Consider the following 144,179-nt stretch of genomic DNA (forward strand, 5'->3'; position numbering starts at 1 on the left):
TGATCCCTTGCTTATTCCTGCCTCTTTGCTAAGAGAACCCCAATTTAGCTTGCACCATGGCATGGCTCATCACTGATCTGAATAAACCGAGGTGTCCTGCCCCGTTTGGCCAGATGTGCGCCTCCCCAGCTGCCTTTATAGCTATGAGTGATCACGTGACTCCATTCTGAGCAATGGGAAGTTAAGGCAAGTCTTCTGGGGAGGCTTCTTTTTCCAGATCAAAGGACAATGCCTCAGAGAGAGAGGAGCATCTGTCTTCTACTCCTTGACTTCAGTTTGATCAAGCAGCCCAGAGCTGAAGTGACCATTTTGGAAACAGGAGGTGACCAGCATGAGACAAGCCGAAAGGCTGAGGATGACAAGGGAGGGGGAAGCGTGGGAGAGCCTGAGCTCCTAAGACATTGTGGAGGTGCCCTGCCATGCCTGTACCACCTGCCTCCAGAGTTCTCATGAGGAGAGACTCTTACATGTCTGTATTGCCTGGGTCACTCTTAGGTGGGGGTCCTTTTATTTACAGCCAAACACTCTTAACTAAATCAGCTTATAACCAGTATTAGAAGAAGAAACGGAGACTTGGGAATGGTCACTGACTTTAGCTGAGGCTGTCAAGTGGGGAGGGAGGCTGGCATTGCACACGCCACACAGTTGGATGCCAGCGCCTGCTCTCTGGGCTGTGTCTGCCTCTGCCAGGTTATGAGACTTCTGTGGTGCGGAGTTGGATGACGGGCAAAGAAAGAGAGAGCCAGATAAAGAAAAGGCATCAGGAGAGGACAAAGCGAGAGGAGCTAGACTGATAGACTGACTAAGGAGACGGCAAGGAGAGAAGTCGGGGGGAGTTAAGGTTAAACACACAGATCAATAACACATCTCCAGTAGGGAAAGTGATTTTGCGACTCTGATGAGGGTGGAGCATAAAAGATTGGGTAAGAGAAGTTACTGCTGGGGGTGGCGTGGGGAGTTCAAAAGATAGAAGTAAAAAACCCAAGAATTTCTTTTTAATAAACCATGCTCTGACTTCACTCAGTGTGAGAATCTCTAGGTCCACGCACATCACTGCAAATGGCATGATCTCATTCTTTTTCATGGCTGAGTAATATTCCATTGTATATATGTACTGAGTGAAGTAAGTCAGAGAAAGACAAATATCATATGATATCGCTTACATGTGGAATCTAAAAAAATGGTACAAATGAACCTATTTACAGAACAGAAATAGTCACAGATGTAAAAAAACAAACTTACGGTTACCAAGGCGGAAAGCGGGGGAGGGATAAATTGGGAGATTGCGATTGACCTATACACACTACTATATATACAATAGATAACTCATAAGAACCTACTGTACAGCACAGGGAACTCTACTTAATACTCTGTAATGACCTATATGGGCATAGAGTCTAAAAAAGAGTCGATATATGCATGTGTATAACTGATTCACTTTGCTGTACAGCAGAAACTAACACAACATTGTAAGTCAACTACACTCCAATAAAAATTAATTTAAAAAATGCTCTGAGCTCTCTGCACTGTCTTCAAGACTATCCATATATAGAGACAAAAGAAGTAATACAGAGAGTGGCCCCCATGGGCTTGGCGCCACAGGTTACTATAAAATAATAAAAACCCAATGGCTCTGTGCAGCTGATGGACTGAACCTTTTTTTTTTTTTTTTTTTTTTTTTTGCGGTAGGCGGGCCTCTCACTGTTGTGGCCTCTCCCGTTGCAGAGCACAGGCTCCGGACGCGCAGGCTCAGCGGCCATGGCTCACAGGCCCAGCCGCTCCGCGGCATGTGGGATCTTCCCGGACCGGGGCACGAACCCGCGTCCCCTGCATCGGCAGGCGGACTCTCAACCACTGCGCCACCAGGGAAGCCCTGGACTGAACCTTTTTAAGGCAATAATTCATTTCCAAAATTCTTAGTCTGACTGTGTAACTATTCCAGCTGCCATGTGATAAACATAATGAATAGAGATGACAACGGAATCAAAGAAAGAAAGAGATGAGAAACGGCTGGCACCAGGAAAATTAGCAGAAGAGAAAAATAAAGTTCTTAAATTTCAGATTTTGCACCAGTGTGCTAGCAGAAAATTTTATAAGTCTGAGCTGGAACTAAGGACAAACAACAGTTGATGACTCTCTTCAGAGATGTCAACTTTGAACAATTAGTATAAAATCCTGCCACTTTGATTTCAATCCACCGTTTTCTAGCCTCTTCTGGGACCTAAAAGCACCCAGCCAGACTGATGGCTGGTTTCTGAATTAAGTGAAGGCTCTGCTTTGCATGTGCTGTCTTCTTTGCCTGGAACCCTTTCTTCCCCTCCTCTGAATGTCCCTCGACCTGCTCGCTATAAGTCTACTGCTCAGGTGACATCTTCTCCACGGATCTCCCCCAAATCTGGTGTTGGGTGCTCTCTTTTTGTGTGTCCCAACAGCAACCTGTACATGCTCCTATTATGACACGTTTCCTGCTGACTGGACAAGTCTACTCACAAGGACTGTGTTCTTAATGATTTAAGCCCATATCTGCCAGGAGCAGTGTCCCTGCCACTTCCTTTGCCGGAATGTCCTTAGGGCTATCTCTGAAAATCTGTTTATTCTCGAGCAGAGCACCCTATTCATTTCTTTACTAGCATTAACCACAATCTGCAGTTCTTTTGTTTGCTTTCTTGCATCTCTCTCCCTCCTGCTCTAGGACCCTTGTGTGATGGCAAGAATCCTGTTTTCTTGTCTCTTTCATGGAGGCTGACATTCACCGGGTGCTCCAAAAATATTAGTTAGAATAAATAATTCCTGGCACATTATAGTTAAAAATACCTAAAATTCAATCCAGGGCTGCTTTACTGCATATCTTTCCAAAAACTAATTATCTGTATTTTATGTTGTGGAAACTTCTACTTCATGCCAACCAGTATCATTAATATGATACACACAAAAGCCAAAATGTTTAGGTGGAAACCACGCAAAAGACTTTTATGATGGGATAGTGTCTCCGGTGAGAAGGACTAAATACTTCTGTACAAGTAGTGGTTCTTCAGAGCTTTGAGCCAAAGTGTATTCTCTTTTAAAACACCTCCTTTTGGAATTATTGGAAGCACCCTTGGGTATTCCATTCTAGGTCTTAAAAGAGCAGAGGCTGTGGACCAGCAAATCTGCTGATCACTGAGGCTCATGCATGAACCAGATGGACACAGTCTGTGCCCCGTGAGTCCACAGGTTAGTAGATGAGATCAACATTAATCAAATCATCTTACCCGAAATGCATTACTACAAACAGTGATAAGTACAGCGAAGTAAAACCAGCGTGTTGTGCTTCCCTGGTGGCGCAGTGGTTGGGAGTCCGCCTGCCGATGCAGGGGACACGGGTTCGTGCCCCAGTCCGGGAAGATCCCACATGCCGCGGAGCGGCTGGGCGTGTGAGCCATGGCCGCTGAGTCTGCGCGTCCGGAGCCTGTGCTCCGCAACGGGAGAGGCCGCAACAGTGAGAGGCCCGCGTACCGCAAAAAAACACAAAAAAACAAAAAAACAGTGTGTTGCCAGCAGGACCTTGTTCTAAGGCCTGGGGGAAGAATCTATCCGCATTTGGTTCTCAGCAGGTGTTTCCTTTGGCAGCCACAAAGCTACTATTGTGCTCAGCACCAAACTTCCTAAAACAATGACTTGGAAAGAGGAGAAACCTGGTATGTCCCAAATTGCAGAATTAAAAATAATAATGTTAGTCTTAATGAGATGCATTCAGGTGGGGAAGAAGATGCCCATGCCCACCTCAGCATCTTCTTGTTACCCCTGGTTCTCAGGCACCATGTTCAGAGGGGACCACTTTATTTCAAGAAAGCTTTTGCTATACATCTTAGAGATTGCTCCAGGGTGAATGTCTGGAGTTTTTAAGATGAATGCCTTTTGTCCAATTCCCAGCCAAACTAAAGCTTACAACCTGGAAGCAGGCCCTCTGGCCTCCTGGGTGTTTTTTCCTGGGCCCTCACCCTCGTCTCTAGATCTCACAATGTGTAAGGAACTGAAGAGATGGCCTCTCTTGCCAAACTAACTGTGTGGAATAATGAGACTCTCAAAAGATAGCACTGCAGGGGAGAGTTCTGACCTCAGCCTCTCATCCCCTAGTCCAAGGCCCCACCAAAATATCCTCACCCCGTATTCTAGCCTATCCTCGGGTTGATGGCGGCATGAACCTAGAGCTCCCACTAGTGGCAGGAGTGGGCCACCAACGCTTCTCAACTTTTCGTTGAGGACTTCTCAACTTTCCATTGGTTTCTTCCCTCATTCACAGTGGGTTTAACAGCTAGGCCTATGGTCTCCGAGGGGCATTCAAAAACGCCATCTTCACCTTTATGGGGACATCTCTCCAAATTCTAGCAGTTTTCTACAGACCTGCCTCAGCTACTAGGAGGCAAGTGTAAGGTCATCTCATTCCTGCCACCACCTCCGCTGACCCCCACTACTTTTTTTTCCTGAGGACTGTTCAGAATCAAGAGATGTGAATTTTACACACACACACACACACACACACACACACACACACAATTAGGTTATCCCTGCCTTCTGCCAGCTGGGAGATAGGTAGGGCTCCTGGGGAGTCTGGAATGAGAGCTTAGAAAAGCTCGCCACAGTGATTAAGAAGAGTACTCTCCTCCTCTCCTCTTCTGATGAAGCTTCTCCCTAGGTCTGCCTTTTTCCAGTGTCAGAATGGGGAGTTAAAACTAAATGAAACAATAGCCCCTGGTTTCTAGTTGTGAAGATATTAAAATTTTTACTGATGTGCAGAGGAAATTCTGAAAAGTGGGGAATGCCTCTTCATTGGAGGTGTAAGTGATGATGATAAAAATGTTACCAAGTGTTAGGGTTGAATTGTGACCCCCTCCAAAATGTATATATTGAAGTCCTAGCCCCCAGCACCTCAGAATGCAACTATATTTGGAGAGATTTTGTAATTTTGTAATTAAGGAGGTAATTAAGGTAAAATGAGGTCCTTAGGGTAGGCTCTAGATCAATATGACTGATGTCCTTACAAGAAGAGGAGATTAGGACAGATGCACACAGAGGAAAGACCACGTGAAGACACAGGCAGAAAGCGGTCATCGAAAGCCAAGGAGAGAGGCCTCAGAAGAAACCGACCCTGCCCACACATTGACCTTGAACTTTTAGCCTCGAGAACTATTAGAAAATAAATTCCTGTTGTTTATGGCAGCCCTAGAAAACTAATACAGCAAGGGTGGGAGGTTTTCTGATGATTTTTAATGGTGATGCAGAATTCAAAATAACATTATTGAATAGACAAGAACTGGGATTCAAATTCAGGAGTCTTTACACAAATGGTAATGTTATTCATTGTTCACCACCTTGAGCTGTTTTGAAACAATGCCTTTTAAAAGGCTATTAAAGGACGTTTGCCAAGAACACAACATTGTAAATCAACTATACCTCAATAAAAAACTTTAAAAAAGAACATCTGAGGGAGAAATGGGTTTCGTTTTGTTTTTTTTAATAGAAAGACTGCTTTCTTAGTGGTGTGCAGGAGTGAACAGGAAGCTTCGACCTGCATCAGAGTCTCTTCATCCCTCTGTCCTAGTGCAGGAGGCTTCGGCTGAAGGGCAAGCTTTGCTTCTGTATCTCTTTCAGACATTTCCTCCACACCAAGTGCTCTGACGCGAACACGGTTCCTGGATGGCAAAAGGGAGGAACCAGATCCCTGGGGTCTCCACGAGCTGTGTAAGCACATTCCTGCCCTGGAGCCTCCCCGATGGTCAGGGACGTGAAACTCCCCATAGTGACTTAATGTGCGCGAACAGCCCATTTTCTCGGGCTGCATCAGGAGGTCTAGGTGCCCTCCATCTGGGCAACAACCCTCATCCTCAACCCAGGCAGTCAGAGGGGCTGGGAAGAATCTGTGCCCTGCTCCTGCTTGGGAGCCAGAGCGCTGACAGGGAAACGGGGTGCAAAGCCTGCTTTCAGGAGAATTCCTGTTCTGGGGATCTGGAAGTGCAGAACCCTAATCCTCAGACCAAGGTCTCACATTTGTATCGTCCTTTCACAGGCACCATCCTATTCGGTCATCATGCGTGATGGGTAAGACAGATCTCCCCACTGGCCCAGTTTATGGGTGAGGGAAGTGCTGTCTCACAGGTCACTCTGAGGGGCACTTGCACTGCTAGTCAAATGAATGGCATGACGATAGGGAGAGAGGAGACACCTTAAAGCGGCGGACTGCACGTTGCTGTGGCAGCCTTGTCGTGGCATTGGTCCTGGGCCCCAGAGGAAGACAGCCAAGCTGGGCCAAGGACCATGTTCAGCTGACACGGTGGGTCCCAGGGTAACATAGGGACCACGGGTGTGCGCACGCATGGAGCCGGGGACGGGGTGCAGGTCCTACATAGTGGCGCTGGCCTGGCCATGCTCTAAGTGCCCCCTACACCGAGTGCAGGTAGTTGAGCTTGTCCTGCTGGCAGGTAATGCTTTAGGAGGCAGAGTGGACACCTCAAAGTAGACTAAATAATTAAAAACTAGATACAATTCTCCCAAGGTAATAACCCTGTTTACACTTAAGGAGTACGACCCACCCCCTAGAGAAAGGAAGTAATTTTAGAATGGAAGTCTGGGTCTCTGTTGCTAAATTCTCAGCCCAATGGTTCTCTCCATTCCTAAAACTTTTTGTTATCTAATTTTATTAAAGTGTAGTTGATTTACAATGTTGTGTATATATATATATATTCTTTTTTTTTTTTTTTTTTTGTGATACGCGGGCCTCTCCCGTTGCGGAGCGCAGGCTCCGGACGTGCAGGCTCAGCGGCCGTGGCTCACGGGCCCAGCCGCTCCACGGCATGTGGGATCCTCCCGGACCAGGGCACGAACCCGTGTCCCCTGCATCGGCAGGCGGACTCTCAACCACTGTGCCACCAGGGAAGCCCTATATATTCTTTTTCATATTCTTTTCCATTATGGTTTATCACAGGATATTGAATAGAGTTCCCTGTACTATACAGTAGGACATTGTTGTTTATCCATCCTATGTATAATAGTTTGCATCGGCTAATCCCAAACTCCCAATCCTTCCCTCCTCTACACATACACCTTGGCAACCACAGGTCTGTTCTCTGTCTGTGAGTCTGTTTCTGTTTCGTAGATAGGTTCATTTGTGTCATATTTTAGATTCCACATATAAGTGATATCATATGGTTCTCTTTCTGACTTACTCCACTTAGTATGATAATCTCTAGGTCCATCCACGTTTCTGTCAATGGCGTTATTTCACTCTTTTTTATGGCTGAGTAATATTCCATTGTATATATACACCACATCTTCTTTATCCATTCCTCTGTTGATGGACACTTAGGTTGTTCCCATGGCTTGGCTCTTGTAAATAGAGCTGCTCTGAATATTAGGGTGCATGTATCTTTTCAAATTGTAGTTTTGTCTGGATATAGGCCCAGGAGTGGGTTTGCTGGATCATACGGCAACTCTATTTCATTCCAAAATCTTCTTGATACTGATTTTTTTTTTATCCACAAGAGAGCTTTTCATCTGCTATAAGTAATAATAGTATCTTCAATTACTAATAAAGAACTATCTTAAGATGGACCCCTTGCAGATCTCTTGAGATCTAAGGAACTTCTTTTCCCCTCTGTCTCTGAGTTTTTACCAAGTTACTTATAACAAGCCTGGCAGGCCTGAACTTCCTCATTCTCAACAGCTAGGCTTCCATTTCCGCTCCACCAAGACCTCTGTTGGAGAGTCATCAGCAGCCTGTGCGGCTCCCTGGTGTCGGATGGAGACAGTGCCCATCGTGGGCTGGTGCAGCCCTGCAGGTGCTGGGCTTAGCAACCTGCACATGCTTCTGTGTGGAGCAAAGGCCCCCTTCCTTGGGGTGAGCAGTCAGGATGGAGGCTTGGAGGGCAGAGTGCAGGCTGCCGACAGCAGAGCGAAGGAGCTGCATTTGCCCCCCTTGGCTGTGCAACTGCACAGGCAACCCGGAGACAGGAGTCTTCCCCCTGGAGTTCCAAATGGCGAGCTTTCTCTGGCCCTGCTGATCCTCTCTGCAGGGTCTCTAACCACTGCCTCATCCCACCTTGTCCCAGCCCTGATCTTCAGTTCAGTGGTCCAGGAAGCGGCCTCTGCCTTTCCTTGTACCCTCTGTCTAATTCTTTTCCTACCAGGTGCGAACTTCACTTATGCTTTACTGGGGTTTCCGGTAAATCTCTGTTTCCAGTTGGCCGAGCTTGGCTATTAGCATGTGAAGCAGACTAATTTGCCAAAAGTCAGTTTGTCAGATGAACAATTCACCCAGTTACTGGAGATTGTTTGAAGTGTTAGCATTGCCCTCATGTGTCCCCAGATCCATCTCCGACCCCAGAAGCTGTCAGAAAAATGCTTTCCTCTGGATGCGAGACAGTTTGTAGAGTCACAGTAAAAGGCAGGAGCAAAAGCAGAAGCAAGTTCCTTTGCTATAAAAAGGGGAGAGTGCTATCTAGTTCTGGGGGTTTTGTTAGGATTAACTCAGCTAATACAAAAAAAGCACTTAGAACAGTCTGGCCGGCGATATTCAGCACCCAATAAAAGTTGGTGATTATTACCATTATAATAATTATTACTTTTAATTGACACTTGCATTTAAATTATATGAATTCATGAATTAATTCATGAATTAATTTTTCATCACATTTGATGAAAAATTAAAATAACAATTTAAATAGGAATGCCAGGTAAGGAAGATAGGTAACAATCACTAGGGCCAATTCAGTGGTCCATACCCTTGGTCTCGTCATTTACCCGGGGAGGGGAGAGGGGCTGGAGATGAGTTCAATCACCAATGGCCAATGATTTAACCAATTGTGATTATGGAATGAGGCCTTCAGAAAACCCAAAATGATGAGGTTCGGAGAGCTTCCGGGTTGATGAACACATCGAGATGCAGGGAGATCAAGGAAGCTCTGCGCCCCTTCCCATGTACCTGGCCCTGTGCACCTCTTCCATCTGGCTGTCCCTGAGTTATATTCTTTTATAATAAACCTATGATCTAGTGAGTAAAATCCTTCTCTGAATTTTGTGAGCCACTCTAGTAAATTAATCACAACTGAGGAGGGGATGGTGGGATCCCCATCTGTACCAGGTCAGTTAGAGGCACAGGTGACAATTGGTATCTGAAGGGTTGAATGGGGGAGCGGTCTTGCAGGACTAAGCCCTTAACCTGTGGGTTCTCCCCGCGGGAGATGCCATCTCCCCGCAGAGAGTGTCAGAATTAACTGCTTGTGGTGTTGGAAAAGCACACACTGGACATATTAATTTCAGGTATGCAAATGAAAAAAAAATCTGCATGCTTGAAATTAGTTAGCAGGATACTAACTATGAGCCTAAGCAAATTATTTAACCTCTTGAAGCCTGTTTCCTCATCTGCAAAATGGAGATGATGCCAGCACCTCCCTCATAGTTTACTGTGAGATGTAATAGAAATATTGCCGGTAAATCAGAGTCTACCATGCTTAGGGAATAGAAGCACTCAATAAGTATATTATGTTTTTTAAAATGTCCCTACAAATGTAGCTCTTCTAAAACACTAAACTGTAGGAGGAAGAATCAGTATTGTAATATTTTGCTGTATCTTAGGTGCAGTTTACTTGTACTGAGTAAAGATATCATTGGCAACACAGCTACCCAGATTATCACTGTGTAGAGATAAACCATCAGGAATGGAAGATTCTAGATGCCATATGATTCTCATGTATTTTATTTTTTCAGTCATTCTCAAATTCTTTGGGGCACAGATTCCACTACTCTCAGAACAGCAAGGAAGACACACAATAATGTCTGTCAAAGACTAAGTGAGTATTACGAAGGGCAAGCCAAACAACCGATGTGCACACAATTGGGTCCAATACCATGAAATCCTGCATGAGAATCTTGAAGGCGATAGCTGGATTCTGAGGGTATTAGTTTTGTTTAAGGACCAGCATTTCCGCAGGTGAGTAAGCTCAGTTGCAGAACAGGGTATTGGCTTTTTCTGATTGCGGTTGTTTTTTCGTTGAAGGTAATATCCGGTCCTAAAATAAACACTATATCTAATCCAGACCACCTGCTTCCTGGTGATCAAGTTCAAGTTCCCGATGAACGTGTTTGGTGGCAGCCCCAGGACAGCTTCTAAGGGAAATTAGGGCTTTGCATCCTAGCCGAAAGGCAGTAATGATAAAAAGCAAGAAGCAGAGGGCAGGTGTGGGTAAACGCATCATTAGATGAGCCTTATTTTTAGAGCAGTTCATATGGCGACATTTCCTCTGCTCGCTGATCTACCAGGAGTATTTAGTATTTCAGAGTATTTAGTATTTAGTATTTAGGAGTATTTAGTATTTCAGACCACGTGAAACAGACTGAAGACTGTCCGGTGCCTTCTGCTCAGAAGCTGCAAGCTTCCAGCCAGAATGGTCTGTTTTAGCTAAGGTTCCACAGGGCAGAGCATATATTTAACTTATGACACATCTTAAGATGAGGAAAGGATGGGGAACGCGTGACCCTGTGTCCCCACCCCTGCCACCACATCCGCCTCCACGTGGAACAGGGGGAGGTTTTTCTCTCTCCCAACGATCTCATTGGCAGTACATCCTTCAAAAGCATCCAGCATGCCCACTGAGGGCCCTTCTAGGCTCCTGGGAAGAGAAAAGTGTTTTCTAAATAAATGGAAAAGAGGGTTGAGAATAAGTGAGAAAGTTCAGAGTAGAGAGACTGACTTCTTAGCACAGTAGAACCAGAGGCTCTTAGGAGACCCCAGTCCCAGAGTTATTCCCAAGAGATCTTTTAAGTGTGGAGCCGATGACATGGGACCCTGAACTGACTCCAGGCAAAGACCAGGTGATGTGTGGCCTCCATCCATCCTCAGGGCAAGCAGGTGGGGTGAGATCTGGGGTTGTGGGGAGGCATCTGCCCACAGATATTTCTCCACATTGATGCTGAGTCAGAAAAGGCGAAATTAGTGATTTTTTTTCCTGGACCCACACCTGTCTTCTCTCCTTAAAAAACTTGGAACGTTCTTGAAAATTTTATTTTAATCTATCATTACTTAAGAGATCATTTTCTATGTTGCACTCCTCTACATGAGGGCCATAGCATTGGGCAAATTGGACAGACTTGTGTCAGTTCCCAGCTCTACTACATGGAAACCTCAATTTTGTCATCTGTAAAATTGGTAGAGTAGCATTTAATCCAAGAGTCGATTTAAGATTTAAAGGAGAGGACATGTACAAAATCCTTGGCACAGAGAATACATGGTATTTGTTCCTTATTAATGGTAGTTCCTGTTATGATGTTGATGATGATGATGACACCAATCAAGGATCCAGGATGATGTCTGAACATGATGGGCCTTGCAGGCTGGGAGGACACCAATCTGTAAAGGGGAGAAGGGAGCAGAAAAGGTGGTCAAAGTGCCAACTTTGATCAGTTGTCAGCTTTGTTTGAGAGCAAATGAGCTCTCCGTCCTGCTACCTGAGTCCCCCTGTCCCCTTTTAAGTCCCTACCTCTTCACCCATCTCAGATTGTACACCCTGTGCTCTCAGGTGACCAGCGTCCCCCACTTCACTATTCCGTGGTGAAGTCTCACACTCCATCCACCTCACCACCCACAGCACAACTGACCCCACCAGGCTCCCGTTCTAATTACACAGCTCTCTGCTAGGAATCAGATAACTACATGGTGTAAAGATGGTACTAATGATTAACACAAGCTTCATGGGTGTCTCCCAGGAATGTCACATTTGTGGTTAATATCCCAAAGACTCTTGGTAGAGATTTCTCGATCTACTATGAGTCTGAAAGGGAGATGGTTTTAATCAGAGTTGTTCTCAGGACTCTTTAAATCAAGCCCTGAAGTGCTTATCTCCTTGGCCTATGTCAACCCTTAAAGTATAAGTTGAGTGTATCCCCAGGTATTAAGGAAGTATCAAACTCCTGGGACTTCTTCAATAACTAAACTACTGTTATACTGAAATTCTTTGGTAACATCTTCAGGCTCAGTTTTCCCCATCTAAAAAATGGGTTCATATCCTAAATCCATTTTCTATCTTGTAGGCATCTCTTATCCTAAATGAGTGAACACATGATAAACTGACAAGAAGGGAGGACAGAGAGTATCCTCCAATCAACCGTTGTGTTGACTGGAGATGGGAAAGGGGAGCAGGTAGATTTAATATTATCATTAGTCATGACTTGAGCCAAACTTAGCAGTTTTAGAACCATGTTTAACAATCCTGTCTGCATATTAGACTTAACTGGAAAGTTTTTTTAAGAAAAGAAAATTCCCAGGTCCCACCACTAAGATTCTGATTCAGTTGATATGGGGTGGGATCTGAGCATCAGATCCTTAAGGAGGTTCTATTGTGAGGCCAAGTCTGAGAACCACTGTCTCAGGACAGCACTGGTAATGCAGAGGAAGTGGAAACTGGCACTATATGAGGTGGGTCTTGTTGTGACCAAGAGTTGAGCCCAGCTCTATATTCTGGAAGTACTTAGTGACTGGTGTTCAATGAGTTTCACAGCATGGTTGTGAAACTGGGGGAGAGAACTTTTGGACAGAAGCCAAGAATCCCTGAACAGTGGATCAGAGGAGCCCTTTAATCCTCTTCCTCGTTGCTGCATAAACACTGGCAATTCACTTGTCTCTGAGTCTCGGTTTCATTATCCATTAAATGAACAGGTTAGATTAGACAAGTTCAAGGGTGTCTTCCAGTGCTGTTCTAGGATCCTAAGATAGTTTCCAGGCATCAGAGGAAAGAGAGGCTGGCGTTGCATATCCTTGTTGGTACTCTCTGCTCACTCCTTGTCTGAAGTCACTCGGCAGTTCTCTGTTGCTGACCAAAGGCCAGCCTTGAGCAACAGCTGAATCTCCATCCTTGGGGCCTCCCTTCACCCAGGCTTCTCCTGCAGGATGAAAGATTTCATGCCATTCTCGTGAAGCCAGCCCACATGAATGGCAGGACTAGCCTCTAAGTGATCTCTCTGCTCCCGGGCCAGCACACAGCCTGATGGTATCTGCAGAGGAAGGGATGGAATGTGGAAGTTTACATGATGTCAGTGCACACACATCCTCCTGTCTTGAGCTGGGAGCCCAGCCATCAGCTACTGTGCCGTGCTGCATCTCTTCCCCCGCTTCTCGAGAGCCCTGGGCTGCTTTGAAGTCCCCTGCTCCATGCTTCCTGAGAGGATGGGCCTCTGAGCAGGACTTAAACAATTGGTCAAAACAACAACAACAAAACGTCTATTGTTTGCATCCTTGGCAGCAGACTCTGTACTAGTGACGTCACATTCCATCTCTCCAGGCCTCAGACTGACCAAGATTCACTGGAAAAGATTTGCTCTGGTCTGTTTGTCACCCCATCCCCCAGAAAAATTCACATGTAGAAATCCTAACCCCCAAAAGGGATGGTATTAGGAGATGTGGCCTTCGGGAGGTAAGTCGTAAGGGTAGAGCCCTCACGAATGGGATTAATATCCTACAAAATAGGCCCGACAGAGCTCCCTACCCCCTTCTGCCATGTGTGGATACAACCAGAAGCCTGCCACCCAGAAAAGGATCCTCACCTACCTTGATCTCAGCCTCCAGCCTCCAGAGCTGTGGCCAATAGCTACCCCCCCGTCCGTGGGATTTCGTTAGAGTGGTCCAAGCGGATATAGACAGGACTCATCCCAGCCAATCCCCTAATACAAAGTGTCCTACCCAGTGCACACACGTATGGAAAACCATCAGATGTGCCTCACGCTTAGGAGAAAATGCCCTAACGTGTCATGCTCGAGGCTGTGGGGACATGCAGAATGTTGGTGGGAAGAGGGCAAGGGGTTTGAACATGCATATTGCAGACCTTTTGGAGTTCTCAGCACCTGTGCCGGTAGAAGAGAGGGGACGGTGAAGGAGTGGGTGGCTGGAAAAAGGCAGATTCAGTAGATCCTGCCCATGGCAGGGCTTTGAAAGTAACAGTGGGAGCTCCTGGGTCCAAGAGAGCACCAGTGACATAGGTCAGTCTGGCTCTGCCTTCCAGAAATTGGCTCCCAGGTCCAGGTAAGGCCTGGAGCTACGTTGCCATGCATAGCATAGGTGGTCTTTTGGGGCATTGAGGACAGTGGCCTCAGACCCCAGATCTTCTTCCCTGGCCCTTCCTTGGACTCACGACGGCCTGGGGTCCTGGAGAAACTCTTTCTTGTGTTCTCCTCATATGGAGGGTGGCACAGGAGCAGTATAGGCAAGCCAGGTCCCCTCTCGATTGTGAAGACTTGACTTTCTGTCTTCTGGTGCTGGACCTGCCGCTCTGTGATCTTGCAGTTCTGGCAAAAAGTGTGGAATGAGAGGTATCACCTGACCAGGAGGGGCCTGGGATTCAAACATGGGCCTTCCACCCAGCCTGAGACCCAGCAAGGTCCTATAACGTGGACCCCCAAGAAAACAGGCTTCAGGGCTTCCTCTTCGCTCCTTCAAACAAATGTTCCCTTTGGAACTGTGAAGCCGGCTACTTCCATACTCACGTCTATGTTAGCATTCAAAGGGTCCGTGCCAGGAACCCATGGGAGAACATGGCACACGTCTGGCAGAACTACAGACACTCATCAGTGGACATTAGGTGTTCAGGAAGTGTTTCTATGTTTGCTACTCTGTAACTGAAAAACAAATCAACTCAGGAAATCAAATATTTTATTGCTTTACTTAACGATGTTCCAAATCAGTCTCCCCGCCCCCAGTCTGCTGTAAGCAAGTCTCTACGAGGAGCTCTAGGGCTCATCCTTGCCCTCTGTCAGTCTGGTCCTTGGGGGGCTGGAGGTGGGCGGAGCAGGGTCTGGGTAGCAGGACTGAGAAACACCGACCCCCTGTCCATCCCTTTCACTCTGTGAGTAATATGTCACGGCCACAGGCAGTGGGGAATAACTAGACTGAAGAAAGCACAGAGAGGAGGAGAAAAAGGCAGAAAACGAAGGGAGAGAAAGGAATAAAGGAGGAGACACAGGTGCTGCAGAAGACTAAACTCTCACTGTGGTAACCAGAGATTCCAAACCACTAATTCAGCCACGTGGTTTCAAGAGTTCAAGAAAATTATGGGAGTAATGGGATGAACTATGTAACATTAGTACAGGTAATACCTGCTGGGAAATTGGGCCAGGAGTTTCCAGAGCTAAAAGCACATTTGAGAATATCTACTTATATTTGTTTTTATCTCATCATGATTCAATTTTTGTCCTGTGTATGTTTTATGATATAGCAATACAGTAGTATGTGTGTATAATTTATAAATAAATAAATATACCTATATTGAGGAATGTATGCTCAAATATTTTCTATTGATGGGGTACATGGTCAAAAGAGCCTGGAGACCACCTAACTAGAACAATGACAAAAACCACGAAAGACTCCACCATCCTACGTATCAAGGCCTGGGGCCTCACCAGGGGCCTTGGCCAGGGTGGCTTAATGCAGAAGGATGACTGTTACTATCTAAACACCCAACTAGCATCTAAGGAAGCTGTATCATAGTGGGCCTGCCCTATGCAGCCGTGGCCCCTGAAAGGCAAGTGGGATTGGAATGCAGCCCGTGACCTGCTCATCAAGCCATGTGCCCAGAGAACGGCACATCTTTCCCCAGGCAGGGGAGACTTTTACTCTCATAACGGTGTTGTATGGATTGCCAAGAGCTCTGCTTTTTTTAAATTTGAATCTAATTTTCTAATTGCTTTCCTGAATCCAGTTTACTGCTTGTTTTGTCTTTGCCTAATACTAATTTTGAGTTTGCAGCCCTGGAGAATGTGCGTCATGGCGGGGGGACGGGTGGCAGAATGGGGTCCCGGCTTCAGTAGGTGCAGCCCTTCAAAACACAGCCCACCACGGCTGAGAAATCAAAAGCTGAATATCATGTTTGGCCCCTGTGTCTCAGAGACACCCGGAGGCCATCTGACTAGGTGAAATGTCCCACACAGGAAACAAAGAACCAACTCCTCAGTGCAGCCTCTGTTGGGGTCAGCCTGTTGCCTGGGTCCTGGGATGTGGCCTGCAGCAGAGTCTCCATTGGACACAGCTATTCAGCCATGGGAGGTGCCACTTCACTCGGCCTGAGACCACAGTGGGATAATGCAATCCCTTTGAATACAGCCCCGGGGCTCGGAGATGTCCACACAAGTCCCTGCTCATGCTTATCCTCCTGCAAACTCCACTGATTTATCTACTGGGAAATGTGATGTTTTCCCCCCCAAAATGTCCTCTCCTTCTTAGGGAGGAATATCGCTTCCTGGACATCAGCTAGCAGCGAGAAAGGGAGCATTGCTAGGTCTCTGCAGGCTGTCTCTGTGGTGCTCCTGGGACGCTCAAGCATCGGTCTTGGGCTCCTTCATCGATTTGACAAATTCCTTGACGTCCTCTTCCAAGGCCTTGTTCCTCCTCTCCACATCCTCCCGGGAGCGCTCCACGTTGCGGAGGCTGATTTCCAAGGCTGCAGACTTCTTCTTCTCCTTCTCCAGTTCTTCACTGAGCCTCACCACCTTAGCCCACACATCGTAATTTTCCTTTTCAAGGCTACGAGGAAGGAAAGAAAAGAATGAAAGGATGGGGTGTGACCTCTAGACTTTCTCTTCAGCCTTGCCCTCAACCCCCTCTGTCCACTTAACCTTCCACATCCCAAGACCCATCTCCAACCTGTACTTCCTAGTTATGTCCCACCCCCGACAGGAGGACTTCCCAGTAAACCTGAATTCCCAGAGCCTGTCCCCATTTTTGTCATTTGTCACCCATACCATGACATCTCTTGTGTTGTTTTTCATGCCATTTTGCGTTTTGTATCTCCCACCACACAATAAAGTCTTTGAATGAAGAGACCACCTCTAATATTTACAGTCCCACAGCGCCTTGCATCTGTCCTGCTCAGTTGCAAGGTTGACTGACTGCTGAACCCCATCCAGATTCCAGATTCTCGGCACCTGTGTGCACACGCATGCTTTCTCATCCTGCTTCATTGCAGAGCACGGACCAGAGCCTTCTCTTATGAAGGCTCCTGGGGACCGAGATTTGGAGAATCTGGGGGAGCTGCCCCTTGGGAATAACTGTCCTGCCAGTCCCACCCTTGCTTCTGAATCCCACTCCAAGTGAAGGATCTGTTGGATTCCTGAATTTGCAGGATTTTCACTGTTACTGGCCAAAACCTTAGTCTAGCCTCAGGTGCCCATTTCTCTCCCTCCAGGCTGTGCCGAATTAACCCTTGGGAATGAGAGTACATATGACATTTTTGAGCCAAAGGAGGGAATTTCAGGCCTATGAGGAGACTATGATTGGAAAGTGGCTTCAGAATTTCTTTCTGTGAGATGCAGCTTCCCTGCTACCCAATGGCCTGCTCATTTTTATACGGAGACTTGAGCTCCTGTTTGAGCCCATCTCTGGCTTCTATCTTCAAGGGCCTTGGTCCATTTTGCAGGCAATGGCCTCTCTTCAGAGCCTTGCTTGCCCCTGCCTGTTTCTTCTTAAAGCCAAATTAGTCTCATTCCTCTGGAATTCCACCCATTACAAATTTAGTTTTCTTCTCTGAGGTTTCCATATCTTTCTTGTTTTGGGGGGGAAACCTCAAAAGAGACACCATGCTAGATCTTGACCACTGACTTCAGTGGAGAGGTAGAATCTGAGTGGGTTTGGGAGGTTGGCTGACCCGAGTTCGAATCCCAGCCCCACCAATGACGAGCTGTGCAACCTTTTTATACTTCCTAAACTCCCATTTCTTCTGTAAAATGGGGGTATTACCTATTTCACGGGATAACTGAGGGGATTATATGAGAAGGTGTGTCTGAAGCATGAAGCTTAGAGCAGGCACTGTAGAATGTTAATTCTCCTTCCTCTCCCGAGGATGGAATGGGAGGCTCCCCTGACAGTGGATTCAGAAGACTTTGTTCCCTTCAGGAGGAGCGGCCACCTCAAGGGCAGCTAGTTCTTCCCCACCCTGTCAAAGACCCCCGTGCTAGAAACTGGGGCTCAGTGTCTGCTCTGGGGCTGCCTTGGTCACTGCCAAGATGTCGCCCAAGTCTCAGAGTCTATAAACAGCTGATTTCAGGTTTTTAGACAAGAAGTTACGTGTTGTTCTAGATGGGCGGCCCTCTGCAGGGAACAAAGGATCAGGCTAACCAAAGTCTTTCTTTCATGTACCTGAGTCTCTAGGGACTGAAAAGTACCCGTCGTTTGAAAACCCCACTAGGTTCACATTTCACTAACTTTTGATTAGTGTGACTTCAGGCAAATCTGGATTGAGGTTTCTTCTCAGGAAAAATCAGTGGTGTGAAAAAGATTTCAAGGAAGTAGTTTATCTACTCAAGTGAGCAAATCATGTCCGAGCATCTTAGAGATTTGTGTGAAATGGTGGCAATGGCCATGTCACTGGCCTCGCTTCCGTTCACCCCTGCAGTCGGAGATCGTGGAGAGTTAGTGATCCTGACCCAGTGAAGCCTCAGTCAGGTCAGGGGTGCCCAGAAGCTCTGCCTCACTTAGGCTTTCAGGTGGCTGACCAGGCCCTCTGCATTCTCTGCCCTCTCCCCTCAGTCATTCCCCTGCTGCCACCAACCACTGCTCTTCCTCTGCATGAACACGCCAGACCCCTCCCTTCCCATAGCCTCTGCACTTCGGTTCTCTCTGCCTTGCCTGCTCTCCCCCAAACCCACCCCAACCCCTCCCACGTGGACCTCACTAGTTCCCTCCCCTCCTTCAGGCCTTTGCTCGAGTGTCACCTTCTCAGTGAGGCCTTCCTCAACCACCCTATGTAACACTGGAACCCCCTTCCTGAGCTCCCAACCCCCTGCCCTGCTTTATTTCTCTCCCTAGCATTTTCCATCATCTAACATAGCATATGTTTAAATTATCTGTTTGTATTCTCTGTCTGTCTCCACTAGAAGGAAAGCTCTATAAGCAAAAGGGCTTTTGTGTGTTTTGTTCAGTGCTATTCTCTAACAGCTGAGATGGTGCCTGGCACATAGTAGATGCTCAATAAATGTTTGCAGAGTTGATGAATGACATTAATATGAAAATTTTTAAAATTTCTCTTAATTCATTAAGACATGTTGATGCTTAAACAACCACTGTTTGGAAACAGTTGATTAAACTACTTAAGCTACATATTTAACTTTTCATGAATGTAAGGTAAAGCTTAGAGTTTTCACTAATTTAGTCATCTCCTCAATGCCTTTGCCCTGTTCCTCATTAGGCCCAACTGCTGTAGATAGCGTCTTCTGTAACTGAAGTTTTATAATGTCACTTCTCTGGCAGAGAAGAACAATCCCTATTGCTTTCAAGATGGAAGGCGAGTGGCTGCCCAGGGCCCTCTTACTTTTGACTTACTTTTCAATCTGTTCCTCATACATTTGCTTCTGTGTTTCTATTTCCTTTCGCAGCTTCTGGACCATCCTCTGCAAAGATTCAAGTTCCTCTTCTCCAGAGTTATTTCTCCCAGGCCCGGTTTCAGAGTTTAGGCTGGCAAGAGCATCACTCTTGGAGTCACAGGCCTGGGATGATAGTGTACCGGCTTCATCCCCAGGGGACCCCGGCTGCGTGGGGACGTTATCGTAGGTGGAAGTCCGCTGGGAGTCGAGAAACTGTGGCACACCTTGAGACATCGTTCTCCTGTGCCCGTCCCCTGCCTTCCCCTCCGAAGAAGACCAGAACTCATTTTTAAAGATCTCTACTTTGCAGCTGTTGGCAACTTGCAAAGCTGATGTCAAGAAGCATTTCCGGTTAGGGAGCGTCTGAGTCCTTTTCCGTGACTGCAGCTTCCAATCTCCTGGCTTTTCCCTGGATGCTTTGTCTTCTAGACACCCATCACTTGGCCGTTGTCCAGTGGGGCTGGTTGCATCTGAGTCGCTGGCCTAGAAGAAAGTGACCACGGATGTTACATGGGTTTTTCCCACACGTGTCACGTTCCCAAGATAAGGATTAGAGACTTGAAAGAAAGTATCTCCTGGCCACACACCTATGAAACTCAATTAGAAGACAATCTCCTAATTTGTCACATTAGTTGATTATCTGTGTGGCATTTTTCCAAAAGGATATTATACTTGAAGGAACTCATGCTCTAGAGGTAAACTGCTGACTAAAATCAATGGTTTGCTTGTGGTAAGGGGCCCTAAACTAGGATTCTTTTATAACCTTAGAATGGGGGGGAGGGGAGCTTTTCTAACTATGACCCAAATACAGAAGCTATATAAGAATAATTTGATAAATTCAACCCACACGTGTTTCCATGACCCACAAAATTAAAAATAAAACAAAGAAACCACTACATGCTAAATCAAAGAAGAAATGACAAACTGACAAACATATTTGCAATGTATATCACAGACAACAGGCTACTCTCCGTAATGCATAAAGTTCATAAAAATTGAGAAGAAAAAGACTAATATAAATATGGGCAAAGAGCAAGATCAGAGATTTCATGGAGGAAAAATGCAACATAAAAAAAATGTTTGAACACTCTTATAACAGGAAAAACTCAAACTGAAATTAAAATTACTGAAATATTAGTTCTCATCTAACAGATGGGCAATCCTCCAAAATCTGACAACACACCCTGCTGGCGAAACTATAGGGAAATAGGTTATTTCATGCATTGCTGGTGGAAGTGCAAAATGGCACAACCACTGTTTAACAATTTTAATCAAAATTACCCATTACAAATCTATTTACCCTCTGACTCAGCAATCATACTTCTGGGAATTTATCCCAGAAATACATTTGCCTGAGCACAAAATGAAGTATGGTCAAGGTTATTCATTGCCTCCTTGCTTGTAGTACAAAGGAGTAAAAGAAACCTGTTCATCTATAGAGGTTGGCTGAGTAGATCACGGTACATGCACAGGATGGAACACCATACATCTGCCAGAAACTTGAGGTTGTATGAGGTACTGCCTATGTACTGACATGGAAAGGTCTCCAGGGTATCTGTTAAACAGAAAAATTCAAGATACACAGTAGTGTGTGTGTGTGTGTGTGTGTGTGGAGAGGGAGAGAGTGAGCATGTTATGCTTTGTGTAAAAAGGGAGGTAAATAACAATTTACACTCATATCTGCTTATATTTGCATAAAGGAACACTGGAAGGATAAAAAAGAAACTGATAAAGGCAGGGAAAGATAAGGTGGGTGAAGACAGCAGAGGGAGCAGGAGTTCTAAACATATCTCTTTTGTTTTGACTTTCTTGAGTGATGCTATATATTTTTAGATTAAATTAAAAAGATTGAGCCCTAAAATGAGAGAATCAGGTCTCAAGCTGTCTGTCTGATGCTTCTAGCTCATCACCTGCTTTGGCAACCCCACCTGGAATCAGAAGGACCTGGGCCCTGAGGTGCAAACTAGATCTAAGTCCCACTCTCTACCATTCTACTGCTGTCATCTTGGGACAGCTGGTCAACCTCCCTGAGCCTCAGCACCTCATCTATAAAATGTGGATGATAAATTCTGCCCTACAAAGTAACGGTGAGGACTCCAGATGTGATCTATTTAAGGTTCCCAGCACACTGCCTGTCCATTGCTGCCCATACTGTTACAATAAATACAGAAACCTGTCAAATGAGTGCAACCCTGGCTACTCTCAAAGACGTCTGGGATGATTTCATTATATGACGTATAAACATTTCTAAATATTAATTTATTTTAGAGTATTAGTAAATGCACTGTGTCCAGACAGGCCTCACCCAAGAAAAATCACAACTACCACCATCTTTTTTCCAATACATTCTTAATCAACCTCAGGATTAACAGTAGGCAACTGACATTACCCGGCAAACTGGAAATTTTACATTCATTCCTTGACCACACATAAAGAATTAAGCTGCTATATAAAGTTCACACGTTCTTTTAAAAAATATTTGCCTCTATAAATACGTTAAAATATTTGAGCTTTGTAAATTATTGGCCTAAATAGTCTAAATTTCAGAGTCTGCAGAGTTTTTTGACATTGTGAACGTGAGCCCCAACCCTTCAGTACAAATGAGGGGGTTGACATTGCTGAGACAGCTTATCAGGGAATGAGAAATATTACACAAACACATCACATATTCTGAGAAAGGAATCACGTTTCATGGCTTAGCAGGAAACCGTTCTCTCTGGACTTTCACCCGGAATTTTCAACAACTCTCACTAGAACATTAACACTGCGATATGTAGTTTCCCCATCGAAATTCCCTGGACTGAGTTTAAAAGGGTTTAGAGTGGGCTTTAGTGAGGACTCCCATTGCTTAGTCATTGGGGGATGGGCATACATGTCACCAATCCCACCTCCAGGATACCAACTAGAAACTAGATTTTGAAAGAGGCCAGGCTTTCAAGACTCATTCAAATGGGTCTATATCAGCTGTGCCCACTGCCACAGCATCACCCAGGACTCCCTAAATCGCCACTCCAGAGCAGCTCTTACATGGAATGACCTGGACGGAAGGAAGAGTCGGATGGAAGGAGGAAGGCTCTCTGCACCTTACCATGTTACTGACGCTGTCTGTCCTAGAAATTGGAGGGTCCTCAGTGGCATCCCAGCCCACAGAGCTTCGCGCCACTGGAGGTTTCTTGGGGTCATTTTGGGGGGCAGAGGGTGACAAGGGTGCATCCTTGGATTTGGGAAAGAGGATTTCATGGTCTCTGATCATCATGGTCATCACTCTTTGGATTTGAGGAGTCCCTGAAAGAAAGAAGAAAGAGATTTGTAGTGCTGGACTACGGGGAAGAGGGCAGGTGGTCCTCAAGGTTCTCCACCCGTGAGATGTCTGTCTCTAAACTTGACTCTAAAACCACATGGCCCCAAAGGACCTCATTTGCTCCTCACAGGATCCTTCTTAATTGCTTGGGGTGGGAGATTGTGGTGAATGGGATGGGATAGAAGAAGAATATGGCAGTGGGGTGAAAGAGGGTTATTTTCGGCCTACAGTTCTCTGGATCAGTCTTTGATCAGGTTATAGGCAATACGACAGGAAAGAAAATGAATACATCTTTCTCTCTTGATGTGACCCTCAATATGACATCTGATTTCTTATTGCATGCATAGAGGATGAATACCAGGCATACTGCCTCCCCCAAACCATGGCAGACATCAGTACTCTGTGTCAGGACTCTTGTTCACTGAACCAAGACACTACCTCAGAAGTCTTTTCAGCACAGCCTTACAAGTAACCTCTTTGGGAGTTGTCTTATAAAATCACACTTGTTTGCTCTCTCTGGCTAAGGATGTTTAAAAGTACTAAAAGACTAAGAAACACTAACTAACTGTTCTCGTGCTAGCCTATCATACTGTGTGATGATTGGTAAATCTTTAACGTCTCTGCTCTGCTGTGACCTGGAAAATGAACATAATTCCTGCCTGCTTATTTCACAGGGTTATTTTACAACTCAGACAAGATGATCAACGGAAAATGCTTGGCAAATTGCAGAGCAATTTGGTAGCAATGTCACTGTCTTTACTTCCTCTGCCCGTACATTCACCACAGGACCAGCGTACCTCTCATGATCACAGCAGGGTCTTCGACCTTCGACCTGATGAGATTCACACCAATCACAGTAGCCAGATTGTCCACACTCATCTTGTTAACTCCACAGTTCAGCTGGATTTCATGGAGAAACCTGTGGGCAACCAGGAAATCCCAGAGTAGGAAATAGGAAGTTGCCACAAGGAAGCACTTCCAGGTACCCACAGGATCCCAGAGGTGGGTCTCAACTCTTTACTTCTGGTCTCAGGAATGGGACCAGTCTGCTCTGACTACAAGGATTTAGCTTCCCCCTGAAAGAGTCAAGATCAAGGAAGAAGAGACACACGCAACCCAGCTGCTGATGGTGGCACTGGGGCCAGGGGTGGGTGAGGAGTCACATCAGCAGGAGGCAGGGTCCAGTTCAGGGAGCTAAGAGGAGACAAGAGGACTAAAATGGGTGTTTGACTATCCCTGGTCCTGACTTTACAGGCTTCTCTCCCAGGCTCTCAGCACCTATCCCAGCAGAGTCTCCAGAGAAGAAAACATGATCGTGGGAAGATCTCAGAAATGGGAATTCATGGTGCCTCCCTGCTCTCATCCTCAGGTTACAACAGCAAGCGTCTCAAATTCGCAGCAAGTGCTCAAAAACTAACACTGAATTTTTGCTGTAATCCTACCTATTTGAGGAATGAAGCTCTCAGATTCACTATTTTAAAAACCTGAAAAGATCAGAAAAAAACACTTCTAAATATTGTCTCTCAAAACCATTTTTAAGTGAATCTTCTGAAGCAACATAAAATTCCAAATACAGAGAAATTATCAAATAAGTGGCAGGGGAGTGGTGTCCAAATAAGGAAACATTATGGAATATTATGGAGTCATGTATAATCCTACTTTGTGACATAGGAGAATGCTCACAATACAACATTTAGCCAAAAGAAGCAGGATACAAGCATATATGTATATATATTTTATTTAAAAATATATTTCTAATTTGGTATAAAAATTGTTTCCCTATAGGGCTTCCCTGGTGGCGCAGTGGTTGAGAGTCTGCCTGCTGATGCAGGGGACACGGGTTCGTGCCCCGGTCCGGGAAGATCCCACATGCTGCAGAGCGGCTGGGCCCGTGAGCCATGGCCGCTGAGCCTGCACGTCCGGAGCCTGTGCTCCACAACTGGAGAGACCACAACAGTGAGAGGCCCGCGTACCGCAAAAAAAAAAAAAAAAATTCTTTCCCTATATTTATATTGATGCATGTGATCATCTATCACAGAGACAAAAACATTCAGAAGGAAACACACTCAAATATTAACAGTGACTTTTTCGGGGTGAGGGGATTCGGGGAAATTTTCATTTATTTACAGTATTTCATATTCTCCTAGTTTCCGTATCAAGCATGTAACTCTTTTATCATCTGGAAACTACAAAAAATTATATAAAAAAAATAAAAGTAGGGCTTCCCTGGTGACACAGTGGTTAAGAATCCGCCTACCAAGGCAGGGCACACAGGTTTGAGCCCTGGTCCAGGAAGATCCCACATGCTGCAGAGCAACTAAGCCCATGCACCACAACTACTGAGCCTGTGCTCTAGAGCCCACGAGCCACAACTACTGAAGCCCATGTGCCTAGAGCCTGTGCTCCACAGCAAGAGAAGCCACAGTAATGAGAAGCCCGCGTACCGCAACTAGAGAAAGCCCACGTACAGCAACAAAGACCTAAAGCAGCCAAAAATAAATAAATTAAATAAATAAATTAAAAAAAAATAAAGATAACTTTCTGCTACGTCTGACATGGAGATCCAGGCTCCAAACTCAGCCAGATCTGGGTCAATCCACATGCTATGTGTTGCCACAGAGACAGCACATAGCAGGTCCGTCCTCAGAAAGGGAATTAAGAAAGGTGGCCTGGGATGAATGTCTCTGGGGTGCTAAGTTATGGTCCAGAGACAGGAAGATGGGAGATAACTGTAGAAATATTATAAGGATTCTGGGTTCTAATGCCTGTCCCAGGACTCTGGGCAGCACTGGGGCAGGCTTGAAGAAGGAAGCATGCTTCTTTTTTATGCTGATTAGTTTTCCGGGATCCTTTCAATTGTCTTGGGGACACAGGAAACTACCTCAGTGCTATGTGAATAGAGTTGAACTTCCAGAGGTTTGGAACAGAATCTCTTAAGTTCACAGAGTTACTCTTTCCTCCTCTAACTGGGGAATTCATTCTGTGTGGCTGAAAATTATGGAACTGATACCAGGTGCCTCTTACCTGCAGATGTAGCTCAGGAGGCTATAGTTGTCTCGAGGAAGGATGGAGAGCTGCTTCATCAACTCCTGCTGAGCCTGGGAAGAGATTTTTAATGCCAGTAGAAGAGCCTGCTCACTTGCCAGCAATGGGACCCTGGAGCATAACTGGTGTATCTCTGCAGAAGCAACACTTTGGCAGTCACTCCTGTTCCCATAGTTTGTGTGTGTGTGTGTGTGTGTGTGTGTGTGTGTGTGTGTGTGTGTGTGTGTGTGTTTTAACATCTTTATTGGAGTATAATTGCTTTACAATGGTGTGTTAGTTTCTGCTGTATAACAAAGTGAATCAGCTATACATATACATATATCCTCATATCTCTTCCCTTTTGCGTCTCCCTCCCTCCCACCCTCCCTATCCCACCCTTCGAGTGGGTCACAAAGCACCGGGCTGATCTCTCTGTGCTATGCAGCTGCTTCCCACTAGCTATCTACCTAACGTTTGGTAGTGTATATATGTCTACGCCACTTTCTCACTTCGTCCCAGCTTACCCTTCCCCCTCCCTGTGTCCTCAAGTCCATTCTCTATGTCTGCGTCTTTATTCCTGTCCTGCCCCTAGGTTCTTCAGAGCCAATTTTTGTTTATTTTTTTTTAGATCCCATATATATGTGATAGCATACGGTATTTGTTTTTCTCTTTCTGACTTACTTCACTCTGTATGACAGTCTCTAGGTCCATCCACCTCACTACAAATAACTCAATTTCGTTTCTTTTTATGGCTGAGTAATATTCCATTGTATATATGTGCCACATCTTCTTCATCCATTCATCTGTCAGTGGACACTTAGGTTGCTTCCATGTCCTGGCATGTCTGCAGTCACCATCTACAACATCATGAGTGTAGAAGTGCACCAGTGCACATGAGACACACAGGCTAAACTCAAACCTGAGCAGCTCCTCCAGGAGAAAATGCACCCTATGGCGTGTTGGCCTGCACGCAGTGACTGGCTGCAGCCCCACTGGATCTAGAATGCCTGCTTCATACTGATTCCCTCCTCTTCAGTTTAGTCAAGTAAATTCTTTGCAAAGGTTGCTTTAGACTCACGCCTCCCAGTGATTGCCTCTGCCACGTTTTCACCCATGAGAGAGGCTGTGATCCTTCACCCTGTCCAGATCTGTGTTACCATGGATTAGAAACTCTCAAATATGTTGAGATCGAGAAAAGTTGGGAGAAGCAGATCTAAATCAAGGAAGTTCAGGGGTGGGAGTCTGCTTGTCAGAACTGCATCCATGGACCTCCTTTCCTTTCCCTGAAGCTGTGGGGCAAGACATCACCTGAAGCATTCATCTTTTTAGCCAACTTTTAAACCTTATTCCATAAAATTGTATTACTTTTGCAAAGATGAGCTGATATGCCTGTATAAATTAAGACTTTCCATATCCTATTTTAACCCCCCCAAAATTCATAGATCATACACAAAATATCCTAAAATCAGATCATGCAACCTAATTTTTGTGTTGGGAAATAGCTACAAAGGCTATAGTGTATTAGTTGCATCCTTATTGTGCTCTTTCTTTCCTCATGCTAAAATATAAAACCACCTTTTTTCTTGTACCAGGATCTACTTAATTTGTGAGTCTCCTCCCTCTGAATCAGGATGGAAGTTCTCACAGCTGTATTTTCTTCCAGGGCTAGGGCACTATCTCTTCAATGATTTTATATATATATATACATATATATATATATATATATATATATATATATATATATATACCCACACACATATGTGTGTGTATGTATAAATATATATATACTTTTTCTGGGAGCATACTATATAATAAATTCTGAAGTAGAGCAGAGACTAAACATCCCCTTGAATCAATCATTTTAAAATGTCACTCACTTGTGACACATATCCCACGGTCTCCAAAACAATCCTGATATTATGAAATGTATCTAAGTTTGTGCTGTCTAATACAACAGCAACTTGACACATGTGACTATTATAAAATAAAATAAAATAAAATAAAATTAGAAATTTGGTTCCTCAGTTGTGCTAGCCACATTTCAAGTGCCTAGTGGCCACATATAACTAGTGGTTACTACATTGGACAGTGCAGTTATGTAACAGTTCCATCACTGTAGAAAGTTCTCTTGGGCTAAGTAAATAAACTGAGTCTCACAGAAGATGCATCATTTGCTAAATGGCAAAATCAAAGTGAAATTCATTGCAAGTTTTTCTGTGCACCACTTTGCCAGAGAGAACTTTTAACATAGTAGTGCTAAACACTAACCTCCCCCAAATGGGCAGTTAGACCCCTTTATTAGCTGTGTAACAAATGCATTCATGGGTCATTTAGTTTTGCAAATCTTGGTTAAAAACCATAATGGTTTTATTGTTGTCAGTCAGGTTTTCTTTTGCTGGTTGGCTAGCTTGTTGTCAGTCAGATTTCCTTTTACTGGTTGGTTTGTTTGTTTAACATGTTGACTATAAGGGCTTTAAGGAAACAATTTACATAAGGATCAAAATTCCTGCTGATGAGGAGCTGCATGATGCTGCAGATGGGGACTGCAGACCCTACAGGCAGCTGCAGCTGAAAGGAACCAAGAAAAGCTCTGTCCTTCCTCTCCCTGGCACATGTGTTTCTTGTATACCCATGTGTGACACGCAAGGTCATCACAGATCTAGAACATTTGGACCTCTCACCTGCCCTCCAGGTGGGTCAGTCTGTCTTTTTGTCCCAGCGGGTCTTAGCAAGGCCATATTGCTTGAAACCCTTCTCAGAAGCATCCTCATTCTCTTACTAATTTTAGAGTGACTTGGGGGTATTTAATGATAGTCCAGTAATTTGTCAGGGTGCAACATCCCATAAAGGCTGTCACCATGATTGGATTCATTGGACTTTTGTTGCTGAGAGTTCCAGTTTGACAAAGTATCTCACCAAAAGTTATGGGGTTCACCCATGACCCACTGTTGCTTGCCTACCAGAATAGTGTTCAGTAACCCTCACCTTCTGAAGCAGGACAACTAACTCTATTGAGATACAAACCTTTCCCTCATCTGCATTCATGAGCTGCCCACAGAGCAGGAAACCCTCATACTGGCTCCAGGGGACTACTGGCTCTGGGAGGTCTCGGAGGTAGAGCTTCAGCAGGGAGGCTACCGTGTGCACATCTGTATCTCTGGAAAAAAACAAACAATGTTTTTTGAAAACAAAACTCCAGAACTCTCCTCACCTCCCCCTTGGTGATCCACTGAATAAGATCCCAGCTTCCAAAAAGAAATTTTGCAGAGGAGTAGAGTCTGATAAAGATGTATCTGACCAAAATATTTTTGCAACTCCCCCTTCTGGAATAATAACCCCCAAGACCTTTTCCTTTATCTCTTCTACCTAACTGCCTCAAAGATAAGTTTAAGGTCTACTCTTCCAATAAGCCTGTTAAACTATTCTAGTCTTCATTGCTTTCTTCTTTCTCCAAGTCAATTAGTACAATTGAGCATTCTCTACTTAGTCTCTAGTTTTTCATGTGGTAACTCCTTATAGCTATGACCCATTGATCTCTTTAGTCTATCAGAGAGCTTAAAGTAGGTCTGGGATTCATTCACATATTCACACAATCATTTATTCAACCAATGTGTTGAGAGAACCTACTAGGTGCAAGACACTATGTCAGGCACTGGGGTTTCAGCAGTGAACCTGAGGGGCACACAGGATCCCTGTCCTCATGGAGTGACAGAGCTATGCAGACTCAAATGTTACCAAGTCATATACATGTTACCAGCCAAGCCTGGCCCATCACCTTTATTTGTACAGCCTGTGAGCTAAGAATGGATCTAACATTTTCAAATGGTTGGGGAAAAAACTCAAAAGGAGAATATTTCATGGCATGTGAAAATCATGTGGAATTTGAATTTCAGCATCCATAAATAAAGTGTTATAGGAACATAGCCATGCTCATGCATTTTTGTATTGTCTTTGGCTGAATTCTGGTATAAGAACAGAGTTGAGTAGCTGCAGCAGAGACTGTCTGGTCTGCAAAGCCTAAATATTTCATATGTGGCCCTTTAAGAAAAGTCTGCTGATCCCTGGTTTATGGAGCTATTGTGTTTATTCCGCAGCTCTATAAGAGAAAATGAGTCTGAATATACCATATACTTGAAACTCATTAGTGAAAAATATTTATTTCATATCAAGAAAAACTGGTCATGCACCCCAATGTTCATAGCAACACTATTTACAGTAGCGAAGGCATGGAAGCAACCTAAATGTCCATCGACAGATGAATGGATAAAGAAGATGTGGTATGTATACACAGTGGAATATTACTCAGCCATAAAAAAAGAGTGAAATAATGCCATTTGCAGCAACATGGATAGACCTAGAGATTATCATACTAAGTAAAGTAAGTCAGACAGAGAAAGACAACTATCATACAATATCACTTATATGTGGAATCTTAAAAAAATTTGATACAAATGAACTTATTAACAAAACAGAAATAGACTCACAGACATAGAAAACAAACATGGTTACCAAGGAGGAAAGAGGGGGTGGAGGGATAAATGGGAATTTGGGATTAACAGATGCACAATACTATATATAAAATAGCTAAACAACAAAGACCTACTGTATAGCACAGGGAACAATAGTCAATATCTTGTAATAGCCTACAATGGAAAAGAATCTGAAAAGGAATACATATATATATATATATATATACACACACACACACATATTTATATAAATTAATCACTTTGCTATACACCTGAAACTTTGTAAATCAACTATACTTCAATAAAAAAAGAAAGAAAGAAAAAGAAAAACTGGTATCTGTAAGAGACACTCCCAGTAGTATTTTGAAAAGCTGTGATGGGGCAAGAGGTCCAGCTGATCTGAGTGGCTCTTGGGCTTCAGCGATGGGGACATAGAAGCGGCTGGGCTGGGTGGGATCACATCCTGGAGGAGAGCCGGGAGGGGTGGAGTTGGGCAGGAGAAGAAGGCAGGCATCTGAGGCCTCAGAAACCAGAACATCAAGGCTTGACTGTGGAGCTCTCTATCTTGACGTTTCATGTAAATGTTTTCTTTTTGGTTTTTGACAGCCAGTGGTTGGAACTGTCTTCTGGAAAGGTTCCCCACTTTGCAGCCTGTGAACTCTGCCTCCAAAGGAGAACTTGAGCTGGCACAGAGCCCTGCCTCTGCTCCACTGCTGCCCTCAGGAAATCGGGGGTGGAGACCATCCACTTAAGGTGGGGATTCTGGAAAAGCCTTCCCTGCTGAGTCACTGCCTAAAAATACCTTGGCAAAGCCCTCTCGTCAAAAGGCAGGAGAAGTTCCCCAGAAAATGGCAGGACAGCAGCCAGCTGACACTTTGCAGGAGCAGCATTCTCCTAAGTCCTAAAATCTCCTTTGTCCCAAATCTTCTGCATCACAGTCCACCCGGTGGGCTTCATCAGAGTCCAGGGTCTCAGGTTCGATTGAAGTCTCTTCCTCACCCCACATCCTCTAATCCTACTCGGCAAATGTCCCAGGAATCCCTCTAGGCCTCACTCCCTGTCCTTTTCCAGAAGGCCATGGTCTTTTGCTAGGATTCTGCCAGCCCCTTTCTGGCCTCCTGGCTCCTTGACTCCATTCTCCAATGCACTGTCCATCACTGGCACAGCCCCTGACACTGAAAACATACCCACAGAACAAATATGGAAAACCAAGAATTGGAAATGAGAAAAACAGTATAGATGATACGTCAAGAACCAGAAACTTTTGAAGAGAAACAGTGATAAAAAAAGACAAACTCTATAGATAGTTCAATCAGGAGAAACTAATAGCCAACATGAGAAAAGAGAAAGGGGTTGTAACCACACATATAGGATTGATACTTCAAAATTATCATCAGAAAACACAGTTAGCCATCTAAATCATCCTAGAATATTGCAAACCACAGAAAACTTCCCAATTCATTTTGCCAGGGGAAGATGATGCTGCTTGGTCTGGGGCTAAGTCCTCGGGCTTGTTTATTGTCTCAGCGTAAGTGTCATTTGGGGGGGGGGCATTCTAAATCCAGCAGACCATGTCAAAAGCCTCCTGCTGAAATGAAAAATGATGAAAAACTGGAATGAAATGAAAAATAGATGGTATTCATACCATCTATTTTTCATTTTTTGGCATTTAACACAATGGAAATTCTACAGTTATGTCTTTACATTTTTGGTTTAATGTTTGTGCCCCCATTGTAGCAGAGCTGGATCAGATGTCATGCTTATAATCTAAGTTTCCAGCATGAATTTTCCTGAGTCTGCTTTTCCTCCAACCTAATTGAACATCCCTATATGAGGTTATATGAACTTCTGAGATCAATGCCTGACCCATCAGAGATTAGCCAGGGCCTCTCAGGTGGTCTGCCTACTCTTCCCTTGTAGCACTGACCTTATAATGTGGCATGTATGTCATTTTCTCACAGAAATATAGGTACGGGAAGTGTATTGTGTATTGGCAGTATCCATCCCAGTAGATGGATATCCATCCCATACTGTTTATATGTTTAATGAGCACCAAATACATCCGGTAGAATCTACCTAGTAAGAGCGCCTTTGTTTTTCTTCATTCTAGCGAGGCAATTTCGGGGATCTCTGGTGGAACTGCCTACATGACCCGTGTAGAGGATCTAGGTGAGCACCCACACGGGTCACGTGGACACGAGAGTCATCCCTGGGAGGACTCCAAAGAGCCAGAGGCCATCCTTCCTATTACTGGATGTGTAAACTCTTTCCCTCAGTTCTAGAGGGTGGAGCTATCATGACAAGGTGTGGTAACTCTCTTCCCTCCAGCCCCAAATATTTCACAGAATCAAAGACTCCAGGTCTACCACCCAGGCTGACTTTACAGATGCAGAAGCTCAAGGCTTGGGCAGGTGCTCGGCAATCCCCACCATCACCTCTAGTCCTCCTGGCTGACTGTTCTCATTGCCTTCGCAACAACCCACCTGTATTTTTTGATCAACATAAAGCTAGTTAAAACCATAAAAAGAAAAGTGGATATAAAGGTAGTGAACTTGATTGAATAGGTGCCTGATAATGAAATGTGATTTATGGTCCTGCTGAAAGCTCTGTAAATTTGATGCCCCTAACCTGCTCTAGTTCCAGTAACATCTTCACCTGTTGCTTTCCTGATACAATACAGCACCTTGATAAATTAACCTATTGCATGCCAAGGGCAGCAAAGACAGACATATGGTGATCCAAACTAAGACAGTGGCTTTGAGAATGGAGAGAAGCAGACGGGTCTCGGCGATGCTTCCGAGGGAGGGTGGGCATCGTTGGTGACTGGAGTGGGAGCTGAGGGAGAGGGAGGGTGAGACGTTCCACACAGCATCACACTTAGCTGTTCACGATTTTCCCAGAATCAGCCCGAGTCCTCTATCGTAAATAAGCTCTTGGGGGGATTTCAGCCTTTGGAAACTGGAAGAGTTCAGGCCCGTCTCAATGAATCCTGTTTTATGGGCTGCCGATTTGGAAACAAGAGTGGTTCCTTCTTGCCAGCAGGACAAGCGCGTGCAGGCAACTGGGGCAAATATTGCACAACAGACAGAAAGTATACAATGTCGGGTGGCGGTCGTACCTGCTGAGCAGGGCAGAGAAGGAAACCTTGGCAGGGTGGCTGCAGCAGCAGGGGCGGGAGGGGGATGGTGGAAGAAATGTCATTGCGTCTGGAATGCCCCAAACAGGACTGGGCAACCTCCACAGAGGAGATTGGGAGAACGCCAAGATGTCGGTATGCACCCCCTCCCAAAGGGTTCAGAACCAAGTTCAGAGTTGCACGGAACTGTGGTCGCCCAAGTTAACAAGAAGTCCTGGCTCTGGCCGTTTCTGGAAAGCTGAGGAAGACCATGGAGCCCTTGGATATGGACATGGTGTCTTATCCACCACCCAGAGTCGGTACAGGCAGCTCAGCAATTCTCCACCCCTCACCCGCTCCAAAGTGCGTGCCTAGAGTTAAGTCCCATCTTGCTCCGTTGGTCCACCCTTCCCCTCCCACCATATCCTAAACACCTCTTGACCGCCCTGCAAGCCCCGAGTTCTAGTTCCATCATCTCTCACCTAAATGATCAGAATGTTCCTCTAACTGTGTTCCAGGCTCCCAAATTCTGAGTTGCGAGCAAAACAAAAGGTTCTTTCTGTTGCAAACCAGGGCTTTTGGAAGCATCTGTCCGAGTCCCATAGCTCAACTGGTAGAAAGAGGTCCTCTCGGCCGAGCAGGGCACAGGAGAGGCGAGGCGAGGACGGCATACCTGTCAAAGGAGGGCCGCTCCCCTGCGTCGAAAGCATCTCTCAGCTGCTTCACCAGGTTGTCCTGCCCAGGCAGTCGGAAGATGCCCTCTTCGTTCAGGCCGTGCTCCAGGATGAACTCGGCACACTTCTCCACCAGGATGGGCACCAGGTGGGGGCCGAATTTCTGCTCATAGGCCACGGTCTCATCCAAGCGCTGGCCGAACACCGCTGGGAAGAGAGAAAAGCAGAGCCTGCCCGTCACTCTGACTTCCCTTGGAGGAACTGATAGGTCAAAGTGCTTTGTCTAGGTCTTGATTGTCTAAACAAAACACAGAAGACTAATCACACAGAATATTTCCTGGGGCTATAAACTGGGGGAGGTCCACTTGAAGCAGTCTGTCAGTCTTTTTCTGTTTGTCCACATTTATCATATTTAAAATAACAACTCGCTTTTAATGAGTGCTTGTTTTGTGCTAGGAATCATGCTGAATGTGTACACCTTTTCTCATTTAATCTGGACAGGAATCCCATGAGATGTTGATATCATCGTGCCCGCCTTCCGATGAAAGATACTGAGCCTTAGAGGCGCTAATGAACTTGCCGAGGTCAGGGGCCAGCACACAGGACCGTCAGAATTCAAGCCCAGGTAGTAAACTCAAGAGAAGCAATTGAATTCTGCTTGTGTCATGCAGCTTTAAGGCATAATAGTCTATCATGCGGATGTCTCATACCGTATTAAACCATTGCGGCATTTTAAATAATTTACGTTGTTTACCGGGCTCTACTATTATGAGCATGGCCACAGCGAACATGGCCACCCCCCCAGCAGAGTTCCTGGAATGTATATAGTGCAATGTATAATTCCCAATTAATTGATTAATTAACATTTGGATGGATGAACCTAGGCTCTTCCTTCTTTTGGACTATTTCCTTAGGGCATTCTACATTCCCACATGTAGAATTCCTAGTTTAAGTGCTTTGAACACTTTAATGACTACAGTATGCAAATTGCTTTCTAAAAATATTTTTCCGAATTACACTGCCTTCAGTGTAATTCCCTCCCTCCCTCCCTCCCTTCAGCATGTGTGGACCATCTCCACTGAGCCCTGTCAGCACTTGGCTCTATAATTTCCCCACCCCAGCAGTGTAACAAGGTTTGTTTATAAATCAGGACACTGGTTGGCTGGGCCCCATAGGGCCCCAGGGCCCCATGCCTTTGTGTCCTGGAGATTCAGAAGACAGTCATGGTTTCAGCTCTGTCCTGCCTGGTTTTCTCTCTGGCATAATTAGGGCTCTGTTACACTGACCACTCCAGTCGCTAGGACACTGTTTCCAAAGCCCTTTGGTTTCCCCCATGATTCTCTCTGGTTGGTCCCCTTTATCCAGTCTCTAATTAACGCGGATGCCACATGTAAAGAGCTGCAGCGATCTCTCTGGAATCCACCGTGTCCTCCCCACTTCCCGCTGCCCTAGGCCAGGCTGGACTCCTCTCTCACTTCCCCCTGCTGTGGTCTCCTCTCCTGTAATTGTTCAAAACCCTCCTGCTATTTAAACAAATGGTCTACCTGAGCACGTTTGTCCTTGTTTTTAATAGTCACCCACTTCTTCCCCAACTGCCACAGCAGCGATTTTCAAATTCCCCCTTCAAAGCTCCAGGGGTTCCTCAGAGGCCCCTCAGATGCTGAGAGGTGAGAGCATTTCGGAGGAGCTGAGCACGTGGGCCTCCCTCCTCCCTCCTCCCAACCTGACCTGCTGGGTTGTTGTCTGTTTTACTTTCAGCATTCCAGTGAGACTGTTTGCTTAAATATTTCTGCGGCTAAAATTTGAAAACCAGGTTGGCATTTGTACTGGCTCCTACCTACCTTTCTGCCTGATCTGACACCTCAACCTGATGATCTCAAAGCCCACAGTGCTCTCTAGTCCTCATGCCCTTGCTGAGGCAGTCTGTTTCTCTCTCCCTTCCCTGTCTACTAAGATTCTATATGTTCCTTGGCCTGACTCAGTATCATCACCTCTGCCAAGTTTTCCCTGACCCAGCCCGAGGGGCTCCATCGCCACTCTGTGCACCTGTATCCCTTCTGTAATACCCCAATCCCTTTTCCACTGTGCTATTGTCATTTGTAAGTACTGTGCCCTCTGCAAGACTGTAGGCTTCCTGAGGCCGGGAGTATGGGGAGGGGTCTCTTGTTATTATCTTGTTTAGCATGGGGCCTGGGCTCCGTAGACAGTCAACCAGTTTTGCTGAATTACTTAATGAATGATGTCATCTTTAAGCAAGTGCTTTCCGTGATTCATGACAATTTGGGCATTTCTATAGTTTAAACAATAGTAGGGACCCCATCAGTAAATGAATCCAGCTTCACACTAACATCTACTGAGTGCCCTGCATGTGTTAACAGCAGGTCACGTGAAATGGGTTATACAGAAAAGGAGGGACTGTAAGATGTGGTTCTCACTTTCAATTAGCTTACTACCAAGTTATGAAAATGAAAGGACTCCATGCAAAATAATGAGAAACAGTTAGAGGATGTGAGGAACTATACAGCCTTAGGTTTCTGCTTTCACCAAACTGGAAGGAAATGATTAAAATGATCTGACTCAAAACACAGACGAGGAGACATTTGTAAAATTCCCTTTGAGGGGTCCAGGGAGGGCACCCCAAAGGGAGAAGCAGATGTGTTTCAGAGCAGTTGAAACTTGGGCTCAAGGAGCCCATTGGATGCCCATGGAGAAGGATACCGTCATGGAGACGTCAGAGCTATCAAACATGATCTCCAACTCTGAGGTCCCAAGGCAGACGATCTGGAATCAAGTTCCTTCTTCCAGCCCTCTGCACAGCCAGCCCACCAGCTTTTCTCCTCAACCGAGTCTCTCAGCCGTGTCCTGTGTTCATCTTCTCTTCCTCCCATGTCCACAGTCAGGCCTTTCAATGTCATTCTCCTCAAGACACTCATTTTCCAACATTCCTTTTCCGTCCAGCATCTCCACCACCCCCTCCATGCCTTTCTCAGGCCGCAGACGTACAGAGCGTACCGATCTCCACAAGACCTTCAGTCCAAATCTTCACCACGCAATCCCCTCCCCTCTGCCTCAGCAGGTGACCTTGTCTCCTCCTTCGCTTATCTCCCCAAATGAAGGGCATCATGAGAGAGCCCCCTGGTCTCCAGTCTCTGCCTCTCCTATCCTTCCTCCTCTGTCCGTCTGTCTGTCCTCTCTCAGGGGAAGAAAAGTACCCTGTGCTTTCCTCTAAGATGATGTTTCTTGAACTGTGGGTTCCATCCGTTTCACCTCTCCTAGGTCTTCACTCCTCTTTTATATCTTAGATTGAAAGAGCATGTGAGTCTAAATCGTTACCAATTTATTAAAGAATCATCTCCCACCCCTGCTCTCATGCCATCAACTAATACCTGCCTTTCTTCTCTTCACCAATATGCTCATAGAAAAACATGTCTACCTCTGGAGGGAGTCATCCACCCTCATAGCCTCTACTGTTTCCCTTGTTATTCATGTAAACTCTCAATCCATCTCAACCTTGTTTCACAAGCTGCATCTTCCCATCCAATCTGCTCACTAAGATTTCTCGTGCCCTCCTAATGGCCAGATCAGACCTATGTTCATTCCACACTCTACTGGTCTTCTCTGAAGACTCTGTGGTATTGATTCTCCTTCCTTCCCCAAGACTTTCTTCTTATGTGGCTGTGAAACAGTCCACCCTCATTCTAGTCTCATCTCTCTGCAGGCTGCTCTGCAGGCTCCAGTACTTGCCCTTCCTCCACCTGCCCCTTCAGTGTGTCATCTCCTAGCATTCCGACTCCGACTTCTCCTCACTCTAGATGTTATCCTTGCGAAAGTTCATGCAACTCCATGCATTTGGATATCACCTATAAACTGACACATAAATCCGCATACCTGGTCCAATCTCTCTCTCTATATCATCTCTATCTCCCTCATTTCTTTCTGTCCCTCTTCTGTGCCTATAAGCCCAACATCTGATGGCAGCTCTCCCACTGTCTTCTCCAATCTCACTCTCATCCCGTCCCCAACTCTCCCATATCACTGCTTCTCCTACACACTTCCCCACAGGCAATAGCCTTCAATCAATCAAGCAGTCAAGCAGCACGCATTCTCCTAGACCTTGAGAGTACAAAGCCATTAACGCAAGGTACCCGCCCTCAACTAATCCAGTTAGCAAAAGTGTGAGCATTCGAAGTATCTGCAACCACGCTCCTTCCTTCTTAACAGATCAGGACCTTTTAAATCCCCTTTAAACTCTTTCTCTTCTCTATCCTCGCTCATACTGTCCACATTATTGTAATGGTTTCTTTTGCAGTTCTTTTTCTTGCAAATTCCTTCCACTGCAACTCATGAAATCATTTGGCAAATATAGACTGAGCGTCTGCTGTGGACCAGCTTCTTTGGTAGCTGGAGATTATGATAGAAAGAAGGAAAAATAGTCTTTCTCTTAAAAACTCTGGAGTGAAGGGGCTTCCCTGGTGGCACAGTGGTTGAGAGTCCGTCTGCCGATGCGGGGGACACGGGTTCGTGCCCCGGTCCGGGAAGATCCCACATGTCACGGAGCGGCTGGGCCCGTGAGCCATGGCCGCTGAGCCTGCGCGTCCGGAGCCTGTGCTCCGCAACAGGAGAGGCCACAACAGTGAGAGGCCTGCGTACCGCAAAAAACAAAAACAGAAAATCTCTGGAGTGAAAGCCCTCCCTCCTGCCCACCTGGAAACCTGATTCTCCTGCAGCCTGAATTCAAACACCTTCTTCTAAGAGGGAACCGGTTACTCCCTCTGCTGTGCTCATGGCGTTCCCTGTGCATACCTCATCGCTTCTCGTGTCCCTTTATGATGATTTAGTTAAGCATCTCTCTTCCACTGGACTGTGGGCTCCTCAGAGGCAGACAGCCTGCCTGGCTCACCATCTATTTTTACCTCCTGGCACAGAACCTGCCACACGACAGATTCGTCCTCAAAGTGATGTTACCTGCTATCTTCCATTCCTCCTGTTGCCCATCTCTCCTCTCCTAAATGTACTCTTCTCAGCACTTCCTCAAACTTGGGCTTGTCAAAGAAATCAATGGCCTCTACGTTTCTAAAATCCAAGGTCAAATTCTTAGTCTTTATCTGAACTGCTCCATCAGCAACATGTGACCCAGCAAATCACCCCTCCTTCTTGAGGCAATTTCCCACGTGACTTTTGGTTCTCCATTTATTTGTTTGGCCTCTCGTTCCCTGCCTCCTTCGATGATTCCTCCTTCCTCCCTGTCCTCTAAAGGTTGCAGTGTCTCAGGCTTTTCCTTCTGCATCTGCATCTGCTTCATAATCTCACGGCTTTAAATATCACCCATATGTCAAAGGTTCCAAACTTTCCATCTCTAGCCTAGAAATCAGTCCAAGTTATTCTTACCAAGAAATGACCACGACCTGCTCTAGAGACATCAGGACCCACAGGTCCCTTCTAACATGAGAGAAAGGGCATCCTTGTTTGTTCAGTTTGTCTAGGTCAGGGTTGGTCACTTTTCATCTCACATCGCATATGATGAACTCCATATCCCTGGAACTCCAAAGACCCAATCATGAGTTCTACCTACTACTGACTTGTGGATCCTAATTGCTACCCTTTGATCCTGGGTGGACATGAAAGAGCCTAAATATAAGGGAATAGATGAACCAAAAAAATCCAGGGAAACTAGGGAAGGGACCAGTGATGGAGGAAGACGGCAGACAGGTACTCAACGACCATTTCCCACCCCAAGGATTCCGAGAGGTGAAACCCAGCTCCCCCTTCTGTGCCAAGCTCTCCTAGCTTGCACTCAGTCCTTCAGGGAACTAGTGCCCTACTACCCTTTTTAACCTCTGCCGGCCACGCATCCACCCGGAACTGCTCATCGCTTTGGACCCGTCACCCTTAACAGACGCATTTCCACCTAAACAGGTACAAATCTTAATTAATTATAATATGTAATCTAATTATTAATACATTTAATTAATTAAGCTAATTTATGACAGACGACCCTAAAAGCTTTCACGTGTGCTCTCATTTAGTCCTCATAAGAACCCTACAGTTGTTCCATTTCATAGATGAGAAAACTGAGACTCAGATTAGGAATCTGTCCAAGGTCATATTTGCCCTGTGATTCTAAAATCAGTACTTTAATCCTTCTTGTTTAAACTCAGTGGAATAAAATTGTCTAGGTGAAATTTCAGACAGCAGCAAGGCTCAAGGGAAGAGAGAGAGGGGTGAGCTGCGCCGTTTCTACTCACAAACCATCCTCCATTCTTTACTTCTTAAGCCCTCTCCCCAGATTTGCTGGAAAACCCCAGAACACTGTGCTGGTTCCGGTAAGCAAAAGTAGAAAGATTAGCTGTCACCTCCCTTTAATATAGCTCCTACTTCATCATCGCTCCAACACTCCTGGATTCAGGACAAGAGCCCCTCCCACCCCACCTCCAGTCCGGCGCAGGTCACCGAGAGCCCACCCTGCCCCTCTCCTCCTTCTCCCCACTGGCCCCGTCCCCAGAGGCTCAGTCCCAGGAGCATCCCCCTCTCAGACGGGAGAGGGAAGGGGAGCTGGGCGAAGTGTCTTTTCGTGGAAGAATTGAATCACAAAATAGGAAAGAAATACCTTTCTTTTGGAGCTTGGGGGTTTTCTTCCTGAAATTCCAGCAAAAGGGCAGTGCCAGGGCAGGAAAGCCACAGCCCAGTTCCCACCGCGGCATCCTGGGAATATGAGGCATGGCGGGGGCCGAGGAATCGTACTTTCTGCTGGGCCAGGCTCAGACCTTCCCTCCTCCCCAAGCTGCAAGAACCATCCCCTCTTGCTTCCAGATCAACACATGCTTGTCAATACTGCTCAGGTTCTGATTCCGGCACTGAAACCATGGGATGTGTCGGCACCTGCCCCGGCCCTCCCTTCCTCCTTCCCACACTGCTTCTCCTCCCCACTCACCTTTACACACATGACTCTTGGCTTTTAAAGAGTGAACATAAAGCTGTCAAGGCCCCCGCAATAAAAATAAGTACCTCCTTTTACTTAGCAGCGAATTGTCAACTGCCATTCAAGGAATACCAGGGACGTGGGTTAAAAAAAAAAGAAAAATCCCACACACAGCCCTTACCAACATCGCTCCATATATCAAAGCCTCTGGCAGGAACACAGGATTTCACTTAGCGCTGATGAAGCCAGCCTACCCTTCCCTGGAAGTGACTGAGTTGCATGTGGCTCAGTGGAGCGTTCAGAGAGAAGGATCTTGGAGGTGGGTTGCCGGGTAAAATGAGATGATTTTCCCCCTCCCATTGAGAAGATTCAGCAAAGAGTGCAGCAGGCCAACTAGACATGCCCAGGAGACTTGAAATGGACTCTCAGCGTTGTGGGCAGGATAGGCAGGGGCAGGGAAGGACTGCCAGGAAGGGTCCTGGGCAGTGGGATGCTGCCAACCAAGTTCACCCTTCCACGTGCTCCTAGGAAAGGAGGACTCATCTTTGACGCCACAGTCTCCTTCCATGTCAAATTCACTCCCGTGTCCTGGCAATGCTACCACAGAAACAAGCAAGCCTGTTTACTTCTCTCCACCTCCACCACCCCCACCCTCATCCAAGCCACTTTAGGATGAAGACCCACATCTTTAACATAGCTATCTCCACTGTTCTCACCTTCCTCTCACTCCAGAGCCCATTCTCCTTTCTGCCACAGGACCTTTGCACATGCTATTCCTCTGACTGGGACACTGCTCCTCTTCCCCCTTCTCTGCCTAGCTGGCCTCTACTGGCCTTTCAGATAGAAGCTTAATCATCACTAGTTCAGGGACGCCTTCCCTGAACTTCTTAACAAAGACATTTTTTTTCCCCTACATAGCATCATGAGTTTTTTCTTCATGGTACTTTTCGCCGTTGTAATTTTATGGTTTTCCTTGGGGTTTTTGTTTCCTTTCTGTGTCTTCTGCTAGACTGTGATCTCCTTGAAAGTAGAGACTTTGTCTTTTCTTTTTTTCTCTCTTCTTCTCTCTCTCATTGTTGTACTCTCAGTGCTGGTGCCGTGCTTGGCACGTGACACATGCTCAAGAAATATTTGTTGAGTAAATGAATTAACTAAGTATCCGTCTGGTGTTAGGATCTCAGGGGAAGGGAGGTGAGGGAATTATTGAAAATAAATAAAAATCATCCCTCGTAATGTCCCATTTAGCCACAGAGAAAAAGCAGGACACATGAGGTAACAGTGAATCACAGAGACCACACTCCCACAGGCTACGCTGGGCTGTGGGTTGTGAAATCTTGCTCTGAAGGCTGCAGAGACCTAAAGAAATGAGAGGGAGAAAGGGAACCTGAGGCATAGAACAATTCCATATTTATATGATCCATACCTAGTGCTGGCAAACACACAAAGACGCTTAAACCATGCGACCTGCCCCAGGGTCTTTCAACCTGCTTGGGTGGAGCAGAATTATGCATAATTTAGTGCCGTGCTTCTGCGCCCAGTGATGGCCCAAGGAAAACTCCAGAGGCCATCCTCCAGAGGAAGAAGGCAAAGCAGGTCCCGACTGAGTAACAATTAGCAGGGTGGCTGCCAGCCTCCTGGGGATGGGATGGAGACCAGGTTTCAATGCGGAGATCCAGGGAAGGCAGAGCCCCCTTACTAAAAGGAGGAGGTGGTTTGGAGAAAGTGGGCAGCTGGGAGCCTGGGAACAAGTCACCTGAAGTTGAGGTGTGATCACCTCCCTTCCCTTTCTCCTACGTAATTCGGGACAACCTAGAACGGCATCCAGAATTTCTGGGAAAAAATTAATCTAACCTTTCCAGCTGGGCCCTTAAGAAAAGGTAGGAAAAGAAAGAAAGAAAGAAAAAAAAAAAGGGAGTGAGAGAGAGAGAGATAAATTGGCTGTCTAGGAAGGAAAAGGCTGGAACACCCAGATGCACCAATGAGCTGCTCTCCAAGGTGCAATATTGTGATTTATAATAATAAATATTTTTTCGTCTTCCACCCACTTCCTGGCACAGAGTTCCTAAAACTCTTCAAATTTCCTGTGATGAGAGCGATAAAGTGTCTTTCGTTATGTTAAAGAGGTAATTTTTGGATCCCAGCTAAGGATGGGGGCTGGTTGCCGGGGGAACCAACCATGTGATTATTGGTTTGGAACTTTCAGTCCCACCCACCAGGGAGGGGAGAGGGGCTGGTGATTGAGTTCAATCACCAATGGCCAATGATTTAATCAATCGTGCCTACGTACTAAAGCCTCCAGAAAAGCCCAAACGGATGTGTTCAGAGAGCTTCCGGGTTGGTGAACCCAAGGAGGTGCAGGTAGAATGGTGCTGGGAGAGGGCATGGAAGCTCCGTGCCTGTCCCCCATACCTTCTCTATGCGTCTCTTCTATCTGGCTGTTCCAGAGCTTTGTTCTATTATAATAAGCCAGTAATCTAGTAAGTAAACTGGTTTCCTCTGTTCTGTGAGCTACTCTAGCAAATTATTTGAACCCAAGGAGGGGGTTGTGGAACTTCCTATCTGTAGCTGGTTGGTTAGACGCACAGGGTACAATCTGGACTTGCCATAGGCATATGAGGGCAGTTTTGTACGACTGAGCCATTAACCTGTGAAATCTGAAGCTGTCTCCAGGTAGATAGCATCAAAATTGAGTTAAATTGTAGAACACCGAGCTGGTGTCCAAGAATTGCTTAGACGTGTGGGGAGCCCTCCCCCTCTCCCCAACACGCACCCACTGGAATTGGTCCCAGAATCAAATCGGACAAGGTAAGAGACATGTCCAGAGTCAGCTCAGATGCAGGAGGAGCTGCGGGGAAGAAGTTAGGTATGCCACGGGAAACATGTGGACCCTCTCTCCCATCAGGGGAGCCAGAAAAGGAGTCGGGGCAGGAAGAAGCCTCAGCTCTGCAGAACTGGCATGAGAATGACTTGGTGGGGAAGGGGTTCAGTGTGAAACGGGACGATCAGGGGAAGGCTCACTGAAGTTAAGTTTGAGCAAAGACCTGAGGAAAGCAAGGGACCAAGCCGTGCAGCACCCTGGGGAAGGAGGGTTCCAGACAGAGGAAGCAGCTAGTGCAAGGGCCATGAGGCAGGAGTGTACCTAGGGTGTTTGGGGAAGAGCAAGGAGGCTGGTGAAGCTGGAGTGAAATGGGCACTGGAGAGGGTTCTAGAAAACAAGGTCAGAGAGCTTATGGGGGTGGGGGCAGATTGTGGGGAGTCATTATAAGGCTTCTGACTTTTCCTCTGAGAGAGAAAGGAAGCTATTAGACAGTGATGAGCAGAGAAGGGTCTTGAGATGACAGGTTTAATAGGTTCACTCTTCTCTCTGTTGAAAACGGACTATAAGAAGGCGAGCCTGGAAGCGTGGAGAGAGTTTGGAGACCACTGCTGCCATTCGAACAAGGCAGTCTGGCGCCTCAACCAGGATGGCAAGTAACAAAGGTGGTGAGAAGCGGGTAGGTTCTGGGTGGGAAAAGTCATAGAAAGTTTCATGAAGAGCTGCAAAAAGACAGCAGCAACATACCTCAGTGACTTTCCAGAGTGTGAGGGGGCACACCCTGCCCATCTAGTAGACCCAGATCAGAGGCACTTGAAAAGGCGAAAGAGGGCCTCCCCAGGGGCAGGAGCCCCAGCCCTGCCCCTCGACGGCTGGGTCCCTTGGACAAATCGCTTACTTCCTCACGTCTGAAGTTTCCTGACTTACAAACAGGAAGAGCAACTGTCTGACTTGTCCCAAGACCACAGACTGGACTCTGCTGTCTTAAAATGCCTTCTCATCCTGAGATCTCTGAGTTTGGTTCAATCTGAGATGCCACATCAAATGCAAACCTTGTTCTTTGAATACATAAATAGTGCTGGACTCTTATTTCCCCTCCCTTGGACTTTCCTCTGCCTACAGGACTTACGCTTGACTTGCTTCTGACGGTGGTGGCCTCCAAGTGGGGTGAGGGAGAAATCCCCATGTGGGTTATGACCGTTGCAACGGTTCACCCTGACAAGGCTGAGCAGAGCACCACACGGGGCATAGATGCCGGTCACAGTGCCTCCACAGCATTTTTATTTTTTTGCGGTACGCGGGCCTCTCGCTGTTGTGGCCTCTCCCGCTGCGGAGCACAGGCTCCGGACGCGCAGGCTCAGCGGCCATGGCTCACGGGCCCAGCCGCTCCGCGGCATGTGGGATCTTCCCGGACCGGGGCACGAACCCGTGTCCCCGGCATCGGCAGGCGGACTCTCAACCACTGCGCCACCAGGGAAGCCCTCCACAGCATTTTGACTCAGAACAGGTACATAATTTAGACGACATGTGCTACCCTTGTCGCTGCAGACAGCCTAAAGGACTGGACCAGGGAAAACAGAAAATGTCAACCCTCACACAATCCAGGGCAGTAAGGAAGGTCACAGGTCAGACCATCCAGGCTGAGCAGCACATAACAGAGCTTTAATAAATAAACCGCTCATCTCAACCTGATTAGCACCATAAAAAATACTGTGTTTAGGAACTGGGAAATGGTTAATGAAACTACACTCCTCTTTTTTGTAATAGGTTGCAGCTGTTTGTATGAGGCAGGCACTCAAATTAGGCTGTCCCATCCAAGTCACTTCTTTTCTCGCAGCCCCTCCTGGGCAGGTCACTGGCCACAGGATTTCCTCCCTGCCCCAGATCCTGACCACAGCTGAGCCAGGAGTTTGGAAGGGGGAGGCACTAGAGGCTGAGCTCAGCCTCTGCTGGTACTCCGGGGATAAATATAGGATAGCCGGGGCTGGCACAGCAGTATTTGGGACGGGCGTGAGCGCCAGAGGGCTGTTAACTAGACAAAAAGAGGCAGGCAGAGAAAAGTGGAATGGGAAGCTGCGTGGCCCCAGGGAAACATCAGTTCTCAGCCCCAGTCCCTTCAGTCCTCCTGGAAGTTCCTGCCCTTGGTTTCTTGGAGTAACTTGCACCTGCCCCGCAAATACCTTTTTCTTGCTTAACGTCATTTGGATAAAATTTATCAATTAAGATTATACAGCCCTTTGGGAAAATTAAGCTCGAAAATAAACCGTGTTGAACTGCATAAATCCTGTGTTTGTCATCCTGAGAAACAAGTATGTATATATGAACACCAGCTGGAAGGAAAATATAAAAACACCTCTGGTAGTCTTAGGAGTGATTGTTTTCCTATATTTTTTCAAATGTCCACAAAATTGTTAAGATGTTCATAATTTTTGAAAGAAGTTATTGGGAAATCAAATAAATATTTAATATTTGAGCTATAACAGCCCCCCCCAAATAATTTCCAAAATAACAGGCAGCATAAGTGATAAATAATCATAAATTATATCGTTATCCTGGAGTTGACACAAATGAGTGTGCTCCTAAAAAAGTTGAAGGAAAATGGTCACTTGAGATTGCGTCACCAGTTCTTTCATATTTTTATGAAAGGAAAAAACACATACTGAATTCACCTGTTTGTTAATTTCAGATTTTTTTCACATTAGTTATTCACAGGCAGGGCCCTCCTGCAGTGTGGACACAACACTGAGTGTTCTCAGAGAGCTCAAACACTTGAGCTTGTAACCTTGAAATTGAGCTTATAAACTCAAACACCTGTAACCCAGAAAAGTGTTCAACCTTGAATTCACTGTGTACCTGTAAGACTGCAGACACAATTCCGGAAGCTCTCCTCCTTGTGACCACCCCAATTCTGGACAGCAGCTTTAGTTTCCTGTGTTGATCAGCCTAACTTATGCTTTCAGCATAGATCTTGCCATCAACCTTCTTGGGTTCCCAAACCCCCATAACTGGGCAGGCTCTTGGTACCACTGAAGGTTAGTGCTGCCAGGAACCGGGGTCAGCTGGTCCAACCCGTTCGTTTTACAGATGAGAGCACTGTGTCCAGAGAGGAGAAAGGACTGCTTCAGGGCATCACACACATTTGCCGATGAGTGCAAAGGGCTTGCAGTCCTTCCAGCTAATCTGGAGTTGGCTTTGACATCACCCAGGGAGGGAAGTTAGAGCCTTGGCAATGAGCATGGCCTCAGAGTTGTCCTCTGGTGGTCTTCTTTGAACACTGTTCAAGGAAAGCTCTTGTCTGAAACGACTTCCTTCCCATCCTTGAGATGTCACAGACACCTGTCCAGGAAAGCCTGCAGGAGTCCTTACCTCCAGAGGGTGTGCCAGCGACTCTTCTAAGGAATTTAACCCACTCCTCCATTTCCGCCTGGGAGCTGGCCATGAGGACATAGGAGTCCTGTCCCGTGCGACTCTGGTCACATGAGGCTGGAGGAAGAAGTAACACTAATGAAGGTCATACATTGGTCAGGGGCCAGAGCAAGGGGCAGCGAGGGGAAGCTGAGCCTGAATTGCTTCTTTGGTCCAATTAAACAAGCGGTCAAACAGCACAAAGGCATCTAATTTTCCTCAGCACAACTGAGTATCTACGCACCTTTATTGTTTTTGCTGGAGCTCTAATCCTATACACAAATCATTGAACTCAGTGGTTTGCAACTGAGATGATTTGGGCTGAGATCTGTCCCCATGGAGGACAGAAGCCATTTCCTATCAAAAATTAAGAGGAAGTTCAAGGGGCAGTGTCAGTACAAGAGGAGACAGGCTCAGCCCATACGATTCTGAAACCTAAGTCCATCATGCCAATCATGGATACCTTCCTAGGCTACCCTGAGCTCAGCCGTGGGGTTGGAGGAGGGAACAGCAACTCAGGAGGGAGGGGCAATGAGCACCGTGTGCCTTTCTTATGAATCTGTGCCTCCTGTTCAGGATTACTGCCCTCCTGCCTGCATGAAGACATTGCAAGTGGTAGGCTCTCGATACATAGCTGATGGACAAATGAAGTTTGTTAGGACATTCTTTATCGTTTTCACTTTAAACCCAAGATTACAGACAGACATCTGTAGTATGTCTTGGGTTGGTGTTATCAAATGGACAAAAGGGTGGAAGAAATGACAAGGGGGCAGAGTGGGGAGAGGAGACCAAGAGAAAGAATAAGAGAAAGTGACAAAGAGAGAAAAATAGGGAGAGAGGAGAGGAGAGGGAGAAGGGGCACATCAAACATAGGTCTTACAAAGTACAAGAAAATAACAGCAATCCCTTTCAATTACAGGATACTATTAAATCTCACATCGCTTTAGGGGACATCAACCCATTCTTCTCAAAATATCAGGGCATTTCCTTCAAAAAGAGCCTGTTTTTCTACCATATGACCCAGCAATTCCACTCCTGGGTATTTATCTGAAAAAAACAAAAACACTAATTTGAAAAGATATATGCACCCTGATGTTCATAGCATTATTTGCAATTCCCAAGATATGGAAGCAACCTAAGTGTCCATTAACAGATGAATGGATAAAGAAGATGAGGTATATATATACAATGGAATATTACTTAGCCACAAAAAAGAACAAAATTTTGCCATTTGCAGCAACATGGATGAACTTGGAGGGCATCATGCTAAGTGAAATAAGTCAGAGAAAGACAAATACTGTATGATATTGCTTATATGTCATACCTAAAAAATACAACAAACTAGTGAATATAACAAAAAAAGAAGCAAACTCACAGATATAGAGAACAAACTAGTGGCTACTAGTGGAGAGAGGGATGGGGAGGGGCAATACGGGGTAGGGGATTAGGAGGGACAAACTATTGGGTATAAAATAAGCTACAGGGATATATTGTACAACATGGGAATATACCCAATATTTTATAATAACTGTAAATGGGTTATAACCTTCAAAAACTGTGAATCAGTATATTGTACACCTGTAATTTATATAATATTGTACATCAACTATATTTCAACTTTTAAAAAGCTTAGAAAAAAGACCCTGTTCTAGCTGCCCAGTTGGGCCCAAACCTGTATTTTCTTACATAGCAACAAAATACTTTCAAAGTGCCTTTGTTTTCAGTCTCTTCAACCTATCTTAATATTACCCAGCCTCACTTTCTTTTACACTTTGAGACAACCTGATTCTGAATCCATCTTATCACTGGGTCATCAGCTCTTCTGCCCAGAAGGGTCAGCCCATGGAAGTGCTGGTCACTGAGGAACATCCTGAAACTGGGTGTTTCCAGAAGTAAGATGGGCAGTAAAAAGCCCTCAGGGCAGAACTAAAGAATCCCATAGGAAACACAACATCCTTTAGTAATAGAGTAGAGCTCTAGTATCATTTCTGCTCTACAAATAATGGAACTGAAGCCCAGAGGTGCAAAGGGCCTTGCCCATTGGTACCCAGTAAGTTACCACCAAACTCAAGGCAAGGCCATGGGTCTTTCTCCCAATAGTTTCCACCAGCCCATAGCGCTTCAAATTTGACCTTGGCCAAAATTTATCTGGTATCCTTCTCCACCATGCCTACACTCCAGTCTATTACGTTATCAAGAACATGCCTTCTCAGTTATCTCTCATTCCTGAGAGATTCCTTTAGTTCCATCATGGCAACCACCTCTCAGGATGTTCCTCAATGACCAGGGCTTCCATGGACTGATCTTTCTGATTAGAAGAGCTGACGACAAGATGGATTGAGAAGTCAGTCATCCCAGAGGGTAAGGAAGGTGAGGCTGGGTAATATTAAGATAGATTCAAGAGACAAGAGCCAAAGGGAATTTGAAAATTCTTTGTTACCCTTCAAAAAAATGAATGTTTGGGCACATTGGGGTGCGAGGAAGAGCTGTCTTTGAGGGAAACTGCCTGACATTAACACAAAGCCCATGAACAGCATCTCTGCCCTCAGGCACATACTTTCTCTGACTTAAACAGTCTGTTCAGCCTGTGTCACCTACTGGGCTGCTACCCCTGTCAGAAAGGAACCTCCCTTCTTTTCTTCCCCTGCCTAAGGAACTCCTATCCATCCTTTAAAACCTAGTGCAAATGTTATCTTCTCTAAGGACCCTTCCTTCAAACCTCCCCCTCCCACTCCAGATGGAGTGGGGACTCCCTTTTCTAAACCTCTTAACATCCTATCATCACCTCTATCACAGCAGTAGCTAAATTATCCTGAACATTAGTTTCCTTATCATTAAAATTGAATTAATTACTTAATACGTCCAAAGCTAAAGCCCTGATCTTCCACCCAAAACTGGTCACACGCACAAATCTCAGGAAAGCCGTCCTTCCTGTTGTTTACGTGAAAACCTTAGAGTCAACCTTGACTTCTCTTCCTACATCCAATCCATCAGCAAATGAAGTCCTCTCTAGCTTCAAATTGTGTCCAGAAATTGATCATTTCTCACCCCCTTCATTGTTACTATCACTGACTTGGATAATTACAATAATTATTAGTCTTTTAGTCTCAACTCAAAAGAGTTTTAAAACAAAAGTCAGATCACGTTACTTCTCTGCTCAAAACCTCCCAATGGATTTTCATCCTTGTAGCACAAAAACTAAACTTTTTACACTTGCCTACCAGTGCCTGTAAAACTTGTGCCCACCCCTGACCAAATCACCTACTCTTCTTCCCTCTCAGCACTCCACTGTAACCACCTTGGCCTCCTTGATGTTTCCTGGACACAAGAAATAGGCTCAGAGACTTTGCACTGGCTGCTCCCCTTCCTGGAATGTTCTTCCTCCAGATGTGCACTTGGCTCACGTCTTCACTTCCTTCCATCTTGGCTCAAAGGTTACCTTCTCAAGGATGTCTATTCTTCCCGCTCTATTTCAAATGACAAATCAACAGTTGCCATCCCCACCTCATCCAGTACTTTCTCTTTCTTTGCTTTCTTCCCATAATACTTATCCCATAATAAAACTGTACAATGTTCTCATTTATTTGGTTTGTTTTCAGTCTCCCCCCATTGACTGTAAGCTGCATACAGGCTGTTCTGTTCATTGCTGGATCCCCAGTTCCTACAATAGTGCCCGGCTCGTAGCAGGTGCTCAATAATTTTGGTGTAACATTTCAGAAGGCAGTATGAGAATTAAATGCTACTTATTCTACAGAAGGAATAACCCCCCCCCATCCCTGATGACTCCCTTTGGGTGGGAGAACAGATAGTTCTTCTGCTTGAGGTAGTTAGGGAGAGAGAAACTTGCCTCAAATTTTTGCCTGCTCCAAGTAAAGAAAAACAGCATAACCACAACCAAATTCTTCTCTATGGCCTTTGTGCAGCTAAAACTGGTGATCACAGAGAGGGGGCCCCGATTAGGGAGACCATTTCTGATGCCAGCGCTGGCCCCTGAGAATTGTCTTGCACAAGAGGACGACAAAAAGAGGAACTGAAAATTCTCTACATCATAACATAAAGGGTTGTCTCATTTTAGGTTAGGTGGAGCCTTGAGAATGATGGTGTCTTTAGGAAAATGGTTCCCTGCCATACTATTGCTTTAGAATTGTTGTTTGTCCATATGAGTTGAGTGTGTGTATGTGCACGTACACACATGTGTGAATCTGTCCAAGAATTCCCCCAGCAGCCCAGGAGACAGCTGTAAGCGTGAGTGACAATGAGAGGACAAATCTTCATCCTACAGTAACAGCAATCTTCAATTTACTGCAAAGTCCACAGTAAATTTGCAGTTGGAGCTCTCAGTAGGGTCACCCCAGATTGAAAAATCAGGTTTTGGGACATGTGTCATCATGAATGGTCACATCCCTTGAATTGTGCTGGGAAAGGGATCCTAGGGATAGAAGAAACCTCGTGGGAAAAGGGTGGGGTTATCCCAGAAAGGAGAGACTGGAAAAGTAGGCTCTTCCTCTGAGGAGGAAGAAAAATGAATAGACTCTCAGATAAAAAGCAAGGGAGGGGGTCACTTGGGAAGAGCTGAACTTTCAAAAAAAAAACACCTGTTTTTCTTTGTTTTCTATAAATAGTCAGAGCCAGTTTGGGGATTAGTTTCTACATTACAATTTCCTCTAGTTATTGCCAAAACTTCAGACACTTGGCACTGCACCAAGTGTGGCATATATACTCCTTTACTTAATCCTCACTACCATCATCATTGTTCCCATTTCCCAGGTAAAGAAACAGAGGCAAAGAGAAATTAAATTATTAAATTAAATTATTAAATTAAATAATTGATCACAATTGCACACATAGTAAGTGGCAGGGCCAGGATGTGGCCCCGGGAAGGCTGGCTCCAGATGGGGCGTGTCTACCCTCTCTGCTACACTGACTTTGCCATCAAGTTTCTTATGCACACAGCTGCCTTGTGTGAGAGGTAAGAAGAAATTTAAGGCAAGGGGCACTCAGGGGACATTGGTCTCCCCTGCTGTGTCAGCATGGCAGCAGCAACCTAGCTGCATAGCTGGACCAGCAGTTCTGTAGTTCCTGTTGGTTGCGGGGGGCTGGTGAAGGAGCAAGAGACAGGGAGGAGAGCCTCAGTGTGACAGACTTCCACAGACACAAGCAAACTTCCCTTGAGACAAACTGAGACAAACTTCCCCTTTCCCCAAATGCATTCGAGGAAGGTAACTCTTGATTAGAAAGAGACACCCTCCAGTGTGCGGCTAGCTTGTGCAATAGGTAAATTACAGCGCCTGACATGCAGTAAGTGCTCAGGAAGTCGGAGCTGTCATTTCTTAATAGGTCACAATGAACCATATGAGACTGTTGACTGTCGACCGTTTTTGACCTACCAACATGGCGATTTCACATGGTTCAATTTATAATTTAACTGTTCATTTTATTGTCCCACTCGTCTTCAAAGCTGAGCTCCTTTTAGCGAGCAGAGATGATGCACTTTCCGATCAGTATCCCAGTGCCTAGTGGATACCTGGCTCCGAGCAGGTGCTCGTGAAATGCTTACAGAGCTCAACCGGATGCACACGCACTTAGTTCACGTGTCGTTAATGAACTAGTATGGGACCATTAACTATATACAGAACTATTATGCATTCTTACTAGGTTGGTTGGCTACCCGGTTGACGGACTCACTGAATGTAACCTTGACTTCTGGGGTCAGAAGTAACATGGGAACGTGATGCACGTCTATCCCACATTTCGTCACCTACCTGGAATGACTTCAAAGACAAACTTCCCCGCTTCTTCTGGGTTTGTGGCGATCTCCTTGATTGTGCTCCCTGGTAGATACATGCAACCCTGAAAGATTGAAAACGAGGCCTTTAAGGTAAGCAAAAACATTACCAGCTATGCACTAAAATAAAGTTGGAGGACAGATAGGATAATGATGGGATAGCAGAGAGGAGCATGGAAAGCTGGCATCCCAGCTTCGAATGGGGCACTTCTGCTACTCAGACCTTGGTGAAATTAAGTGGCGGCTGTGTGACAACAAGCAAGGTGCCTAAAGAGACAGGAGGACAAGGTTCTGACTGGAGAATGAACTGAGAGGACGCCATCACCAACACTTGCCTCTTCCTACTTTCCAAGAGCTAAAATTCCTTGCCAAACAAGACACCTGATCTTTGTGGAGGCCATGCTGAGACTGGCGGGACCATACCACCTGCCGGGCTGCCAAAGGGGGCACTGGGGACTGAACCACAGGTTCATTGAGGCGATGCAGTACTTAGTAGCAGCAAGAGCTTCTGAGCAGCACACTCCAGGTGTCTGTCCCTCTGCTAAGCACCTTGAATGTGTATTATTTGCTTAGTCCTTTAAGCAATTCTCCAGGCAAGGTATTGCTACACAAATTTACAAGTGAGGAAACTGGGGGTCAGAATGGTTCTGTGATTTGTCCAATGTCACAGAGCTAGTAAGTGGCAGAATGGTAATTCATCTCAGAAGTGTGTTCAAACCCTGTGCTCTTCACCATCACAGTGGAAGTGCTGGGACCCAGCAGCTTGATGTCCCTTGAACAGGCAAGGGGAGGAGGATCATGGATCCGTTGTGGGGGAGGGGTGGAGTGAGGGTGGAATTTGTGACCTTACACGTGAATATGTCATCAGAAAACCAAGTCACTTCCACCACGTGTACGCTCATTGCTCTACCATTGACAGTGCATCTTCACATGCAACATCTCCTTAGACCTCAGAACAGCCCCCAAATCAGAAACATGGCAGGATGGCCACTCCCACATTACAGATGAGGAAACCAACACTTTCAAAGTTTAAGTAACAGCACGAGGGGGCACAGTTAATTGTCCTAGAGTTCCTTACTCATAATTTACATTTCACTAGCTGTCGTAGGTAGGGTGTCTGATTCTGAGCTGAGTAAACAGTGATGTCTTGTTTCTAGAACAAACCATGGATGAAAAGGATTGGTAGCAGAAAAGCTATAAAGGAAGAGTCTTAAGGAACTCCCAGATCAGCTCAGAATCCTGAAAGAATAAATGTTTCTTGGGGGTCTATAAATGCAAATGTCTAAGACTGAGTGAGAAAAAGAGTGGAAGCGAAAGCAGAAGAGGAGGGTCGGGTAGAGAAAGGGGAAGAGAAGGAGGGGAAGGAGGGGAGCTGGGGGAAGGAGGACAAGAGAAAAGAAAAAAAATTCTGCCTACACTTCTCTCATTTTATTACTTAAAAATAACCACCACCTACATGCTCCCCGCCATCTTTAAATAATATCAGTGGTCTCAGAAAAAAAATGACCCTTAAATTGTGCTGCTGGATGGTATATTCAGGAAATTTAACACAGAGCCTGGCACCTAGTAAGTGTTCAATAAATGGTATTTACATACTTTGTATTTTATTTTTACTGTTTTTGGATGAAACTATCAAATAATAGTTTAGAGACAAACTTAGGAGAGGCAGGTACCCCTGAAATGACACTTTCTTTATCTTCCTACCAGGTAGTGCTTCCTCCTGTCTGAAAAAACAACATAGTGTTTTATTCTGGTGACATAACTCACAGCCATTATTAAAAGTTAAATTATATAAACTTACAATGAAATATTTTATATTAAAAATAAAGGTAGTACTACTCAGAATTCATCACTTTCTAATTCTCTTTTTCTTTTTTTTTTCTTGCAATTGCCCTGAGACACAATTGACATACTGGACTGTCCAAGTTCAAGGTGCAGAACACAACGATTTGACCCACAAGCGTCATGAAATGATCACCACAATAAGTTTGGTGAACATCCATCATCTCATATAAATACAAAAGACAAAAATTTCTATTTACCTAATTATTTGCTCTATTTTACTATTATTTCTGTTCGTACGGTCATTTACATCAAATCTATCTGTGTGGTAGAAATACTATCTAACACTGCTACTGTACATCCCTTCTCAACTCTGTGTTCAGGGATGCTGGTAGCTTGAATCAGCCACAGTGGGAGTATTTACACAACAGAAATTGGCAAATGCTGTGTCCAGAGCAACTCCCCTACCACAGGGCTGTTGATTAAACATTTCCCAGCTCACCCATGATAGACAACTCTCTGCTCTAACTTCAGAGAAAGCAGATGAGGCAATGGAACATCTAAGCCAGGATTGTCTAAAACCATCATTGTAGCAGAGACTCGAGGGCAATTCACTGAGATTCTGTTTTAAACAACTTCCTTGACAAAGAAACTTTTGGAATGAGTTATAGGAAGCTAGGTCATGGACTTACAGGGCATTATACTGTTAGAGCTAGACAGACCTTTCTGAGAACTCAGAGGAAAAACTGCACAGACTGCCTTCTCCTGAACCCCAGGGTCCCCTCGAAGAGCACATACAAGGGTGCATCACAGAGGGCCCCATAATTTACTTAATCATTCTCCTTTGTTGGACATTTGGTCTACTGTTTCTAATTACAAATAGCACTGCATATATCTTATTATTTCTTTTGGATAGCTTCTTAAAACCAGAATGACTGGGTCATTCTGGATATGATATATTTTGGCTTTTAGAAATCTGGCCAAATTGCTTTCTAGAAAGACTGCACCAAGCGTACACATCATCAGTATACATGAGGGCATTTTTCATCTGATTGCTTTAAGATTACTGGAGTGATTTTTGTTTTTTGAGTTTTTTAGGAATCGGAGTGTATGTGCGTTCTTTTTAAATTTACAACTAATTTATTTTTTAGTCATAGAGAAAGAAGAAAAGTAAAAGTTATGTGTAACTCCGGTACTCAGAGATAACTCAGTTAACATCTCTGTGTATTTCTTTCCAAGCCTTTTCCCATAAATTACAGATTCATTGTTTTTTTCCCCTCAAGAATAGGATTAGCGGGCTTCCCTGGTGGCGCAGTGGTTGGGAGTCCTCCTGCCGATGCAAGGGACACGGGTTCGTGCCCCGGTCCGGCAGGATCCCACATGCCGCGGAGCGGCTGGGCCCGTGAGCCATGGCCGCTGAGCCTACGCGTCTGGAGCCTGTGCTCCGCAACGGGAGAGGCCACAACAGTGAGAGGCCCTCGTACCGCAAAAAAAAAAAAAAAAAAAAATAGGATTAGCATATAAATCATCCTCTGCTGTTAACTGCTTTTTTCAAAGCAATGATATTATGGACATCTTTCAATTTTAAAAAGTATTAATTTAGGGCATCAACAGCCGAATTATATTCTATCGGATAGATATATAAAAGTGGCCTCACATAACTTAGCCCCTACCACTGGGCATTGTTTCCACATCACTATTATAAACCCCTACATTAGAAATGCAGGGTCAAAGAATTTGCATTTCTAAGAGGCATATTACCCTCCAGAAAGGTTGTACAGATTTTCATTTCCACCAGTTGTGCATGAGAATTCCTGTTCCCTGGTCTTTACTAACATTGGAATTTCTAGAAAATCTTTGCCATTTTGATAAGGGGACAATGGTATCTCATTAACTTCCATTGCATGTCTTTAATTATGACTGAGTGGAGTTTTTACATATGCTTTTTGGCTATTACATTTCTTTGGGAAATTGCCCATTTACGTCATTTACTCATTTTCCTATTGCTGTTTCTTATAAGATTTGAGACTATTTTAAATAGGAAGAATAACTGTTTACAATTTTTGCTGTTTACTTTTGCATTTTCACCTTATTATTTTGGTTTTTAAGGTACAGACGTTTCTATTTATGCAATTAAATCAGTCTCTTCCTTGTGCTGTCTTTGTTGCTATGCTTAAGAAACACCTGCTTCCCAAAGATCACACAGATAATTACACTTTCTTCTAGGATTTTTATGAACTCGTTTTCACACGTTAAGTCTTTAACCCATCCAGAATCATGAATGGTGTGAAACATAGTGTGAAAATAGACCTTTATTTTTTCCCAAGAATTTAGTTCATATCTTTCATTTCACGTCTAGATATTTGCAATGTCTATGAATCCCAAAACAATGTTAAATGATAGCATAATGAAGGTATTTTATTTTGAATAGACTTTTCTTTATCTTAATAAAATAATGATGGATATATGAAAAGTCGACAAGGATATCCACTTAATTCTTGTTTGTTATAATAACATAGAAACATCAGCCCAAATATTCAACTACTTTCTAGGAGGAAATTGGTTAAATAACTTATAGAATGTCCATAAAATAAGTTATTTTGCCACAACTAAGAATTACATTGTAGAATAATAGTTAATAATAATAGTTAATAACATTGTAGAATAATAGTTCAAGACATAGTGTTAATTTTTAATTAAAGAATACTATTATCCTAATTTTGCATTTAGATGAGTTTCTAAATGTATGTGCATAGAAAAAACTGGAAGAATTGAGGATTTAGGTGGTTATTTCTCACTGAAGAGATAATTATTATTTTCTACTTCGTGATTTTCTGCTTCCTCCAAATTTCCAACTATATACCCATATAGCTTTTGTAATCAAGATACTCACATCCATATAAAATAAAATATTCTGAGAAATTATCATTTTATTCCTTTTTAAAAAAATACTTTTTATATCTGAAATGAGTTTTGGATTTTATCAAATGCTCTTTTCAGCCATCTATTTAGGGGTTGTGTGGTTTTTCTCATTCGACTTCTTGATCTTGACTTATTGGTCTGATACATTCATAGGTTTTCTAAAACATAAACCATACTTGTCATTCTAGAAGAAGCTCTACCTAATTATCAGACTAATTTAATCCTGAGAGGACTCAGAGTTTCCTCCTCCAAAAGTAAGGGAGACAAGCCAGGACCTCCAATAATTTATTTTACTCTTTGACATCCGTTTATGTTTTTACAAAACAATTTTTTTACATGTGCTTCATATCATTTAATCCTGGGACAGATGCAGGCCAGGTATGATTGCCTCATCTTACAAAAGACAAAACGAGGGGTCCAGAAAAATTAAATAATTACTCGGCCAGATGGTAGTAGAGCCAGGAAAAGAACACGAGCTCCCTGCTACACCTCGCGGAAGTAAGCCTCACTGAACTTCCCTTTCTGCTGCTTTGGGAAGGCTAACACATTACTGCCATCTCCCTCACGCTCCGCAGATGGGAAGACTTCCTGCCTCGGCTATTAATGTACCAGGAACCCCATCTTAGCTTGTAATTGCTTGCCTCTGATAGGGTCTGTCCATAAAGTGAAGAAAGTCTGGTTACCACGCACAGGACACTGGGCAAGAACCCAGGCAGTGGTGGGGTCTCTGGCCCCTCTCCAGCCTCTGCAGGGACAGACACTCACAGCCCTCTGAGTGGAGGGCCTGATTAACCGGGCACTGCCGGTGCCTCACAGAGCTTCCAGCCTGCCCTTAGAGAGAACTGTCCTCTTCCAAATGACCTTCTCACTTCTTTGCTTACCCGGCCATCCACCTTCAATATCCCCACCCTTCTTGGGGCTTTTTTTCTGGCTCCAGAAAGTTTTAGAGTCTGTCCTCCCTAATAAGTTCCTTGCCCACTCTTCCACCTCCACAGGCATGACTCTAGAAAGGGTGTCCAGTCCTCCTGGCTGCCTTGAGACATACAATTTACACCTGGGGTCTCTCAGCTGTTAACAGCATCCCCTTTTGCTCTCATTCACCACGATGGCCATGAGGAATCAATGAGGCAGGAAGAAAAGACCTGGGCCCAAGATTTACGATCAAAGCCCTCTCTAGCCCCATCCACCCCATCTGGAAGCCCTGTTTGCTGTATTTTCAAGTATATCAGGGATCTGATCATTTTCTTCCAGCCCACTGACATTCTAAACACAGTAACCTCTCACCTAAATTACCCTTATACCTCCTCCCTTCAGCCTTGGATCTATTTTTGAGCATGGTAACCAGAACCATCTTTTTACAACATAACCCAGGAATGACCCGTTTCTGCCAGGAACCTTGCAAGGCCTGCCATCACCCTCAGTGTAAAGACTCAAGTCCTTACAGTGGACTACAATGTCCTTTACAATTTGCGTCCCAACCCCCAACGCTCCACTCTCTGACCTCATCTCCTCTGATCCTTTCATTCCCTAACTCTGCTGCTCCCACGCTGACCTCCTTGCTATTTCCCACACACATCAGACATGCTCTACCTCAGGGCCTTTGCACTGGCTGTCCCCTCTGCCTGGAGTGCTCTTTACCCAGAGATCTGCCTGGCGGATTGCTTCTCCTCCTTAATCTTTGCTCAAATGTCCCCTTTTTCATGAAGTCATTCTGGCTACCCTTCTTGAAATTGTACCACCTCCCCCAAATGCTTGATCCTCCTAGCCCATTCTATTTTTTCCTCATAGAACTAGTCATTTTCTAACAAACCACATAATTTTCTTATTGATTATGTTTATCTTTCTGCTTCCCCCCTCCCCATCTTCTAAGTTCCACGTGTCAGGGGTGCTTATCTGTTTTAGTCACTGAGTTATTTCAACTCCCTGGAACAGTGTCTGGCGCACAGTAGATGCTCAATAAATACTGATTGAACAGACAAATAAATGAAAGCCCCAAATCAATTTTCCTGAACCCAAATCCACTCTCCCTGAGCCCTTGTGCTCCACATTCCCATCAAGACCACGCTGCCCACCCTGACTTAGCGCTGCGTTTAGGAAGAGCCCCAGCGCTCATCTTGGGGCTCCGTGAAGGCAGATCACCCTATCATCTCTGCAACTCAGTTTATGTATCTCACAAAGGGTGAGAAGGAGAGAGAGAAGTCCTTTCGAATGGACAGGGGTCTCATCCTAGTAAGAAGCCCCCCTGCGAGTCTGTAGTGATCTCCGGGGCTCCACCCACCTCCCGCACCCAGGAGGGGACAGCCCTGGGAAGGGGGCAAACAGCCAGGCTGGTACCTGCGGCTTCACGTCCTCCTCGTCCTTGTAGTAATAGAGCTGCTGTGCCCTCAGTACGAAGTACCTCTGCTGCCAGTTTTTCACGAGGGACCTCTGTTTCTTCAGCCAACCCATCTTGATGGGCCTTTCCAGTGGGTTGGGGATGGATGCGGGGTGAAAGGCCGCCATCTGCTCTCCGGTCATCACACTCCTTGACCGAGCTGTGGAGAGGGACAGACAGGCGGGCTGACAGGGGCTGTGAGCAGTGTGCAGGGAGGGGCCGGGAAGCGCTGAGCCCCAGCTAGGCCGGGCTCGGGGGTCCAGATCTGCAGCAGAGAGGTTGCCCCGGAACCCAGCGGGCCAGCCGAGGGGCTGGCTCCCATCAGCGCCGGCCCTGGGGCCCTACACCCTCAAGGTCCGGCGGCTGGAGTCAGCGCCCTCGTTCTGCAAAGCCAGAGATTGGCTGGAGCCTTCTGAAGAGGAAGTGGCCGCAGCATCTGACAAAAGGTGCTTCCTTTTTCCTGCGTGGGAGTCAATATCTGACAAGAGAGGGGAGAAAATAATGCCTCTCGCTCTCAGGGTTCAGGGGGAGTCCCACACAGCTGCAGAGGCAGTCAGAAGCTGCCCGGCTTCTTCCTCACAAGGAGTCACTGTGTTCCCCAACCTCACTGTCCAGTACTGCCCTGCCCCAGCGGCCCCCCAAAGCCCCCCAACCCCTGACAACACAGCCAGCGTGCAGGATGCCAGCACCTCCTGAATCTTCCTGCCCAGTGTCGTCAAGTACTCTCTGTTCCCCGCCCACGGAGAGTGTTCACAGCCCTTTCTGCTGGACCAAGGGCCTCCCTGTAGCTGCCTTCCTACTACGTTTTCAGTTGGGCTGTCCCTCCCATGGGGCTGACAGCACACAAGCATTTGAAAATGACATGAATCTGCCACCAGGACACAGATGCAGAATTTGAATCCAGACCCCCCCAACCCACTGCATCCTGTAGTTTGCTTTTGTTTTCACATAAGAGCTCTGCCTCTCATCAGATTAGATCCAGGTGTCTGCAGCTTGTCTCCATGGTAACTCCCACCCAGGATAACTCTCTCCTTTCCTCCTCTCCACAGCGATCCATCAGCCGGCCTGTGGTCCCCTGGGAGTCAACATGTCCTTCCTCTGATTCTCCCCTTCCTTCTTTCGCAGCTGGTTCCACAGTTCCCTTAAAACCGCATTGGAGCTCCGTGTCTCCTCGACCTTATGCGGTGTGCTCCACACTTGCCAGTCCCCAGTGTTTGCATTCTCCTCCTTGCAAGGAAGTCTCCGTCTTATAATCCCTTTATCCAGCTTTTGTCAGTCCCCAGAGCATTCACGAAGAAGCTGAACTAAGCCAGCTCCACTCTCATCCAATCTCATCTCACCTGGTAAAGACCAGTTTTTCCTTTCTTTGCTTTTTGACCCTGGGTACATTATGCAACTTCTCTGAGCCTCAGTTTCCTTGCTTGTGAAATTAGGATCATCATAGCCCCTATTCTACGGAACTGCTGTGGAGATTAAACAGGTTAATATATATAAACCACTTTGCACAGTCCCTGGTCCAAGGTGAGCAAATGTCACTCATTATTTTTATCAACAGATGACTTTACTTCCTACTGCGAAGATGGAGATCATCTTCGAGAACCTCCTAAACTTCCCTCTTCGTTTCAAAATATTGCTGCATTGTCAAACTTTCCCTCTTCCTCTATTCCCATTTTCAATGCATTGAATCAACAGCTTCTCTCATCGCTTTTGATTCCTTTCTTTCTATCTCCCTCTAGGCCTATAGTTTTTGTCTTTTATTTATATTCATGACTTGCTTTCAAATACCAGAATTTTATACAGCATTACAGAGTCTTTCTTCCACTGAGTCTAACTGGATCCAGAATTATCACCCTATTTGCATAGCTCATCCTGGATTGCTGTCTGAAGCGGACTCTGCCCTAACTGGGCTCCCTCAACCCCACAAGTGGTCTGCGCTCCCGTCACATACCCTCATTCCCAAGGTGCCAACTTGCAGTCACCCCTCGCCTCCCACCGGGGACTGGAGAGATCATACTATGCTGTACACCAGGGCACAAGACACACCTGATTCAACCTCCTATTAGACAGATATCATAAGAGTGCAGATACTCCCATACCCTGTTGCAGTAAAAAGTAACTTGACATTTTGATGAAAATTTAGCAGTGTGTTAGCAAAGGGTTTGCTTTATATCCATGTGTCCCGGCACGCCAGTTAAGAATTTTATCTTTGATCTTAATCTTCAGTTCACTGCAATCTTCAAGGCCTTCCACCTGTAACTCAAAGAACAGCCACTCTGGGGCTGATCACTTGCTCTAAGGCTGTTTAAATGATCTGAAGGAAACAGAGGAGGGTTTGGGCAGGAATACAGTGGGGAGGAGGGAGCTGGAAGAACTGTGCCCAGCTCTGTGTCTCTCTAGGTCAGAAACTGTAACATGGAAAGACTCATATTCGTGCTAGAAACAGGGCAGAGATGGAAAGAATGGTTGGCACGCAGAATTTCTGAAGAGTGAGGGATTCTGGCAGACGCACGGGGACTTTCCCTCCCCTCGGTAGCCTCTGCCCAGCCCAGAGTGACTTCTGTGCTCATCCAGCTGAAGCAGTATCAGACTTGGGAGGGAGGGCTTCTAGGCTTCTAGGGCGATACCACCAAAGGCAGCCAGCGCAGGAGAGGAGGAAAGCAGGTGGGTGCCACATGGTGGCTGTGAAGACTCAGGTCCCCGCAGACTCAGGGTACCCCCAGAGACCCACAGGAACTGTTCGGACTGCTCTAGAAAATGGGAGAAACTGAAGAACTCCAACAAGAATTGGAGAAGTAGGAGTAGGATAGGGGGAGCAGGGGCCAAAAAGACACCATAGACTGAAGAGAATGAACCCAGCACAGAAGAATTCAGCTGCTGGGATAGCTCTGGGAAACTTTTTTATGCTCTGTAGTGGCCAAAACAATAATAGCAAAAACAAATATGCAACACTCAAAACCTCCCCCTAGAAGCATCTGTGCATTGCAGAATGGCCTGGCGAAGGAAGAGTAGATATGAGAATGTTATGTTCTCATACTTGGCCAAGAGGGGTCTTGATGTCCTGGTGACAAGTAGGTGGACACTTTGTCCGTATGCATGGGATCAAGGTCTTGGCTAACCATCTGTTATATTTCAGAAATGATCCCATTCACCCATACATCCACCATACGTGATATGACTGTGGGCACTGGGCCATGAGTACAGATGACTCAGAGCAAACTGTCACTGCTCGAATCAGGCCTGAACACTGGGGAGATGACAGCAGGGGTTCTGATGAGACAGTAACGAAGCAGGGGCTCCTTCCGTCCCATATCAGAGCCATCTCCCACCTCGGCCCTCAGTATGGCTCGTCGGCCAGCCCTATCATGGGGTGATTCAAATAGCAGAGAAGAAAGCCTGGTGGGCCCTGAGTTGGACTTGTTTTTGACGACTTTCCTCGTTCGTTCCTTTGAACAGTCTCTCTTGTCTGTGGGTGTGACATGTTCCCGGATAAAGTAAACAAAGAGATCTGTTACTATTTCTAGAGCTGTTTCTCATAATGAAAATAATAACCATGATAAGCTTTGCTTGTGAGCCAGTCATCACATACAGAGCGCACGATCCCAGCCCTTCGGGAAGGACGTCTGAGCCAGGCTGTGGGCTGGACCGGGGGCCGAGGGAAGACCAGCAAAAGGCAGGTAGTTGGAAGGCAGTTGCTAAGAGTTTGCAGAACACTCTAGGGAGGTGGGAAACCCACCCGTACTCTAGTAGATAAAGAAAGAACAAGCCCCCAGCACTGCACTGTCCAGTACTGTAGCCACTTGCCGTGACTGGATACGGATATTGAAATGAATTAAAATAAATTAACTTCAGTGCCTCGGTCACACCAGCCGCATTTCAAGTGCTCAGTAGTAGCCCATGTGGCTCATGGCTGTAGTAATGGACAACACAGGAAGAGAATATTTCCATCATCACAGAAAGGTCTATTGGTTGGCTCTTCCGGGAATCTGAATAGTATCATTACCAAGCATGAGACAAACTGGGCCATAAAGGTATGGGTAGCATTTCATCAAAGTGAGAAATCAAACTGGAAGGTCCCGAAAAGTAGCTTCTTTTCAGAGTGAGAAGTTCAACCTTGATCTGAGAGCTAACAGGGACTAATCTCACGTACCTCAGCAAGGGAGGTTCATGATAAAATAGAGACAAGTTAAGTCATTGAACCGCATAGGCTGCATTTTGGTCTGCAGGTGAGGGAGGGCAAGAAGAGACATAGAAAGAAGACACGTGAAAGAAGTTCCACAGTCTCAGGGGTGCTGTTTCTGCAGTAGAAGGTAGCTGCTTTTTGCCCCAAGTTAGAGCGAGAAAAAGTTAAAGGAGGAAGTATAAACAGGGAAGTCAGCTGGGGAGGTGTTATCACTTCCTCTCTTTATCTTCTCATCCTCTGACTCCACCCTCCCCCCACAGAAAATCAATCACACAATCTTCTAGGGTCTACTTCTGAGATATTTCTTCCATCTTCTCTCAACTCTGCATGAGTTTAGATTCTGTTTTAGAGGCTCCGAACATGTGAGATGGGAATAGTTCAATCAAAGCTGGAAAACCACTGAAGGTATTTTCTCAATATGTTGATCTGAGCAGTGCATTAGTCTGGGAACCTTGTTTAAATAAAGTTGAAAAGGGAGTAGAATATACATAACTTACCCCCAGACACCCTCTCCTGAGCTGTAGACTCATCTACCCGACCGCCCGCAGGTACCTCCGTAAGGATCTCCAGGTCACGTGATGCTAGTTGAACTTACCGTCTTTGTCCCCCTACCTCCTACCGTTCCCCGGGCTTATGTGACAAACACACCCAAGCCTGCTTTTCTATGGTTTGCTGTGACTGACTTCTCCCCGGTCAACCAGCCAAACCAGAAGGCTGACCCATTCCTACAGTCCTCACAATCAATAGCTCTTTTTCTCTCTGATCCCTTCTCTCTACCCCTACCTGGTTTTCTTGGCCCATTTATCCTCTCCCGGGATTGCCGCAATAGTTCCCTGTCCTGTCTCCCTCCTACCAATCTCATCTCTAATCCACTGATGACATTGTTTGTGACATGGTCCTTCTGAAACACAAATCTGATCACGTTACTCTTTGACCTAGAAGCCTTCAGTGACCCTCCAACATCTTCATCCTAAAAGATGAAGACTAAGCTCCCTACCATGGGGTTCAGAGTCCTTTGTGATTCTCCTGTTGCATGTCCTGCTCTCTTCCTGCATACCCATTCTGCACTCCATCCATGATGGTATTCCATTCCCTCTGCTGGACTCTTCTCCCCACCCATTCTCACCCACCCCCAGTTCTTGAAATGTTCTTGTTCGTCCTTCAAGACTTACTTCCGGCCACACCTCCCATGAGAAGCCTTCTCAGCCCAGGCAGACTGAGTCACACCCTGGGCTCTCTTCCCTCTTAACTGGGGACACATGTCCTTCAAATCACTTATCGTCCCTCCTGGTGCTTTTTCTTACTCTGTCTTCTCTCTCAACTTGAACTCTAAGAGGACAGGGGCTCTGCTTTCATGCTTAGCCTTGTTCGCCCTGTATCCCCCACATCTAACACAGTGCTGACAAAGAGAGGGCAGGGTGAGGTAGCAGAGAGCACAGGCTTCTACATATGCAGCCTTGGGTGGATCATGTTCTGTCTCTGAGAGCCAGTTACTTTCTCTGTGAAACTGTGATAACATACAGCTAATTTCATAGCTCGTGGAGTGGCCAGTCTATAAGGATTAACAAAGATAAGTGGACGGGCCCCAGCCAATGTCTGCCTCTTAAAACATGGGCATTAAATGGAAGCTATTATTGTTAGCAGTATTATCGTAGAATGGACTGGATATTATGTTATATGAGAGAAAAGGAAGAAGAGATGAAAGGGAAGAGAGGAAAGGAGGGAGAGAGAAAGAGGAAAGGAGGGAGAGAGAATGAGGAAAGCAAAATTCCAGGTGTGAATCTGGAGGCCTGAATTAGGATGGCGGCCAGGGAGATGGAAAGCGTAGGAGAGGCAATGATGAGGCGGACCACCAGAGCTCCAGAGCTGGCTGAACAGGAGGTGGGTGGGAGTTTGGGGTTTGGGTGGCTCAGGTGAGGGGCCTTCTCCAACCATTCATCCAATGCACATTGGCTGAGCCCTTGGCACGCGCCGGGAGCAGTGACTGGGTCTGGGATCTAAGATCAATCAGACACAACCCTGCCCCACAAACGTTCAGAGACCTGAGAGACTCGTTCGTCGAAGCTGGGAAGGAAGCAGAGAACGTGGTGGGTTGGAATAGGCAGGAAAGTCCTGTTCTGGGTGTGATGCTATATGAGGGTGGGCTGAGAGATTTCGACTTCCCCAGAATTCTAGTTTTGACAGGTGAGGCCTGTGGGCTCAGAAAGAGCTTATTGGGGAAAAAGAGGTACAAGTGAAAGCCAGGATGTGAGAATCTCTGATCCGGAAAGTAACATAATAGATGTCCAGAAATCAAAGAAAAGGCTGAATCCCAGAGGAGACTAGCATTAACTCAAAGCACTGGAGATCAACTTAGATACAAGACAGAGAAGGTTACTGTTTTCCTTGGGACTTTACAGAGCTTGCATTAGGTAACAGTATGGGAGAAAAGAAGCGCAGCAAGAAAATCCACTATCCCCAAGAGCTTCGCAATGGAGCAGGGGTTGCTTCCTGGAAGGGGAGTGAAAGGAGAGAGGCTGCCCTCTTGTGCCAAGCAAAGACCCAGGGCCAGTTTTGGTCCATCTCACACCCCTGGACCAGGAGCTGTCCTGGGGGAGAAGATGGTGCCTCTGGATGGATGGATGCAGCCACTCTCCAGGGTAACAGCTTGATGATAGGAGCACCAACTGGGTTTCAGCCCTGCTCACCGTTTCTGCCAAGACTCTTGACCATGCACTTGTACAGACATCCACGTTCTGCAAGAGGACCCTTAAGGACATAAAGCACCATTCAGAAGCAAGAGGTCCTTTACAAAGAAGTGGGGGTTTTGGGGTTTTTTTTTTTTTTGGTACGTGGGCCTCTCACTGTTGTGGCCTCTCCCGTTGTGGAGCACAGGCTCCGGATGCGCAGGCTCAGCGGCCATGGCTCACGGGCCCAGCCCCTCCGCGACATGTGAGATCTTCCCGGACCGGGGCACGAACCCGTGTCCCCTGCATCGGCAGGCGGACTCTCAACCACTGCACCACCAGGGAAGCCCACAAAGAAGTGTTTGAGTTTCTGATCTCAGTGTTCTCTCTCAGAAAATGATATTTGGCTGTGTAGGTGAGCAGAAGGCTCCATGGCTCAGGAATAAATATCTTTTTTTCTTAATTTATTTTTTTATTGACGTATAGTTGAATTACAATGTTGTACTAATTACTGCTGTACAGCAAGTGACTCAGTTACACATATATACATTCTTTTTCAATTCTTTTCCATTATGGTTTACCACAAGATATTGAATATAGTTCCCTGTGCTATACAGTAGGACCTCGTTGTATATCCATTCTAAATGTAATAATTTGCAGCTATTGTACTAACCCCAAACTCCCAGTCTATCCCTCTCCCCCCCACCTCACGCATGGCAACCACAAGTGTGTTCTCTATGTCTGTGAGACTGTTTCTGTTTTGCAAATATGTTCATTTGTGCCTTATTTTAGATTCCACATGTAAGTGATATCATATGGTATTTGTCTTTCTCTTTTTCACTTACTTCACTTAGTATGATAATCTATAGTTTGTATCCGTGTCGCTGCAAATGGCATTATCGCATTTTTTTTATGGCTGAGTAGTGAGGAATAAATATCTTTGTGCTTTTATGGCATGTCTGCAGGTTACAAGGTGCTAGAGCTATGGAGAGGTTCTTGAGGGCAAAGACCACGTCTTATTCATTTTAGTATCCTGAGGACCATCACTGTGTCTGGCTTAGAAAAGTTAATTGGAAGGAACAAAGAGAGGAAGGAAGTGTACGTGTGTGTGTGTGTGTGTGTGTGTGTTAATGTTGACTAAAGTTCAAATAGAAAATTCATAGGATGGATTCTCTTTAACAAAGAAATTCATATCCTTTAAATTAACCAATCAGAAAAATTTCTTGGGCATGTCTTATGTGCAGGGAGTGGAGCTAGGTAATGTGCAGAGTTTAAAAAATAGAGGAAGCTCTCTAAATTAGTGAACTCTAGACTGTGAGGCTTCAAATATTTGCTGTGCACCCTGGCACACAAAAATGCATCCTACCGCACCCTGCTGCCGATAGCTGCCTCCATCCCAGCCCTAGTTCTTTTTTTTTTTTTTTTTTTTTTGCGGTATGTGGGCCTCTCCCTGTTGTGGCCTCTCCCGTTGCAGAGCACAGGCTCCGGACGTCCAGGCTCAGCGGCCATGGCTCACGGGCCCAGCCGCTCCACGGCATGTGGGATCCTCCCGGACCAGGGCACGAACCCGTGTCCCCTGCATCGGCAGGTGGACTCTCAACCACTGCGCCACCAGGGGAGCCCCCAGCCCTAGTTCTTGACGGGCCAGAGCTCTGTCATGTTCTCCTTGTATAAAGAAGGAGATTCATAATCAATCACAAACCATGAAATGGGAAAAGACGGAGGCTCAGGTATCAGAAAATAGGTTCCCAGGGGCAGGGATTTTTATAAATTATTTTCACCAATCAAACCACACCTTCTAGAAGAGCATTTGGCCAATTGAAGGTTCTCAATAAATATTTCTTGAGTGAATAAAAGAAACATTTTAGAGAGAAATGTGAGTCACCTTGAGGCATTTTCCATTTGCAACAAACGTTGACTGATCTACCCATTTGTGGGACGTCTAGATGTGCTCACTTGAGCCCATGCAAGCAGAGCAGCCAGGGAAGATAGAATCCCTGATGTAATAATGATCCCCACCAACAGTGACGTATTTAATGAGGTCTTACCTGCGCTAGACACCGTGCAAGCACACTTATCTATCAAGGCATCCTGGTTGAAGGCTCACCCTACCTCTTCATGGTAAGCTCTATCTTACAGACCAGGAACCGGGGCTCACAGAACTGAAGTGATTTGCCCAGGTACACGGCTAGAAATCTAATTTCAAAGCCCAATATCCGTACCTAGGCCACACAGCCCACAGAGAGGCACATGCTCTAGTGGTAAAGAGAGGTGCCTAGACTGAGAATCATGTGTAATAATTCACAGGGTTAGACAGCAAGGGTGAGATGAAAAGGGGACGGGCCACTATTCCCATCACGGAGACACCAGCCTCGGCCTCCACCCATTCTGCCGCAACGTTATGCATAAACCACTTTGTGCTACCTTTTGCTTCCATCCTAAGCTCTGCAAGGCTCGGCAGGCCTTGATGAAAGAGTGATGGGGAAGTAACACTGAAGCCTCCAGCCCAGCCCTGAGGCTGTCCTAACACCCCGTCAGGAAAATGGACATATTACTGGTCCTGCCACGACTTACTGGCTCTCTGCACAAGCTCCTTTGAAGAGACCTAAGGAACCTGACCAAAGCCCAGTGGGGCTGAGGCGTGGGAAAGAGGAGCACGGAACCAACCCGAGGGGGGCCCCGCACTCGGCCCACGGGGCAGCTCACAGAGGGCCCCCCACCCTTGCTGAAGAGGCAGCCCTGGAAGCCGTGGGAAACAGCAGGCCCCCGCATGGCTGCCTCCCTGGAGATGGTCAGTAGGGGTCCAAACACCATTGTGTACACCCGACACACACTCACACCCACACCCACACACTCACCCACACCCACACACACTCACCCCACACACACACACTCATACACACACTAACCCCACACACTCACACCCACACACCCCCACACACTAACCCCCACACACACTCACTCACCCCACACACACACACTCATACACACACTAACCCCCACACACCCCCACACACTAACCCCCACTAACCCCCACACACACTCACTCACTCACACACACGCACACACTCTCACACCCACTCACACATGCACTAACCCACCCACTCACCCACATTCACACCCATACTCACACACCCACACACACTCACACCCACATCCACACACTCGCACACCACACTCACCCACACGCACCCACACGCACACTCGCACACACACGCACACACATGCACACACTCACACCCACATCCACACACACCCCCAACACACTTGCAGACCCTCAGCCTGTCTAGTTATCAGACTGTGGGAAGACAGCCCTCCTAGAAGAAAACTAAGTCTTTTAACTTCAGAACCTCCAGGCCCACTTTCTTTACCTCTTTTCTCTTTTCCTTGTCAAAGGCAAACTGACCTCTTCTTTGAAACACCCACCATTCAGGGGGGTGGGGAAATTTAAAAATCTTTCCACTCTCAAAACCTGGCATTTAGACTTCAGGATAAATTTATCCTCTGATTACTCTCCTGGATTTTTTTTTTTTAATTCTCAGTTTCCTTTTTAACTTGGGCTTAAAAAACTTTGCTCCACCCCCAACCCCCCCAAAAGGTAATGAGATGTGAGACTAAGGACAGCCAAGGGGCTTTCTCTGGGCACCCAGAATTCAGTCACACGGGCCTTCCCAGGCCACTTGCCCTGAGACACATTTACACAACCTAATTCAAAGAAATACCTAAGGTTGTTCCCTGAATACCTGTCTCCAGACCCAGGAACTGAGCAGGTTTAATTGCCCCGTGTTCTATAGCTCATAGAAATGTATTGTTTGACAAGTAAGCCTTTCAATGTAAAAAAGCAAACGCTGCTTCACAAAGAGATTTAGCACACGCAGCTACGTCTTTTGCAGGAAGAAGCAAAAATGCGGTCTCTGTAGCATATGAATAAGAGAGAGAGAGCTGGCTTTCGGTTTCTTCTTCAGGCTTGCAAGTTCTACACTGTGAATCCGCCTGACTAGGCTACCTTTCCAGGGCCACCCTTCTGGTGTTCATTCTGCAGCTCGCGTGTCTCGGGAATGTGGAGAGCAGTTGTCTCTCGTGGGCCTGTGTCTCCATCCATTGCAACACTTCACCAGCCCCCTCGGCCTATCTTTGCATAACAGGAAGCCAAGCATAAAAACAAGAAGCATGCAGAATTGTGAGTGCTTCCGACTAAACACTGCTCGGAACTGCCTCTTCCTCAGCACACGGTGTAGTGGAGATTTGGCAATCGGGGGACACACACACCCCGAGGTCCACACTGTGGCCCCTTAACTGTATCCAAGCTAACTGGCTTCCCAGATATGGATGGACGGAAGGACTTTGCATCATTGACACAGTAAGCTCCAGAACTATTGACCCTTCCACGGTCAAAGCCCGTCATTTGCTCCAGGTAAGGGGTTCTGCTTAGTCACTAGCATTCATAAATAGGTAGTGCATTAGAATGCTTGAAGTATTTATATTTTATAAGCCCAGCTAAATTCTGTGGCTCTAGTAACTCACAGCAGTGACCCAACCAGGCCATTGCCTAAGGGCTGGCCTCAATAATCAAGCACTGGGCCTTGATGAAGCTACAAGCTATCAACCAGCCTACAGATGTCACTCCAGTCTGTTCCTGAGGCCCTCTCTGGTCCTCGGGAATAGTGATTTTTAACCATACGGTTCTAATAAGAGTGTGAACAACGAACAGTTGTTGCAGTGGAATGGGCCTGGCATACAAGTCATAATAGGTCTCTCTTACTCTACAATCTGATTAAAAGATTCATTTTTTATTAATTTTTATTGGAGTATATTTGCTTTACAATGTTGCATTACTTTCTGCTGTACAGTAAAGTGAATCAGCTATATATATATATATATATATATATATATATATCCACTCATTTTTGGATTTCCTTCCCCTTTAGGTCACCACAGAACACCAAGTAGAGTCCCCTGTGCTATACAGTAGGTTCTCATTAGTTACATATTTTATATATAATAGTGTGTATATGTCAATCCCAACCTCCCAATTCATCCCACCCCCCTCCCCGCCTTGTTATCCATATGTTTGATCGCTACGTCTATGTCTCTATTTCCGCTTTGCAAAGAAGTTCATCTGTATCATTTTTCTACAATCTGATAAAAGATTCTATTAAAAATGGAGGCCATTAGATTATGGATGGAGGACAGAGGACACCCATAAATTATGAATTCGTTTCATAGGTGTGATTAGGCATGTGATTAGGAAATAAAATGTCCGTATTTTCAAAGATGCATACTTAAGCACGGGGAATAAAATGACACAGTGTCTGGGATTGGCTTTAAAATATCTCAGCAAAGAAAAGAGAAACAAAGGAATAAAGCAGATGTAAAAAATTCTTCATAATTTTGAATTTCAGTAATGGATCTACATGGCATTTCATTATATTTATTCTCTATGTTGGTGTTTGAAATGTATGTATAATAAAAAAAATCTTTTTCAAGATTCTACTAGGCCTTAAAAAATAAATTCTTTTAGGCTTAAGATTTTTTCACACATCAGCTATTGCCCTGAACTTCAACTTGCTGGTTTTCCCAGGCCTGCATTTCCAGACCTGTTAGTTATTCCTCTGAGCACAGCGAAGTGATGTTACACAGATGTTCTACCACACACGTACACATTCCCCCGCCCCGGACAGATCCAGCCCCTCCGTTGCCCCCGCACTGTCACTTTATCAGTTAATGAAGGGGAAGAACCGAGGGACTCCTGATGCTTCCAGTTACGGATAATATTTCCTGTAAAGTCAGCTTGTACTCAAACTGTTCATGGTGGTGATGGTCTGTCTGTGTACATGTACACACACACAGACGCGCACACACACACACACACACACACACACACATACACACACACATATAATTCCCCAGGGTCACAGAAGGAGCTTAAAAAAACAGCTGTTGCAAGGAAGGCAAAGAGACTTGCTAGACAATTCCTTCTGACCGGAAGTAACGTCTGGGACATCGGAGGCCTAGTTCCAGATCAATGGAAAGAATAGAGTGACTGATTACAGAGTTTACAATGACAAAATGGGAGGAAGTGCTAGTTCATAGGCTATTGGGGGCCTGGTAGATGGCCAACACTGGATGATAGTCTCCCTTCCAGCCCTGTAGCAAGCAGGCAGGCAGGCAGCCTAGAGCAGTGGAAGGCGTATCTGACTGGCCATCAAGAGACCCAGATTCAAGTTCCAGCTCAGACACAAACCAGCTGTGTAACTCTCAGGGCCTTTCTGAGTCTTCATTTCTTCATTTGTAAAATAAAAGGATGGAAATAAACCATCTTGAATGCTTTTCCAACTCTAAATTAAAAAAAAAATTTTTTCAACTCTAAATTTTTTTGATTGACCTATCAAACATCTTTCAGCCGATACTTTGTGCTGTAATCCTGTTTTTAATGTGCAACATGACTAACTTAATTTGCCAACTCAGGCAAGAATCCAGTTCCATATCAAGGTCACAGGTCTGTAGTGATACGTTTATGTAATTGATTAAGAAAAATGAATTTGGCAAAAGACATAATCTTGGTGATTTTAATCAAACACAGATGGTTTGACACGTCCTGGTTAGAGTGTGAATTTCGATATTAGGCTAAAGAAGATCCCCTGAGAAGTCCCAGTAATAATACAGGGTAGGAGGTACAAAGACAAAAGCCACTGTAACTATTACTCAAGGGCTGACAATTAAACAGGCTGCGTGATCGATTTATTCTGGGGTGATACCTTAGCCCCCAAATATTACGGACCCCATCATCTTTCTGGATGCATCTCTCCAACTTTTTGTTTGTTTGTTTGTTTTGTTTTGTTTTTGCGGTACGCGGGCCTCTCACTGTTGTGGCCTCTCCCGTTGTGGAGCACAGGCTCCAGACGCGCAGGCTCAGTGGCCATGGCTCACGGGCCCAGCCGCTCCGTGGTATGTGGGATCTTCCCGGACCGGGGCATGAACCCGTGTCCCCGGCATCGGCAGGCGGACTCTCAACCACTGCGCCACCAGGGAAGCCCCATCTCTCCAACTTTAAACCAGGCTTTACATACAAACATCTGCAAATACATCCATGCCTTTTTGACCAAGAAGCCTTCTACTAATTTAGTTGAGATAATAATGAATGTATCTTAAATTTATTTACAAAGATATTCACTGCAGCATTGTTGCTTGAAAAATGTAAACAAGTAAATGTCCAACAACACGGAATCAGTTGAACGAAGTATGGTATACTCATAAAGTAAAATACTATATACCATTAAAGTTGATGCTTTCCTGAGTTATAATGATATGGAAAACATTGAATTTATGTAGTTAGGTTAAAAACTGCTTACTCCAATATACGCAGGATGACTCCATTTTGTTAAAAATACACACACACACACACACACACACACACACACATACTATAGTGTAAGAAAGTCATAAATACATGTGTGGTATAGCACAGAAAAACACAATGCAAGATTCACACCAGACTGGTGTAGGGTTATAGGTTATTTTCCTGATAGGTGGATTATGGGTAATTTTTATGTCTTCTCATGCTGTCATTTTTTCATAAAGGGAACAAAAGTTATTTGTAAAATCTGAACGTCAGCTTTTTCTTCAGTGATCTGCAGGCTGTTTCCCAAATTAAAAAATTTAAAACTTAACATGAGTCAAGAAAGAACTGACTGAGAGGAATCAGTCCCAATGTTAGGAAGAATTTTCATAATCTAAACCAAAGTGAATTCCAAAAGTTTTCAAATAGAGCATTTCAGAAGCTAGCTATGCTCTCTTGGGCAAATCACCCTTCCCTGCCTGATGGGATTACTTACCAGCAGGATACAATATATAAATGTCCTTTATGAAATATACTGTAGGTATAGGTTTGCTTATTATTGTTGTCATTTACAAGAATAAGTTTTGCAGATCTTAGTTTCTGCATATATAAAATGAGGCTGTTGAACAGGATGTTTGCTAAGGTCCTTCTAGACCCCAAATTCTTCTACTCTTTGTATATGAGCAGTTTCTACTAATACCCTAATGTGCTCAGAGTGTCGAATTAGAGAAAAGGCGAGCAGAGCAGACTCATTATTTAGGAAAGAAAATAAGAGAGAATGTGCTCAGCGAGGGAGGGAGATCAGTATAGTTTGGAGGGTCAGCCCAGACATCACAGAAACCATAGAACCAGAACAAGTTCTTTGGGGCTGAGAAAGGGCAGGGCTTGGGGAAAGAGAAGAGTCAGCAGAAAGGCTTGAGGGAGCACAAGGGGGTGCCTTGGGGGAGCCCAGGAAGGAAGGAGCCCCTGAAATTCTGGACGGTTTGACCCCATGGTGTAACAGCCCCATTTCCAAATTTCCATCAAAATGACCAGAGAATGACTTCAGTGATAACAATGGGAAATGGGAAATGAAAGTAAAAGTAAGGAAGCATGCTGTCTGTGAGCTATTTGTGGAGAGGAGGATTTCTGTGAGCTGGAGGCTAGGCAGGACCAAACTGAAAGAGCCGACCAACCCACAGTTCAGTGTCTGTGGAGGAGAAATTGTCCACGAGAGTGGGATGGTCCCCCAAAGAATCTGCACCACCTCCTAGAGGGGGCCAGCAGCACTCGTTGGGGGGAACGGAGGGAGGCCCCAAGAGCACAAAGACCTGGCTGCGCAGGCTGTGCTATCTCCAGCTTACCCCAGGGGCTGAAAGTCCCGCCAGCAAAGCAAGGGTGGGAGGACCTGTCTTGCTGGCTCCTAACCTGGGCCATTGAACCAGCGAGAGCAGGGAAGACTTTTCCAACTAACCTGGGGCTTCGCCAAGGAGAAAAAAAAAGAAATTCTCCATGAACAGAGCCTCACTCCCTAAACTGAATGCTTCTTAAAAAGTTACAGGTACGCTTACCATGCCACCCAGCAATTCCACTTCTAGGAATCTCCTCACGAGAAGTGAAAGCACACGTCCACAGATTTCTTGTATGCAAGTGTTTCCAGCAGCGTTATTCATAATGGTCAAACTGGAAACGATCTAGAGTCCATCAGCTGCTGGATGCATGAACACAAAGTGCATAGCTGTGCAATGCAACACTGCCCCCAAATAAAAAGGAATGAAATACTGATACAAGTTACAAGACGGTAACCCTCGAGAACCTTATGCAAGTGAAAGACACTGAATGCAAAAGACAGCATATTGCAAATCCATGGAAGAAAAGTACCCAGAAAAATCAACATTATAGAGACAGAAAGCAGATGGGAGGTTGCCTGGAGCTGAGGGTAAAAGTAGAGATTGGCCGCAAATGGGCAGGAGGGAACTTTCTGGAAAGATGAAAGTCTTCTAAAACTGAATTGTGGTAATTGCTGTACAAGGGCCAATTCCTCACTCATTTTATAAAGACCATTTAAAATAGACCATAAACTTCACAAAGTGAGAGATTTGCCTGTTTTGCCACTCAGGTAGCCCAAGTGTCTACAATACTCCAAGAATGCGGTTATTTCAATGTTAGGAAAACTATTCAATGGTTTATTACAGCAATAGGTAAAAGAATTGAAAAGCCATATGTTTTCAAAACATTGTGAATTTACATTTGATAAATTTCAATATCGATTGATATTGCAAAATTAATTATCAAGAATAGAGGGCTTCCCTGGTGGCGCAGTGGTTGAGAGTCCGCCTGCCGATGCAAGGGACACGGGTTCGTGCCCCGGTCTGGGAAGGTCCCACATGCCGCGGAGCGGCTGGGCCCGTGAGCCATGGCCGCTGAGCCTGCGCTTCCGGAGCCTGTGCTCCATGACGGGAGAGGCCCCAATAGTGAGAGGCCCGTGTACCGCAAAAAAAAAAAAAAAAAAAGAATAGAATACTTTCTTAGGTGGTAAGGAGTGTCTTTCTCAAACCAATGAGAGGTAGCTGAAAGAATGCTCTATGTTGCTGAAAATTCAACTACTGAAAATTGAAAAACTCTTCAAGAAAACTTCAAGAAAAAGTTCTTAGGAGCAAGGCCAAGTGTTTGGTGTTTAGCTGTGTAAGGAAAAGTGATGAAGGTGAGAGTTTCAAAGAAACACAAAATGACACAACAGAAAATTTCTGACACTTCTACTGTGGCATATGCTCGAGAGCTGTGGAATGTGTGAACATTTCCATTGCTGTGACATTTTACAATTCCTTTAAAAATTTTTTGAGGGTTCACAGAAGAAATCATTCTAAAATCCATGAAACTTAACCCAATAGAAAAAAAAATCAATGTCAAGGTCTTGCTTAGAGCTACTGATGTGGGAAATCACTGAGATTTTACTTCTTCATAAAATATTATTATTTACCAGCATTTCTATCCATTTCAGGCTACGCTTCACGGTACTTGAGAGAGGCTTCGCAGGAGGCAGAGTTTCCCCTGTGACTCTGCCGCTGACATCCTGCAGTGCTGTTTCCTCTTCAAAGCTGTCAAACTTTATCAGCTGTCTGAAAAAAAATGCTCTAGGGGTTTCCCCTATTATCGGCCAAGGTCCTCAGAAAAATGTTAGGATTTCTTCTGAAAGCATCTGTCTGAAGTGTGGGCTTCTTCGACAGGCAGACACAGACCTTCGCCCTGATCCTTCTCTCTGTGGCTGGCCACCCCTTGACAGTCCTCCCAGCCTCTGCACCACATCACTTGGTGCCCACAGGAGATCTAGAAGAACATCATTCTTCTTTCTTTTTCCTTTATCCATTTGTTTGCTTTTAGCCGATGGCCACTGAAAGACAAACTAAGCCTTGAAGTCGTAGGTGCAGAACCTGAAGAAGCAGGAAGCCCAGATGGACAAACAGGAAGCAGCAGATGGGGAACCACGCATGGGTGACTCGGTGATTGATACCATGACAGGCAGGACTTGCCCCCACTTCCAAGTCCCACTGGTCTGGCGCATCTTATAGCATAAAAGACCTTTTCAAGGTGAAAAATCACTTATGTTTTCGTGAGGTTTTGTTGAAAGGGAATCATTTCACTCAACTCAGTGTATGCACTAAATGGAGGTACAATAACCGACATGTTTTATAATGAACTTGCATGGGGTACAGTCAGGAAAGAAGTAGTAAACCTCTTAATGTGGAATTTAAAACATGGAAGAAAGGATTTATTCGTGTGCTCAATAACGGATCATACATTTTGCTCCTTCAACTCCTTATCTCCGCCCTTCCCCTCTCTCCTTCACTTTTCTGGCATTTCCTTAATTGTATCAACTGCGAAATGTGAGAACTTCAAATCCAACCTAAGAGAAGTGGAAGGAAGCTGTACTCAGACTTGAAAATAGCCCCAGAAAACATCTGTTCCTTTGAATATATTGAAAGCTATTTCAAAATACAAATAGACAAGCATAGCTAATTAATTCACTTGAACGTTAAATCCCATTGATATACAGTGTGAGTTTTGTTATACGAGGGATGGATGTATATTGGGGGATGAGTTTCCATAATGCCATTTCTACTTGCATAATTTTGAGAAAGAGGCTTCACAATGACATTCTGGAGTGTTTGGCCATAAAAATAGCACTGACCATTCCAATCTCCAGCACTTTCCCCTGCATGATAAAAAATACTTTGGAAAATGTGACTTCTGTGATCTTTGGGAGGAGGGCTGGAAAGGGAGGGCCGAGGGTTCAGAGTGGCACAGGAAATCTGTGTTTGTAACGCTTAAGTGTGTGGGTGTGTTCACGTGGGCAGGGCTGGAGAGGAAATATGAAAGCAAATGTTTGCAAACCATTGCAGGCAGGAGCTGAATGAGAGACTCAGAGCGTCTATAAAATTTACAAAACGTATTTGATATCCATGGAGTGTCCTGGGTTGGGATTATTACAAACTACTCTTGACACCGAAAGCACTATCTATAAGAGAAAAAATTGATATTGGTTTTTGTCAAAATTAAAACCTTTGCTCCTTGAAAGGCACTGAGAGAATGAAAAGCAAGCCACAGATTGGGAAAAAATATTTGCAAACCACATTTCTGACAAAGGAATTGTACCCAGAATATATAAAGAATTCTTAAAACTCAACTGTAAGTAAACAAACAAACCGATTTTTTAAACGGGCAAACTATTGAACAGATACTTCACTAAATGAAAAGATGCCAAACATCAGGAAACCATATCAGGAAACCATAAAGTAACACCACAATGAGGTACCTTTACAATCATATTAGAGTGACTGAAATAAAATTTAAAGACAAACTAACAGTACTAAGGACTGGTAAGGATGAGAAGCAACCGGAACTTTCAAACACGGCTGGTGGGAATACAAAATGGTACAGCTACTTTGGGAAATAATGTGACAGTTTCTTACAAAGTTAAGCATTCACTTACAATATGACCCAGCAGTCTCACTACTCAAAATTTACCAAAGAGAAATGAGACATTATATTCACACCAAAACCTGTAAGCACCTATTTATAGCAGGCGATTCTAACTCCTAAAAATCAGAAGCAAACCCAGTGTCTTTCAACTGATGAATGGCCACATCCACACAATACAATAATACTCAGCAATAAAAAGGATGAAACTATTGATACAAGCAGGAACATGGATGAATCTCAAATGCATTCTGCTGTCTAAAAGAAATCAGACTGCAGACAGGCTACGTCCTATACAATTCCATTTATACGATATTTAGGACAAAGTAAAACTATAGGGATGGAGAACAGATGAGGGTTTGCCCAGGGTTGGCCAAGAGGGGTTGGCTAAAAAGAGACGGTGCTGGACCTGTCTATCTCGATTATGTTGGTTATCACATGACTCTAGGCATTTGCCAAAACTCATACAACTGCAGACCAAAGTAAATACGGTTTTACTAGATGTCAATTTCAAAACAACTTTTTCATCTGCTCTCATTTGTTGCATGTTTGTTACACAGAACCACCTGACATTCTCACTTCCTCCTGACCTTCAAAAGTTTCCATAGCTAATATAAGTTCTTTTTTTTTTTGAATATCAAATGCTGACTTTCTTTCTTTTTTTTTTTTAACATCTTTATTGGAGTATAATTGCTTTACAATGGTGTGCTAGCCTCTGCCCTAAAACAAAGTGAATCGGCTATACATATACATACATCCCCATACCTCCTCCCTCTTGCATCTCCCTCCCACCCTCCCTATTCCACCCCTCTAGGTGGTCACAAAGCACCGAGCTGATCTCCCTGTGCTATGTGGCTGCTTCCCACTGGCTATCTATTTTACGTTTGGTAGTGTATATAAGTCCATGCCACTCTCTCACTTCGTCCCAGCTTACCCTTCCCCCTCCCCGTGTCCTCAAGTCCATTCTCTACAGCTGCGTCTTTATTCCTGTCCTGCCCCTAGATTCTTCAGAACCTTTTTTTTTTCTTTTAGATTCCATATATATGTGTTAGCATACGGTATTTGTTTTTCTCTTTCTGACTTACTTCACTCTGTATGACAGACTCTAGGTCCATCCACCTCACTACAAATAACTCAATTTCGTTTCCTTTTATGGCTAATATTCCATTGTATATATGTGCCACATCTTCTTTATCCATTCATCTGTCGATGGACACTTAGGTTGCTTCCACATCCTGGCTATTGGAAATAGAGCTGCAATGAACGTTGTGGTACATGACTCTTTTTTTTTTACAATTTTTTAAAACATCTTTATTGGAGTATAATTGTTTTACAATGGTGTGTTAGTTTCTGCTTTATAACAAAGTGAATCAGCTATACATATACATATGTCCCATATCTCTTCACTCTTGCATCTCCCTCCCACCCTCCCTATCCCACCCCTCTAGGTGGTCACAAAGCACCGAGCTGATCTCCCAGTGCTATGCGGCTGCTTCCCACTAGCTATCTATTTTACGTTTGGTAGTGTATATATGTCCATGCCACTCTCTCACTTTGTCCCAGCTTAACCTTCCTCCACCCCATATCCTCAAGTCCATTCTCTAGTAGGTCTGTATCTTTATTCCCATCTTGCCCCTAGGTTCTTCATGACCTTTTTTTTTTTTTCTTAGATTCCATATATATGTGTTAGCATACAGTATTTGTTTTTCTCTTTCTGACTTACTTCACTCTGTATGACAGTCTCTAGGTCCATCCACCTCACTACAAATAACTCAGTTTCATTCCTTTTCATGGCTGAGTAATATTCCATTGTATATATGTGTCACATCTTCTTTATCCATTCATGTGTTGATGGACACTTAGGTTGCTTCCATGTCCTGGCTATTGTAAATAGAGCTGCAATGAACATTGTGGTGCATGACTCTTTTTGAATTATGGTTTTCTCAGGGTATAAGCCTAGTAGTGGGATTGCTGGGTCGTATGGTAGTTCTATTTTTAGTTTTTGGAGGAACCTCCATACTGTTCTCCATAGTGGCTGTATCAATTCACATTCCCACCAACAGTGCAGGAGGGTTCCCTTTTCTCCACACACTCTCCAGCATTTATTGTTTGCAGACTTTTTGATGATGGCCATTCTGACCGGTGTGAGATGATATCTCATTGTAGTTTTGATTTGCATTTCTCTAATGATTAATGATGTTGAGCATTCTTTCATGTGTTTGTTGTCAGACTGTATATCTTCTTTGGAGAAATGTCTATTTAGGTCTTCTGCCCATTTTTGGATTGGGTTGTTTGTTATAAGTTCTGAATGGAAAAAAAGAAAGTGACTTCTACCATCCCACAGTGACTTGGATTAGGTGAGTGGCCTCAAAAAAACATGGGAATGTAGGGAAGACCAAAATATTAAGCTAAATCTCCCCAGATGGTAAGAGAGCAGGGAGGGCGGATGGTACCCCTTCAAAGGCTGGTCTACCTCATGGCATGCTGTCCCCAGCAATGAGCCCACACTCCTGCGAAAAAAGTCTGACCATGATCCTCACCCGGATGACTAATTTAGGTGTCTCAGACTAATAAGGGAACCTGGCCGGGGGTGTTTCCTCCCATCAACACGGTCTCTGAATTCCAGTGCTTCCAGGTTTTAGTACAAGGGAAAGCACAATGATAGGTAAGCTGGTGGCATTAAATACTCTGAAAAGGAGTTCTTTGGTGGAAAGTAGTAGAAAGCCCACTGGGTAGTGTTCAGGAGACTTAATTAGCCAGGCCTGGTTCTGCTGCTAACTTGCTGTGTTCATATTTGAGCAGTCTACATAGTGCATGTTTTATCATTGTCTTACCAGACTTTTTTTTTTTTTTTGGCTGAAAAAAACAGACTCTGAATCAAGCTGGTTTAATACAGATAGATAATAGATCCTTAGATCGATAGATCGACACATACATACATACATACATGGACCAATAATTAGATCAACCAATTGTTCTTAACTGGGGACATTTGGACCCCCAAGGGATATTTGGCAATGTCTAGAGATATTTTGGTTGTCACAACTAGGAGGGTTGCTACTGCCATGAGGTGGAGAAGTCCAAGGTTTCTGCTAAATACCCTACCGTGCGCAGGGCAGCTGCCACAGCAAACTGTTGTCTGGCCCAAAATGGCAACAGTGTTGAGGCTGAGAAACACTGCTATAAGTATGGACACACACATACATGCATAAACATAATGATGTATGTGCATGTGTGTATAATTTTTTAAAAAGAAAATATTCTTTCAAAAAACTAAGGTAACTTTGGGGAAGAGATCATGGCTCAGGATGATCAGAAATCAAGGTAGATTTTGCAAGTTTTGAGCTCTTAGAGTTCAAGGCCCTTCCTCTTAGTGTCCTACGTTTTGCAGGCTCGGTTCTAAATGCCCGTTCTCTGTGAACCTCAGGCTGTGAGAAAACAAGCTAGTTGCAGCTTGAGTCAGCTCTGTCCAAGGACAGGCTTGCAAAGGCCAAGCCTGTGGCCACCCATGGAGACGGGTTGGAAGCCAAGAGGGGGAGCTGGGAAAACAGCCCCAAAGAGGCTATTAAATGTATCTGTAAAGGGATGATAAGGCCATCTACCCTCTAGAAGCCTACCATTAAATAAATGACCGTGGGCCACAGGTCTCTTGGAAGCAGAAATGGCAGGTCTCTCCTTGAAATGGAATTCATAATCTCCCTTTTTTTCCCTTTTTATCTTGAAGAACAGTTTGCGGTTGTTATGCTACTACAGAACAAATAGAACCGTAACTTATGTTCCCCAGTTTGCATAGCTGATTCCATGAACTTTAATAAGTTTTGCTTACTTATGTCAGTCCCAAGTTTTAACCCCTTAGAGCTGTCAGGATATGAAGGGTAATTTTGCCACCTGAAGTTGATACGGACCGAATGAGATAACGGAAAGTACAGTAAATCCCTGTCCCCACACAGTCAGTGGGGGCCAAAATCAGTCATCTACAGCATAAGGTCACGTTATTTTGAAGCTAATGAAATGGCAGGGCGACCTTGAACCTGCTCAGTTGCCCAAGGCAGCTCCAAAGGTCCAGGTGGACCAACAGGCCTGACCCAGCCGCGGCTGAGTGTGCTGCCCTCTGGTGGCCATAGTCAGCTTTAGCTTACACATCGAGGACCAGAATGCGGTCCAGAATGCCGCGACCAGCAGGTCAGAAACAAGAAGCAATTCTAAGAATTTCCCAGTTAGTTGTCACCCTTGTATTGTCCCAGGCCAGGAACAGTGGGCCAGGAAAGGCTGTAGGCTAGAGAATCATGTGGCATTTTCCCTCTACTCAGCTTTCTCTCCCTCCACTTCTTACACACGACACCCAGAAAATACCCTTGGACAGGACAGAGGATGGACCCATGTGCGCACCACATTGTGTCTAATTATCACAGGGTTCCTTACTGGGGGCGGGGTGCTGGGAGTGGTTTGTTGCTTGGAAACGTAAAACAGTGGTTTTAGCCTTTGTATAGACCCTTTTGAGGGTCTGCACGTACACATATAATTCTTCATACAATTTTGGGAGGGTCGTGCGTTTACTGAAGCCAGTCCAGGACACAGAGGGAAGAACACGGGATACAGGCCTGACAAACACGTCTGTTGGGTAATACATGTATGTCACAAGCCACTCTGAAGCCATTTGGAACAGAAAGGGAAAAGCTCAGGGGTAGGCAAGAGAGAAGGAAGAGAAAATCTATGCCAATTGGAGGATACTAAGCCCTTTACTGTCCTCTAGAACGTGCCAAATGTCTGTATGGCCCCTTAGACATATTTATCTATGCTGTGTATCCCCACCTTCTCTTTTCACCCTTAATACTGGGTTCCTGTTTTACACACCTGAGTTTTTTCTCATCCCCCTGTGCTTTCTGGCCAGAGTCGCTGGCAGGCTGACAGTGAGGCTTGAGTTGGGAGTGAGGAGACCGGTTGGGATTAGGCTGACATCCCCACCTCACCGAGTGAGTACTACAAGCACTACCCTGTCTCTGGGCTCTGAATGGGGATGAACATTTCTCAATCCCTTTGGGGCTGGAATGAGACACTGTGAAGAGATGAAAAACATGGAAAGAGAATTTGTCTTTAAATTTTGGAGTCTACAGTGTTATTCCCAAAATAAGTCCTTCTAGGCTATCCCACAAGCAATTCATGCTTAGAGCTGGTGAAATAGTGTCAGCTGGCCCTGTATGTTGGCCACGCCCACAGCAGCAGAACCCAAACTTCGCCAGATACCAAGGTGGCACCCTTGCCACTTACATCAGTGTCTCTGCTAGTTGGAATTTAGCAGCCAAGTTTGAGAACCAATGATTTAGAGGAGGGGTAGGGAAGGTTCAGCTCAAGAACCTGATGCCTTCTTCATGTGATTCTCTTGAGCCCTGGAATGATGGCTCTGATAGATGAAACTATCAACACATGCAGGCACTGGGGAGCTCGTGGAGAATAAGTTAAGGACCGTGAAAACTGGAGGCTGGATAATGGTTAGGAAGCTCGCAGTAATCTGGAGATAAGACAAGAGGGTGGATCTGAGATACAGGTAAGAGAATTAGTAGGACTGATGTGCTCTACTTGGGGAAGGAAGGCGTCCTGGTCAAGAGGTCAAGGTCCGGCTCAACAATCACCCCATTCTTGGGACACAAGGTAGAAAAACATCAAGGTTGACTCTATAATTTGTGGCCCCCAGTACAAAATAAAAATGCGGGGCTCCTTGTTCAAAAATAATTAAGAATTTCAAGAGCCTCTAACCAAGCGCGGGGACCCTGCGCGGTTGCCCAGGTCGCACACCCAAGCACCAGCACTGAGAGGATCTTGGCCACTTTAGGAGTGGACGATACAGGGGGTGTGTGGAGAGAGGCACCTAGAAATGGAAGGCCACTGGGTGATGACTCTGTCTCTTTGAAGGACTCACAGAAGTGCTAGCTGGGGTTATTGTAGGAGGTAGATTTCCTGTTTGTTATTGTAGATTTTCCTGTTTGCCGGTGAATTTCTTGTAAATATTTGAATGGCAGGATTGCCCTGAGGGCTCTGGTTTGCTATTGGCTGCTGGGGAGTCAATGGCACTGGGGACTGTGGAGATCCATTTGGTGGAGGAGTCTGTGGAATGTGCCATTCTGGGAGTAGAAGATGATAAGGGTTGTGTGCAAACTGCAATGGTGACATATGAAAACTTATCCATCCAAGTTCAGTTTGGGAAGTAGGAATTGCCTATTAAGGATTTAAGCGTTTATCGAATATTTGGAGGAGCTCAAAGGGCAGACTTCAGGCACCAGGGCAAAACAGACCTGATTCCCTCAGAGACAGATCACCTCTGGGGAAATTCCACAAGTAAGGTCCCTCCGCAGAGGCTGCCGCCACTGCCCCCCATGCCCGAGACCCCACAGAGCCGGCGCTGGAGCTGCGATGTCCAGGAGCCTCACGGGTTCCCATCTTGTTTGCCAGCAATAACCAAGGAGACACGGGGAGATGCCTGCCCTTCACTTCTACGGTCCAGATCGCATACCAGTGAATTGACCCAGCAGAACGTCATCTATTTCTAGAATCCTGGCTACGAGGGAGTCTGAGAAACCTTGGTTTCAGGTTTTCAGTCTCTCCAAAGAAAGGAAAGGTAGAAGGACGTTTCAGCGAAAGAGTCCAGGGTTACAATCATAGCCGGTTTTGTCATCCCTAATTGAAAGCATGATAACTTTCTGAATCCGCAGCTGATGAGTTCAGTTTGACTGCTGGTCGGTGAAAGCCAACCTGCAGGGCTTTGAAGAGCATCCTCCCCTACGGCAAGACCTGTCTTCCACTCACCTCACCTGCTGCACCCTCTTTCCCTCCCTCTGCCTTTGCTGGGTTCCTCTCCCACCCTCTGTCTTTCCTCCTTTCTCCTCTCCATTGCTCCCCTTCACTCTTCATCTTAGCTGCCCACCCAGACTAACTGACCACACGACAACACTGATGTACAACTTTAATATTTCCATTTCCTGAGAAGAGCTGCTTTGCGCCTCTTAGGAGCTCCCTGGATACCCTAACCCTAACCCTAGCACTAACCAATATCCAGTTAAAGAAGGGGAGGCAGGGCTTCCCTGGTGGCGCAGTGGTTGGGAGTCCGCCTGCCGATGCAGGGGACACGGGTTTGTGCCCCGGTCCGGGAAGATCCCACATGCCGCGGAGCGGCTGGGCCCGTGAGCCATGGCCGCTGAGCCTGCGCGTCCGGAGCCTGTGCTCCGCAATGGGAGAGGCCACAACAGTGAGAGGCCCGCCTACTGAAAAAAAAAAAAAAAGAGGGGAGGTAGAGGGATTGGGGCTGCTGAACATGTCTCCCCAGTCCCTGAGTCTGAAGTGGAGGGATTAATTCATTGGCCTCACTTCAATCCCCATCATCAAGAAGACTTTGGGGATGAAGAGGTACAAACTACTATGCATAAGATAAGCTACAAGGACATAGTGTACAACACGGGGAATAGAGCTAATATTTTATAATAACTATAAATGGAGTGTAACCTTTAAAAATTGTGAATCGCGCTCTTGTACACCTGTAACTTATGTAACATTGTACCTTCAAGTTTTCAAAAAAGACTTTGATTATAGGAGCGAGAAGTATCCCTTGGCACCCTATGCAGCAGCCTAAGCCCCGTGACTTAGGTCCCAACCTCTCTTGAGAACAGCTGGATGCTAGTCACCTGCATGTGCTTCCAAATTAGCTTCAGAAACCAAAAGCTCTACTTCCTTCTCCAAAAGAAAGGCAGAATTGTCTGTCTGGATCAAACCATTGCTCCACACCAGTAAGGGCAGCAGAAAAACGTGTGTTGGTCTTGTTGTAACATACAGATTTCACTGGGGTGAGGCAAAGTTAGCAGGCCACAGGGCAGTCCCCAGCTATCCCACGAAAATCTCCGAGATCACCTCTTTGTATGACAGGCACTGTTCTTGGCAGCAATGGCCTAAAAGTGTGGGAAACAGACAAAGCCCGGCCTTCAAGGAGCTTATAGTCTAGTGGGGGTGGAGACCATAGACATGAAAACAAATGAATATCATTTCCGGTACAAAAGTGCTGTGAAGAAAATAGAATAAGGTGATGGGATAAAGAGAGACCGCAGTAGGGGGATGCTATACTAGGTATTAGGGTCAGGAAAGACCTCTTTAAAGAGAAAATATTTGAGCCGAAGCTGAATGGAGTGGAGGAAAGACCACGGTAAGATCTGGGTAAGGGTATATCAGAGAGAGAGTGGCAGACAGGCCCGAAGTGGCCTTGAGCTCCAAGTGTTTAAGGAACTAGGAGGTGGGCGTGGCTGAAGGGCAGTGTGAGAGGAGCAGAGGAGAGGCAGGTGGGTTGGGGGAAGGGGTTGGGGGTCAGACCCCACAGGCAGGGATAATTAGTTTGAATCTCATACTGATGGTTTTCAAGAAGACGTTCCACAAGTTGATTTCTGCTTTTAAACGCTATCGAGTCTGCCCATGGTGCAGAGCGTATATTGTACAGCAGTGGTCCCCAACCTTTTGGGCACCAGGGACCAGTTTTGTGGAAGACAGTTCTTCCATGGGGGGAAGAATGGTTCAGGCGGTAATGTGAGCGATGGGGAGCGGCAGACGAAACTTCGCTCGCTGGCCCACGGCTCGCCTCCTGCTGTGCGACCTCGGTCCTAACAGGCTGCAGACCGGTACCAGTCCGCAGCCCCGGGGGCTGGGGACCCCTGTTCTACAGGGCAAGAGTGGAGGCAGGAAGACTAGTTAGCAGAAAATTGCAGAAGACTCAGCAAGAAATGATGGTGTTTACAGTATCAGAGATAATTGAAAATAATCAGATGAGAAACACAAATCGCTAACGAATCCAAATGTCTTTTTCTGGTGGATTAGATGCAGGGTGGTAGAGAAAAACATGAACGGAAGATGACCGCAGGTGGAAGCTTGAGCAACCGGGTGAAAGGTAGAGTCTTTTATTGACATCAGCTAAACTGGGTGGGGAGGAATGCAAAGAGAGACAATTCTGGACTCTGTGTCGGACGTACTGGGAGAGAGAAGCCCGAGAGGGATCCAGGTGGAGATGGTGAGCAGTCTGGAGCCCAGCAGACGGACCAGGGCGAACGTACAAAAGGATAGACGGGATTTAAAGCCATGGGAAGGGATGAGACTACCCAGCAAGTGAGGACGGATGAGAGAAGAGGACGAGGGAACTGAGCCCTGGGGCCGGAGCTGGCCTCATAGACACGCAACCTGTGCGGTTGTGCTGAACCCCAGGTCCCTCGCACCTGGTTCAATCCTCTGCGGCCGCCATCTTGCAATTCTTCATAATTTGGAACTAGAAGCTTCACGTTTTCACTCCTCACCAGGCCCTGCAGATGATGAAGCCACTTCTGCCTCAGACACTTCAAAGTTAAGAATCTGGTGGAGACAGAGACTCCATCAAAGAAAGCTCAAAAAGAGTGATTAATGGGGTAAGGAAGGCCCAGAGTACGGTATCAAGCCAGCCCAGAGATTACTTCTGGGAGGAAATGGCCAACTGTGTCAAACACCGCAGGGCACTGGAGTGAGACAAGGACAGCGATAGATGCACCCTTGGCCAAGTTCCCGACAGTCAGTGACTTTGACGATGACCTTCTTGGCAGTGTGGCCTGCACCAGTCCTTAATTTGGCTGACTATAGAATGACAAGAGACAAGTGACCACCAGCACTGGAGAACGTATGGCAAGGATATACAGATGGAGGCCCTCATCCTACCGCCCACACCTCTTCTCTTCCCACTGCCTGCTCGCTCCATCTCGCAGAGTGAGAGGCCGCACACACATGCACGTCGACACGCCAGCCCAGACATCCAAGCTCTGTTCCGGGCCTCCCTGCCATCAACCTTCTGCAGAACAACCACTAGGAGGACCCAGGAAGACAGGCGGGCCGGCCCTGGAAACAGCTCTGGCTATCCTTGCGGGGAATTTCACCTTCCCGAGTGGTCTAGACAGCTAGCAGGGCCCAGGCTACGGGTGGGCAGACACCTCGGCAGCTAGAGCCCGACCAGAGCAGGACCCTGTAAGATCCAGGCCTCCAGACGGTGGCCCCGTGCCCAAATCTAAGGGCAGTTCTGGAGGTGATGACATGGGTAGACGGAAGCACTTGTAGGCAGCAAAATGAGTTGGTTCTCATTCAGGTGCACATACTTTTCTCTAAGAAATAAAAGTGAGGGTGACAGTGGGAGTAGGTGTTAAGGCCTTGAGGAGAGAAAAAATGTTTTGGGGAAAAGGAAAGGAAACTTACTAGCTAGGCGTAGCAGGCTTGTCTGGGTCTGTTGAACATACACCTCACGTGATGGTTCACAAATTTTAAGTAAATCCAGGCAGCTCAGCGGTCTCACTTTCCCCAGCAATGTTCAGGAGCCCATGTACAGGTGCCAAGAAAGTGGCTTGTTGGGTTTAAACAGGGTTGGGGCAGAGGAGTTAAGGGTGTTTGTTCCACAGCTCTGTGATGCCAGAATTAGCAGTCTATGGTCAAGAGGACATAAAGGAGGATTGATGGTGAAAAAGTGGCAGAACCAATGGGATGGGAGCTCACTGAGGGCCGAGAATCGCTGGAGTGGGTGCCTGCAAGTGAGACTTCAGAGATGGTACAGTTATGAGGGAGGACATGGTTTACTTAGGACCATGAGCTGTTTCTTTCAAGAAACATTTTTTATCTGGAACCCTACTTTGTATCTGTAAAGACACAAAAGGTGATTAAATCATCCGTCGCTTCCGTTAAAGCTGGGCATTTCAGGCCACAGAGGATGAGATATGGGGATAACTTTGTGATGACCAGGGACTGGTTAAATCCAGGGCTTTCTGGAGAGAAATAAGGGAAATGGACCACGTTTACGGGTAGAAATGTAGTTATGTTGTCTGTGGGCGCCCTCTACTGGCACTTAGTCAGAATAGCTAGCCATCTGGGGTTGGAAGCTTTTGGGGGTGTGTGTGGGTGTGGGTGTGTTTTAATTAACGAGTGAAAACTTGCCCCTTATAGATATTTAGGGGTTATGGCTCAAGTGGGCAAGGAAACTTTAGTTACGGAACAAACCCTACGTCAGCATTTTAAATGTCACAGTCTCAGTTACGTCATTTATGACTTTCTGATTCTCTTTACAGAGAGCCCTGCTTAACCCTAAGCTTGAGGGTCTCTCCAATGGGATTGAGCTATTTGAAGTCAAGATCTTAATTTTTTTTATCTTCTTACAACCTGAGCCTAGTACTGTGCCCAGCATATTGTAGGTGTCTGATAAATATGTGTCAATCAGAACAGAAGGGCAATGAGCAAATGAGCAAAGTGGTACAATGTCACAGAAGAAGGAGGGTTTACTCCTACTTGGCCAATTCAGGAAGGCTTCCAAGAGGAGAAGGGTGGTGGCCATGGGGATGGGGAGGGACAGGTAAAGTTGAAATGAATCCAGAAAATAGAAGAGCAAACCTAGGGGCCAGATAGAGACTCCACAAGGCAGGGATTTTTGTGTGATTCTGGAAAGAAGTTCCCTGCTATATGACTGACAGCTGTGGCTCCCAGTCCTTCCTGAGAAAGTATGAACAAGAAACTTAAAATTTCATAAAAACAGAGAGAGGGGGCTTCACTGGCGCAGTGGTTGAGAGTCTGCCTGCCGATGCAGGGAACACGGGTTTGTGCCCCTGTCCGGGAAGATCCCACATGCCGCGGAGCAGCTGGGCCCGTGAGCCATGGCCGCTGAGCCTGCGCGTCCGGAGCCTGTGCTCCGCAACGGGAGAGGCCACAACAGTGAGAGGCTCGCGTACCGAAAAAAAAAAAAAAAAAAACAGAGAGAGGAAGCTAGCATGGCAGATTCAGGCAGGCTGAAGGAAGAATCTGGAAGGATTTTTAACCATGAGTACTGAAGAAAGAACAACAATTCAAGGTTTAAAGATTCCCCATAAGTTTTTTACCCTAAACTGTGCGACCTCACCAGAAATTCGGTTCAATAGATAATACAGAGCACTTTCACAATGATGGCATTCTTTTCTCAAAATGCCTTGTTTTCTCAGACACAGAGCGTGGGACCAGGGTGACTTTTCTGGTTTTCATACTGAGTATCTCATATCTCAGGAACCCCCTGAGTCCCAGGCAAATCGGGACAGCTGGTCACCCTAGCTGAGCAGGGGAACTCAGAACAGCTCAGATGGAGAAGGCTGGTGCCAAGCTGGGCTCGGGACAGAGCACAAAGGGCCCTGGCTGAGAATGAACAGGGGATGCCAACTTACTCTGTACCTGTGATCATCATAGCTCTGGGTTGTGAGCCCGGTGCGATTCCTCACCCACCAGCAAAATGGGTTTCTGGGTTCTAAACGACCAAGTGCCCAGAGGAAATTGCAAAAGAGCAAGGAGGGGGGAGAGTGCACTCGCAAGGACCCTTGGGTTGCAACAGGAGACCTGAGGCCAAGGAAGACAGAGGTCTCATTTTGAAGGTCCTGCTGTTTCTTCACAATTGTATCTAAAAATAACGACCTGGAAATGAGTAGTTGGCCACATGCGGGATTCTTACAGAAGTGGAAAAACTAAACTGCTGCTGCTGTAACTCACACGTAAGACATCACAGACATTAACCATTGACCCCAGTGAGGCCCAAACAAACAGCACGCAACCTCACTTTGATGGCCAGAGATACTTGTGACAGTGGGAGACGTCTGCAGCTCTGGCGGAAGCGGCTCCTCAGCAATGGAGGAGGGTCACCCAGGTGGTGCACAGCCCAGAGTCACTCTTTTCCTACCCAGAGTAAGAGGAGTATGAGGAACGATCCTTATCACAGCAGCACGGAGACAGGGACCTCTCTACAGCAAACATCCTGCAGGACACTTACCACAAGCCCTTCCTCATCCTTATAGGAAAGTCACAACTCAGGTACTTTACCAACTTAGGAAAGAAATGGCAAAAAACAAACAAAACAAAACAAAAAAAAGAAAAGCAAGAGGAAAGGAAAAGGACAAACGATGAAAAGTGATGTAGCTGTGTAAACATAGTGGATGAAATTTGTATGCCTTAAGGAAGGGCTGCAGAGTCAAAGACTGGAGGTCAAGGAGTCAGAAACAAGACACGCCAGGCAACCCCAGAGCAGCAGTGCTGTGGTGAGCCGGGGGCTGACACTGGGCAGCAAAGGGGATCAGCAGATGCTGAAAAGGCCATTTGTCTAAAGAAAAAAGAGAAGAACTAAACGGGACCAAGACAAACTAAAGTAGCACTGCTGGCTGGGGCTTTCACCAAAGACTTGGCTAGAAGGAGTTGATAGCGTACCCACATTGCAGTCATGCGCTTGGCGGCAGTGATGATGACAAGTGATATACGAAGCACATGCCGATGTCTGCTATTATGCTAAGGGTTTTACCAGGATCGTCTCCTTTAATCGTCACAATAGCCATATGGGTTAGCACTGTGATTATGCCCATTTTACAGATAAAGAAAGTGAGAACTAAGGTCACATGACTCGCAACGAGTGACGGTGGAATTTACTTTAAGGTAACTTTCTAACTACGATATTGTGCACAGTTGGCTTGTGTCACTGTAGCTAGTTCAGACTTTGTTAGAAAGTTTTTTGGTAAACTTTATAAAAATCATTTTTAAATATTGAAAAATATTTTATATCAGCATCAGAAACTTCATACTGTACCACTTCCTCTTTCACTTTGAAACTCTCAGACCAACAAGGAAGCCTACAGATGGTTCAGAAGCCATAGGCCAGGGTTCCAGCAGTAGAGTGTCACCAGCCCCATCTGGAACATCTGTGTGTACACATTTTGGAGGTGGGTGAGTAGCATAAGGATGAAGTGAAGCAGCTGTCACAGGGCACAATATTGAGAATGTTCCTTGAAAAGGACCTGTCATGTAGAGGTGAGCAAATACATGTTACATGAATGAATGAATGAAATGAAAATGATCGGCCTCGGTGTACTGAAGCCACCATCATTACATATAACTAGCAAAAAAATGAGTGGGGCTTCCCAGGTGGCGCAGTGGTTGAGCGTCCGCCTGCCGATGCAGGGGACGCGGGTTCGTGCCCCGGTCCGGGAAGATCCCACATGCCGCGGAGCGGCTGGGCCCGTGAGCCACGGCCGCTGAGCCTGTGCGTCCGGAGCCTGTGCTCCGCAACGGAAGAGGCCACAACAGTGAGAGACCCGCGTACCGCATAAATAAATAAATAAATAAAATACGAGTGGTCATAGAATTGTGTTTTCATTTATGAACTAAAAGAATTGATTCTGAGCACCCATGTTCTTTGAACACTGTTTTTAGAAAAATTATAATGCCCAGTAGCCACTAATAAGTATGAAATTTATTCACAGGCTACCTGAGGAGCTGTTTACTGATAGATTGCATATACTTACACTCTCTCCTTAAAAGACTTCATGGGTTTTTCATCTTCAAATAGAAAACTCATTTGCAATGAGCACATAAATTTATACCAAAGACAAAGGAAAATATAAGTCTGCTAATTGAATGGGTAAAAGTTGTGATTGAGCTTCAATTTAGCTCTGAGTTTCCTGGCAGACAAGGCAAAAAAAGAAAAACAATAGGTTTCACAATTGTCTTAACAGAAAGGAGGAAGCATGCCAGTCCCTCAAAGGAGACAAAGTATGAGCACTGAAGTCTCAGTGAATTTTCTCACCTAGGGTTACACATAGGAGTCGCCTGCATTGTTCATTTCTTGTTCTCATTTTTACAAAATGAGGAGCAGATTGCATGAAATTGTTACGTGCGGTGATGACTAAAACTGATGGGGTGACAGTAAAGTGCAGCTTAGTGAGACCATCTGTAAGGATGCCAAGGTAATGTAGCCCAAGCACAGCTTCTAGTTTGATCTGAGGTTAGATATCAGATTATCTATAAAGAAAGGAAACAGGTGTTTGCTAAACACCTAACGTGTTATGTGCATGAAATGTTTTCTTCCTCTCAACATACATATTATTAATTCTGTTTAATAATTAAGTGAATGTTTTACTGGGATTTACTGCAAATCAGCGAAGGGGTCCCAAGCTCACGCACTCTCTTCTGTACCACACACACCTTCCTGCACTCCTACACTCTTATCAAGAAAAGCCAATGGGCAATTCATCCCTTAGACAAGCTTCTGTCGGTGCTACTTTTTACAGGCAATTCGAGTTAATTCTCTCCAGAGAGGGCCTAGAGTGCTGGGGTTGCACATTACTGATTAAGGAGAAATTTCTTTGTTTAAAAGCCAAGCGGACGGGAATAAAGACGCAGACCTACTAGAGAATGGACTTGAAGACACAGGGAGGGGGAAGGGTAAGCTGGGACAAAGTGAGACAGTGGCATGGACATATATACACTACCAAATGTAAAATAGATAGCTAGTGGGAAGCAGCTGCATAGCACAGGGAGATCAGCTCGGTGCTTTGTGACCACCTAGAGGGGTGGGATAGGCAGGGTGGGAGGGAGGGAGATGCAAGAGGGAAGAGATATGGGAGCATATATATATGTATAGCTGATTCACTTTGTTATAAAGCAGAAACTAGCACACCATTGTAAAGCAATTATACTCCAATAAAGATGTTTAAAATTAATTAATTAATTAAAAAGATAAAAGCCAATCGATCAGTTGGTAGGTTTGACTCAAATCTCTCAAGTTCAGGAGCCTTCACTGAGCTCACCGCAAAGGAAGTCCACGGTTTCTAGATCTGTGAGTCTCTCTGTTTAAATGGCCTGGGAAAAGATTGTTACACTCTCCTTCCAGTGATAGGTAGACTCAAGGTCTCCCAGGGGACAAGATGTCTACACTGTGACTGAAATGTGATAGAGCCTAATTTAGCTCTGAGCTTCCCGGCAGCCAAGACAAAAAGAGAAATACAATGAGTTTCACAGCTGTCTTAACAGAAACGAGGAAGCACGCCAGTCCCTCAAAGGAGACAAAGTGTGGGCTAAAGCACGGGCAGGAATCGGGTGGTAGTAAGGGAGCCCTGAGTAGAGAGGGCTCCAGGCAGATGAGAAAGGGCAGGGAACTGAAAAGGACATGGCTGGGGTCTAGAGTGTGCGTGCGTCTGCTTGGGGAAGCACCTGTGGCAAGAGTAAGCGGGCAGGTCTAATCCCTTCACAAGGAGGAGCTACACAAAATTATAGAGTTTTTTCTTCTCCAAAAGAACAGGGACCATGTACAGGAAAATCAGTCTGAGAAGGATGGCAAGTCTGGGACTCACTGAAGAACATACACATCTATATCTTAAAGATATATCTATAGATATCTTTTACCTATAGATATATAGATAAAAATGAATGGCAGTGTTGGGGAGAGAGGTGGCGGGACCAGCATGCCGATTCCTAGGAGCCCTCCTGTGGCTCCCACGGCTGTTATCATAGGACTGGTCTTGATGTCCTGTAATTGTTTCTCTGTCTATGCCACACTAGCCTGTAAGCCTTGGAGGAGCAGAGAGCAGGACTGCCTTTAGATTTGCTTGCCAGACCTATGGGTGTCATTTTGTGTGTGTGTGTAAAGTGATTTTGATTTTTTAGAACGTATTCAAAGGAAGAACAAAAAAAGCTTTCAAGGAGAAAAATGGTGATGAGTAAAGCATAAGACAAGAAATGTAAATTATTTTCTCTCTTTGTAACTCCCATATCTCAGTTCCCCTCTGGGGACTCCACAAAACTTACATACCACCCCCAGGCTGGAATCTGTCCCATTGGCCTGCACCTCACCCTGGCTCTCCCTGTGGTATTTCCCTGAGTCTCCACGGGTGCCCTTTTGTCTCAATTGCTGTGCCAACGCTGAGGCTTCACATAAGCTCTTTACACACTCCCTTCTCCTCTATCCAATGAAACAACCACACAGCTGCCTCTTGAGAGGCATTTTTTCTTTCATGCTGTCTTGTGTGTGATGGGACCATCATCACCAACTTAGTCTTCTTAACCAGTCCCGGGATCTTTCCAACACCCCTATAATGAGCAGCTTGCCGATGACCACGTGTAGGTCCTGGCTGGTTGCAACCTCTGCAGCTGCAGGAGGGCTTGGCACCTGGCTGCCGACCGCCAAAGAACATGTGCTGCCAGACCTTGTGCCAACACGCCTGGCCAAGCACTGGAATTTGTTTTAGCTTTGAGTATTCTTAATCATGTAGTGAATACTTGTTCACTATAGAAACTCTGGAAAATACTTATAAAGTAATAATACGTACATGTGTGGTTATACCTCACCCATAAATCCTTCACCCATAATTAGCTACTCCAGTTGGCCCTTGAACAGCACAGGTTTGAACTGCGCAGGTCCACTTATAGGTGAATTTTTTTGATAAATGTAGTTCCTGTGTTTTCATTTTACAGATCTTTAAGTTCAGCGAAAAGTTTGTGTTCGATTGGAGATCCTTTTGCTATTTCAACATCTTGCCCCCTTGAGTGAGTCATTTATCAATTGCTTTGTTTCTGAGGCAGAGATAGTAGTACTCAGATTTCTGCCTGCACGGAATGGGGAGGGAGGGTCCTGCGCCCCTAACAACCCCATTGTTCAAGGGTCAACCGTATTAACTAATTGTATATCTCCTTCCAGATGTTTGGTGTTTATTTACGCATTCGTTTCTTTGTTCATTTTATATACACTAATAAAATAACTTCTCATGTTACTACCAATAACGTTAGTTAGGTACATTTGGACCTTCCCAAATGCATTTCCCTTTCTTTTTCCTACAGAAGTAACAACCATCCAGAACTTTATATTAATCAATTCCTCATTTTTCTTTATAGTTTTGCCATATACGTACACAGTTTTTAAGCTTCCTGTAATTGAATCCCCATTCTGATCTTCTGTGACTTCCCTTTTCTGCCTAAAATTAAGTTTTTGCTCTTCAGACTCATTGAAATATATGACCACAATTAATTAGTTTTTGCTCTTGGGTAGCATTACATTTTATAAAGATACTACAATTTATTTTTCTCTTCTGTTATTGATGGGCACTTGGGTTGTTTCCCGCCCTTTGTTATTTCAGGAAATACTACTATGGAACTTCCGTATATCTCTTCTTGTTCATATACACAATAGCTTCTCCAGGGGACAGTCTCCGGAGGGAAATGGCTACTTCATAGAGTTTGTACATCATCAGTTTCACTGATCAATGCTAAATTGTTTTCCAAAATTGTTTTATTCTTAGTGTCTGAGAGTTCCTATTGCTCCGTGTCCTTGACAACACTTGGTATTGTCAGAATTTTTCATTTTAGTAATTTTGGTGGGTGAGGTTAGGTATGTCATTGTGCTTTTAATTTACATTTCCTAATTACTGTGATCAACCATATTTCCATATATTTATTGGCAGTATTATTCCTATCCTGTAAAATGCCTATTCATGTTGTTTCTTCATTTTTTAAACTATTTTTTGATTCATAGGACTTATTTATATATTCAATTCTCTCTGTCTCTGTGGATCTCTGTATCTATCTATGCATCTGTTTATCTAAAACTGTACTTTCAAATCTGACAGCTTTTAACAAGAATAATAACCTACATTGGAAATTGGTCTAGTTACAGGGTCTTAAGTAACAAATATTTTTATTCCCTTTACTCTGATTTTCTAAAGAGCAAAACTAGATCCCATATCAGACAAATAATGATTTATCAAGTGGAAAAAAAGCCCTCCACTACTGTTGTTTTTCACTTCACTACCTGGGAGATGAGAATAATGAATTTTTGTTTCTGGATAATATTTTTTCAACATTGAATTTCAGAGGGTAAAAAAAAGTTGAAAACAACTGTCCCTCCAAAGTCACTTTTTTTTTTTTTTTTTTTGCGGTACGCGGGCCTCTCACTGTCGTGGCCTCTCCCGTTGTGGAGCACAGGCTCCGGACGCGCAGGCTCAGCAGCCATGGCTCATGGGCCCAGCCGCTCCGCGGCATGTGGGATCTTCCCGGACCAGGGCACGAACCCGTGTCCCCTGCATCGGCAGGCGGACTCTTAACCACTGCGCCACCAGGGAAGCCCCAAAGTCACTTTTTTAATGTATCTCAGAGTCATATGCTCTCTAGGGCCCATTCTCCCCTCATTCGCTTAGGGGAGCAGAGAACAATGTAATACGTGCCTGCAACTGGATACAATGTGGGTGGTCCTGAAATTCACCCAGAGATCTTCCAACTAAGCCCTCCCCAGCAGCCGGGCAGGAAGGGCTTTCCCTGGATGGTCAATACCCTCTCAATAGAGCACCTACATGCCAGCCTCTGGATGCGCCATACCCTTGGACAGTGTGCAAGAAAGGACACTGCATCCTAGAACCCACCCTCTAGGGCTTACAGTTCAGTTAGAAAGACACATAAATGAAAGAGTAAATGATGTGAGTAACACTACATGAAAGAAATGGAAGGCTATCGTGATTTTAACCATTGGACTAAAATTGAAGTTGACAAAGGATCGAAGGAAGAAGTATGTGCTCCTGGCTCCACCTCAAGTCAAGTCTGTTGGCTCTTCGTTTCCCTTGCCTCCAACCCCTGTTCCCTCCTAGGACTAATAGGTCAGACACAGGGTAGCTTGGGTCACATTCTCCCACCGCTTCCAGACCCATGGTGTGGTCTCTGGTCAGCCTCCCAGCCACTGGGGCCCTCCCCACTCCCTGAGATGGAAGTACAGAGAGTCCTCCACCCTCTCTCGGAGACTTCCACTTTCATTCCAGCCCTGGCTCAGCACTCACAAGATTCAGAGGGAACTAGAAGTGTCGCTCACCAAAAAGACGTTGGAGCCCCTTCCTGGGACACATCATGGGTCAGTGCCTTGCTATTTCCCTAAGTGAGTACTGAACCTGGTGTCCTCCTAGGGCACTGCCCATTCCCTGAAGTTATATCTTACTAAGAGCCTCTTGAAAGTTGACCTTGACAATGAATCATGAGGTAATACTTGGATTCCAGTCCCAAGTGACCTGATAACCACACCCTCTTGGTGATGATCTATTCCAGTGGTTTTCAGCTCAGAGAGATATCTCTCCCCAGACATCCAGTAACTTCTGGAGATATTTTTGGTTGTCACAACTGATAGTGGTAGGGGAGTGCTACTGTCATCTAGTGGATAGAGGTTGAGGATGCTGCTAACATCCTATAATGCACAGATTAGCCTCCATCACTGAGAACTAACCAGCCCAAAATATCTGTAGTGTCCAGACTGAGAAACCCAGACCTACTCCTGACTAGCCCAGTCTGGAAAAACCACAGGTCATGACTCCCAGCTCCACACAATTTTTAATAGATGTGAGCTTCTTTGGTTATTCTTAAGTCAGTTCCTACCGTCACACCTGGACACAGGGTGCTGGAGAAGGGACCAGAGGTCCCATGGCTGAGTCAATGACTCTCTTCCCTCAGAGGGCTCAGCCTGTGATCTGAATTCTCATCAACGTGACACTCACAAAAAGTATTCTGGCTGCAGTTCAATCTCTTGGGGTGACAAACTTGTAAATGGCATGGATAATGACAAGGGCTCCCCTGTATTTCATTATGTAATTATGATTTTTTTCATTAAAAAATACTAAATAATATCTGCTTGTACTCAATCATTCATTCAGTCAACAAATATTTGTTGTGTGCCCACTAGGACCCAGAACCATGCTCTATGCTAAATGAATGGTAATTGTCCAAGTCTACTAACCTAGACCACAGCCGGACTTCTTGATCAGGTGAGATGGAGGGCTGGGAGCTTGTTAAATTGCAGATGCTTGGATCTCCCTTCAAAGATTCTGACTTTACAAGTCAGGGTGATGCCCAGGAATCTGCATTTTTAGTGAGCACTTGTGGTGACTTCTAACACAGGCTAACTATGGGACCATGTTTTAAGAAATGTTGGTAGAAATCATGAAATCTACCCAACCTCATCCCAGGTCTGAGATTATGCAGACCTGCACTCTAATGTGGTAACGTCGTCTATCCCTGAAAAAAATCATTTAACCATTTAATCAATTAATCATCTAACCATTAATTGTCTCAAGCTTCCATTTTTAAAAGAAGGAGAATAAGACTTGTTCAAACACGGATGGTGAGAGGGTAGAATGACCCCACGTAAAGAGAAGAAAGACATTTTCAAAAGGAACAGAATCATAGAAGTTTTACTTCTAAAAACAAATTTTTTATGACATACACTAGAATGAGCATTGGCCAAGTACATTGATATCAACAGTAGTTAGGAGGAAAACCTCTGATTACGTAAAATCTCTCATTCTCTGAACCGACCTTCGATGATTCCCAGCTTGGTTAGGGACCACTAATCCTCCCTGGTTACCAAGATAAATGGCTTCTCTGATTACTCTCAATTTTCTTTCAAATTCTTTCTCAGACCTATATCATTACCACTCAGATATGTGACTTTGCAGTGGACCCCTTGCTTTAGTAGCTCATTAACCACTGTTAGAGGCCCAGGTTTAAAACTGTTCCAAGCAAAACTTTTCCTAGCCATTAGAAACACCTTAATACTTATCTATGTCCATTAACAGGGAAGTTATCTCACTATACAAGCATAAGGGCAAAACACAGGGAATCATTTCCAGCCCAACTGCTCTATTCTAAATTACTGGGGTCAATTTAATAGTAGACGGAACCCATATAAAGAAACTCATGATAACAATTATAGAACAGATTAAAATCAGTGTATCACATGAATGGACCTAGAGATTATCGTACTAAGTAAAGTAAGCCAGAGAAAAAGATAAATATCATATGATATTGCCTATACGTGGTATCTTTAAAAAAATGATACAAATGAACTTATTTACAAAACAGAAATAGACTCACAGACATGAATACAAACTTATGGTTACCAAAGGGGAAAAGGCAGGGAAGAAATAAATTAGGAGTTTCAGATTAAAATATACACGCTACTATATATAAAATAGATTACCAACAAGGACCTACTGTATTACACAGGGAACTATACTCAATATCTTGTCATAACATATAATGGAAGATGATGTAAAAAAGAATATATATGTTTATATACATGTACAATTGAATCACTTTGCTGTACACCTGAAACCAACACAACAGTGTAAATCAACTATATCTCAATAAAAAAATTTTTTAAAAATCAATGTATCAGCAACATCATTAATGAGAAGAGGTATGAATTAAAAGCCAGAATATCTCAGAAAACATACCAGAGTCCCCTAAGGTAATTAATCTAAAATGTTTATTCTGTCCCTTTAATTAAACGTGTCTTCGTTATACCTTCAAAGGTCTCTGTATTCCTGTCTTGTCCACACTATTTACTTTTTGCTACAAGTAACACCACCTTAGCCCCGAGTCCACAGAGAAGGTCTGGGGACCCAGTGGACTCACAAAACAGAACACCTTGCACTCCTTGCACAGATCAAGCATTTCCAAAGACTCCTACCAAAATCCACTCAAAATACGGGTGAGTGTCCAAACAGGAGGGAAATTATCCTTCCATGATAAACAGAGAAAAACTCACCATGTTTTGTGAGATCTGTAGCCTTAGTCCATCCCAAGTACCCCAGATCCCACACACCAAGGAGCTCCATTCCCGCCACCTCCAAACAAAAAAGAACCCCTCCCCAGCACTTGGGAACTCTGAGCCATCATATCAGTTTGAATGCAAATTTGACCCTAAACCCAGCTCTGCCGACAGATTCATTTCTAAGTAGACTCTGCTCCCTGCAGACCGACATGCAAATGGTGCGAACCCAAGTATGAGAACCACAAAGGCAGCAAAAAGACGTTGACCATACCTATTTTCCCAGCCTCCCCTCGCAGGTTGAAATCCCAGTTTCTTGGCAGCTTCAGGGACATTTTGCTTCTGGTTTGGGTGAGCTGCTGCTGAAGCAGGGAGTCTGCCTCAGTTCACGCCCTTCTTGGCTTTTTGATCTTCTTGCCCCACAAGCTTGTGTGTGTGTGTTTTCCCCTTTACGATTGCTTCACAAGCAATCTTCGGTTTGAGGTTGATCTGCCAGCATGTCTTCTCCTTTCTCAGATGAAAGGTCCATCCATCTGTCACCGGGGATGGTACCCAAACCTGCCCACTGTCCCTCGGGGGGCTGGTACCTCATGAAGTGTGCACCCTGCTTTTCCTGCTTTCAGTATTACCAGAAATATCCCAGTTGACACTTCACTCTGCGTCATGGGAAGCAAAGCTCCTGTTCAAAAGAATCTCAGGCCTCACTGAGGCGAGGTCGTGATAAACAACGGCTGCCTCTTGGCTTTTTTTTTTTTTTTTTTTTTAACTGTCTGCTTCCTTGCATTTGAGGAAGTGGGTGGTTGTTCAGTGTAATGATACATTATAATCTCTTTCTTGAGAAAATGGTTTTTGGAAATGCTTGTATAAGTAGAGTGAGTGCTAGAGGTTTGATTACAAGAAAAGAAAATTCTAAGACTCTGGCCATCTACCTCTAAGGCTCCCTTCTCATTGAACAGAGTGGGCTTACAAAAACGGTCAATAAGACAAAGCGCTTTCCCCCAAAGTCACCTTCGTTTAGGTCACCTTCTTTTAGTCACCTTCTTCCTGCTATAAGACCCACATAGTAAGTTCTCCAGCTACTCAGGACAAAGGTTCCAAGTGATCTCAGCCTGATGTCAGGAGGGTTCTGATGTATTTAGCTAATAAGTGAGCTTTAGCTGGGTAGACCCACTTAAGTGTTAAAATGGTTCTTTGACCTTGTGTACAGGGTGTGGGTTTGGGAATCAGACTGATATATGTTCACAACTCAGTTCTTCCACTTCCTAGCTCTGCAGCTTTTAACAAGCAACTGAATCTCTCTGGGCCTCAGTATCCTTAGCAGTAAAATGGGTTGATAATAACCATGACTGCACAGGGTTGTGAAGGCATCTAGTACAGAGCTGGACGCATAGTGGTTACACCACAAACATCAATTCAACCCTTATTCCATTTAGTTCAGTTCTGTGACAGGCTTTCGTATGTTCAACTGGGCCAGACTAACCTAGTGATTAAGTATTTGGTCCAAGAGCCAGAATGCCTGTGTTCAAATCCTGGTCCAACCACTTTCTTGCTGTGTGACTTTGGATAAGTTTCTTGACTACTCTGTGCTTCAATATTCTCATCTATAAATGAGGCAAATAATAGGACCTACTTCAGAGGGCTATCATGAGGCTTATTAAAGAGAGTAGATAATAAGACTAATAAGGCTATAAGGTAATGGGACTAATAAGATAGTAGGTAAGAGTGCTCACAAGAGTCACTACTGGCCAGAATATGAGCTACACATCCTCGGTCCATTCATTCTTCAGCCCTCCTGGATGACTCTGCTATACTTTCTTCTTTGCCTCCACGTACTCACTCTGTTGATGCCCTGGCTTCCTGTTCCATTGAGAAAGTTGATGCAACTGGAGGAGAACGTCTGCAAGCTCCCATCACTGTAGCGCCCTCACTTCCATGCATGGAAGCTCACACACTCAATCTTCTCTCAGTTCCGAAGGATAAACTGTGTCATCACTCCTCTATCTTTACTGCTTCATCAGTTTCTTCTCTCTCGGATCATTGCCACCAGCATTCACGCTTATTCTTTTGTTTTTTGTTTTTGTTTTTGTTTTTTTGCGGTACGCAGGCCCCTCACCGCTGTGGCCTCTCCCTTTGCGGAGCACAGGCTCCGGACGCGCAGGCCCAGCGGCCATGGCCCATGGGCCCAGCCGCTCCGCGGCATGTGGGACCCTCCCGGACCGGGGCATGAACCCGTGTCCCCGGCATCGGCAGGCGGACTCTCAACCACTGTGCCACCAGGGAAGCCCCACACTTATTCTTTTATATACTATAGTTTAAAAAATCTCTCTCGATGTCATTTCCCCCTTTGGCTACAGCCCCATTTCTCTCCTTCATTTCTGAGCCAAGTTTTCCTAAGAATTGTCTGTACTTGCAAACACTTGTCCTACTATTCTCTCCTGAATCTTTTTGGTTGATGTGTTTGCTCCCATGACTCCACTGAATATATTCTGATCAAGGACATCGACCACATGCCTGTCACTGAACCCACTGGTCAATTCCACATGTCATCTCACTTTGACACAGTTGATTCCTTTCTCCAAGCCCAAGCCCTCTCTCCACTTGGCTCCCAGGGTTCCTCACTGGTGTGGTTGTCTGCCTGCCGTTCTGCTTCATCTCCATTTCCTTGCTGATTCCGTTTCATCTCCCTGACCTCTTAACAGTGAAGGAAACCAGGATTCACTCACTGGACTACTCTTCCATCTATACCCACACGTTGGTGAGCTCATCCGTCTCAAGGCTTTAAATGCCATGCATTTGCTGATCCATCCAAGGTAGATTTTCAGCCCAGACTGCCCCCTGAACCCCAAATCATACACATCTCTGCTTATATAACAAATAACCACCTCAAACTAAACTGTCCAAAACTTATATCCGGCTTCCCTGGTGGCGCAGTGGTTGAGAGTCCGCCTGCCGATGCAGGGGACACAGGTTCGTGCCCCGGTCCGGGAGGATCCCACATGCTGCGGAGCAGCTGGGCCCGTGAGCCATGGCTGCTGAGCCTGCGCGTCCGGAGCCTGTGCTCCGCAACGGGAGAGGCCGCAACAGTGAGAGACCCGCGTACCGCAAAAAAAAAAAAAAAAAAAAAAAAAAATCCAAAACTTATATCCGGGGGACCAGGCTGAAGGAGCAGGGGTGACCTGAGGCATATTCTTCTCATTGTGAATGAAAGGAGTGTAAGAGGGAAGAACCACATAAGCCTATTTAAAGCCTCTGCTCTTATCATATCTGTTCATATTCTAGTGACCCACACACATCACGTGACCAAGTCCAAAGTCAGTGAAACAGGAAGTACACACAACCCGGGGGTGGGGGACAGGGGGGAAAAGGAGTACATGTCTGCTGATCAATGCTCCAGTCCATCACACCAACACGGCTCAGCTACCCTCCAAGCACCCCAGGCGTGCTGGATTCCTCTGAACTTAGTCATTGGAGACTTCGGAGCGCCCGCTTGGCATTACTGCCTGCCTGACCCAAAGAGCACTTCTCTGTTCTATCCTGACTCGGGGTGGAGGCAAGTGTGGATAGCCATCCCGAGTCCCAGCCCAGCAACATCTCCACAGGGAACTTGACATCATGCAAAGGTTCAATCCTGGGACCTAAACTCAAGAACTCTGAAAATATCTTGAAGGTAGCATTTAGAAACATGGAGAGAACTTCCCTTACTCCTCAGGGTAGGTTCCTGAAAGTCTTGGGAAAATCTCGTGACTGATGGGGAAGTTGTTCATGAATACTTGGAAAGGCAGCCAGAAGAAAAGCACCCCTGGAAAGGCCCAGCACAGCTGCCGTCCCTCCGAAAAGCCTGCCCTGGAGCAGTCAGCTGCTTGGGTAGGGGTGACGGGCAGCGTCGCTGCAGCACTGCTCCCCGATTCCTGACCTTCAGAAAATGAAGAACTATAGATGTCTCGTCTGGTTCCCAAGTTTGAATCAGCATCTGCTATAGCAAAAGGAAAAGCAAACATTCATTCATCTATTTGCTTAACTGAATGCTAACCATTAATTAAGAGCTTATTTTTTTTACTGGACACTGGTAGAATGTTCATGAACAAGCTGACTTTGTTTCTGCCCTCATTCAACTTACAGTCTGTTGCGAGAGAATAGTTAAGTCAACAATTAAATACTACGTGAGAAGGGTATACTGGGGGCAGTTTGGGGAGTATGGGACTTTATCTTGGAGGGGCCTAATTGGGACTTGGGGTTGTGAGGGAAGGCTTTCTGAAGGAAGTGTCTTTTATATTAAGGCTTCATGAATGAGTTAGGGAAGAAGAGTGTTGCAGAAGTTTTCCATACGAAGCAAACAGCATGCAATAGGCACAGAGGTAAGAAAGGACTCATCAGGTTGCTCCAGAAAAGGATGAAAGGGGAGGGATGGAGGAGAGACGAAGCTGGAGAGGGAGACCAGGGCTGGATCATGGTGGATCCCTGGGAAAAGTTTTGACTTTACACTGAAGGAAACAGAAGCTACCGGGGAGTTTTTATTAGAGCGAGGTTGCAGAGGCTGTGGCAGACATGGAGGTGAGAGTGAGAGCGGGGGAGACGTCAATGGCCGCGTTCAGGGTAAGAAGGGAAAACAAGGCAAAAGCCATCCAGGTGGTAGGATTTATGGCCCCGGGGAGTTTCTATGGGAGAAAAAAGATGCCCACAGTCCTGGCCCCAGTCCCTGCAGAGATGGAGGCTCCAATCACAGAGATGGAGTGTGGACAGAAAGAGTGAGGGTTACTAATGAGGAGGGAGAGGCAAGGTACCTCAAGGAGAAGATGGTGGGCTCTGTCAGTCCAGGGGAGGTGGCATTTAGAGAGCTGCGGGGTGCTCAATGCAGATGTCCTGCAGCTGTGGGAACCCAGAGCTCACGTTCATTCGTTCCCTCATTCACTCCATAAACATTTATCCAGAACTGTGCTGGCTGGATGCTGAGTAAACAGGATGATTAAGAACCTGGCCTAATCCTCAAATGACTCAGGAGAGAGAAGTGTAAACATAACGGCAGTGCCATTGGAGACAAAAAAAATAGTGTACGCACGGAGTAGGGTGGAACAGGAATTGTGAGCTCTGCTTGGGTGGCCAGGGAAGGCTTCCCAGGAAAGGTGACCCAGGAGAGAGCAGGCAGGCAGGAAGCATAGTGAGGGAGCCAGAGGAAGATGTTCCAGGCTGATGAAAGAGCAGAGAGCTCGACAACACCAAACGCACTTAGGGAAGAGCTAGGAATGGCATCTGGCTACGGCTACGGGGTAAGTTTGGAAGAGGGGGAGACAGACAGATGGGCCGAGGGGGCAGGGCCGCTGGGCCAGGGCCTCAGGCACTGGCTGAGGGCTTGGACTCCACTCTGAGGTGACAGTCATTGGAGGACTTCGTATACATTCCTTTTATTGTTATTTTTACCATTATAGAAGTCTATGCAAGTTTTAAGTATGTATAAAGAAAATAAAAATCACTGTTACCATTTAAGATGTAAAGAAAAATTTTCTCCTTCTCAGCCTCCTCTCTGGATGTAGTGTATGTATATGCTATTTTTAACTTCATTAAGAAATAATTGGCAAATATAATTGTATATGTTGAAAGTGTACAACGTGATGATTTGATATCCATATACAATGCAGATGGGTGATTACCAAGATTAAGATTATTTACACATCCATTACCTCACATAGTTAACATTGTTACTACTTGTGTGTGTGTGTGTGTGTGTGTGTGTGTGTGTGTGGTCAGAATGCTTACAGTCTACTCTCAGCAACTTTCCCACATATAATACTGTATTATTAGCTACAGTCACCGCGCTGTACGTTAGATATCGCATATCTGTATATATATTGTTTTAATTCAAAAACTACCATGCATGTTGTTTTATAAACTGCTATCATGCCTTGACAAAAAAATGAATAGTTATCTATCCTTAAGCGTTTTCCTAAAACATCATTATTAATGGCCTCATAGTTTTTAATTGTGTAATGAAAGCCAAATTTATTCAACAAAGCCCTGTAACCACTGAGCATTTGAGAGATACACAAAGTTTTATAATCTTCTTATAGTTAAGTATCTGTGGAAATCCATTCTCCCACTTTTTCCCTCACCCCCAGGTGAATTCTTAGAGGTGGAAATACTGTGAAAAAGGATATGAAAATGTTAAGACTTGACGTGTGTTTCCAAACTGTCTTACAGAAGGTTCTACCAGTTTATGTTCACATCGGTGATATATGAAGGGTCCAGTTCCCTCATGGCCTTGCTAAAAGTTGGCATTGTTTTATTTAAAATCATTGCCAGTTATTCAAACAATTTTTTAATTAATAGTGAAACTCAAGTTACTTTTGAATGTGCTTACTGGCCATTTGTAGGGGTCACATATGTCTAGGTATCTATGTGTCTGAGTGACCTTGCAAAAGGAAGGTTATCTTACACCTTTATTTGTGACTTTCATCCCACTCGCTCTAGGATCTCCTTCAGAAACTCTGGTTAGCTGCCTGCTAGTTCTTCATTTGTAGCCTCTTTGTCTTTCATTTTGTCACCTCTGTTATGTCCTCTGCATTTCGAGACAGTTTCTCATGTTTGTCCTTCATCTCACTGTTTTGTTTTGTTTTGTTTTGTGGTATGCGGGCCTCTCACTGTTGTGGCCTCTCCCGTTGTGGAGCACAGGCTCCGGACGCGCAGGCTCAGTGGCCACGGCTCACAGGCCCAGCCGCTCCGCAGCATGTGGGATCCTCCCGGACCGGGGCACGAACCCGTGTCCCCTGCATCGGCAGGCGGACTCTCAACCACTGCGCCACCAGGGAAGCCCTGGTTTTGTTTTTTTAATGGCTTTATTGAGGTATAATTTATGTACCACACAATTCACTCATCTAAAGGGTAAAATTCAATGATTTTTCTACTATACTCATAGAGTTGTTCAACCATCACCACAGTTTTAGAACATTATCGTCATCCCCCAAAGAAACCCCATACCCTTTAGCAGCCCCTTCCCACTTCCCCCACCCAGCCCCAGGCAACCACTAATCTACCTTCTGTCTCTATATATTTGCCCATTCTGGACATTTCATATAAATGGAATCATATGATATGGGGTCTTTTCTGACTTGCTTCTTTCACACAGCGTAATGTTTTGAAGTTTATCCATTTTGTAGCATATATCAGAACTTTATTTCCTTTTATGGCCAAACCATATCCCATTGTATGTATGTAGCACATTTTGTTTATCTATTCATCAGATGATGGACACTTGGCTTACTTCTACTTTTGGGGTATTATGAATAATGCTGCTGTGAACATTCATGTTCAAGTTTTTGTGTAGACGTATGCTTTTGTTTCTCTTGGGTCTGTACGAAGCAGTGGAATTTCTGGATCATACGGTGACTCATGTTTAAACTCTTGAACCACCAGAATGTTTTTCAAAGTGGCTGCACCACTTTGTATTCCCACCAGCGATACAGGAGGGGTCCATTTTTTCCCCACATTATCCCCAAAGCTTGTTATCATCTCTCTTTTCTATTTGAGCCATCCTAGTGGGTATGGACTGGTATCTCATTGTGGTTTTGATTTGCATTTCCCTGATGGCCAGTGATGTTGAGTGTCTTTCCATGTGCTTATTGGCTGGTTTGGTTTTCCAAAGCGTAAGTTCTGCTTCTTGAAACGTCCACAGATGTAGCCACAGGGAACGTGCATTTCTATAAGACCACATTCAGCTAAAACTTAAGCCTTCAGTTTTGGCTTTAACTCTACCGTTTTGTTTTGGTTTTAACTCTACTGTTTTGTTTTGGTTCCTTTAAAACCTTCTTTAAGGGGAAGCTGATGTACATTGTGCCGAATAGCATACCAAACTTTTGGCAGTATTTAATTCTGAAGTACCACTTTCCCCTACCCACTGCCTGGCAAATTTGTAAGTGATGCTGGGTATGAAAACAGAATCGCATCTTACCAGTAGTGATTGGGTCTGCTGGAGAGAGTCCTTTGCCGCTGGATCTCTCCCTCTCCTTCTCCATCACATGCCCCAAGTGTGGTTGCCATCATCATCTGCACCATCATGGCTAGTGTAGCTGTTATTTTCTGCAGGGATTTATAGCAGTGCCTGGGAGGGAATGGAAGGATGATACCCTAGCTACCTCACTGAGGAGCATCAAAGAAATGTACAGCAGAGAAGGGGAGTTCAGTTTCCTGGATTCTCCACAGTCTGTGTCTCTGAGTGAAGAACAGACTCGAGGAGAGACACGCTGTGGGTGCCCACCTTTGTCAGGAAGTCTCTGCCCGTGAAACGAAGTCGGGGAGGTTTCTCTGAACCCAGGTCCTTATGCGATAGGACAGTGCCCTGTTGATCAGTAAGCTTCTCCTAGGAGGACAGAGAGGAGCTTTGTTGCTAGTGCTGGCCCAATGGTTTTGTTGTTGTTGTTCTTAATAAAATTAATCGTACATTACAGTGGAGGGGGGTGGATAGAAACAAAGAGAAATCTTGAGCATCTTGGTGTCAGAGTTGAAACAAAAGAGGCTTTAATTTCACTGTCTAACAACAGCAAAATCATGGGCTCTAGAGAAGTGGCTGGGGATTGACCTCCTTCCCACCTGTCTCCCACAGCCCCTGAAGAGTTGCTTGGTGAAAGGTTAGGGCGCTGCCCTTGGTGCTGGTCCCTGAATCGAATGTCTTTCTCTCTCAGTAGTGAGTGTGGGGTGGCCAGAGGAAAGGGGAGGCACCTGCCCTAAGCAGGCAATAGAGGTGTTTGCCTGTAGAGAATTTAAAAAATAGAACGAAACTAAAAGCCCTCGGCTTTCCTTTATTATTATCACCACACAGGATAATTCTAAATAATGTCTGCGCTAAAACTACTCTGCCCCTTAGCTGGACACTTCCACCCCTCACCTTGGTAGGCCCGACAAGCCCTGCTGGTTATGGTCCCACCTTGTCCACGTGAGAACTCTCTCCTTGCTGTGGAACCTGCCCGGGGCTCGTGTATTTTGATTGACTACACTGCCCACCTGAAAATATCAGCCCCATCCCCCATCCTTCCCAATCCTTCCCACTCCAGCTCTCTGAGGATTTGAACCCCTATTCCAGCCCCTATCCTACTTTCCCTAGCAGTAGTCTATAACAATGCCCCTCATCTCGTGAGCTTTCCAGGAAGCCTGGAATTTGAACCAGGTGAATTGGTTCATAAAACCTGCAGGACGCCATGCTAAAAAAAGCCTTGAACGACTGCATCTTGATGACTTTATCCTGACAATTCAGGTAGAGCACCTATATTTAAAAAGAAAAAAAAAAAAAAAGAACACACTTTGTTCTTGAAGCAGTTTTAAGTTTACAGAAAAATTGAATGAGAAGTAGAGAGTTCCCACATACCACCAACCCACCCTCCAGCGCCCACACAATTCCTCCTTTTCCCGCCTACTAGTGTTACTGACTGCAAGCTCATACAGCTCACTGCATAACAGGCCAAGAAATTGAGGGACGAGCTGTTGGGGCAAGGAATAGTGATTTTATTTGGAAAGCCAGCAGACCGAGAAGATGGTGGACTCATGTCCCAAAGAACCGTCTTACTTGAGTTAGAGTTCAAGCTTCTTTTATACTGAAAGTGGAGGGTGTGTGGCTGGTTGTTGCAGATGTCTTGGTGTTGGAATCCTTTGTCCTTGCCTGTGTCCATGTAGGTCTGGTCACAATGATCCTGTAAAACTCCAAAAAGACAATTGCTATTTTCTGTTCTGCAACTTTTTATCTCTACATAAATGGAAAAGAGTTACACATTTAAAGGTCAAAGCCTTGAGAATGGGCTATCCTGTATATTTCAGGGTATAGGCAACATTCTTTTACCAAAGGTGCAGAGCCAGCATGACAAAGCAGAGGCAACAGAACACAAGGATTAGAGCTAAAGGAATAGATCCAATGTGGAGTCAGGTTTGTTCTTCTCTGTTACATTAGCATCTTGCATTAGTGTGGTACTCTTGATAGAATTGATGAGCCAATATGGACACATTTTTATTAACTAAAGTCCACAGTTCGCATTAGGATTCACTCATTGTGTTGTGCATTCTACAGGTTTGATAAATGCTTGATGACTTGTATCCACCATCATGATATTATACAGAATGGTTTTACTGCCCTAAAAGTCCCCTGTGCAGAGCACCCACTTTTGTGACATCCTCCCGTCTTGTTCACACAGAGTTTTTTTTTTTTTTTTTCATTGCCATGATTTTAAAATCAAGAGATTCCTAAAGGAATCTGAGTTTCTGAAACAGCCAGCGATTCAGCCACAGGCACCAGCGTGTCCACAAGATCACGGTCAGCAGACTCTCGGCAGAGGCTGACCCTCTTCAGAGAGGTCAGCTGTGCCAAGACCCTTCTGCTCCAGAGAGGCAGGGCCAGGTGCCATTTATAGTCACACTTGGACTGTTGTTTTCCTTAGAATAGATTTGAGAAGAAAAGTATGACACTTTGTACTCATGTCTCATTCAAAAGTGAGGAGAATAAAGGTAGTCTGGGAAGGTCAAGACGTTTGGGAGAAAACACATTTCTTTGTGGACGCGAGTGAGCTAGTTTCATGTGTTAATATTCCCTGCCTGGCTCCTTTTGGCGCTGGAATGTGGGTCCCATATTAGGGGGTGCAGTCGACCAGCAACTGTACTTTTAGTTACTACTCAACTGTGCAGGGTTAAAGGCCGTACCTTCAGGGATATGACTGATTTCACAGAATGTGTGTCCTGAAGTGTGGCATTTAGAGACATCAAGAGAAAGATCTTTTTCATATGGATTTTAATAGTCTACGTCTTTAAGAGAGTTGTATTTAAAAGTCACAAGTTCAGTGTTTTATTCCCTTTCCCTTAGCTATATGAGTAAAACAGGAACAAAAAAAATCCAAACTGGCAGAGGAAGAGACTCTACCCTCTGAACAATCGGTTTGGTTCAAGGGATGTGGTACCGGCATCTTAGCTCAGAGCCTTTTTCCTCCAGGCCTGAGCCATGAGGTGGACATGCCCTGCTCATTACTGATCTCACCTCTGCTAAGGCTCTACTGTTGATTCTGATGGCTGGTCACAGTTTGATAGTCTATTAACTTTTAGTTTTTCCAACTATCCCATAGCCAAAAAAAAATTATATATACACTATGCTATATATAATTTTTATATATAGTATAGTATATAAAGCTATATATATACTATAATATATAGTATACTATAATATACTATAGTATGTTAGTATATATAGTATATATATGATATTATATTATTATACTATTATAAAAGTATATAGTATATATAATGATATATATCAATATAGGTACTATACTATACAGTATCTACTATATATACCATAATATAAATTAATATAATATATTATTGTATATTACAGTATATATAGTATATATACTATACTCTATATAATATACTATAATATATTATATATTATTATATAATAATATATTATATTATTTATATTATAGTTATATTATTAATAATATTATATTATGTATATTTTATATATATATAAAATAATGTCTTTTAATTTTCCCTGGAGGAAGGCTGTCCCATGGATCACAGGATTAGAGAGAGAAATGTCCATTTAAATGGGAAATTTGTCCCTGAAGGGCTCTAAACAGAACCTGAAGTTTTTGAATGGGAGCACACAGAGCAAATCAAGGGGAAGTGTCCCCCACATAACATAATCATGGGTTGCATTATATTAGGCTGAACCACATGAAATTTCTGATACTTGACCACTTTCGACTGGCAAAAACAACTTCATATGTTTCAGTGGAAGAGTTCCATTCTGCTTCTTGCTGCTCATTCACTCGACAAATAGCAAATAAGTTGTTCACCTATCATGTACCAGGCACTGTTCTAGGTGTTGGGAATATAGCCAAAAGCAAGACAGCCAAAAACTGCTTTTGTGAAGCTTATTCCAGTGAGGAGAGAGAGACATAACCACAATAATAAGCAGGATGAGTGTGCTATGTTACGAGGGATGAGCGCTGTGGAAAAGAGTAGATGTTCCCTGGGAAGGGAGAAGAGGTGCTGGGTTTCAGGAGGGGTGGCTGCAGCTGTGAATAGTCGGATGTGTGTCATTTGAGTAAAGACCTAGAGAAAGTGAGGAATGAGCCAGGAGAATATCTGCAGAAGACCATTCCAGAAGAAAGGAGAGTGAGTGCAAGGGCCCCACCCGAGATAGGAGCAAGCCAAGTATAACCAAGAGACAGCGGGGAGGCCATGTCCCTGGAGTGGAGGGAAGAAGGGAGAGATCGCTGGGGATGGGATGATGAGGTAACAGGGGGCCGACTGCACAGGGCTTTCTAGGACCCAGCCGGGACTTTTACTTTGAGTGAGGTTTTGAACAGAGGAGTGACTTGACTTGATTTGTACTTTTAAAAGATCACTATGAAAGGATGCTCAGCATCGATAATCATCAGGGAAATGCAAATCAAAACCACAATGAGGTACGGCCTCACACCTGTCAGAATGGCTACCATCACAAATGACAAAGGTTGGCGACTATGTGGAGAAAAGGGACCCTGGTGCACTGCTGGTGGGAATATAAATTGGTGCCGCCACTATGGAGAACAGTATGGACATTTCTCAAAATCTAAAAATAGAACTATCATATGACCCAGTGATTCCACTCTTGGATATATTTCCAAGAAAACCAAAAACACTAATTCGGAAAGATACATGCACCCCAATATTCATAACAGCACCATTTACAGCAGCTAAGGTATGGAAACAACCTAAGCGCCTATCAACAGATGAATGGATAGAGAAGATTTTTATATATACACATATATTTTTATATATACATATATATATAATAGAATGCTACTCAGCCATAAAAAAGAATGAAATTTTGCCATTTGCAGCAACATGGACGGACTTGGCATTATGCTAAGTGAAATAAATCAGAGAGAGAAAGATAAATGCTGTATGATATCACTTATATGTGGAATCTAAAAAAAATACAACAAACTAGGGAATATTAAAAAAAGAAGGGCTTCCCTGGTGGCGCAGTGGTTGAGAGTCCGCCTGCCGATGCAGGGGACACGGGTTCATGCCCCGGTCCGGGAAGATCCCACATGCCGCAGAGCGGCTGGGCCCGTGAGCCATGGCCACTGAGCCTACGTGTCCGGAGCCTGTGCTCCACAGTGGGAGAGGCCACAACAGTGAGAGGCCCGTGTACTGCAAAAAACAAAAAAACAAAAAAACAAAAAAGAAGAAGAAGCAAACTCACAGATATAGAGAACAAACTACTGTTACCAGTGGGGACAGGAAAGTGGGGAGGGGCAACATAGGGGTAGGGGATTAAGAGGGACAAACTATTAGGTATAAAATAAGCTACAAGGACGTATTGTACAATATGGAGAATATAGCCAATATTTTAAAACTATGATATAAATAGAGCATAACCTTTAAAAAAGTGTGAATCACTATATTGTACACCTGAAACTTATATAATATTGTATAGCAACTGCACTTCAATAATAAAAAAAAAAATCACTATGGTTTCCATGCTGAGGGCTGGGGAAGAGGAAATAAGAGGTCCCAGCTCAGGTAGGCAGGAAGGAAGCAAAAGGAGGTAAATTGTCTGAAGGGTGAGGAGGGCAAGGACAGAAGCAGAGACTTCAGAGGCTGACTGCAACAGTGCAGGTGAGAGGGGACAGTGGGTCTGGACCAGTGTGGACCAGCCAGCACACCACACATGGTTGTGCAGTTGATACATTGCAGAGGCACTGCCCTCATGAGTAGGGTGAAGGGGCACTGGAATCCAGCCAAGGCCTAAGTGTGGTGCTGCATCCCTCCAGAGGGAAGGGAACATTTCTCTTCAAAGGCTCTGTCCACCCATTAAGTTATGTGCATGATGTTTTTCTAAACATTACAAAAGCACCACCATATGGACCAGCACAGGCTCTGGCAGTGGCCAAGGAGTTGGTGAGAAGGGCTGAGATTCTAAATACATCCTGGACCAATCCTGTCAGTTCTATTAACAGATTGGGTGAGGGGTGTGAGAGAAAGAGAGGAATCAAGGGAAACTACAAGGGTCTCGGCCTGAAAAAATGGAACAATAGGGCTTCTCCTGGCTGAGATGGAAAGGCGAGGAAGGAGCGGGCTGGGGAGAAGGGGTGGAGCAGAGTGGTGGAGAAGGTCAGCACGTTGTGAGCTAAAGATGCCCAGTAAACGTCCAAGTGGAGACAGTCCAGTGGGCAGCTGGATAGGAGTCTGGTGTTCAGGGCTGAGGTCCCCTGGATGGACATTTTGCATCATGTAAATAGACATTTCCTTGACCTTACACTTTTTGGTCCTCCAAGTGGCTCAGGAAGGACATCAGCAAGTACAATTGGTATTAACCTGAAGGGCCCCAGGTGCCCCTGGCCCCGTTCTCTCCACATCCTGCAGAGATCACGCACTGTGGACCTTGGCCCAGCAGGGTGTTTTCCTTTCTTATGGGGCTGGCGTGAGAGGTCTTGCCCAAGAGAAATACACGCTATAGGCTCATAGGTCAAGCGGTCTCAGGGACAGGCCAGGTATTCAGGAGACTAGGGGAAATGTCCGTGCCCTAACACCTGGCGAGTTGGGGTTCCCCAGTCCAGTGGGAAGTTGAGTCCATGGGAGTCTCAGCCTATCCCACTGGTAGAAGGGAAGCCGTGCTTCCTGGCCATGCAGAGCCCCCACTAGACATCCCTGCTCAGCTCCAGTTCGGCTGTCTGACCCCAGTGGCTCAGCACGCAGGGCATAGCTCTGTGGTGTCTGGATTAGGGATTTATCCCACTCCACCTCCTTCCCAGTGTTGGATGTGTCCATGCCCAACCAGCGGGGGTCTTCCACTCCTTCCAAAGTGAACCAGGTGATGTATGCCTCTCTTTGGAGCAATACACTCTGTGGGGACCCAGGAATCTCCATCTTGCCACCAGAGGTAACCTCCAGGGACCAGAAAGTGTGTTAGTGAAATCACCCAAGGCCCATCTGTAGGTCCAATTTGTGTCCATCCCTGAGTGACAGGCTACAGGCAGTACCAGGGCCTGTCTCCTCCCTGTCTCCCTCACTCAAGCCCTTTTAAAAGCATCCTGCAGCTAAGGCATCAACCCCCAGAACAGGTGGTCAGAGCAATTTGGAGGCTAACGTGACCAAGCCGGCCATGTGAGCAAGGGATGCAGGCCTAGTTTCTCCCACCCCTCACTCATCCACTCTCAGGGGGCCAGGGGTCTCCCCATGGCAGAGGAGCCTGGGCCTCGTGATTGCCCCCCAGGGAGTCCCTCCATGCCAGCATTTCTCAAGCACTTAGCTCACACCAGAGCCCAAAGATGGATGGAAATGGTCAAGGTGCCAAGATTCAGTGCCTTTATTTCCCCTTGTCCTCGGAACCCAGTGCGGGGTAGGGATTCACTGATCCCTAGAGGGAGCCCTAGGGCAAAAAGGCAGCCCTTCTTGCCCTACCTCTTCCTTGACCTTGACGGTGTTCTGATTGGTCACCGTCCTTTTCATACCTACTCTAGGTTGTTTTCTGCCCCTTCTTACCCTGTCCAACTATTACAAACTGCCATGAGAAGTTTCTCAATGAATGAAGTCCATTCCAATCATTTTTGAAAAATGGCCCATCCAGGCTCGGGGGTAGCCCACTGGCTTCCTGTTTCACAGCTGGTCCCACAGTAGGTCTACAGGCTTGGACACACTGCCCAAGGAGCCCAGAGGGGGTAAGCCCACCAGAATGGCCCTCAGTGGGCTGAAAACCCCTCTTCCTTTGCTTTGGCTCCAATGATCTTGCCTTCTTTGCTATTAACTAGCGACCACAGTGCTGGCACCTAAGTGGCCGCCTGCCGGCTCTCTGAAACCCAGATTTGTACCCCTGGCCTTGAACACAAGCCCACTGCCCTGTGTAGGCCAACCAAGCCACGTGCAGAGAGAGACAGAGCTCACGCACACATGCCCAGGTTCTCCCGAAACTCTGCCGAGCCTGGCTTCCCCTTTCAAGTTTTCCGTATTTTCCCCCATGTTTTAAGAATTAGAAACCCCTCCATTTCTCGTCTAACAAAAATGCTGTTAACCATCCTGCTTTAGGTGATGGGTTATCATGGCAGATTTGACCCACTTTCCCTTTCTGGGCTTCCTCTACCTTTTGTCCCCTCTTTCCTGGGTGGAGCCCTGTGGGTTGCACCCATCCTGCCTGGGATCTTACAGGGCAGGCTGAGCCAGGTGCTACCGGTGGTCTCGGCAGGGCTGTTCAACTTTGCATCTGGGGTCTCCTCCGTTCCCCACACGGGTATATAAACTTATTCACTGTGAGTCCGGTTCAAGACTGGGCTGGGTGTAGGGGGAGAGGCAGAAAAGGGTAGGGGGAGCGGGAGATGCAAACCATGGGGTGTAAGACAGGCTCAAGGCTGTACTGCACAACAAGGGAATAGAGCCAATATTTTGTAATAACCGTAAATAGAAAGTAACCTTTAAAAATTGTATTTAAAAATTTAAATTAAAAAGAACCAGGCCAGGTGTGTCTGCCTTCTTGATCAGCCACTCTCTATACCTATTTTTCCAAAAAAAGTTCTGCATTAACCCTTTACTGCCTGTCACTGGCCTTACTCCACTGCACAGATTCCATCAAGAGATTCTGGTGACTCGGGCCTTAGGAAGCCCAGTTCTCTTTCCCCAGAGACCCGATAGTATATTCATACAGTAACTGCTCTATCCTGGGGAGGAATCTTTGGTCCCATCCTTCCCCTAGTCTTTCACAATCACGAGGAGAAGCTTAGGGTTCGTGACCTGCCCTCTCAGGGATTTCAGTGGCCCACAGACATCATGGTCACCCTGATTACTGCTCTCCCCTGACCTGCTAGCACCCTTGGGGTGAGGGAGACATCTTCCACCCTGGAGGACCCCGTCAAGCCCTTCTGCATGCCTAGTTGAGCAGTATTTACCCAGTATCAGCACTGTCTACCAGACGAAGCACCAGCGCCATCACTTGTGGAGGCTGGGACCACGGGCACGAGGGTCAGCTGCTACTAAGGGTCTCCCTTTTCTGGGCTACAAGTGTGGGGTTATGCTTTTTGGGAGGTCCACTTCTGAAAAAAAAAAAAAAAAGAACAACACTTGGAATGAAAAACCCCAACGAGCCTTTGGGTACAGCAGCCACTAGAGTGAGCCCACAGACCCCAGAGGCCTATGGGATCTCTGCTCACACCCAGCGCAGTGAGGTAACAGCCACCAAGGACCAGGAGGGCCAACTAGGAGTCTATCAAAGAAACGCACTGCTGGTCAGCTAAGTGAGCAGGCCTCAATCCCCAGGGGTCTGGCCACAACTAGCAGATGAATTTCCCAGGTTCGCTGCTCCCGAATAGGGGGCTTCACTTTTGCCCACCTCTCCCAAATGGATGGCCACAGACTGTTGGATGATAAATGACCTCCTTTATTGTGTGCTGGGAATCTCTGACTATAGGAGCTCCATTTATGACCACTGCCTCCCAGTGGGCCCAGCATCATGGAATCTGCCGGCTATTCCACCCTCCTCACCATCTGTAGTCATGGGGCTAAGTGAGCACGGAAATGGCCAGCTCAAGGGTCAAACGCAGCCACTGTCACACTTGCCCTGTAAGGAGAGAGAGCAGAGAGGAGGTGGTGTCCCTCTGCTGCAGCACAGGCCCACAGGCATCCAGCTGAACCCAGGCCAAGTTCACTCCCCCCAGTTTGGAGAGTGGGGAAATGGCGCACCTCTTCACCTCCTGCCCGAGGGCATCCACACCTAGTGGCACTGGCTCCTGTTTGCCCGGAATCCTTGGCTCAGGGCTTCACGAAGCTGTCCTTGAGGACTCATGAGCCCATCAGTGCTGTGGAAAGTTCGGGGGGTCAGGAGCCTGAGCTGGAGTCAGAAGCTCGATGGGGAACAGGGGCCCTAGAACCAGACTCCCGGGTTTGAATCCTCCTTGCTCAGCTGTCTATCTGTGTGACTGTGACCATGTCAAGGAACCTCTCCCAGATTTACTTCTCCCATTTGCAAAATGAAGGTAATTATACTTATCTCAAAGAGCTGATGAGACCATCAGATGAGATTATACATCAAAAACACTCAAGATAGGGCTTCCCTGGTGGCGCAGTGGTTGAGAGTCCACCTGCCGATGCAGGGCAAACGGGTTCGTGCCCCGGTCCAGTACCGCAAAAAAAAACAACAACAACAACAACAAAACACTCAAGATAATGTCTGCCATGTAGTTCTTAATAAAGCTTAGAGAAGAATTTAATTTCCACTGGTGAAATTATGTGACCTGAAGAGTCCGCAAAGCTCCATTTCATGTGATCTAATAAGAAAGTAAGCTGATAGTTAACAAATTAACATGTGCGCTGTCGGCTCTAACTTGGTGAACAGGAGGGACCTGCCTTGTTTAAACGGCGTATGAGGCTGCAAAGCCAACTTGGGCCAGCTGGGGAGGGGTGTGGACAAGAGTGAGGAGGGGCGCTGTCTGTCCACATAGCACTGCAGGGCTGAGATGCTGAGGGTGGTGACTAATTCTGGACCACAAACCAGTGGTGTAGTTTCAAGAGCCCTCCTTGCCCACCCAGCAGCCCAGCACGTGGGCAAACAATGACACACCCAATTTTATCAGCTTGGACAAGTTAGAGGAAGGAAGTGGTGTTGTGGGGAGGGGCAGAATTCTAATCCTGACATGGAGACAAGAGAAAGGGATCCAAGTTGCAGAAAGGTAAACGTGTAGTCTCCTGTGTACCTGGAGCTTTGCCACCGAGAGGAAATCTAACCCAACAATCCGGGAACTGTACTGTTAAGTCCATCTTGGACTGCTCCGTCAGCCAGCTTCTAGTCTCCTGAGATCACGAGAAGCTCAGCAGGGCGCTGCCAGAACAGGAAGTGACAAAGGCAGCTGATTTCATCAGTGATATGAAACCCACGGTTCCCGTTGAGTAAGTACACACAGAACAGACAGACCCCGCTGGGGGAAGGGAAGAGTTAACGCGAGCGGGTAACTTCACTTTAACTCCACACATCGGCAAAGAGAACACTTTGACTTTCAGTCAAACTCATTTTCCCCTCATGTTTTTCATCACAAACTTGGATGACTCATCCCATTTTACAGGTAAGAAAACTGAGTCATGTACTGGAGAGGTAACTTGTTTAAGGGTCAGGTCAGAGATCTATATTTTGTCCATGAGTTGTTGCAAACCTTAATAGTCCAAAAACATACAATATAATCCTTAAAGTATAAAATTCAAAATAAAGCAAGGAATTCATTTCTTTTTTTTCAATTTTATTTATTTTTTAAATTTTTTATTGAAATACAGTTGATTAACAAAGTTGTGTTAGTTTCAAAGTGATTCAGTCATGTATATATATATACCCTGAAACGTCTCCACATCTGCCACCTCTGTTCTGTCCCAGATTCATTCCTCTGCTCCCATAAAAGTTTGAGCCACACTTTACCATGGAAGCTCATTAGAGTGGCATCTCACAAGCTGCCTCCTGCCAAGGGACAGCATTTCTGTCTGACTCCTGCAATTTTAACCGTGGGACCTTTCCTGTCTAGGTGTGTGATTTCTAGAAACGGGCCCTGATCACTCAGCTGATAGCGCACAGGAAGCCTCTCAGGGTTTTCATCAAAACCATCACTTTGGTCTTTGAATAACATGTAAAATTTCCTTCTCAAAATAAGCATGGGCTTTAGATCAGTGGGCATAACAGGCAACTGGACCACCCTGGACTGTCCGACGTCACTCATGCTGAGTTAATTAGCCGGGTGTCAAGGGGTGCTCAGTAGGCCTGGACTCTGGGTGCCAATCTCTGCTCTGTGTCACTGTGATGTCTGAAGCCCAGGCTTATCATCTACAAGGACCAGATGATCATATCTACTGTGGGCTATTCTTGTGAGGATTAGGTTTCACGTATGTAAAATACCAGGACATGGCAAGCATTGTTAAATAGTAATGATAATAATGCTAACTTTCCCTAAAACAATATCCGACAAGGATGTGGAAGGCTGAGTGATGGCCAGCCCAAAGATGTCCACATCTTAATCCCCAGAATCTGAGAATGTGTAGAAGGACTTTGCAGATGTGATTAACAGAAGGATCTTGAGATGGGAACACGATCCTGAACTATCCAGGTGGGCCCAGTGTAATCATAAGGGGCCTTTTAACAAGGAGGCAGGGGGAGGTTATGTGAATTACGGAAGCAGAGGTTGGAATGAGGTGAGAAACGGGCCACAGACCAAGGAATGCAGATGACCTCTAGAAGCTGGAAAAGGTAAGGAGAGAAGTCCTCCCTAAGAGCCCTCAGAGCAAACTAGCCCTGCTGACGCCTTGACTTTAGCCCATTAGGACCAGTTTTGGGGTTCTGACCTCCAGTATTATCAGAGAATAAATCTGGGCTGCTTTAAGGCCCTGGGCTTCTGGTAATTTGTTGTAATAGCAGGCAAAAACTCATACAAAGACTCTAAAACTGATTTTCTTGGGCAGTTCATAAGCTGGCTCTGGGGGCCAATTTCCAACAAAACAGTTTCTCCCGTTTTTTCAGAACATATTCATGACGTACCTATTTCAGTGTGTAGAGTGGGAAGAACAGAGGCCTTAAAGCAGACACTGGAGCAGTTATTCTCAGAATATCCTATGATTTTGAATTATTAGAGTTCATGCTAACATGAACATTCTGATTCAGGAGGTTTGGGGTGAGGCCTGAGACACTGCATTCCTAACACATTTCAGATGATGCAACACTGCTGGTCCCCGATCACACTTTGAGTAGCCAGGCTCTAGAGGACCAATTCGAAGGGAACACACATTTTTAAAAATTGAAGTATAGTTGATTTACAATATTATGCTAGTTTCAAGTGTACAGTAAAGTGGTTCAGTAATATATTTTTTTTTCAGATTTTTTTTTGCTTGATAGGTTATTACAAGATGTTGAACATACAGTTCCCTGTGCTATACAGTATTTCCTTACCTATTTTATACATAGTAGTCTGTATCTGTTAATCCCATACTCCTAATTTATCCCTCACCCGCACTTTCCTCTTTGATAACCATAAATTTGTTTTCTATGTCTGTGAGTCTATTCCTGTTTTGTATATAGACTCATTTGTATTATATTTAGATTCCACATATAGGTGATATCATATAATATTTGTCTTTCTCTTGTCTGACTTACTTCACTAAGTATAATATCTGTATATCCATCCATGTTGCTGCAGATGGCAATATTTCATTCTTTTTTAGGGCTGAGTAAGATTTCATTATATATATATATATATATATATATATATATGTGATATGTATATCACATCTTCTAAGGCCAATTGTCTGTTGATGGGCACTTGGGTTGCTTCCATGTCTCGGCTATTATAAATAGTGCTCTGTGAACATTGGGGTGCGCATATCTTTTCAAATTAGAGTTTTTTTCTTTTCCAGATATATACCCAGGAGTGGAATTGCTGCGTCATATGGTAGTTCTATTTTTAGTTTTTTAAGGAACCTCCATACTGTTTTCCATAGTGGCTACACAAATTTACATTTCTACCAACAGTGTGGGAGGGTGACGGAACACATCTGCTTGGCACACAAAAGGCTCCATTAACGGACCTGCCCTAAACCACCTTGCCAACTCTGTCCAGTACTCTGTAAAACTTGACAAGGCCCGCTGAGTGCCCAGGGCTGGTCACGCCTCATTCACTTCCACTCCTACCAAGTATATTGTACATATAAACTCAGTTGGATCTGTTCCCAAGTGAGTGTGTCCCAAGGTATTACAAGCTGTACTTACTATTCTAATTATAGGATGAAGTTGATTACCTAAACTAATGAAATATAAGTCTCTGCAAAGAAAAAAACATAACTCTTTCTATGAAAATTAAGTTACTGGCTTTGGAAAGAGAGAGTAAATGCATAGCACTATAAAATATGTCAAATCACAGGTGGGTAAATGCAAGGGAGAATCACAAAAATGGCTACACTTAGAATGCTTTAAAATATGCCTATAAATTTTCACTCCATTTTAAAGAAACCAAAACTTTCCTGCCAGTACATTACAGATAAGACTTAGACAAGCAAAGCTATAGGGATATGCATCTACTTTTTCTTTTTTTTAACATCTTTATTGGAGTATAATTGCTTTACAATGTTGTTTTAGTTTCTGCTGTATAACAAAGTGAATCAGCTATATGTATACATATATCCCCGTATCCCATCCTACTTTTTTCTCCCTCCCACCCTCCCTATTCCATCCCTCTAAGTGGTCACAAAGCACCGAGCTGATTTCCCTGTGCTATGTGGCTGCTTCCCACCAGCTATCTATTTTACATTTGGTAGTGTATACATGTCCATGCCACTCTCTCACTTCATCCCAGCTTACCCTTCCCCCTCCCCGTGTCCTCACGTCTACTCTCTACATTTGCGTCTTTATTCCTGTCCTGCCCCTAGGTTCTTCAGAACCTTTTTTTTTTTTTTTTTAGATTCCATAATATGTGTTAGCATATGGTATTTGTTTTTCTCTTTCTAACTTACTTCACTATGCATGACAGACACTAGGTCCATCCACCTCACTACAAATAACTCAATTTCATTTCTTTTTATGGCTGAGTAATATTCCATTGCATATATGTGCCACATCTTCTTTATCCATTCATCTGTTGATGGACAGACACTTAGGTTGCTTCCATGTCCTGGCTATTGTAAATAGTGCTGCAGTGAACATTGTGGTATATGACTCTTTTTGAATTACGGTTTTTTCAGGGTGTATGCCCAGAAGTAGGATTGTTGGGGCATATGGTAGTTCTATTTTTAGTTTTTTAAGGAACCTCCATACTGTTCTCCATAGTGGCTGTATCAATTTACATTCCCATCAACAGTGCAAGAGAGCTCCCTTTTCTCCACACTCTCTCCAGCATTTATTGTTTGTAGATTTTTTGATGATGGCCATTCTGACTGGTATGAGGTGAAACCTCAGTGTAGTTCTGATTTGCATTTCTCTAATGATTAGTGAAGTTGGGCATCCTTTCATGTGTTGGTTGACAATCTGTATATCTTCTTTGGATAAATGTCTATTTAGGTCTTCTGCTCATTTTTGGATTGGGTTGTTTGTTTGTTTGATATTGAGCTGCATGAGCTGCTTGTATATTTTAGAGATTAATCCTTTGTCCATTAATTCATTTGCAAATATTTTCTCCCATTCTGAGGGTTGTCTTTTCACCTTGTTTATGGTTTCCTTTGCTGTGCAAAAGCTTTTAAGTTTCATTAGGTCCCATTTGCTTATTTTTGTTTTTATTTCCATTTCTCTAGAAGGTGGGTCAAAAAGGATCTTGCTGTGAATTATGTCATAGAGTGTTCTGCCTATGTTTTCCTCTAAGAGTTTTATAGTGTCTGGCCTTAGATTTAGGTCTTTAATCCAATTTGAGTTTATTTTTGTGCATGGTGTTAGGAAGTGTTCTAATTTCATGCTTTTACATTTAGGTGTCCAGTTTTCCCAGAACCACTTATTGAAGAGGCTGTCTTTTCTCCATTGTATTTTCTTGCCTCCTTTATCAAAGATAAGGTGACCATATGTGTGTGGGTTTACCTCTGGGTTTTCTATCCTATTCCATTGATCTATATTTCTGTTTTTGTGCCAGTACCATACTGTCTTGATTACTGTAGCTTTGTAGTACAGTCTGAAGTCAGGGAGCTTGATTCCTCCAGCTCCATTTTTCTTTCACAAGATTGCTTTGGCTCTTCGGGGTCTTTTGTGTTTCCATTCAAATTGTGAAATTTTCTGTTCTAGTTCTGTGAAAAATGCCATTGGCAGTTTGATAGGGATTGCATTGAATCTGTAGATTGCTTTGGGTAGTATGGTCATTTTCACAATGTTGATTCTTCCAATCCAAGAACGTGGTATATCTCTCCATCTGTTTGTATCATTTTTAATTTCTTTCATCAGTGTCTTATAGTTTTCTGCATACAGGTCTTTTGCCTCCTTAGGTAGGTTTATTCCTAGGTATTTTATTCTTTTTGTTGCAGTGGTAAATGGGAGTGTTTCCTTAATTTCTCTTTCAGATTTTTCATCATTAGTGTATAGGAATGCAAGAGATTTCTGTGCATTAATTTTGTATCCTGCTACTTTACCAAATTCATTGATTAGCTCTAGTAGTTTTCTGGTAGCATCTTTAGGATTCTCTATGTATAGTGTCATGTCATCTGCAAACAGTGACAGTTTTACTTCTGATTTTCCAATTTGGATGCCTTTTATTTCTTTTTCTTTTCTGATTGCTGTGGCTAAAACTTCCCAAACTATGTTGAATAATAGCAGTGAGAGTGGGCAACCTTGTCTTGTTCCTGATCTTAGTGGAAATGGTTTCGGTTTTTCACCATTGAGAATGATGCTGGCTGTGGGTTTGTCATATATGGCCTCTATTATGATGAGGTAAGCTCCCTCTATGCCTACTTTCTGGAGGGTTTTTATCATAAATTTTGTCAAAAGCTTTTTTGGCATCTATTGAGAAGATCATATGGTTTTTATTCTTCAGTTTTTTAATATGGTGTATCACATTGATTGATTTGCATATATTGAAGAATCCTTGCATTCCTGGGATAAACCCCACTTGATCATGGTGTATGATCCTTTTAATGTGCTGTTGGATTCTGTTTGCTAGTATTTTGTTGAGGATTTTTGCATCTATGTTCATCAGTGATATTGGCCTCTAGTATTCATTTTTGTGATATCTTTCTCTGGTTTTGGTATCAGGGGGATGGTGGTCTTGTAGAATGAGTTTGGGAGTGTTCCTCCCTCTGCTATATTTTGGAAGAGTTTGAGAAGGATAGGTGTTAGCTCTTCTCTAAATGTTTGATAGAATTCGCCTGTGAAGCCATCTGGTCCTGGGCTTTTCTTTGTTGGAAGATTTTTAAGCACAGTTTCAATTTCAGTGCTTATGATTGGTCTGTTTATATTTTCTGTTTCTTCCTGTTTCAGTCTCGGAAGGTTGTGCTTTCCTAAGATTTTATCCATTTCTTCCAGGTTGTCCATTTTATTGGCGTATAGTTGCTTGTAGTAATCGCTCATGATTCTTTGCATTTCTGCAGTGTCAGTTGTTACTTCTCCTTTCTCATTTCTAATTCTGTGGATTTGAGCTTTCTCCCTCATTTTCTTGACGAGTCTGGCTAATGGTGTATCAATTTTGTTTATCTTCTCAAAGAAACAGATTTTAGTTTTGTTGATCTTTGCTATTGTTTTCTTTGTTTCTATTTCATTTATTTCTGCTCTGATGTTTATGATTTCTTTCCTTCTGCTAACTTTTGGTTTTGCTTGTTCTTCTTTCTCTAGTTCCTTTAGGTGTAAGGTTAGTTTGTTTATTTGAGATTTTTCTTGTTTCTTGAGGTAGGATTGTATTGCTATCAACTTCCCTCTTAGAACTGCTTTTGCTGCATCCCATAGATTTTGGGTTATCCTGTTTCCATTGTCATTTGTTTCTACGTATTTTTGATTTCCTCTTTGATTTCTTCAGTGATCCCTTGGTTATTTAGTAACATGTTGTTTAGCCTCCATGTCTTTGTATTTTTTACAGAATTTTTTCCTGTAATTGATATCTAGTATTACAGCATTGTGGTCAGAAAAGATATTTGATATGATTTCAATTTTCTTAAATTTACCAATGCTTGATTTGTGACCCAGGATATGATCTATCCTGGAGAATGTTCCATGAGCACTTGAGAAGAAAGTGTATTCTGCTGTTTTTGGATGGAATGTCCTATCACTATCAATTAAGTCCATCTTTTTTAATGGGTCATTTAAAGCTTGTGTTTCCTTATTTATTTTCATTTTGGATGATCTGTCCATTGGTGAAAGTGGGGTGTTAAAGTCCTCTACTATTATTGTGTTACTGTTAATTTTCCCTTTCATGGTTTTTAGCATTTGCCTTATGTACTGAGGTGCTCCTATGTTGGGTACATAAATATTTACAATTGTTATATCTTCTTCTTGGATTGATCCCTCGATCATTATGTAGTGTCCTTCTTTGTCTCTTGTAATAGCCTTTATTTTAAAGTCTATTTTGTCTGATATGAGAATTGTTACTCCAGCTTTCTTTTGATTTCCATTTGCATGGAATGTCTTTTTCCAACCCCTCACTTTCAGTCTCTACGTGTCCCTAGGTCTGAATTGGGTCTCTTGTAGACAGCATATATATGGGCCTTGTTTTTGTATCCATTCAGACAGTCTATGTCTTTTGGTTGGAGCATTTAATCCATTTACATTTACGGTAATTATCGATATGTATGTTCCTATTACCATTTTCTTAACTGTTTTGGGTTTGTTTTTGTAAATCCTTTCCTTCTCTTGTGTTTCCTGCCTAGAAAAGTTCCTTTAACATTTGTTGTAAAGCTGGTTTGGTGGTGCTGAACTCTCTCAGCTTTTGCTTGTCTATGAAGGTTTTAATTTCTCCATCAAATCTGAATGAGATCCTTGCTGGGTAGAGTAATCTTGGTTGTAGATTTTTCCCTTTCATAACTTTAAATATGTCCTGCCATTCTCTTCTGGCTTGCAGAGTTTCTGCTGACAGATATGCTGTTAACCTTATGCGGATTCCCTTGTATGTTATTTGTTGCTTTTCCCTTGCTGTTTCTAATATTTTTCCTTTGTATTTAATTTTTGATAGTTTGATTAACATGTGTCTTGGCATGTTTCTCCTTGGATTTCTCCTGTATTGGATTCTCTGTACTTCCTGGACTTGAGTGACTATTTCCTTTACCATACTAGGGAAGTTTTCAACTATAATCTCTTCAAATATTTTCTCAGCCCCTTTCTTTCTCTCTTCTTCTTCTGGGACTCCTATAATTTGAATGATGGTGCATTTAATATTGTTCCAGAGATCTCTAAGAGTCTCCTCAATTCTTTTCATTTTTTCTTTATTCTGCTCTGTGGTAGTTATTTCCAGTATTTTATCTTCCAGGTCACTTATCTGTCCTTCTGCCTCAGTTATTCTGCTATTGATTCCTTCTAGAGAATTTTTAATTTCATTTATTGTGTTGTTCATCATGGTTTGTTTGCTCTTTAGTTCTTCTAGGTCCTTGTTAAAGGTTTCTTGTATTTTCTCCATTCCATTTCCAAGATTTTGGATCATCTTTACTCTCATTACTCTGAATTCTTTTTCAGGTAGACTGTCTATTTCCTCTTCATTTGTTTGGTCTGTTGGGTTTTTACTTTGCTCCTTCATCTGCTGCATATTTCTCTGTCTTCTCATTTTGCTTAACTTACTGTGTTTGGGGTCTCCTGTTCGCAGGCTGCAGGTCCATAGTTCCCATTGTTTTTGGTGTCTTCCCCCAGTGGGTAAGGTTGGTTCAGTGGGTTGTGTAAGCTTCCTTGTGGAGGGGACTGGTGCTTGTGTTCTGCTGGATGAGTCTAGATCTTGTCTTTCTAGTGGGCAGGACCGCATCCAGTGGTGTGTTTTGGGGTGTCTGTGAACTTATTATTTTAGGCAGCCTCTCTGGTAATGGATGGGGTTGTGTTCCTGTCTTGCTAGTTGTTTGGCATGGAGTGTCCAGCACTGGAGCTTGCTCATCATTGTGTGGAGCTGGGTCTTAGCGTTGAGACGGAAATCTCTGGGAGAGTTCTCACCAACCTGGTGGTTCAGTGTCCTGAACTCGGCTCTCCCACCTCAGAAGCTCAGGTCTGACACCCAGCTGGAGCACCAAGACCCTGTCAGCCACACGGCAACAACTAATGGAAGAGTGTTTCTGTGTGGTATGCTATCCTTCTACTAGTCCCTGATTTTCCAATTCATACAGGAAGCAGATTCCAGTTTTCATGTTGTATTGATTTTCTATTGCCATTGTTCTTTCAACGTCTCCTCAGCTGCCCAGGGCTCGGGCACCTCACTCTCCTGGGCTGTGGCCCTGGGGGACTCAGAACTGCACGTGGCCCAGCCTCCAGCCAGGTTGGGGGCTGGGTGGGGGAGGAGCCCCACCCCAGGCCTGGCATCAGGGACCCTCACCTGGGATGGGTGAGCACCACTAGCCCTGCTCAACCTGTGGAAGATGAACCTGCAATCTGGAGAAGAAGAACTGGCCTTCAGGCTGGACCACTACGAAGCCAAGGCCATGTGGCACATCCTCCTCATCAGACACACTCCCGGTACCACGCGGACACCTCCCTGGAAAGAACCGCACTCTTGCATCTACTTTTTAAGTGAAAATGTAAAAGGTCAAGTGATTATTGCTGCTCTCAATGGTGGGGATTGTGTACTTACTTATACTTCAGACCTTTGGCTCTTCTTACACAACATTGCAGTGTTTCCTACCACTGCTGTCAAGCCTCAGCACCAAAACCTGTCAGAAGCTGTGATTAATCTCCATCTTTTGCAGCGGAAGAAACGGAAGCTCAAAAAGAAAGGAGTGAATTGACTCAGTTCTAGAGGCAGTAAAAGCCTCTCCAACCTGGGCCATCCTCAACAACCCAGGGTTGTTCTTCTAAACAACAGAATGTCATGTTCTGACATTTAAAGAGAGAAAAAGAATCACATGTATTGTTCAATTATGATCAAAGAGTAAATTGAAATCGCTGTGGCAAAAGCACATCAGATTGAAGGAAGTATAAGCTGGAAAATTATTCTATAAAGTAGAATACAGATGCCTATCCAAGATGTCCCTAGAGACCCCATGGTGGTTTCTCACCAGTGTAAGTGCTAACTCAAGATTGTATCATGTGATAACCTATATGGGAAAAGAATCTGAAAAAGAATGAATATATGTATAGTATAACTGAATCACTTTGCTGTACACCTGAAACTAACAAAACTTTGTAAATCAACGATACTCCAATAAAATTAAAAATAAAAAAATAAGTTATGTTAAATTAAGGTATGCTAAAAAAGATTACATCATGTGGTTGAGGTTTTGGATATAACTATATACACATTTTCAATCCTTCTGTGCTCAGCAGTTGAAACTTCAGTTTCAATAACTTCTGGGAGGGAAGGATGTTGGCCCAAGCTCCAGGAAAGGGTAGAAGCCACATAAGGTAAGCTCAGGAGCCCTGCTAGCCTTCTCTATTGCCACAATGACTTGCTGCAGTATTCCTGTCTCTCTTGAAGGATCTACATTTTGGGCATGAAAGAGTTAAGCATAATTTCCAGATACGGAAATGTCCCACAAGGGTTACATGGATATGCCAGAAGAGACCACACTGAACAGCTCTCCTCCTTCTCCATGCACTTCATCTTTCCTTCTCCTTTTGAAATGGGTCACCAGGGACAATGAGTGCCAAGTCTCAATAAGAGCAAACAAACAAACTAGGCCTTCTGATTCAAGTTAGCAAACTAAGCATATTCCTTTCTCTCTCTTCTCTCCCCACATCCCATCTAAATGGCAATAAGGAAGGACCAGGAAGAGCGGAGAGCATAGGAGAGGATCAGCAGACCAAGGATTTTCATGATTCTTGGGTAGAATTACACTGAGGGATAAACATTGGCAGAAGGGATATCAGCTCAGAACATGCCCAAGAGAAGGCTGCAGCAGAAGAGGGGTCCTGGATTCAGGCATGTCAGGTGTGAAAATGATTGGACAAATGCCTATGGAATAAATGCTGGAGTAGGTTCATTAGCCTATCCCCTCTCCTCCCCTATGCATACAACAAAAAAAGTCCATGGGAGAATGAGTCCAAGATCGTTAATTTTGGAGCCCTGGGATATCATTAGGGCATCAGATTCTTTCCACCTCTCAACTTTGCCCTCTTCACTCTGTCACTTCACCCCACCACCAATAGACGCCACAGCAGTTCCATCCTCTCACCTAGAGGTGACTATATCTGGTGGAAGGACCAAGGATGGCTCCCAATCTTCCATGCACCTCTTTTAAGAGCAAGAACTCTTTTCCCAGAAGCCCCTCAAACAAACATCCTGTGGCATCTCATTAGCCAGAACAGGGTCACGTGTCCACCCTAAGCCAATCACGGGCAAGAGGAATAGGATTTCTGTGGCTGATTTAGAGCAGTGCCTCTCGAACTTGAGCATGCATCAGAATCACCCTGAGAATTTGCTAAAACACCCATTGCTGGGCCCCACCCCATAGGTTCTGGTTCAGTAAGTCCCAGGATGGGGCCAGAGAAATTGCTTTTCTGCAGAGTTCCCAGATGATGCTGATCGTGATCACTGGGTTTGAGGAGGCAAACAGCAGTGAAAGGGCCTATCCTCTTTCAGCATTTTAAGTAGTTCTAACCTAACTTCCTGCCCACATGTTTCAAGTTAAACCTTCTAGTGCACATGGTCTGCACTCATGCTCAGGGCTTAGTCATTTCTCTCATTCAGGGAAGTTATGATTGTAACCATCAGAAGAACTAAAAGCAGAAATTGTCAAAAGTGGCTGCCTCTGGGGAGCAGGTGGGAGCAGAGGGGGCAGAAGGAAGTAATGAGATATTTTATTATTATTACATGCCCATCTGAACTGATTGGATTTTTCTTTTCATCTGTATTATTGCTTTAATAAGAATGCTTTTGTAGTGCATGTTTTTCTTATTAAAGAATATTTTCAGCTCCTCCTTTTTCCAACCAGTCATTTCTATGTATCAATATCAATGTTGTGAATGGAGCTTAATGTAGGTGGGAGTTGCTATTGAGTAATTGAGTTAAAATCATCATCATGAGGTTGACAAAATATTAACCTATGGTTTGCACCAAAATTTGTCTTAGGAAGAAGACTCTTCCCCTTTGGAAAAATAATTTGAGAAGAACCTGGGGGAAAAGTTCACTTCCACTTCTCCTCAGTCACCATCACCAGGGACCTCCATGAAGGCCAAAACCAAGGCTCAAGAGAAAAGGGCTGAAATACTCTGAAAATAAAAGAAGTCATTGGACCTCCTCAGGAAATCCACTGGAAAGCAGAGAGGAGGAGAGAGAGAATTGTGTGCCATTGAGAAGGAGGAATTGCATTTTGAGCTGTGACCTCTCACCTAGATATCCTTCATCAATTCCTCAGGGCCCTCTTCTGTTAAGAGTCTTACACATGCTTATTTGAGTGAGTTTTTGTGGTGGAAGCTAAAGGGACTATGTTTCACATTTGGCATGGGATGACCTAGACAACCCAGGAGGAAGCGGAAAGCCAGAGAGGCAGAGGAGACTCAGAGAACAATGTAAGACTGGTCTGCCCTAGGGGAATGTAGCAGAAATCTTGTTTCACTTTCCACAGGCCCAGTTATTAGAGAGTTGAAGGTAATTTTACCTACATCTCAAGGGGCAGGTCAGCCCCCAATTGACATACCAGTTAGTTATATAAGAACTAGAAAAAGCCACCAAGTTCATATCAAGGAAATAATATTTCAACCAGATGACTGAGGGCTTTGAACTCCTGAGAAGAAACTGTTACTCAACTGCTGCAGAGACATCTTCCAGGAAGAGGGGATGGTCCAGGTGTGTCCAGAGCTCGCACCTGGACTGGGAGTTTTATTCCAAAAACTGAGCATGTTCTTCAGATGGAATAACTCTGAGGGCTCCTAGGCTGGTGTTCATCTATGCAGAAATCAGAAAAGCCAGGCCTGACTTATCATAGGGGCTAAATAAATAAATAAATAGAAGTCCTACGGCTGTTTTTAGCCTGATTATTAGCCCCACTAATACCCAGGAAATAATGTGAAGTTCTGCCACTAATATAAAATTATTGCCATTATTCCATTTACTCAAGAACTTAATGGATTCTGTTCATCAGTGCATGTCTTTAACATTTCAAATTTGTAATGTTTTTCTCTTAAGCATTTCCATTTCTCTTCACAATTGCAAAGTTAGGTTGAATTATTATTTTTTCCTCCCTTTCTATGACTGATTCTCCTTTTCCTTTATAAATTATCTATTTGAATCATTTATAGACCTAGCATAAACTCAACCTCATACTATCTGTCCTGAGTAATTAGCTGTTCTTTTTATGGATCAAATGGAAGCGTTTGTCATCAGACTCCTCAATAAGTCATCTCTCACAAAGAATAAATAACACTATTACTTTAAGTAAAATCATTCTTTAACTTACTAGAAAAAAAGCCGAAGAGAAATGTATTAACCATTTGTCTTGTAATCCAGTTTGATTCTCCTCTCTTTGTCTCTACCAGAAGAGGATCATAAGGCAGCATAAATGTCCACATTGGGACACAGTGCTACATCTGTTCTCCCATCACTCAAAGACAAGGACCACATGGCTGGCTCAGGAAGGAAAGTGGTACTGAAATACCAGGCACACTCACTTGCCAAATTCTGGAATATTAGGATCTTCGCTTAATCTGTTCCCAATTATAACCTAGTAGGGAAAAGTTTGTATTTTTTCATCTGTAGCCATGGGAATATTTGGCAAGAGGAAAACTTGTATCTCAGCTCCCTCTGCTGGCGTTTCAGAAAACAATTTGTCCCCTTATTACCAGGTCCTGTGCTTTATACACACAGAGGGCCATCTTCTTGCCAAATGTGAGCTGATAGGGAAGTTAGGTCCACATCAATAGGGAAAATCTTCTCAAGGAGCCCGGTGCTCCAAAAGATGAAAATAGGAGAGGGGCCTTCCCAATGGTGAGTCCAAACTAAAATGGAGATTCTCCAGCCCCCTCTATAAAGGTAAGCCTGAGATGAATTCAGACATGCTTATTCTGAAAAAGAATCCCAGGTGATTCTGCTGGACCTCCTCATTAGGAATTATCTAATGACTTTCCCTCTCTTTGAGAGTCTGCCTGCCGATGCAAGGGACACGGGTTTGTGCCCCGGTCCGGGAAGATCCCACATGCCGCGGAGCGGCTGGGCCCGTGAGCCATGGCCGCTGAGCCTGCGTGTCCGGAGCCTGTGCTCCACAACGGGAGAGGCTACAATAGTGAGAGGCCCATGTACCGCAAAAAAAAAAAAAAAAAAAAAAACAATGGGTCAATGAAGAAAACAAGGAGGAAATCAGAAAATATCTCAAGACAAATGAAAATAAAAACACAACTTTCCAAAACCTATGGGGCAAAGCAAAAGCAGTTCTAAGAGGGAGTTTTATAGAGATATAGGTCTATCTCAAGAAACAAGAAAAATCTCAAATAAACAACCTAAAGAAATTAGAAAAAGAAGAACAAAGCCCAAAGTCAGCAAAAGGGAAGAATAAAGATCAGAGAGGAGGAACTTCCCTGGTGGTCCAGTGGTTAAGACTGTGCGCTCTCAGTGCAGGAGGCCTGTGTTCAATCCCTGGTCAGGGAACTAGATCCTGCATGCCGCAACTAAAAGGTCCCGTGTGCTGCAACTAAGACCCAGTGCAGCCAAATAAATAAATAAATATTTTTTTAAAAAACAGAGAGGAAATAGAGACCAAAAGTAATAATAATAATACAAAACCCACACAAAACCAAAAACAAAACAATAGAAAAGACCAATGAAACCAAGAGCTGGTATGTTGAAAAGATAGACAAAGTTGATGACCCTTTAGCCAGGCTCATCAAGAAGAAAACAGAGATGAGCCAAATAAGTAAAATAAGAAATCAAAGAGGAGAAACAACAACTGATATCATAGAAATACAAATAATCATAAGAGAATACTATGAAGAGTTATATGCCAACAAATTGAACAAACTAGAAGAAATGGATAAATTTCTAGGAAAATACAATCTTCCAAGACTGAATCAGGAAGAAACAGACAATCTGAACAGACTGAACACTAGCGATAAAATTGAATATGTAATAAAATAAAAAAAATCCCAGCAAACAAAAGTCCAGAAGCAGATGGCTTCACAGGTCACTTCTATAAAACATTTTAAAAAGTATTAATATTTATCCTTTTCAAACTATTCCAAACAATTAAAGAAGAGGCAACACTCCTAGACTTATTTTATGAAGTTACCATTACCTTAACATCAAAACCGGATAAAATCACTACAAAAAAAGAAAATTACATGTAAATTATATTGTTTAGTTTTCAATTATTTGAGGGTGTTTCAGACAGGTTTTTATTTTTTTATTTTTAGTTAAGTTCAATTTGTTCAAAGAGTATACTTTATGTAATTTGATTCCTTTTAATTTTATTATGAATATTGCCTATCTTGTTGAATGATCAATATGGATTTGAATGTGGATTCTGTTTTTGTGAGTGGATTTTACTGTAATTATTATTTAGGCAAAATTATCTAATGACTTTGCTCAGGTATTCTATAGCCTTATTTAGTTGTTCTAATTATTCCTAAGGGTGAAGTGTTGAAATCTTCAACTCTAATTGTGGATTTGACTGTGTCCCTTTTTCAGTTATATCAGGTTTTTTTAAATATGTTTTGAAATTGTTATTAGGTTCTCTGATTTTTCTCTTTTCTTTCAGATTAATTTACTATTTTATGATTCCATTCTATATTATTTATTGGATTATTACCTGTAATTTGTGTTGTATTTAGTAATTATTCTAGGACTACAGTATTCATTCTTATTGTAGTAAGAATTCAAATAATATTATACTACTTCACATAGAGTATAAACATGTTTCAACAGAATGCTTTCACAACTAGGGCACCTGCAGATGCTGGTGGAGGACCCCAACATCCAAGGAGATGGGAAGAACCCCCAAGGGAACCGAAAGGATGTGGGGGGACTGAGGGGAGGGGAGAAGTGGAGGCTGGACAGGACCAGTGCCCCTGAGGGGTGGCTGAGAGGATGGAGGGTTTCCCACACCTGGAGGGACCCTCAAGGGCTTGAATCAGGGGGAGCAGCCACAGCACTTCCCCTGCCTAACCGGTTGGGAAAGTCTTCCCAGCTCTCAGAGGTCCCTTCTGGGCTGGGTTTGCCCTGGGGGTGTAGAAGGGAGGCTGGGGAGATCAGGAGAGGCAGGTGGGAGGGGCTCTCCATTACAGGAGGAGCAGGAGAGGAGCAGAGGGTGTTTGCCCTGCCCACTTGAGCCCAGGAAGCCTGGTGGGCTCCCAGGTGGGGTCCCCTACCATCTGAGACCAGAGGTGGGAGAGAGAAGCATGCTTGGGTCCCTTCTGTTTTGTTGAGCCTAAGCCCCACTTCCCACCCTCCCACCCCGCCTTTTCCTACCCTGTGGGTACTAAGAATAGGCCCTGCCCATCACCCAAACCTCAGCCCTTCTTAGGCCCCCACCCTCCACAACCAAGGCCTTTTCCATCTTTTTTTTTCCTCCTCCTCTTTTTTACTATTTTGGTTCTGTTTTACATTCTGATTGTTGTTTCATCTATATTTTTATTTTTTTCTAATATAGCTGTTAGTTTCCTAGACTAATTTTATTTTTTACTTTGTTATTGTTCTCCTTTATTTATCTGTTTATTTTTTTGCCACCCTATGCCACTTGCAGGATCTTGGTTAATGAGACAGGGGTCGGGCTGAAGCTCCTGTGGTGGGAGCTCCAAGTCAGAACCACTGGACTAACAGAGAACCTCAGACCCCAGGGAATATTCATCAGAGTGAGGTCTCCCAGAAGTCTTCATCTCAGCACCAAGACCCAGCTCTACCCAGCAGCCTACAAACTGCAGTGTTGGAGCCTCAGGCCAAACAACCAGTAAGACAGGAACACAATCCCACTCATTAAAAAAAGGAAAAAAAAAAAAAGAGAAAAAATATATGTAACAGATGAAGGAGCACGGTAAAAACCTAAAATACCCAATAAATGAAGAGGAAAAAGGCAATCTACCTGAAAAAGAATTCAAAGTAATGATAGTAGAGATGATCTAGAATCTCTGAAATAGAATGGAGGCCCGATTTGAGAAAATACAAGAAATGTTTAACAAAGATCTAGAAGAACTAAAGAACAAACAAACAGAGATGAACAACACAATAACTGAAATGAAAAATACACTAGAAGGAATCAATAACAGAATAACTGAAGCAGAAGAATGAATAACTGAGCTGGAAGACAAAATGGTGGAAATATCTGTCGAGGAGCAGAATAAAGAAAAAAGAATGAAAATAATTGAAGACAATCTCTGAGACCTCTGGGACAACACTAAACAAACCAACATTCAAATTATAGGGTCCCAGAAGAAAAGAGAAAAAGAAAGGGTCTGAGAAAATATTTGAAGAGATTATAGTGGAAAACTTCCCTAACATGGGAAAGGAAATAGTCATTCAAGTCCAGGAAGCACAAGAGAGTCCCATACAGGATAAACCCGAAGAGAAACACACCAAGACACATATTAATCAAACTAAGAAAAATTAAATTCAAAGAAAAAATATTAAAAGCAGCAAGGGAAAACCAAAAAACAACATACAAAGGAATCCTCATAAGGTTATCAGCTGATTTTTTAGCAGAAACTCTGCAGGCCAGAAGAGTGTGGCAGGATATACTTAAAGTGATGAAAGAGAAAAACCTACAATCAATATTACTCTACCCGGCAAGGATCTCATTCAGATTCGATGGAGAAATCAAAAGCTTCTCAGACAAGCAAAAGCTAAGAGAATTCAGCACCACTAAACCAGTTTTACAACAAATGCTAAAGAAACTTCTCCAAGCGGGAAACACAAGAGAAGAAAAAGACCCACAAAAACAAACCCAAAACAATTAAGAAAATGGTAATAGGAACATATATATCAATAATAACCTTGAATGTAAATGGTTTAAATGTCCCAACCAAAAGACACAGACTGGATGGATGGATAAAAAAACAAACCCATACATATGCTGTCTACAAGAGACCCAATTCAGACCTAGGGACACATACAGACTGAAAGTGAAGGGATGGAAAAAGATATTCCATGCAAATGGAAATCAAAAGAGCTGGGGTAGCAATAGTTGTTTCAGATAAAATAGACTTTAAAATAAAGACTGTCACAAGAGATAAGGAAGGACACTACATAATGTTCAAGGGAACAATCCAAGAAGAAGATATAACAATTATAAATGATAATGCAGCCAACATAGGAGCACCTCAATACATAACGCAAATGCTAACAACCATGAAATGGAAAATTGACAGTAACACAATAATAGTAGGGGACCTTAACACCCCACTTACACCAATGGACAGATCATTCAAACAGAAAATAAATAAGGAAATACAAGCTTTAAATGATATAATAGACCACATAGATTTATTTGATATTTATAGGACATTCCACCTGAAAGTGGCAGAATACACTTTCTTCTAAAGTGCACATGGAACGTTCTCCAGGATAGATTACATCTTGAGTCATAAATCAAGCCTTGGTAAATTTAAGAAAATTGAAGTCGTATCAAGCATCTTTTCTGACCGCAACGCTATGAGACTGGAAATCAATTACAGGAAAAAAATTGTAAAAAACACAAATACATGGAGGCTAAACAGTGCACTACTAAATAACCAAGAGATCACTGAAGAAATCAAAGAAGGAATTAAAAAACACAGAGAAACAAATGACAACAAAAACATGATGACCCAAAACCTATGGAATGTAGCAAAAGCAGTTCTAGGAGGGAAGTTTATAGCAATCCAATCTCACCTCAAGAAACAAGAAAAATCTCAAATAAACAATCTAACCCTACACCTAAAGCAACTAGAGTAAGAAGAACAAAGAAAACCCAAATCAGTAGAAGGAAAGGAATCATAAAGATCAGAGCAGAAATAAATGAAATAGAAATGAAGAAAATAGCAAAGATCAATAAAATTAAAAGCTGGTTCTTTGAGAAGATAAACAAAATTGATAAACCCTTAGCCAGACTCATGAAGAAAAAAAGGGAGAGGATGCAAATCAATAAAATTAGAAATGAAAAAGGAGAAATCACAACTGACACCACAGAAATACAAAGGATTATAAGAGACTACTACAAACAACTGTATGCCAATAAAAAGGACAACCACGAAGAAATGGACAAATTCTTGGAAAGGTACAGTTCTCCAAGACTGAACCAGGAAGAATTAGAAAATATAAACAGACTTATCACAAGTAAATAAATTGAAACTGTAATTAAAAATCTTCCAACAAACAAAAGTTCAGGACCAGGTGAATTCTATCTAACATTTAGAGAAGAGCTAACACTGATACTTCACAAATTCTTCCAAAAAATTGAAGAGGGAGGAACACTACCAAATTCATTCTATGAAGCCATCATCACCCTGATACCAAAACCAGAAAAAGATATCACAAAAAAAGAAAATTATAGACCAATATCACTGATGAACATAGATGCAAAAATCCTCAACAAAATACTAGAGAACAGAATCCAACAACATATTAAAAGGATCATATACCACGATCAAGTGGTATTTATCCCAGGAATGCAAGGATTCTTCAATATATGCAAATCAAACAATGTGATAAACCATATCAACAAATTAAGGAATAAAAACCATATGATCATCTCAATAGATGCAGAAAAAGTTTTCGACAAAATTCAACACCTATTTATAACAAAAACTCTCCAGAAAATGGGCATAGAGGGAACCTACCTCAACATAAAAAGGCCATATATGACAAACACACAGCAAACATCATACTCAGTGGTGAAAAACTGAAAGCATTTCCACTAAGACCAGGAACAAGACAAGGATGTCCACTCTCACCACTATTATTCAACATAGTTTTGGAAGTCCCGACCATGGCAATCAGAGAAGAAAAAGAAATAAACAGAATACAAATTGGAAAAGAAGTAGTAAAACTGTCACTGTTTGCAGATGACATGATACTATACACAGAAAAACCTAAAGATGCCACCAGAAAACTACTAGAACTAATCAATGAATTTGGTATGGTTGCAGGACACAAAATTAATGCACAGAAATCTCTGGCATTCCTATACACTAACAACAAAAAATCAGGAAGAGAAATTAAGGAAACAATCCCATTTACCATTGCAACAAAAAGAATAAAATACCTAGGAATAAACCTACTCAAGGAGGTGAAAGACTTGTACTCAGAAAACAATAAAACACTGATGAAAGAAATCAAAGACAACATAAACAGATGGAGAAATCTACCATGTTCTTGGATTGGAAGAATCAATACTGTGAAAATGACTATACTACCCAAAGCAACCTACAGATTCATATGGAAACACACAAGACCCTGAGTAGCCAAAGCAGTCTTGGGAAAGAAAAACAGAGCTGGAGGAATCAGGCTCCCCAACTTCAAACTATACTACAAAGCTACAGTAATCAAGACAGTATGGTACTGGCACAAAAACAGAAATATAGATCAATAGTACAGGATAGAAAGCCCAGAGATAAACTCATGCACCTATGGTCATCTTATTTATGACAAAAGAGGCAAGGACATACAATGGAGAAAAGACAGCCACTTCAATAATTGGTGCTAAGAAAACTGGACAACTACATCTAAAAGAATGATATTAGAACACTACCTAACACCATACACAAAAATAAGCTCAAATTGGATTAAAGACCTAAATGTAAGGCCAGACACTATAAAACTCTTAGAGGAAAACATAGGAAATACACTCTGACATAAACCACAGCAAGATCTTTTTTGATCCACCTCCTAGAGTAATGGAAATAAAAATAAACAAATGGACCTAATGAAACTTCAAAGCTTTTGCACAGCAAAGGAAGCCATAAACAAGACAAAAAGACAACCCTCAGAATGGGAGAAAATATTTGCAAATGAAACAACGGACAAAGATTAATCTCCAAAACATACAAGCAGCTCATGGAGCTCAGTATCAAAAGAACAAACAATTCATTTAAAAAATGGGCAGAAGACCTAAATAGACATTTCACCAAAGAAGACATAGAGATGGCCAAAAGGCACATGAAAAGATGCTCAACATCACTAATTATAAGAGAAACGCAAATCAAAACTACAATGAGATATCACCCCGCACTGGTCAGAATGGCCATTATCAAAAAATCTACAAAAAATAGATGTTAGAAAGGGTGTGGTGAAAAAAGAACCCTCCTGCACTGTTGGTGGGAAGGTAAATTGATACAACCACTATGGAGCACAGTATGGAGTTTCCTTAAAAAACTCAAAATACTACCATATGACCCCGGAATCCCACCACTGGGCACATACCCTGAGAAAACCATAATTCAAAAAGAGACATGTACCACAGTGTTCACGGCAGCACTATTTACAATAGTCAGGACATGGAAGCAACCTAAATATCCATCAACAGAAGAATGGATAAAGAAGATGTGACACATATATACAATGGAATATTACTCAGCCATAAAAAGAAAAGGAATTGAGTTATTTGTAGTGAAGTGAATGGACCTAGAGTCTATCATACAGAATGAAGTAAGTCAGAAAGAGAAAAACAAATACCATATGCTAACACATATATATGGAATCTAAAAAAAAAATGGTACTGATGAACCTACTGGCAGGGCAGAAATAAAGACGTAGACATAGAGAATGGACTTGAGGACACAGGGGGGAGTTAGAAGCTGGGGCAAAGTGAGAGTAGCATCGACATATATACACTATTGAATGTAAAATAGTTACCTAGTAGGAAGCAGCAGCATAGCACAGGGAGATTGGCTCAGTGCTTTGTGATGACCTAGAGACGTGGGACAGGGAGGGTGGGAGGGAGGCTCAAGAGGGAGGGGATATGGGGATATATGTATGCATATGACTGTTTCACTTTGTTGTATAACAGAAACTAACACAGTATTGTGAAGCAATTAAACTCCAGTAAAGATCTATTTTAAAAATACTTTCATTTTCCCACATCTGCCTTTGCGCTATCATTATCATACATTTTATTTTACATATGTTATAAACCTAAAAATACAATGTCAAAAATTTTACTGTAAGCTGTCAATTTACATTTTTAAAATTTAGAAGACTAAGTCTTTTTAAGTTTCCCACATTTTTTCCATTTCCAGCATTCTTCTATCCTTTGTGAATAACCAAGTTTCCACTAGTATTACATTTCTCTGCCTGAAGAAATTTCTTTAATCTTTCCCATAGTGCAAGTATGCCAGCTATGGGTTTTCTCAGCATTTGTCCATCTGAAAAAAATCTTTTCACTTTTATTTTTGAAAGATAGATTTTCACTGAGTATATAATTCTAGGTTGAGAGTGTTCCAGTGCTTTAAAGGTGTTATACCATTGTCTCTGGCTTGCATAGTTTCCCATGAGAACTCTGCTGTCATTCTTATCTTTGTTTCTCTGTATATGATGGGCTTTCCCTCCCTCTGATTGTCTTCTCTTTGTATTTGGTTTTCAGCCATTTAATTTTTTATTTTATTGTATTTTCCATTGTATTGTTTTCTGTACTTTCTGGATCTGTGGCTTGTTATATTTCCTTAATTATAGAAAATTCTTTGCCACTATCTCTTCCAATATTTATTTTGTTCTGTTATCTTTCTCTTCTCCTGATCAAATGCTAATTGTATTTGTTAGTTTTTTTTATAGTGTCCAGCACTCTAGGATCTTTAAATTTGTTTGTTTATTTTTGTGTTGTTGTTTTTCTCTTTATGTTTCAATTTGAACAATTTCTCATGACTTATCTTCAGGCTTACTGCTGATAATCTCATCAAGAGAATTGTTTTTCTTTGACATCATGGTAGTTTTTTATTTACAACATGTAATGTGATATTTTTATAGTTTTTTTCTCTCTGCTGAAATTTCCCATCTGCTCATGCCAGCTATCCATCTTTTCTATTAGATTCTTCATGATATTAATCGTAGTTATTTTAAAACTTTTGGCCGATAGTTTCAACATCTTTGCCATTTCTGGGGCTTATTCTGTTCTTTTTATCTTTTGATAGTGGATATTTTTCTTGTTTTTTCCTCTGTGTTATTCTATTGAATGCCAGCATGTGAATGTAAAAGAACAGTGGAGAGTAAGTAAATAATACTATGCTGGGAAATCGGTACACTTCTTTTTCAGACCATTTTTCTGTGGTGTGTGTGTCTGTGTGTGTGTGTGTGTGTGTGTGTGTGTGTGTGTCTGAAGGAATGGGTTGATTTAGTCAATAGTTGAGCTTGGTTTGGATTTTGTTTTAAATTTTAATTGCTCTGTTGTACACCTAAAACTAATATAATATTGTAAATCAACTACACTTCATTTAAAAAAATTTAAATTGTATATTATGTGTATTTTACCACAATAAAAAAGGGGGACTCTTTAAGATCTCCTGCCCTGGCCCAATCTTTCTCCTAAGTCTGCCTTTTTCTCATTGTTAGTTTAGGAGTGACATTCTTTTCCGGCTTTCTCTACCCTAAATGGAAGCAGAAATGCCATCTTGATGTTTTACTGTTATTAGATACTGAATTCCTTGAAGATGTCAATCAAGGTGACTTGTTACCCCAAAATGAAACTCAAAATAAAATACTCCAATTCTATGTATACTCCTAATATCATATCTACTTCACATTTTAGCTTCAGTGTATCGTAATATTAATTTCAATTAAGTTACACATAGAAATCAAATATCCTAGCTCTAACTTGGCCACACAGTTACTCTATCTCAAGTTATTTCTGATAGTTTCATGGGTTGTGTACCTAGAGAAATCTCTCTCCCAGGGTGCCTGCATGGCTCCATAGGCATGCGCCATAATCTCTGCACCATGGTCTCTCTTCAGATCTCCACTGGGCACAGCAGTTTCCCAACTTATGTTTGCAATTACTCCACCAAGCAGATCCTGCTCCAATGCAGCTCTGCCAGAGTGGACCATCACTACCATTCCCCTGGGCTACATGCTACAAACCATGAGCCATGGAGCACTAGAGTCATGCAATGTTCTAGAGAGGAAGGAGAGAGCATTCCTCATTTTTGTGTTATGAGGATCCCTCTCTTATGTTCTATATGAGAGATCTCAAGGCAGGATTGCTTGAGCCTGATGTATCACACAACAGATTTTTTCTTCCATCTTTTCTTCCCTCTATAACAAGGTAGA

At 44.3% G+C, this 144,179-nt stretch overlaps 1 protein-coding gene across 5 annotated transcripts; it reads right to left on the minus strand.

Moving 5' to 3' along the window:
* Positions 1-14,654: 14,654 nt before the first annotated feature.
* Positions 14,655-102,138, minus strand: ARHGAP25 (Rho GTPase activating protein 25). Of its 5 annotated transcripts, none has more exons than XM_067704847.1 (11): positions 101,750-102,138; positions 59,917-60,116; positions 52,856-52,943; positions 47,055-47,171; positions 33,954-34,161; positions 28,721-28,853; positions 25,697-25,770; positions 23,470-23,591; positions 22,460-22,656; positions 19,331-19,854; positions 14,655-16,537 (listed from the first exon to the last, which is right to left on the minus strand). In XM_067704847.1, exons 1-11 carry the CDS (start codon positions 101,808-101,810, stop codon positions 16,330-16,332), a joined length of 1,932 nt encoding a protein of 643 aa, XP_067560948.1. In that variant the 5' UTR covers positions 101,811-102,138; the 3' UTR covers positions 14,655-16,329. The 5 variants fall into 5 exon arrangements, with proteins under 5 accessions (XP_067560948.1, XP_067560947.1, XP_067560949.1 ...); XM_067704846.1 differs by lacking the exon at positions 101,750-102,138 and adding an exon at positions 101,473-101,568; XM_067704848.1 differs by lacking the exons at positions 47,055-47,171; positions 101,750-102,138 and adding an exon at positions 101,473-101,568.
* Between the last annotated feature and the right edge of the window lie 42,041 nt (positions 102,139-144,179).

Source organism: Pseudorca crassidens, chromosome 14, assembly GCF_039906515.1.
Source record: "Pseudorca crassidens isolate mPseCra1 chromosome 14, mPseCra1.hap1, whole genome shotgun sequence".
Lineage (NCBI taxonomy): Eukaryota > Metazoa > Chordata > Mammalia > Artiodactyla > Delphinidae > Pseudorca > Pseudorca crassidens.

What these genes read in the sequence shown, in the direction of transcription:
- ARHGAP25 (XM_067704846.1), bottom strand. Translation starts at nt 101,542, where the DNA reads ATGGAGCTCCTTGGTGTGTGGGATCTGGGGTACTTGGGATGGACTAAG. An exon ending in CGCTGGCACACCCTCTGGAG is followed by an intron (nt 34,162 to 47,054) that starts GTAAGGACTCCT and finishes CTCTCTTCCCAG; the next exon opens with CGGTGTTCGGCCAGCGCTTG. An exon ending in TGAATGCAGATGAGGGAAAG is followed by an intron (nt 25,771 to 28,720) that starts GTTTGTATCTCA and finishes ATCTCTTCCCAG; the next exon opens with GCTCAGCAGGAGTTGATGAA.